At 42.2% G+C, this 144,179-nt stretch overlaps 2 protein-coding genes across 7 annotated transcripts; both read left to right on the forward strand.

Moving 5' to 3' along the window:
* The first annotated feature begins 2,482 nt into the window (after positions 1–2,482).
* Positions 2,483–84,320, forward strand: LOC148031072 (FKBP-like peptidyl-prolyl cis-trans isomerase family protein). 6 transcript variants are annotated; one of them, XR_015691842.1, is made up of 9 exons: positions 2,483–2,639; positions 2,743–3,032; positions 20,040–20,123; positions 48,366–48,415; positions 48,772–48,820; positions 48,901–48,975; positions 50,159–50,259; positions 50,362–50,510; positions 84,125–84,320. XR_015691842.1 is itself a non-coding variant. In XM_087684597.1 (7 exons), the coding sequence occupies exons 1-7, from the start codon at positions 2,510–2,512 to the stop codon at positions 84,242–84,244; spliced, it is 798 nt and encodes a 265-aa protein (XP_087540723.1). In that variant the 5' UTR covers positions 2,483–2,509; the 3' UTR covers positions 84,245–84,320. The 6 variants fall into 6 exon arrangements, 4 of the variants coding, with proteins under 4 accessions (XP_087540723.1, XP_087540722.1, XP_087540721.1 ...); XR_015691841.1 differs by lacking the exon at positions 84,125–84,320 and adding an exon at positions 50,735–51,124; XM_087684597.1 differs by lacking the exons at positions 50,159–50,259; positions 50,362–50,510.
* Positions 84,321–117,279: 32,959 nt separating this feature from the next.
* Positions 117,280–122,642, forward strand: LOC148031073 (pentatricopeptide repeat-containing protein At2g39620-like). Its single transcript, XM_087684594.1, has 5 exons — positions 117,280–117,567; positions 117,977–121,732; positions 121,899–121,968; positions 122,132–122,209; positions 122,418–122,642. Exons 1-2 carry the CDS (start codon positions 117,406–117,408, stop codon positions 120,971–120,973), a joined length of 3,159 nt encoding a protein of 1,052 aa, XP_087540720.1. The 5' UTR covers positions 117,280–117,405; the 3' UTR covers positions 120,974–121,732; positions 121,899–121,968; positions 122,132–122,209; positions 122,418–122,642.
* The last annotated feature ends 21,537 nt before the right edge of the window (positions 122,643–144,179 follow it).

The raw sequence follows: 144,179 nt of genomic DNA on the forward strand, positions 1-144,179 counted from the left end.
CATCTTTGTATCCGATTAGTTCGATTAGTTTGAAATTAAAGAAGTTTCTATTCTTCTTATATTTGTTGTGTACTATTTATTCCTTACTTAGATTCTATTCTATGCACTGTGTAATTCTACAAAGTATCAAATCTAAAGGGGCTCTAAGAAGTAAAGAATATGTGAGAGACAAGGGCTTCAACAACAAAGAGGAGCAATATTGACATCTACAAGTGGCTTTGGTGTATTAGAAAGTGATACTACTATACCAACAATCTAATGATTGAGAATTCGTGCACCAACCTTCATCAAAGGCAAGTTAGATGGTAGAAACTACATTGTGGAATTTTACAATTACAACTATCATTGATTATTATGAGCTCTTAGAGATGGTGCTAGAGGATGACCTAGAATCACAAGTCACCATTGACCCTTCAAATTCGAGTTTTATGATTCCTTCAAAGGCAGATCTTCTTCAAAACAAAGGAACGTAGATGCATTGTATGCCTTAGTTACAAGCTGTTCTAGTAGTGTTTTGATCTTGATTTAGCATACAAGCAAGGTATCAGAGACTTGAAACATATTCAAAAGTCAATATAAAATGCAAAATCAAACAAGGATTCAAAATTTAGAGGGTTAGCTAGTAGTAGAGAAGTATGGTAAAGGAGAGATGACAAAAGCATTCATTACTTGGATCAATAATTTGTGTAACCAAATGGATGGTGCTAAGATATAAAAGACTAGCTTGAGATGCTAAATTCTTAGAATTTATCTACCAAATTTTGATAGATTTGTAACTATTCTAAATAAGTAAGTGAACTCTCAAGCTTTGGAGGAAGGAGTTGTAGCTTAAAGCTCAAGAAGATAGTAAGAATATAGATACTAAATTCTTGGCCAATACAAAAGGCAAAGGTGGCTCCTCCATTGATGGTTAAAAAAGGTAAAAGAGTGGCAATAGAAAGTTTCAAGGAGATTACTTTTACTATAAGAAAGATAATATGCAATTGTAAATATTGTGTCGAGAAGGCAAATGAGATGGATGACATTCTAAAAAGTAAAGGGAAGGAGATAACTAATATGGCTAAAGTAGAGTTAGAATTATTCATGGCAACCACATTGACAAAGTGTGTTGTTCAGTGCCAAAAGTATCTATAAATGACTCCTAGACATTGAATAGTGGCATCTCCTATCACATGATTAATAAGAAAGGTCTATATAGCTCTATGTAGCCTCTACAAGAATCCATCACTATAATGGTTAGAAACAATGCAAAATGTCTTTATGAGGATACAAGTACTATTTTCTTTATTGTTGCAAATGATGAAGTCAAAAAGCTTTAATATTTGTTATTACTTGCTTGCATAATTGATCTTAGCAATGAATTAAGATTTAAAAAGATAGGTGCCAAAAATCTTGATAGTGCCAACAAAGTTGTTGGTAAGGGAGAAAGAACGGATAACACATACAAGCTAAGTGCTCTTCCTATCATCGCTAGAGTAGGCAAAAGTAAACTTTGGCATGAAAGGTTTAGTCACATTTGATTTTCAATGTTAAAGGAGATGTATAGCAAGGTACGTTCACCTATCTATAATGACTAAAATGAAGGAACCATGTGCATCTCATATGGTGGGCAAGCAATAGAGAAATAGATTTTCACAAAAAAGTAAGAACAAAGAAAAGGGTCATCTAAAGTTGGTGCATGCTGATTTGTAAGGTAAAATGCTTACACAAGCCTTGGGAAGATCTTCTTATTTGATATTAACTAATGATGACTATAGTGGAAAGATGTGGGTGTACTTTTTCATGATATGGATCAAGTTTTTGGTAACTTTAAAAAACACTAAAACTTGTTGAGAATAAAACAAGGAAAAGTGTGAAAATTTTTAAAATGATAGTGGCGGTGAGTTTAACTCAAAGGAGTTTGAAGACTTTTGCAAGTGCAAAGGGACTCTTAGATCTTAGCAAAATGGCATTGTTCAACACTGAAATTGTACCATTGTGGAAATGGCAAGATGCATGCTTAAGGGCAAGGGGTTGCCTAATCAAATTTTGGCCAAAGCTTTTAATATTACAATCTATATTCTCAATTAAAGCTACACAAAATCTCTGAAGGGAAAAACCTCTAATGAGGCCTATATTGGTAAGAAACCATCTATCTCACATATGAATGTTATGCACATGTTCAACAAGTTAAATCCGAAAAGCCCTAAATATATATTTGTGGTATAATTAGCTTGGATGCACTTAAGAAGGCCCAAGGAGCATGCACACGATGCGCAAAACACAATGTCCATATTGCGTGGATCACTCCTACAACTTGTTAGCATTTCAAGTGCAACAAATATACTATTATAAGGTAATAATTTGCATTTCATGAAAGATACATATATGAAAACACTCGTTTCTAGTAGTGTGGGATTCTCTGGTTGTGGAGATGTAACACCCACTAGAACCTACACCTTGACCTTGGTTGTATAAAAATATTTATTTTTACATGAAACGATAGCCAATACTTGTACAAAATACGTTCATGCAGTGTTTCCACCGTTGGGATTTTGTTATCCAAGAGAGATACATAAATCTGCATGTTATCCATCTCGCGACGGGCAAGTACTTCATCTCAGCAGGGATGGTGGCCATCTGCACATTTGTGAGCTTGGGTGCGTGTGCGGCTGAAACTTCAGAACAAAAGATAAGCCATTCTGATTCACCTTCTCGTAAAGGTTGCCATTCATTATGATAAGCTCTCGTGTGTGTGTACAGGCTCGACCTCTTCGAAAGTGGTATTCTCGGAGCTTTGCCAGGTACGATCGAAGGAGCATTCCTGTCAAAGACGTGGCATGCGTGTCTCCTGCTCAATGCAAGTCCCGGAAGACCCTGCAGTCCATGCGCAAGCAGGAAGGCGGCAGGCCTTTGCCTCACTAGCTCTCACAGCCATCGCTTCTGGCCTTCCCGCGCAACTGTTCGAAAGAACAGACGTCTTGGCAGCATCTCTCCCTAAAGAAGATGTCCCCAAACTGTGCGATGCAGAATGCGAGAAGGAGCTTGAAACCGTATGTCAAAAATCTTGTTCTTAGTGGAAAGCTAGTTGATTTCTCTGAATTAAAATTCATCATAAATGGACGTTTTGACATAGCGATGCTTGAAGTTTTATCAGTTGCTATAAAACAATTTGTTTTGTAATTGAACAATTATTATTAGCATGCAAACCGTTAAGTTTCTTTTTGTCTGTTGTCAAAAATCATCAGTGAAGTTCCGAGAAGCAAGTTCTTCTTGTGGATTGTAACCTTTCTAGGCCCTCTATTCATCCAGAGAGAGGGTGCCTGATCCTGTGAGAGTGCGCAACGGAAGAAGAACACGAACATAGAGGAGGGGAGAGAGAAAGCAGGGAATGAAGAAAGAAAATCTGCACTGACTGAAATGAATGCTGAATACACTGAAATGGACTGATCAGTCCCTGCACGCAGCCCGGAGTGTCAGTGAGGGCACCAGAACAGACTGAAAGCAATGGCAGCACCAATGCCGGAGTGGGAGAGGACGGAGAGTGTGCTGAACCTGCAGAAGAGAATGCTGAGAATGACTGGGGGGCTGCTATATATAGCCCCAGGCCAGAAAACTGGCCGACCTGCCAAATCTGGCCGACTTGGCTAGATCTGGCCGACCTGCCAAATCTGGCCGACCTGCCCAAAAATCTGGGCCGACTGCACACCAAAAAGCCCAGTTTGGGCTGTGTGACTCCCGGAAAAGGAATGCAGACAAAAACAGCAGCTACCAAGCTGACAGAGCTCCTCTGTCTCCTGCCAGACTCTGATAGGAGCTCACAACCAAGAGATGACAGACTGAGAATGATAATAGAGCAGGCTAACACCCCCTCTCAGATCCTGGGAGGGTCTGAAGACCTAAGAATTGCATGTGATGAAGCAAAGAAGCTTGAGGCAAAGGCTTCGTGAAGAGATCAGCCGCATTGGCCACCGTAGGACAATAGACCACCACCAGCTCTGAATCCACGATCCGCTCTCGAACATAGTGATACTGAACCTCAATGTGCTTCGTGCGAGCATGAAACACCGGGTTCTTCGCCAGAGCAAGAGCACTCTGGTTGTCCACGCGCAGCTCCTTAGGTCCGGTCTGGGAAAAGCCAATCTCGGCCAGTAAGCGACGGAGCCAAACTGCCTCCATAGCGGTCGAACATAGGGCCCGATACTCAGCCTCTGTAGAAGAAAGTGCCACAGTAGGCTGCTTCTTGCTGCTCCAAGAGACGGCACCGGATCCAAGGGTGAAAGCATAACCTGTAGTGGATCGACTCGAATCCACATCACCTGCCCAATCAGAATCACTCTATCCAGAAAGGGTGATCCCATCTCCATACATGATCCCGAAGGATCGAGTCCCCTGTAAATATCGAAGAACACGCAAGGCCGCCTGCCAGTGATCCTGTGTAGGAGTCTTCATAAAAGAAGACAACAAAGCCACCACAAAAGAGATATCCGGCCGAGTGTGAAGCAGCCAGATAAGCGAGCCTACAAGGCACCTGTAACGAGTGGCATCTGTAAGGGGGACTCCATCTGCCAAAAGCTTGGACTCTGGGTCCATGGGGTAAGAAATAGGCCAACTTGTGACCATACCAAACTCCGAAAGAAGCTCGGAGATGTACCTGTGCTGCGAGATAAAGATGCCCAGTGTCATCTGATAGATCTCCAGTCCTAGAAAGAAGTGAAGGATCCCTAGATCCGTCATGTCAAACTCCTGCTGAAGAATGGACCGAGTATGCTCCACCTGCTGAGTGTCGCTCCCTGTAATGATAAGATCATCGACATACAAAATAAGGAAAACACAAAGAGAATCCACAACCCGGAAGTAGAGATTGGGATCATGAGCGGAGCGCTGAAAGCCACTCTGTAGAAAGAAGCGGTCAATCCTCTGGTACCAAGCACGAGGAGCCTGCTTCAGGCCATAAAGAGCCTTCCGCAGCATATATACATGATTCTCCTTCCCCTGCACAAGAAAACCAGGAGGCTGTGGAACATAAATCTCCTCCTCAAGGACGCCATTCAGAAAAGCTAACTTGACGTCCATCTGATAAACAGGCCAACGGTGGTGAGCTGCAAGAGCCAAAATAACTCGAATGGTGGACATCCGAGCTGTAGGAGCAAAAGTCTCGAAGTAGTCCAATCCTGCGCGCTGTGCAAAACCCTTGGCAACAAGCCTAGCCTTATGCTTGTCCAAGGAGCCATCTGCAAGATACTTGGTCTTAAAGACTCATTTCACACCTATCACCTTCCGTTTCTTGGGACGCGGCACAAGCTCCCAAGTATGGTTTCGCTCAATGGAAGCGAGCTCGGCTTGCATAGCCTGTCTCCAAATATCCTTTGCAAGAGCCTCCTCCACAGTGGAAGGCTGGGAATCCTGAAGAATCTGAGACATAAGAGCATAGTTCACACACAGTGAACTATCCCGCTGGGCCTGTAAGCGGGCTGATCGACGTGGACCTGAGGAAGAAGCAGGAAAGTGAGTAACTCCTGAATCCTGCATGAGCCGGCGATACCATAAGGGAATCCTAAGAGACTCCTGCTTGCTGCGAGGGAGACCGAGTAGTCTCCGGAACCTGCAAAGTACCCATATCGGAGAGGGACTCCCCCTCACCAAATGAAGATAGATCCTCCGCACCTGAAGGAGGCTATGTATCCCAAAAAGACTCCTGAGGGGAGGCTGAAGAGGTGGAAGAACTCGTAGAAGAAGGAGTCACATCCGCCAAAGGGGAAAGGGAAGCCGTAGGAGGAGGAATGGGTGGGGTGCTAAGGGGTATCCGGGAAGGAAGAGAAGGGAGAGAAGGTGGGGGGAGGAGGTCCTGCGATGTCGAAGAAGCACCTGTAATAGAACCATCAATCGAATCCTTAGAGGTCGAGGCCTCATCAAAGATCACATCCCTGCTCACCTCAACCTTCCGTGTCGTCGGGTCGTAGAGCCGATATCCCTTCGTGGTCGTGCTATAACCCACGAAGATAAGCTTTCTCGACTTAGAGTCGAACTTCGTCTTCCTCTTCTTCTTGTCCACATGGACAAAAGCATCGCACCCAAAGATGCGAAAGTGGGACACGGAAGGCTTCTTCCCAAAGAAAGCCTCATAAGGAGTCGTGTCCTGTAAAGCTGAAGTCGGAGAGCGGTTGCGAATATGCACCACTGTAGCCACCGCCTCACCCCAAAGGAAATGAGGAAGACTCCTATGCTCCAGCATAGATCGGGCCATCTCCACCATGGTCCGATTCGCACGCTCCACCACACCATTCTCGGATGGTGTGTTTGGATGGGAATACTCCACCCGAATACCATGATCCATAGTTACCAGGAACGGGGAACGGGAACGGGAACGGGACCCCCTGGAACGGGGGGAACGCCCAAAGCGAGGGAACGGGAACGGAGGGAACGGTATATATATATCCTCTAGAGAGAGAGAGTCAACACTAGTCTTAGAATCTAGAGAGACAGATCATATCTATTATCAACCATGAATTATAATTCATGAAATTAGACTCTAGAGACATAATAATCGAGTTTCAACTTTCAACAATAATAAAGATTCAAAACATTGTAACCAGCAATGGATTGTCGCATTCATAATTCAACACTGTAATCAACAATGTTGCATAAGTCCAACTGGCAACAAGTGTGCATTGCAAAAACACAAAATATGCACTAAACAGTAAACTTTAAAGCCTAAATAGTAAAGATCCAAGTTACAAGAGCTCCAATTTCCAAGTCAATACTCTAAAGTTCCAAAAGGCTAGCTACTAAGTGCTCTGATTCATGGAAGATGGCTCCATTGTGCCTGAATGCTCATCCTGCTGAACAACATCCTGCCCATCATCATCACCATCATCATCATCGTCATCTTTTTCCCAACATATAAAAGAATCAGCCTTTGCAACTGATGTACGAGCTAGCAAGCGAAGATTGGAGCTCACATAAACTAGGTCATTCGTCTTCATTGTACCAAGACGATTTCTCTTCTTTGAGTGAATGTGATTGAAGGAGCTCCATAGTTGCTCTAAACAAGAAGAGCTAATTGTTTGGCTAAGAATACAAATAGCCAAACTCTGCAACTCTGGAGCTTCTGCCCCATAGTCCTCCCACCATAAAGCAGCCCCAATATTTGTCCTGTCCTCTAGTGCATCCTCTGTACCAAACATCCCTAATGTTTGTCGATATACAGAGAGCTGATTTTTAATTTTGCGTTGCATTTCACGGCTAGGATAAAGCCTTGCAAGCAATGTGTTCCAAGCCTTGACCACCTCAAGGTCTCTTTCTTGCATCTTTTCTTGAAACTCAGGATCAAGCACATATGCTGCAGCATGCATAGGAGAGTCATACTCATTCCATCTGCTGATGCATAACTCCTTGATTTGCTCATACCTATCTGCATTTGGTTCCAAACTCTCCAACCTCTCAATCATGCGATCCATACCTTCATAGATCTTTCCAATGCATGGATCCATGCCATCTGCAAGCCTCAACATGTGCATAATAGGATCAACCATTTGGTTGGTGCGATTAACCTCATCCCAAAAATCTCTATGAGAAACATATGCATTACATAACACAGCAGTAGCAGTGGCAGCCCCAGTCCAATTTTCATACTCATCACTAGCAAATAGCTCCCTAATTGCACCTTTGCAATAGTGCAATCGACCAAGCATAAGAAAGTTATATGCAAATCGTGTATCCGAGTATTTAAGAAGTTCTTTGTCACTTCTCTTGCGAAACTCAGCATGCAAGTACTGATGATTACATATAAATGTGATAATCTTGTTGCCTTTCGCAACAAGAGATGCAATCCATGGCAAGTCCCCAATATCCTTCAACAAGTTATTCAAGCAATGCGCCATGCATGGACTAAAGGTGATATGTGGATACATTGCCATTAAAATGTTTCCTGCTGCCCTGTTTGTAGGTTCACCATCTGCCACAAACTGCATTTTCTGCCCCAACAGCCTGCACTGCCTCGCACCACTCGGATGCCAATACATCTGCACTCTTTCCAGTCTCTGAAGCATCATGACTACCAATGAAGTATACATCTCCACGAGAATATGCAACAATACCATGTATGGACCTATGGCGTGTGTCACTCCATCCATCTGCTATCAATGTCACTCCATTTCTTACCCATTGATTGCGAATATTTGCTGTTGCAATCTCTATGGCTACTTTCTCCTTTTGAAGCAATGTAGTCCTGATAGTTTCTGATGAAGGGGGCTTATATGTGGGTCCATACTCTGCAATCTTTGTCACCATATTTAAAAAATAAGGTGACCTGGCTGATTTGAATGCAATATGGTCATGGTAAAAAAAGCGTGCCACTGCTGCATCTGTTTCCTCTTTTTTCTTTGGTTCCCATGAAGTGTGCAATGAACTCTGTTTAGCACCACGACCTGTTGCCATTGATGGCCCACGAGAAGGCTGCGTAGCCACTAATCCTGGTGGTCTTCTGCATGAAGCACCATGCCCTACTGGTCTTGGAGTCCATGTTGTTGGATCCACTGCTATATTTGGCGTCCTCCTGGCATGTGAATTCCCCATAGATGTGGCTATGCGGTTAAGTAACTCCTGCCTTTTCTCAATTGATACATTGGTGCAAAAACGCACCTCTTTCCCCTCCTCATGTAGAAGATGGGCTCTCACTTTATCAGCCCCACTAGTGCGAGCATAAGGGCAAAGTTTGCATTTCCAAGGGCGAGCCCCTCCACCTCTCAATGGCACCCCTGCATCTACCTCATCCCACCATGACCAAGTAGTGCTTCGACTTCGTCCTGTTGTTGACGAAGTACCTGCTAAGGATGATGAAGATCCCATAGATGTCAATGCTGCCATCTATATAGAAGTGACAAATAATCAGTAAACTGTAAACTTCAATGAAATTAGTAATTACAGAAATTTGCAGCCAACATTTCAACATCCATGCGTCAAAGTTCAATGAAAACCAAGGTCCAAAGTGTACCGTGTGCCGCACGCGACGTAGGCGGGAGACTCAGAGGCAGGTGGGAGAGTCAAAGCCGAGCAGCCTGCAGGCGGAGGAGCAGGAGCAGGAGCAGGCGGGGCAGGTGCACGGAGCAGGCGGAGGAGCAGGTCCCAGGAGCAGGAGTAGGCGGCGCAGGTGCACGGAGCAGGCGGAGGAGCAGGAGCAGGCGGAGGAGCACAAGCAGGCGGGGCAAGCAGGGCAGGCGGGCAGGCGCAGGGGACAGGCGGGGTAGGCGCAGGCGCAGGGGACAAGCGCAGGCGCAGGGGACAGGCGAGGCAGGCGCAGGGGACAGGCGGGGCAGGCACAGGGACAGGCGACAGGGAACAGGGAACAAGTCCAGACGCAGGCGACAGGCGGAGGGGACACGCGACAGGCGGAGGGGACAGGCACAGGCGACAGGCGACAGCGGGAGGCGGGAGCGAGCTGCGAAACGTCAACAGATTTTTTTAAAAAAATTAAAAATTTACATGCCTGGGCTGGAACGGCCGTTCCAAACAGGGAACGGCCAGGGAACGGGATGGAACGGGCTAGAACGGGCGGGAACGTTTCACCGGCGTTTCCTGGGCTCGTACCTCCCGGAATGCGTTAATCCGTTCTTATGCGCCGGAACGGGCGTTCCCTGTTTCTATGCCATGATCCCTGCAAAACTGAGAGAAAAGGTGAGAAGTGAACTCGCCACCGTGATCAGCTCGAACGCCACGAACTTTGGAAGTTGTTTGGGTCTCCACAAACACCTGCCACTCGCAGAAACGGGAGTATGCCTCGCTCTTGTACTCTAAGAAATAAGGCCACACATAACGACTAAAGTCGTCCACAATCAGCATCAAATACCTGGCCTTCCCAAGGGAGGTCGTGCCCATAGGTCCGCAAAGGTTGGTGTGAACCAAATTAAGCGGAGAAGTAGCCCTTCGAGAGGCAACCTGAGGGTGAGGCTGCCTATGCTGCTTGCCCCTCAAGCAGCTAGGGCACAAAGTGTGAAGAGGAGGGAAATCTGGAAGTTCCTCCACCATCTTCCTCCGAGAAGCCCGCCGAAGAGAATCAAGGTTCAAATGACCATACCGAGCATGCCAAAGCAGCCCAAACTCATGGGAAGTCCTCGCAGCCAAGGCTGTGAGCGTATAAAGCCCACCCTCCTGTGTACCCGTCCAAAGAGCATCACCTGTAGAAGCATCCTCCATTGTGACTGCATCCTGAGTAAAAATGACTCGGGTACCTAGCTGAGTAAGGCCATGCACAGACAATAGGTTAAAACCCAAATCAGGGACATAGAGAACTTTGGCGGAGGAAGACCGCCTGTTAGAAAACATAGGTAGAGTCCCCACGCCGCGAACAGGAACTGTAGAATTGTCACCAATGGTGACAGTACCCCCTCGGGAACGAAGATCCTGAAGCTAATCCTGTCGGAAGGTCATATGTGAAGATGCTCCACTGTCCATGAGCCAAGGCTTCTCCAGAGTGGTAGAAGCTAGGGCTGTATCCTCCTCAACAAAGACATGCACAAACGCAGACTCTGTCGTGGCTGGGGCCGCCTTGGAGTCCTTCTCCTTGGGCTTCAAATGGGGGTACTTTTGCCAACACTTCTCCTCGGGATGAGTACCCTTCCCACAGTGGGGACATTTGGGCTTCTTCTCCTTCGCATCCTTCTTGTCCTCCTCCTTCTTGTCCTTGGCCTTCTCCTTCTTTTGTTTCTTCTTCTTGCCACTACCTGTACCTGCTATAAAAGCCTTGGTGGAGCCACTGGCACCCACCTCTTTGAGTCGCTTGTCATGCTCCAAGACAAGCGGGGAAAGTTCCTCCCATAGGAGTTTCTCACGGGTCCTCGAGGTGATGAGGCTGGTGTAGAAGACATCATAACGGGGTGATGGCAGCTGAGTCAACAGAATCATTGCCATATCCTCAGACGATATCATACGACCAAGAGAGGCTAACTCACCTCGCATGTCCTCCATCTTCGTGATGTGCTCCTTCATGGAAGAAGAATCATCAAGATTGAGCATCCGCAACTTCTTCTCCAAGGAAATCTTGTGGGCAAACGTCTTGTGCTGATACAAAGACGCAAGCTTCTTCCACACTTCCGCCGCGGTCTGTAACCTGTGAACATGTACAAGAACGGAATCATGTAGACTCATAAAAAGAAAGGAACGGGCTCGAGAGTTGAGCCTATCCCACAAGGCTGCACGGTCCATAGAGGTGCCATCGGACGAATCCATGGGGGGACGGTCGATGGGCGAAGAAACAAGCTCCCAAAGGTCGAATGCATCGAGGATGCATTCCACCTTGCACGACCAGAGGGAGTAGTTGGAACCATCCAACTTATCTTCCTTCGGAAAGGAAGGGAGAATCGGCACCTGAATAGAGGGAATCAAGGAAGGCATCCGCACATCTGAAGCAGTCTTCACGGAAGACACTTTCACGGTAGATGGAACCCTCTAAGATGCATGGACTGAAGAGGGACGGGTGCGAGGAGGCTCCTCCCGACGTCGAAACTCCTAATAATCCCGCCTCCGCTCAGAGGAATGATGAGAAAGGAGCTCATCCTCTGAGTCGTCAAAAACCTGAAAACTGGTAAGACATCTTCCAATTTGCAAAATACCAAACACCAAAGAAAACTGTGCCGAAGCCGAAGTATGACCAGCAGTATGGTCACCAACCACCAAGACGCAGGCTGTGATAGCCTACAAACACCTGGATTTGCAAAACGCAAAGATAACTGATGAAGATCACCAGAAAAGAAGCCGCCAGCACCAAGACGCAACCAGAAAGTGGGTCGCCAGCAAGAGATGTGCCGCCAGGAGTGGAAACGACCATCAGATCTGCACAACGCAGCCTGATGTTGTGTCGCCCAGCAGGAGGGACAACCTGATGGAAAATGCAAGGAGGGGTCGCTGGTTGACGTGGCAGCCTCAGAAGAAGTCGTCTGCAGCAAACGCAGGAAGAAGGGCCACCTAGAAGGGCCGCCTGGGCAGTTGCAGATGGGATGACAGCAGCAGAAGAGAGGTGAGGTATCTCTCCACAAGGTTAGGTCCTCCGTGCTCTCAGTCAGGCTCTGATACCATGTGAGAGTGTGCAACGGAAAAAGAACATGAACACAGAGGAGGGGAGAGAGAAAGCAGGGAATGAAGGAAGAAAATCTGCACTGACTGAAATGAATGCTGAATACACTGAAATGGACTGATCAGTCCCTGCACGCAGCCCGGAGCGTCAGTGAGGGCACCAGAACAGACTGAAAGCAATGGCAGCACCAATGCCGGAGTGGGAGAGGACGGAGAGTGTGCTGAACCTGCAGAAGAGAATGCTGAGAATGACTGGGGGGACTGCTATATATAGCCCCAGGCCAGAAAACTGGCCGACCTGCCAAATCTGGCCGACCTGGCCAGATCTGGCCGACCTGCCCAAAAATCTGGGTCGACTGCACACCAAAAGGCCCAGTTTGGGCTGTGTGACTCCCGGAAAAGGAATGCAGACAAAAACAGCAGCTACCAAGCTGACAGAGCTCCTCTGTCTCCTGCCAGACTCTGACAGGAGCTCACAACTAGGAGATGACAGACTGAGAATGATAATAGAGCAGGCTAACAGATCCTTCAATTAGTTACTGCCCTGCTGTCAAGGAACTGAATTCCTTGTTGTATCAAATGAAATGGTAAAACATTTTCAGTGCAGTTGCTAGTCCTTTTGCAAAATTCTATTGAGCAATCATGTATAGTTCTTTTCATTTTCTTTCATGTAAATGGTATGATCAATGTGACACTTTGAAATTAAATCTGCACTTTGTGTCGATATACATATCTATATGCATTTCTATATCGATGTTTGCATTTGGTTATAGAATTGTGAATCTCTCTTAATGCCATAGTTGATTCGTACAACATATTGGTGATTCCTGGTCGGGCTTAAAATGCTTATTATTCAGGGTTTAACACATACTTTACATCTATTGCCCAGGTTATCAAGTTCGAAAGAAGAACGAGCATTCTCTCGATAGAAGTTGTAATAGAAAAGACGAAAAAGAAAATTGGATCACTGATAGGAGCTCAACTATACACACAGAGTTAGAATGTTGTGAACGTAGAGAAAGAAAGAAAGAAAGAAGGGGTTGCCAATTATGAAAAAGAAAAAAAGAAGGGGTTGCCAAGTCGATCCCCAAAGTCCCTTCCCCTTCAATGCTTAAACATGGTGACTGATTTCCTTGATGGGTATTATGTACAAAATATTCTCAAAGGTGTTGGCTAATTGCTTGCATTAGCTCCTCCCTACCATTGTGCATCCCCATCAGTATATGGGCTCATCAAGGGCAAGAATATTTTGCATAATACCTTGAATATATAGATTGGCATGGATTATGTGTAACACTCCAACCAAGAGGTTGTTTTTGTCCAGTTGGATTTGGAGATGGCCTTTGACTATTTGGTCTTTTCTTGTGGGTCTTATGCTCAATGGTGGTGTTATTGAGCTCTTACTCTTGCATAGTTGGTTAGGTAGGGCTGCCCTCTAAGCTCCTTGTTTTTGGCTCTTGCTGCCCATCCAATTCTTACCATACTGTCAAATCTAGTTGAGACTAGACATATGGCTAGTTTATCCCTCCCATTGAATTAGCATTTTGTTGGGCACATTGGCCGATGTCACTTTCATGATATTGAAAGCTGATTGGGATTATCTCCGTAAGACATTAGACATTTGGGACTTCTTTTGCAAAGCATTAGACGTTTGGGACTTGTTTGGTTGAGCTTTGCGATATTAATGCTACTAAATCATCTCTTATCATTTGCACTTAATGAGATATAAAGGCTCTCCTTCAGAAGGTGAATCGGCATCTAGGTGAAGATAGATTACATGCTAATTTCTTGTAGATTGAGTTATTGGTTGTCTCTATTGATCTCTTGGGAAGGAAAAGCTCCAAGTTTAATTGGATGGCACATTTGGGCTTGGTTTCTATTGCAGATGTGACTCTATTAGCTCATAGTTTGCTGGTATCTTTTTGCATAGGCAAATAGGTGGAGTGTGCTTTGGTTAACCAAATTTAGTGAGAGTGCACAATGGAAGAGGAAAAGGAACACGGAGAGAGAAGGGAGAGAAAGTTTGCAATGAAAGAAGAGAATGGAAGAAAAGAAATCTGCATTGAACTTTGAATGAAATACAAAGTGGATTGATTAGTCCTCCTTGCATACAACCCAAGGTGTTAGTGAGGACACTAGATTAGGTTGATGACAGAAGGTAGCACCGAAAGGGGGAGGAGAGTCCCTGAAAGACGAAGTGTATTGAAGCCTAAAAAGCAGAATGATTAGCCAATTGAAGGAGACAACTATAAATAATTGATCAGTAAATAAATTAGTCGATTGCTATGAAGGAGTGCTAAAAGTCTGGTTGTGTGCATTATATAAAGAAGAAAATATAGTTGCCTATAGTATGAGCTGATCGGCTATAAAAAACAGTTGTGACTACACCCTCCATCCATTGAAAAGGAAATGCAAGGCTGGAAATAAACCTTAGCGAGTGTCATATGTGAACACACCTTAAATCGATGGAAAACAAAAGCGTACTCTAAATAGATATACCTGCTTTGACAAAATGTGAGACTAAATGCCGGAGCTTCTAATGTTTCCATCTAACTTAGAGTGAGGCTTATGGGCAAGAGATGATTGTGTAAGACATAGTTGAATGCAAACACCCCCTCTCAAATCTTGGATGTGGTTGAAGGCCAAAGGATACGGAATGGATCCAAGGGTGGTAGAAAAAGTGGGTGTCAATGGTGATGAAGTCCAACGATGAAGAAGCTCCTCATGATCCCTAGATTCCCCCCCGGAAACACAAGGGGACAAGGATCTAACAGCCGCATCAATGATATCGCCTTCCTTTGAAAGGGATGGGGGATATCAGGATACTGCTACAGGAGATGTTGGGGGATGGGATGAAACTTGTGGAGTAGATGGTGCATAAGTAGGAATGAGGACGGCTATGGAAAACTATTGTGACCTTGTACGGTGAAAGGGGAATGAAGCTTGTATAGCCCCCTTTCCTAAAGTGGCTCTTGAAGAAGAATCCTCAGGAAAGACAACCTGCTCGATTAAGACAACCTAGGTATTGAGTCTAGTAAGGCCATGAATTGAGACAAATGGAAAGCCCAAGTGCAGAATATGTACGATTCTGAAATGGAGTGTGATGGATGATCAAGCAATAGCAGCAAAGTGCCAATATGGGTATTGTGTCTAGTAAGGCCATGACCTAAGAGAAGCGGGAATCCAAGTTCGGAATATGTATTGACTTTCAAAATGGAGTACGATGGACGGTCATTAGACAATAGTGGCAGAGTGTCAACACCACTAATAGGCATGAACTAAGAGGAGTGGGAACCCAAGTTTGGAATATGTAGAACTTTTAAAATGAAGTGCGATGGATGGTCAGACACTATAGCAGCAAAGTGCCAACACCACTCACCAAACAAATGTCACTAGTAGTGGTGGTATCCTCTGATGAACGAAGATCCTACAAATCTCTTCGAGCCATATGATTAAAGCACCACTATCAATGAGCTAAGACCACTTTGAAGATGAGACAACCGATAAGTCATTGTTTGGAAGAGGGCCTTGGCCACTGTGGGTGGTGCTCCCATCTCTGCTTTGAGAATCTCATGTGGTACAAAGGGTTTACTCTAAATCATCCGTGAAATCATTAGCACTAGGGGTCTCTCCATCAGCTCCTAGCCCTCATATATCTCCTCCCACATGGGTAGTGGCTGGTCTTGTGGGGCTTTTGTCATGTGGTAGAGGCTCGATTCCCATATGGGGGCCCCATACAGAAGTACTAGTGTGACCAAAGTGTTGAAGAGCCAGAGCTTTGTCCGAGGCTCTTGGAAATGTATATGTGTACATTGGCTCTTCGTCGACCCTAGAGTTGCATAGCCTCATGTCAATCTTTCTTTGCTGCTCTCCTCAAAGTGAAATTTGGCCTTGAAAATGTAATCCCCAAGTAAACATATCTTTGGACCACCCCCACTATCTCCTCTCCATATGTGAAATGGGGTACTGATCGTGGAATCCATTGGGGGGAAGTATTAAACGCCATAACCTTCGTTTTCCCAAGGTTCATTGTGAGATCCTTATCCTGACAGAAGGCTTGTAGTGCATCTAGGTCGCGCTGTAATCCCTCGTGTACTAGAGCTTGGAGACAAGGACAAAGTCATTGGCATACAGTGATATGGGTATCAAGGCTTTCCCCCCCTTGCAAAAGTCAAGTCCATCAATGTAGTCTAATATCTCGTCAATATAAAAGGCCAAATAGAGTAGGTGAGAGTGGGCATCCTTATTTCACTTTGATGGTGTTGGTGATCTCCTTCGATAGCCCTCTTGGTGTTCGTACCCATCCTATAACAAACGCCTACAGTGCTAGTATCACCCATCTCATCTCCATCAGGACCTCTGGCTCTTGTAGTCTCTGCATGAGCCTAGCACGTGGTAGTGTGCCAAAGGCCTTATGGAAATCCACAAAGCAACGGTATACTTGCCTCCCTTGTGCCATGCTCTCCTTGATGATGGCTTGCAGTGTGAGGATATGATCAAGAGTGGAGTAGCCCCTCCTAAACCCTTCTTGTCCACATGCCCGATGGTGGTGGTGCTTTGCCCATTTGCTCAACTCATGCTCTAGTATCGATCCATAAAGCTTGGCTGGCATGTGGCCAACCATGACCGTCCTATAGTTTGTAAGAACCATAGGGTCTTCAGCTTTCAGGATTGGTACTATAGTATTAGTTGACCAACTTACAGGAAGCCTTCACACAGGGCCCTGTTGAATAGGTGGGCTAGAAGGTTGCTAGGATATCTTTGGCATGTGATAGGTGCTTTGCTACTAGTCCATCTTGGTCTTGGGCCTGATTCTAGAGTCTGTCAATGGTGTTGCAACGTGGGTTTGTCCTTTGGTGGTGGAGGCAACATGGGCTGCCCATGTACTTGATATAGTGAGATAGCATATGCATGCCACGTGTTTGGGGGGTGATGGGTGTATGGGCTCGGGGCTGTTGGAATGCCTTCCACGCCTATGATGCCCTCGATAGACTCCAGAATGGCCGAGCCCATGGACTAGTAGTAGAGCACCTATCTCACACACACACACACACACACACACACACACACACACACTGTGTGTGTGTGTGTGTGTGTGTGTGTGTGTGTGCGTGCGCGTGCGCATGCACGTTGGAATGTCAAATCCACTAACATGAGAATGAATTATAGAAGCACAACCATTTAGTACCACACACTTAAGGGGTGTTCACACAGTGAAAAACCCTTCTCAAGCAAGAAGGTAAAAAGTGCCCATGTGCATAGGGAGTGCTCACACCAGGACAAATGGAGGAACACGATAAGCGTAACAAAAGACGTAGTTGTGATAATCATAAATGCTATCATAGAAGCCTTGGTAGTAGAGGTTAAAGTCATGGCTGCAATTTAATTATTTGTCCTTTATCCTAAAGGTGTTTAGGCCTTGCTACCATGATAGAAGATTTGTTTCAGCTTGTTTTGCTTGTACGATTAGAATTAGGGTTTCAGCATCAAATAGAAGTATAGAAAACATTGGCGTTAGCTGTCAATTCACCTCCTAGCCTTGCCACATATTTTAATGAGTAATTTTGAAATTCTTAGTGAGTTCATGCATGCTTGCCACATTAAATGTTGGGTTTCCCATTACCTTGCAAGGATATACCTAATTCCCAAGCTTGTAAAGTATTCTTGACCATGATTGACAGGAACCTTGAGCCATTTATTGCTATGAAGCATTGCTATGTTGTTTTGGCCAGATGGAACTTTGGACCATTTACATATATGGAGTGCCATGAAAAATTGCTAGATAAAGTACCATCAAAGATCTTGAATAATTAATACAATGAACATACGGCTAGAAAATGGTAAAAATGAGTAGGAGGACCTGTTTTGAAGTTACAATAGTCACCATTTTTATTAGAAAATGGTGGCCAAATTTTTTCATTGTCCACACCATAAGGATACGAGACAGATGGTACACATCCATTAGATTGGATATTGTGGATCCGTTTGCAGAAGGAATACAACTACAGTCTCCACAAAGATGTGCATTTGAAAGGATGACTCCTTTGGGTCAACCAAGATGCCACAACAAAGCTACAATCATAGTTGCATGGAAATGCATTTCCCAAGATAGGAAACACACAAAACGGGTAAGAAAACGTTTCTTAGCTTTTTGAGGCATTTATTATACACAAAAAAAAAAGACAGTGGCTGGAAAGTGACGTTTTGTCCCAAAAAAGTGTGCCCTATCATGAAAGCATCTTTTTACCTTGTGAAAGCACCTGGAAGTGGCATTTTCCCCCTTGCAATCATGCCTTCTACTTGAAACCTTGGGATCTTTTTACCTTGTGAAAGCACCTGGAAGTGGCATTTTCCCCCTTGCAATCATGCCTTCTACTTGAAACCTTGGGATTCATGAATCGTGACTAGCTACAGTCCTTCTAGACAATCCGTGAGAGATTGCACTCTACGAACTTATGAGGAGCTTATGATGCCTCTTCAAGCTATAAGATGCAACAGCTCATACTCCTAATGCAGCTGGCACAAGTTTTGTTGTAGCTACTAATGAGGATCTACTTGAGAGCTCCAACTCTAGCAATAAGAGTGATGAGGAGGAGGATGAGGAGATTGAGGTCAGCGAGGACATTCAGCATGAGTCATAACTCATGATACATTCTCTAGAGACTAGGACTTAGGATTGACTTTTAGTAGTTTCCATAATCCATTTATGTTTTGAATATTTTACAAGGTTCATGAGCTTTGGACTTGTTTGACTCTTTGTTACCTCTATGATTTTACTCATGTTTGCTACTTTAAAATGCCATTTAATTTTTCCTTTCAAATATTATGCTGACAAACATTGATAAGGATGTTAATAGTCTCAAACTGAAATGTGATTTACTAATGATCAATAATGCCTATTTTCTTGAAGGTTTGACATTGTTTTCATGCTTATAGTGTACAATTTGATCATTGGTCATACAGATAATGGATAGGTAGGATTATTTCTTTGAGTATTTCATGTATGTGTATTTTATAACCCATAATTTTTACTATGTAGGTAAGAAACGTTTTTTAGACGTTTCCTAAAAATTAATACTGTAGGAAACTTGTTTGGAACCCAACCCGTTTCCTACCTTGTTGTGTCTGAAACTCTTGGCTACTATGGCTACAATGCAGTACCAACCAAAACAACATCAAATTACACAGCCAAAAGTGGCTTCATAGGTGACATAAAATAATTTTCATTAGAAATTTAGTGGATGTACTAATGCTCAAGGGCTGCACGTGCATCATCAAGATATTGGCCCTTCCATTAACTAAGAGGATAATTCATGTGCCTACAAACTCTCCAATTCTAAGCTAAACAGGGCTAAGTGACCTAATCCAGCAGGATTGGGAACCTTAGCACAATGGTTCTGGCAGGCTTTCACTAGTACCAGCACATTGCTCAACTGGATGGTTGAATAAACCTTAAATTCACTCAGCATGACACGGAATAGATTTATGCTTAAGTGGTCATCAAAAATCATGCCAGATTTTCTCTGGTCATGCAAATTGAATCCACTCTTTACTGTTGTATCTTCTCTGTATGAATTAAGTGAGATTTCCTAGGAACTATCTCAAATCCGTGTGCAATTCTGTGGTTTGATATTTAACCTTCATCATTGGTATAATATTTGATGGCACTGCAAATACTCCAGAAAAGTACTGAAGTATGCAATTTCTTAGGTTGTAGGAAAAGTATGCCAATAGCAAATACTTTTCATGAGTTGTTTCTGTTCAACCTGCAATTTCCTTTTCTTATGAAGATATTAGCTCCACCATGGCCATTTTCTCAAATGGAGACCTTAAAGCTGATGCTTACTTGTTGCAACTACTTTGCTAATCTATTTACTCTTACAATTGTGTGATCTAATTCCAATTACTCTTCTGAATTGAGATGTTAGGATAGGACATCACAAAGCTGGGATTTTTATAATGTTCTTTAACAAACATCAATGTGTTGTCAGCTTCCGATGGTGACTACTGAGTCAGGTCTTCAATATAAAGACATCAAGGTGGGGATTGGCCCAAGTCCACCTATTGGTTATCAGGTATGTGCCAGTTTGAATACATTGGGCCAAAGATAATCTGGTGTCTTTTGAGGATTGGTTTATGCAGATTTGAACAGTTGTGCATGCAGGTCTCATTTTGAGTTTTTTAATGTAGAAAAAGAAGCTTTTTAAATTATTACCTTTTGGCTTGGGATTGCTTGCATGGTTCCTTTGTTCCATGGTGCATAAACTTTACATTTCTTCGATTATGGCTTACAAACTTCTTTTCAAGGTACCATAGGTGCAAGAAACCTTCTCAGATTCCAAACTAACCAAATGCTGAGATGAATATATTTATGTAATAAATGCAGGAAGGTGTACAGAAGCTTGAAGTGGATAGTAACTGAAAAGAAACAAATAGGAAACTCTAAGCATACATAAGACAGAAAACTTTAAATAGGCAAATATGCATGTAAACAGAAGCATTCTTCAAAATGTCAAAGAATATGCAGACATACATACTGAAAAGGAAACTTTGCGCGTGCGTGTGTGCCTGCACACACATGAAAGGAGACTTTGAGCTTTAAGGGGCCAAGAGGCTATATTTGTGAGAGGGAATATTTGAAAGGCATCAAAAGGTCAACATAAAATGTGCCAAAGGATTTGAATTGGGAAAATGCCACCTGATAAATGGCTCTTCGAGAAGTTGAGAGATAATAAATAAAAACTAGTTGGTTTATGATATATTGTACAATTCCATGTTTGACCCTTTTGGTAGGGACATTAGTGAACATTCATGTATAGTGGAACCTGATTTTGGGTCTTCTATTGGGGCATACTTGATTCTTGATTCTTGATTCTTGGTCCATATTTAGTCTTAGTTGTAAAGAAATGCTCGATTATAAGATACAAACATGATTGTACGACAACCATAGAGATTGATAAAGAAACACAGTTAGGGTTTGGGTAACACAGAGACAATGAACACAGAAGATGAAAAAAATTTGAATGATAAATAAATACAATGCTCAATGCAATAAACACACTATGCATAGGTGAGATAACCCCTGAATTCCCGTGTCTTTAGGACGAGGGTAGAGAGTATGAGTAGAAAAGTGTGTCGTACTTTGATGGATCCCCAAACGTAGTAGGCAGTCTCGGAAGATGTTTGTTGTGAATATAGTGAATCCAGAGTCAACCACTCTTTGACAAAAAAGAAATAAATGTGCATAGATGCATATTTACAAGAATAGAATGCCAATGCATGGGGTTATGCAAGAGGCAATGTAAATCATCATGCCCATGCGAAATGCTATGTAACGGTGTCACTTGGATAGTGCTCTCACAGGGAATTCGTTTACTTACCCAAGCATCCTTTTACAATCCTAGTCATCTAGAGGATGTGAATAATGATACAATGTACAAATAATAAATGTATGTTTGAAGCAATAATTAACCAAAATCTTGTCTCCCTCAAGAGAAAAAGCCCACTCCTTCTCAAAGTGGAAGGGAAAGCTAGAGGGAGTCACCCTCTCCTCGTCAATAGGGAAGGATGCACCCACTTTGATAGTGGGTAACAAGTATTCAAGAATCCGAAGATTGACGGGTCTTGGTCAAAATATCTGTTAAGTTGTCTAATGAAGACACAAACTCTAGGCAGATGGTGCCTAGCTCAACCTGTTCTCTAGCAAAGTGGTAGTAAACACCAACATGTTGCATCTGTGGACATGATAGGGTTACTAGCAAGTGTAATAACACTTTGGTTGTCATAGTAGAGGATAGTTAGTAAAGCATATGAAAAGTGAAGTGCTGCTAGTAAGCTCCTTAGGTAAATAGCCTCTATGGTGCCATCAAAGAGAGCTTGATACACAATCTTGGCTTTGGAAGTAGGCATTGTCTCTTTCTTACGACTTAACCGGGAAATGAGAGCTGTGTTCCAAGAGAAGATACAACCATTGTGAGAACGTTGGGTGTTGAGATCTCAAGCCTAGTTTGAATTAATGTAACCCAAGAAAAGTAAGCCATAATTATATGTCAAACCATAAGAATAATTACACTAAACATATCTCAACACATGCATGCAAGCAATCCAATGTGATATCTTAGGCGCATTGAAGTATTGATTGAGTAAAAAAACAGAGTATGCAAGGTTTGGTCTAGTATGAATCAACCAGAGTAATTTCCTACAACTCACCTATAAATATGCTCATCGAAGGGATTGACCTTGGGAATCCTTTGAAAGCTTGGTAATGGGATCAAGAGATGTAGCCACCACAGGCCATGTTTGATTTGTGTAATACAACTCGTTACTTAACTAATTGAAGGGTATACTTCTACTGAGGGATAAAAATACTATCCCTAGATTGAACTATCTCCATTGCCAAAAACTAGGACAATTGACCAAGGTGAGTCATCTCAAATGTGAAATAAAGTTTGGCCTTTATATCCGCTATGGTAGCAAAATGTGAGTCTTTGAAAAATAGATTGTCAACGCATAAATAGATGTAGTTTACCCCTTTTGAAGTAGATTTGACATTTAAGTTTGGGTCATACTGGTAAACTGATAATCATGAGATCTAAGGAACTCATCCATCATATGGAACTAGGAAGTGATGCTTGTTTCAGTCTATAAAGAGCTTTCCACAAATGAAAGACCTTGTCTTTATGGTCTACAGAGGGAAATTCAGGAGGTTGCTTTACATAGACTTCCTCTCTAAGTACTTGTTCAGGAAGACACTTTTGACATCCATTTGATAGAGCAGCCAACCGTGGTAAGCAACTAGGGCAATCAACAGATGTAGTGGATGCAAAGGTCTCCTTATAATTGATGCCATGTTTTTGTCAAAAACCTTGCACTAGTAACTACAAGGCAAGCTTTGTATCTATCCAAAGTTCCATCAACTTTCAACTTAGTCCTAAAGATCCGCTTGGTCTCGACGACTTTGTTGTGGCTTGAACAATCAAGCAAGGTCCAAGTCTCATTTTGGTTAATACTCTCAAGCTCCTTTTTCATTGCCTCTCGCCATTGCAAGCGTCCTGCTAACTCTTAGACTTAGAATGTGCTATATAATCGGTCATAAAGATAGATGGAAGTAAGACATTAGGTGCAAGTTGATAGATCTTCTAGGACCCTCCGGAGTGGAATTGAGTGGAAGGATCCTTCAATCCCCCCATTGTCAGGTAGTATTAGCAAAGTAATGGATCTCACGGAGGAGGCTTGGGTGTTGTAGACTTTGCAGTTGGATTAGGAGTGGGTAGTAGACCAGACTGAAACGACACTAGCTTTGATATGGTAGGGGGAGGAATCGGCTCAGGGGCCAGTGTAGGGAGCTACACAATATCCCTCTCATAGAAAATGGCCTCTCTTTGGAATATCACCTTGTTTGTTTGAGGATTGAATAAATGATAGGCTTTTACCTCATTGGATGTAACCAGCCTTCCTTCCTGCATGGGTAGTAAATCCCTGATTACAACTTAATTACAACAGCAAACAATTAGTGCAAATCTGAAATACAAATTTACCTACTGATCTTGGACAATGCACACCCGATTGGCCCCAAAATTGGCACTCCTTTCGGTATTTCTTTAGCTTTATTGAAGAAAAAGTTGACTTACAATGGGATTCTCCCAATCCCTTTCGGTATTTCAACTCCCCTTGCTGGCCAAAGTGACCAGCAAGTCTTCAATCCATTTTGCCCCCTTGATTCGGACACTCAATTGGCCTTTATCCACTTCATAGACGATGGAAATGCCTCAAATTCAATGGCTGGCTAGTCTTCCACCTGAATTCAGCTGAAATTCACCGTCAGCCTTGTTGAATCCAAGTCTTGGAGCTTCCAATTTCTGGCACGCTTCCCAAGGTTGCTGCTAAACCCTAATTTCTGTTGTAAATTAGGGTTTATTGCAAAAGCAATTTCTCAGTCTCCAAGGGTCCAAATGCAGAGATCTTCGAAGCAAGGCTGTGAAATGACTGGGAGATGAGAGGGAAAGCTATAGAGAGATAAAATTCAGAGTTTTGTCGCGAAGAATGACTAAAAATCAGTCAAGTACAGTTGCTGCCCTGCCACAACAACATGTAGATGCAAAGAACTGAAGAAAATCAGTCATTTATTGTTGCTGCCCTGCCTCAACAGCCTGTAGGTGCTATCTCCTGCTGTTGATTGGTCTTCTTTTGCCCTTGGCTGCCTCAAAAGGTCCTCCAATGGCTGCAAATCAGACCAGCAGCCTCCTCTCCCTCTCCCTTGCAGGTTGAATTTATAGAAATGTTTCTCTCTAGGCTATAAAGACGTTTTTAAGTCTTGCATGGGCATTTTTGACAAGTGGCAGCCTTCCCAAATGGTTTTTCCAGCATTTTTCATAATTAAATATTAATTATATTGAAAATTAATCTATTAATTATTTCGGTGCTTTGAAAAATAATTTGACTGGCCAATAATTAAATTGGCTGGGCTAACTTCCATTCCCGGTGTCTCTGCGCCATCTTTGACTATCAGATTGGCGTTAGGTACCATTAGACGCCACTTCTCTAGTGTCACCAAGTGATACTTATGGTCAAATGGATGACCTAGGCCAACAACTGGCACCAGATACCACCAAGTACCTGTGTGGCATAACTTATAGCAACTTTTGCCTTTGACATCCTGTGATTTCTTCGGATCCTGGGCTCGTAAATTTACTTTAACCCCAGTTGCACCTCACATGTGCAACATTTACTTAATCATGTGATTAAAAATTAATCCACATGCTAAGCGAGGTTTCAAAAATACATGTCCTCATGACAGCCCTCCCCCTTGAAATCCTTGCAATCGTCCTCGATTGCACTGCCAAATGCATTAAAAGCAAAGTACTACACTGGAATTTCCATAGAGCATCATAGTCAACACAACATTGCGTACTGTTGTTCAACCATTCCTATGCCCAACATATGCTGAAAATTACCAGCAACATAACATAACATAAGACTCACAAAGAATCTCAAAAACGTTGCCAGATTTGTCAGAGTGCAGCGGTGCGGAAGCGTAGGACTGAGAGAGAGAGAACGCAGAGAGAGAAGGGAGAGAAAGAGACAGTGTACACTGAAGATCTGCTGTATAAAGAATGCTGAATACAAAGATATACACGGGCGCAGTGCGCTGGACTGCGTGTCTCCACCTCGACGATGTGACCTGCTGTCCACCTCGAAGTCTGCTGCAGTCTGCACTGTCTGCTGTCTGAAATCTGCGAACAGAGACAGAGATCTGCACGGCACCGGTCTGTAATCTGCGACAGAGAATGATCGGGAGACTGCTGAAAAACGTCAGCAATAAATAGGCGAAAAACTGCCTGGAATGGGGCTCAAAACTGGGGCGCAGCCTGGTAAAAGTGGCTGCAGGCAGTCGGACTACCACGTGGCAGTCCGACTGCACAGTCTGACTGTGCAGCAGTGCTGCTGGTCCGACTGCTGCAGCTGGACAGGCTATGATCTCTGACACCCCCTCTCAGAGCCTGGACAGGGCAGAAGCCTGAGGGATCTGGAATGTTGCCGAAGTAGAGCCTGAGGAAGCACCTTCGTAAACAAATCCGCAAGATTATCCTCCGTCTTGCAATACTCCACAGTGATGGTCTCATCCAAAAGCTTTTCTCGGATGAAGTGGTACTGGATCTGAATGTGCTTCGTCCGGGCATGAAAAACAGGGTTCCTTGCCAAGGCAATGCAACTCTCATTGTCACATCGCAGCAATGTAGGACGAGTCTGGGGGCACCCAAGCTCCTCCAACAGTCTCCGAAGCCACACAACCTCGCATGTGGTGGAAGACGCGGCCCGATACTCCGCCTCAGTAGACGAAAGGGCTACCGTGGGCTGCTTCTTGCTACTCCAAGAAATAACACCTGCACCCAAAGTAAAACAGTAACCTGTTGTAGACCGCCTGTGGTCCACGTCACCGGCCCAATCCGAGTCGCTCCAACCTGCAAGTACAAGATCTGACCCATCTGTCCCTGCGGGGTAATGAATCCCCAAATCAGACGTCCCCCTCAGATACCGAAGTATCCTCTGAGCAGCCTGCCAATGCACCGTCTTAGGTTCACTCATGAACCCTGCCAAGAGCCCAACAGCAAAACATAGATCAACCCTGGTGTTGAGAAGCCAAATCAAAGACCCTATCAACTGTCGATAGCGGGAAGCATCCGCCAAAGGAGAAGCTGAGTGGGAAGTGGCCTTCCAGTTCGGATCCATAGGAGTAGAGAGGGCCCGACAATCTTCCATCTCAAAAGACACCAAGAGCTCCTGTACATATCTCTGTTGGGAGAGAAAGATCCCCCTCTGAGACTGAAAAATCTCATGTCCTAAAAAGAAATGGAGTAGCCCCAAATCCGTCATCTCGAACGTCCAATGTAAAGCTGACTTTGTCTCCTGGACCTGCTGTGCATCATCACCTGTGACAATCAAATCATCAACATATAATACAAACAGCACACAACCATCCTCGGAAGTGTGAACATACAGCTGCGGATCGGCCTTGGACCGCCGATATTCCAACTGAGTCTGGAGGAACGAATCAATCTTCTCGTTCCAAGCTCGCGGGGCCTGCTTGAGACCATACAGGGCCTTCTTCAACCTGTAGACTTTCCCGTCCGAAGAACCAAAGCCAGGAGGCTGCTCAACGTAGATCTCCTCCTTCAAATCACCATTCAGGAAGGCCGACTTCACATCCAGCTGATAAACAGGCCATCTCCTATGGCCAACCAAAGCAAGAACAGCTCTAATGGTTGCCATACGAGCTGTAGGGGCAAAGGTGTCATGACAGTCAATCCCTGGGCGCTGGGCAAAACCCTTAGCAACAAGGCGAGCCTTGTGCTTATCCAAAGTACCATCACTGAGATATTTGGTCTTGAAGACCCACTTGACTCCAATCACCTTCTTCTTCGGGGGGCGTGGCACAAGTGACCAAGTGACATTCCTCTCAATAGCCTCCAACTCAGCTTCCATAGCTTTCTTCCATGGGGCGGACTGTAAAGCCTCCTTCACGGAGGTGGGCTCTCGATCCTGCATAACTCGGGACATCAAACAATAATTGGAGCACACAAGCTCCGAAGAATGCGCCTGGTGCCTCCGTGACCGCCGCGGACCATCCTGCGGTCCCCACTCCTCAGGAACCCCCTCGATCCCTGAATCACGGAGTGTGTCACGGGCCCAGCGAGGAGGAGGCCGAACCTCCCCTCGTCGTTCTCCATCAGTAGAAGACTCTGGAATGTCCACCGGTGGTAACTCCTCAGAAGGATCCGGTGGAACAGTAGACTCTGTGTCAGAAACAGAATCATAATCAAACGGCACAGGCTCTAGTGGAACTGTAGAAGGAGCCAAACTCTCCCCTGGATCTCCAAGAACAGGATGCTCCTCACCCGTTGAAAAAGCCGGAACCTCCACAAACCGCACATCACGGCTAGTATATACATCCCGCTTGACGGGATCATAGAGTCGGTAGCCTTGGGACTGGGAGCTGTAGCCAACAAATACCTGTTTGGGGGAAGCCGCTTCGAATTTGTCACGGTGAGCTTTGGGAATGTGAACATAGGCATCACACCCAAAGACCCGAAAGTAAGAAACATCTGGCTTCGACCCAAAATACGCCTCAAATGGAGTCATCCCTTCCACGGCCGAAGTAGGAGATCGATTAAGAATGTGGACTGCAGTAGCCACAGCCTCGGCCCACAGAACCTGGGGGGTCTTTCGGTGCTCCATCATGGTGCGCGCCATCTCGATCACACTGCGGTTCTTCGTTCGAGAATACCATTTTCTTGTGGAGTATTCGTATTGGCAAACTCCTGGTGAATTCCTCTATCTGCACAAAACCGAGCAAATTCATTAGAGACAAATTCACCTCCCTTGTCGGATTGCAAGGTCTTCAACTTCCGACGTGATCGTTCTCCTCAAAGAGAAGCCAATCCTTGAAGTGCGAGAAAGCTTCTGATTTTAGTGCCAAAAAGTAGGCCCATGTCATCCTGCTATAGTCATCCACGATCAGCATGAAGTACGAGCTCCCACGCAGGGACTCATTCCTCATAGGGCCACATAGATCCGTAGATACTAACTCCATCGGTGAAGTAGACCGCCGCGAAGCGGTGTGGGGAATGGCATCCCTATGCTGCTTCCCCCTTATGCAGGAGACACATGGCTGCTGGCTCACCACTATATCCGGCAACCCTCGAACAAGCTGTCCCCGTGACGCCTTCCGAAGATAGTCATAGTTCAGGTGACCAAACCTAGCATGCCATAATTCAGACTGTGACTGTGAGGTAAGAAGAAGAGTAGAGAGGGCAGTGGAAGACTTCAGTTTGTAAATGCCGTTCTCCTCATATCCAGATGATAGAACCTTCCTCGATTCACGATCAAGGACTCGCACTGTAGAACTGTCAAACTCCACCAGAAGACCAAGAGAGCAAATCTTATGGACTGAAAGGAGATGGTACCCCAATCCTGGTACATGCAAAACCTCTGAAGTATGGGTGCCACCTCGTCCATCCGGAATAAGCTGCATCTGTAGCTGCCTTAGCTTGTTAATGTGTTCCCTTAGCGAAGAAGACTTATTGACGGACAAGGTCCGCATCTGTACCTCCAAAGAAACCCTCTTCATCAGGGTCATCCGATTGTACATTTGATCAAGCTCCAGCCATATCTCACGAGCCACCGTCAAGTGCTCGATGTGAGCAATCACGGCTGTAGTGCATGATAGAAAGAGAAAGGATCGAATCCTGGCATTCAGTTTGTCCCAATGAGACTGGGCCCTGGCCAACTCCGCACGAGCATCGGAAGAGAGTTTGGACTCATCTCTTACCGAAGGCCGGTCAATATCTTCCTGTACCAACTCCGCCAAATCATAGGACTCCAGAATGGCCAACATCATAACGCGCCAATTGCGGTAGTTGTCGCCGTCGAGCTTCTGATCTGTAGGAAGAGCCGGTAGGACAGGCACCTTCCGGTCCATAATCGCCTGGAACTCCAAGTCCATCTCTGTAGACATCTTCACCTGCAATGCCTTCTCAAACGCAAAAGCAGCCCCCTCTGACTGGGTAAACTCAGCTTGCTAAGGCTCTTCTGCGTCCCGAAGCTTCTTCACCCGCTGGAGGCGATGAAAAAGCAAAACCTGCACTTTTAGGTTGAGAACTCAAACTTTCTCCGCGTCAAACAGCAGTAAACAGCAGCAAATCCACCACCTGTACTCCTTTCCTGTGCGCCCACACTCGTTTCAGCCTTGTTCCAAGACGCAGCCCTCCTGTCTGCCCTTAAACGCAAAAAACGCAAATTTGTGTCGCGATGGAAACTCCTCTTCAGGTTGATTCTGCGCTCAGTCAGCCCTCAAACACTGCTCTAATACCATGTCAGAGTGCAGCGGTGCGGAAGCGTAGGACTGAGAGAGAGAGAACGCAGAGAGAGAAGGGAGAGAAAGAGACAGTGTACACTGAAGATCTGCTGTATAAAGAATGCTGAATACAAAGATATACACGGGCGCAGTGCGCTGGACTGCGTGTCTCCACCTCGACGATGCGACCTGCTGTCCACCTGGAAGTCTGCTGCAGTCTGCACTGTCTGCTGTCTGAAATCTGCGAACAGAGACAGAGATCTGCACGGCACCGGTCTGTAATCTGCGACAGAGAATGATCGGGAGACTGCTGAAAAACGTCAGCAATAAATAGGCGAAAAACTGCCTGGAATGGGGCTCAAAACTGGGGCGCAGCTTGGTAAAAGTGGCTGCAGGCAGTCGGACTGCCACGTGGCAGTCCGACTGCACAGTCTGACTGTGCAGCAGTGCTGCTGGTCCGACTACTGCAGCTGGACAGGCTATGATCTCTGACAAGATTATCATGTGACATGTCTATTACTCATGAGCTCAACTCATCTGGCAAAACCAAACCATAGTATAGCGAAAACCAAGCATAAACCATAGCTAAAACATCAATGGCATCATAACATATGCTGTTGTCCATGGAACTAGATGTAAACCATTGAAAATTGAGCATAATCTGATCATAAACTAATCACCTGCTGATCTGAGAACTGAACAAAAACTGTTGCAAATGTGACCCTAAATTGATCACAAACTCATTGCAAAAACTGACCAGCAATCAGTGCAAAAACTGATGCACAACTGATCCAAAAAGTGACCATAAACAGTTCTAAAGCTGATAAAAAACTGAGCTGAAATTGATTAGAATTTTTGTCTCAAAATTGAGGCAAAATTCATGCTAAATTGATCATAAGCTGATGCAAAAGTATAGTTTCAGTGCTCGGGTGAAACTCATACTCATTTGCATACATCTCACAGTGACTAGTACATTAAGTAGTGATCTCATGGCAAACATATTGCCAGCGCAATACCTTGGAAGCATGTTGAATACATCCCGGATCCACTACATACGAGAGCTGTCCATAACTGGAGGAGGGGAAGTGCTACCTCCCCCTTGAGCATCAAGCAATACTTTGGACCCTTGCTCTGCTGAACTTGATGGAGCCCGAACTAAAGTCGGCTTTGACTGAAAGGCATCTAGGTAAAGCTGCAACAACTGAGGATGGTTTGCCAAGTCATCCTCTTCCATCCATTTGGCATCCATTCGTGAATAATTCTGAAATTTCACTAAGTATCTCCTGGAAACTTTACCTTTGACCTTTCTTTTCTTATGTGCCAAAAACTGCTCAGGTACCAAAATCTCATCTAGCTCCTCAACCTCAGGCTTAATTTCAGTAGACATATCCTCTGGCACATCACCATGAAAAGGCCTCAACAAACTGACATGAAAGGCATTGTGTATCCGTCAATGTGGAGGTAATTTCAGCCGATATGCCACATCGTTGATCTTCTCTAGCACATGGAATGGCCCATAGTATCTTATACTCGACTTCGGATACAATCTTTCTCTTCCTTTCATCTTTTTACGCCTTGTCTTTTCAAAACACAGCAATACATAATCACCCTTTGCAAACTGCAAAGCACGTTTGTGGCGATCGGCTGTCCTCTTTTGCTTTTCTTGCGATCTCTGAAGTGCATATTTTATCTTTGCATAGGCTACATCCAAGTTTTCCACATAACGATCAGCGTCAAAGATCTTATTCTTAGTTTGCAGAATAGGCGGTACCTTCTTGCCACCCTTAACCACCTCAAACGGAGCTTTGCCCATAGAACTATGCACTGTGTTGTGTAAGCAAACTCAACCAAGGGCAAATACTGCTCCCACTGTGTCTTGTGGTCTGAAACATAGCACCTTAAAAGATCTAACACTGTGGAATTTGCTTCCTCAAACTGACCATCTGTCTGTGGATGGAAGGATGATGAGAATTTCAGCATGGTACCCATATTCTCAAACAAGCCCTTCCAAAATAAACTGGTCATTCGGGGGTCTTGATCACTAATGATCGACTCTGGCATACCATGATACTTAAAGATGTGCTGCAAAAACAATCATGCCATATAATCAGCCTTTTTTTTCTTCCTCACCTGAATGAAATGGGCTTGTTTGCTAAATTTGCAAATGATAGTCCATATCCCATCATTCCCTGTAGGTGTCTTAGGAAGCTAAAAAATAAAGTCCATTGCAATGCTCTGTCAAGGCCGATGTGAAATAGGCAAGGGCTGCAATAAACCTGACAACTTTTGCCTATCGTGCTTTACCTTTTGGCATATGATGCATGTCTTAACAAATTGTTCTACATCATGCCTCAAAGCTGGCCAATTAAAAAAATGCTCCACTGCCTTGACCATGGCATCAATACCTCTGGTCCTGCATACGGAGGAACATGACTTTCAGTGATAACTCTAGGCCTTAACTGCTTTGTGACACACAGTCATCCATGCATAACAGAAATCCATCTCTTAGCACACAGTGTTCATGCCTTTGGCCATTGCAAAGCTGATCATAAACATTAGCAAAGTCCGAATCAGCAACATATTGCTCTTTCATGGCATCCAGCTTAGTGTGATAAACCATGCTGACGACTGAAATTTGTGGCTTATGTGACAGTGCATCAACCACAACATTCTTTTTACCATCAATATGTACAATCTGAAAATGAAATGTAGAGAGAAAATTTGTCTATCTCATATGCTTCTCTGACAACTTTGTCTGTGTCAGAAAGTACCTCAAAGTTTGATGGTCTGTCTGCATTGTAAAATCAGCCCCCAACAAATAATGTTTCCACGTAGACATTGCATGAATTACAGCCAAGAGCTCTTTCTCATAGACCTACAAATTCTTTTCTGCACCGTGGAGAATTCGGCTCTCATAAGCCACAACTCAGCCGTCCTGCATAAGAACAGCCCCAATGCTGTTACCCCATGCATCACATTGAACTATGAATGACTTTCTTAGATCGGGCAATACAAGCACAGGATCTGAAGTCATCTTTTCCTTTAACTTTTCAAATGTTGAAATTTCCACTGCTGTCCATCTGAATGGCACATCCTTCCTCTACAAGGCATGCAATGGAGATGCAATTTCAGCAAACCCACATACATACTTCCTGTAGTAAGAACATAAACCCAAGAAGCTGCGGATCTCATGCACATTCCTCAAAGGTGGCCATGATCGTATTGCTTCAACCTTTGCAGGGTCCATGTGAATACCATCAGTCGATACAATATGCCCCAAAAAGTGGATTTCATGCAAGAAGAATTCACTTTTCTTGTCATTGATAACCAGTCTATGGTCACCTAGTTCATTGAACACAATATCAAAGTGTTTTCTATGCTCCCCCTTGTTCTTTGAATAGACAATCATGTCATCAAAGAAAGTGTCCACAAATCCTCTATGTGGCCTGAAGATATGATCCATTATTCGACTAAAAGTGGCAGGAGCATTTCGTAAGTCCAAAAGGCATAACAAGAAACTCATACAATCCAAAAGATGTCCTAAAAGCTGTCTTAGACACATCTTCTCGACTAATGCGTATCTGATGATACCCACTTTCGGCTAAATATGGCTGCCCCTTGCAATCTATCCATAACATCATCGATCCGAGGAATCGGAAAGCAATTCTTTATTGTGATCTTGTTTAGAGTACGATGATCTTTGCACATACGCCATGAACCATTCTTTTTTTGCACCAAAAGTATTGGAGAATAAAAAGGAGATGAGCTGGGCTGAATCAACCCTTTTTCTAAGAGCTCATTTACCTGAGTCATAATCTCCTTCTGTTGGGCTACACGGACTCTGTAGGGTGGCTTATTAGGTGGGCTACTTTCAGGGATAAGATCTATACCATGATCTTCTGGCTTTTCAGGCGGTAGCTGCCTTGGAAGTGATTGAGAGAAGCAATCAGCATACATTTTCAGAAATGACGTGCGATCCTTCTCTAATTTAGACACGTTTCCAACATTCTCACTATCATCTTTATCCTGAGTAAAAACGAAGTACGCTGAAAGATGATTTTTCATTACTTTAGAAATGGCAGCTGCAGATACAAGAAGGATAGATTCATCTTTTAACTTTACATCAAGTGTGAGTACCCTTTCCAATACATCACAACCCTCAAGTGGAACAATGAAGAACTCTTCGCTGTCCACATATCCTTGTATGTGCAACCGAAGCTTTCTAATGAGCGGTGCGATAGGCTCTGCATGGCCTTTACATGCCACTCCAACTTCCCCCATGGGTTTCATCTCATTCTCTCTGATGCCTAGACGGGCAGCCATGTCAACAGAGATGAAGTTGGTTTGCGCACCATTATCAAAGAAAATCAATGCATGCTAATCCCTAATTTTTCCCCATGCTTTGCATAACTTAGTAGCATCATCATTGGGCTGATCACTAACAAAATCGGGCATCAATCCCTTTGATGTTTTAGGCTTTTTTCCTTTAGAATCTCCTTGATTTTCTGATTTTCTAGCTTGCTGCATATTGGGATAGTCCCTTGCTATGCGACCTTGCTGTTCACAAATAAAACATTTATTTACAGTCACAAATAAAACATTTATTTGCAATCATCAATTTCCTACATTGTACTAATGTTTTCGAGCCCTTTCTTTGTTGTTTTGGTCTCTTTTCAGGCTGATTTTCAGATCTGCCCCTTTTCTCAGCCTTCAACAACTTTTTATTCGGCTTCTCCCCACTCTCTAGGAAGCCCGAATCCTTCCCACGCAGCAAAGCATTGGCTGTAGGAGCAGTCTCTATAAGTTGAGACATGCTAGACACCGTGGATTTAATGCAAAAATCCCTAATTCCTTGGGGCAACCCACATACATATTTTTCCACTTGCTCATGAAGGGGTACGGGGCGATAAAAAGTAATAGACAGCAATGCATCCCAAAACTTCTTATTATATTGCTCCAAATTCTTACATTCCTTAGCATCCAGCTTATTCCAAGCTGTCATGATGTCCACCTCAAAGGTACTTGTCAACCAATTCGATGCAAACATTTGCTTGAATTGTACCCACGTCGACGGTGCTCTACCTTGCATCAAAAGAGTGGACCACCACTGTAATGCATTCCCTTTCAAGAAAGTGGTTGCCTTTCAAATCTTTGAGGACTCTGTGAAGTTCCCCCCTGAATAGGCTGCATCAAACTGCTGAATGAAAGTCAAAGCTTTCAGCCTATCTTGTACACCGACTCAAACTTCACTCCTTTTCACCCTCATCATAGTCTTTTGTTGGCCCTTTGGGTGTCAAGTTGTCATATACCGACTATTGCAAAAAGTGTGCATTTGCTGAATTTACATAAAAACTAGCACTATCTAAAGCACCTACATGACCAGCACCAAATCCTTGTGCTCCAACAGTCGGTGGGGGTGCCGATACATATCCATATGGCCCACTTTGTGCCCCAAGCATCATACTTATTTGCCATACATGGGATAAGGCACTCCACTTGCATTACTTGGATACATTGGGTGTTGTGAGCCATGCATTGGCTGCTGCATACCATAGGGATTTGTGCCATACATTCTCGTATGTGGGGCCTGTCCAACCATAGCATGAAAAATGGTACCACCACCAAAGTATCCTTGCTGTCCCATGCTTGCATGTGTATAATTGTCTTGCTGCCCATGTTCCCATGTATTGGCACTACCAAGTTGGCCATGCATTTGCACTTGCTGCCACATGGATACCAATTGTTTGCGCTCATCAGGCATTTTGGGCTCTTCTAAAGAATGCTTAGGCATTTCCTTCGGTTCTTGTCGCTGTCCCGAAGCTATAGAAGGTGTCTTCTTCTCTTTGTCTTTGCCAATTCAGCAAAAAGATTTGCTGCTGTATGCATTTGATCCTTGAAGCTATCATCAAATTCTTCAGCCCCTTACTGGTCATCAGCCTCTTAATGCATTGAAGTGCCAACATTTGGGTCATTTACCACATTTTGAGCATGCTGTCCATGCTGAGAACCATACCCAACATCAATCATTGCATTTCCCCCTTCACCATGTGATTGGCCAAGGAGTGATGCATCCTTTCCACTTGATCTCGTATCATCATGTGAAGATATGCTTGCTATAATTCATTGTTGAGAACAATTTTAGCAATAATGCAATAGTCCCAAGTTGCAATCAAGTACCATGGGCCCACCAATTCAAAGGGTTTGATGGTATCCCGGCAATGAAACCATGTAACTAGCCTTCCTTCCGTGGATGGGTAGTAAATCCTTGATTACAACTTAATTACAGCAGCAAACAATTAGTGCAAATCTGAAAATACAAATTTACCTACTGATCTTGGACAATGCACACGCGATTGGCCCCAAAATTGGTGCCCCTTTCGGTATGTCTTTAGCTTTATTGAAAAAGTTGATTTACAATGGGATTCTCCCAATCCCTTTCGGTATTCCAACTCCCCTTGCTGTGATGAATCACTAGCAAGTCTTTAATCCGATTTGCCCCTTGATTCGGGCAATCAATTGGCCTTCACCCACTTTGATGGAAATGGAAAATGCCCCAAATTCAATTATTTTCCGGTCCCTCCACTTGAATAGGCTAAAAACAGCTTCAACCCTATTCAATCCAAGTCTTGCAGCTTCCAATTTTTGGCACAATTGTCGAGGCTACTGCTAAACCCTAATTTTTGCTGCATATTAGGGTTTATAGCAGAGAAATCTGAAATTTCTCAGCCTCCAAGGGTCCGAATGCTGAGTTCTTCGGATCAAGGCTGTGAAATGGTTGGGAGATGAGAGGGAAAGCTGTAGAGAGACAAAATTCAAAGTTTTGTTGCGAAGAATGACTCAAAATCAGTCAAATGCAGTTGCTGCCTTGCCACAACAACTTGTGGATGCAAAGAACTGAAGAAAATCAGTCACTGACAGCTGCTGCCTTGTCTCAATAGCGTGTAGATGCTGTCTCTTGTTGTTCATTGGTCTTCTCCTGCCCCTGGCAGCCTCAAAAGGTCCTCCAATGGCTGCAAATCAAACCAGCTGTCTCCTCTCCCTCTCCCTTGCAGACTGAGTTTATAGAAATGTTTCTCTCTAGTCTCTAAAGACATTTTCCAGTCTTACATGGGCATTTTTGACAAGTGGCAGTCTTCCCAAATGGTTTTTCCATCATTTTTCATAATTAAATATTAAATTTCAGTCTTTAAATACTGAAAATTAATCTAATAATTATTTCGGTGCCCTGAAAAATAATTTGACTGGCCAATAATTAAATTGGCTAGGCAACTTCCATGCCCGAGTGTCTCTGCACCATCTTTGACCATCAGATTGGTGTTAGGTACCATTAAACACCACTTCTCTAGTGTCACCAACTGACACTTATGGCCAAATGGATGACCTAGGCCAACAACTGGCACCAGATACCACCAAGTACATGTGCGGCATAACTTATAGCAACTTTTGCCTTTGACATCCCGTGATTTCTTCGAGTCTCGGGCTCATAAATTTACTTTAATCCCAATTGCACCTCACATGTGCAACATTTGCTTAATCATGTGATTAAAAATTAATCCACATGTTAAGTGAGGTTTCAAAAATACATGTCCTCATGACATTGGAATAAATAGCCAACAAAAATCAAGAGATTAGCTCAAGGAGTGAGCTTTCCTATCTTATCATCAAGATTATGCATGTAAGCATAATACTTGGAAATATTGAAGTAGAAAATAACAGGTCGAGTGTCCAAAAATGCATAGAAGAGGGCCATCTGAGGAATCGCCGCAATAGGGTACCAGTTGAGGATGTACAGTGAAGTGCTAATAGCCCTGACCCAAAGGCGCTTAGGAAGCTCTACTGTAAGTAGCATAGAGCGTTCCATATTCATCACAGTTCGCTCTACATCTCCATTTTGAGAGGGAGAGTTGGTATAGGCAAGCTGATGAGAAATGCCGTGCTCTTGTAGAAACTCAGTAAACTGGTGGGAGATAAACTCATCACCAGTATCGCTTCTCATATAACCTACACGTCGATTTGCCAGGTTATGCACTGTAAAAATTACACGGTGCAATGAAAATAATCTGAGAAAGAGATAGAGATAGAGATAGAGAGTACACAATAGATAAGAGGAGAATTAGAAAATTTATTTAGCTCCAAACAATTGATATAAAGATGGCTTTGTCCACCCATACGCTTCCACTGTGAAGCTTAGATGGCGATCTAGACAGAAGATAGATAAAGAGCTTAAGGCTAGCTGGAACAACTCTGACTGGGTGAAAGATAGATGACCGATGACTATGAAGGGGTTTAGCTTTTATAGCCCACGAAGGCGGTTAGGTTGGCTTGACCGACCTACTATATGAGCCTTCACTAGTCGGCCAAAGAATATTCCAAGGAATATTCTCTTTACGGTCGGACTAGTGGTGTTGCCTCCGGACCCCCGCCAGGGGGGCCAGCAGTGCCCCTGGGACCCCCCAGCTAGGGGCTGCTTCCACGGCCCTCGGACCCCAAAATAGGGGCCTCTTTTAACTCCCTTACCTCGCAACTCGATGCAATGTGCCTCGAGTTGCTACCAGCTTAACTGTGAGATTATAGGAAACAATGGGCAGCAGTGGCTCAAACTGAGATATCCTATGTGAATAGGGTGTGGACAGCAAAGAGAAGGCACTTGCAAGTTGCAAAAACGAGATTAAGGCTGAGTGGTGGGCAGGTTGTCTATTTAAAGATGGATGGGTCCTCCCAAATCAGGGTTTGGATTATGGGACACAGACACTTTCTAGGAATGCATTTCTTTTCAATGAAAGTTTGGTAATTTAACTAGTTAACTTGTTTTGGGGCTGTTTAATGTGGCTAATCAGCATATAATGCATTTTTAGCTCAACATCAGTTAGGGTAGCCATGATACACATCCAATATCCACCCTAATGTAAGTCTTTATTGCAAGTCAATGTTCACTTCTTGTGTGTACATATTTGAGGTTTTGCATTTTACCTCTTATCTCTTATTTGCCATTTCTATTGCACATGGTTTATTGGCCTTTTGGGTTTCCTTGGTGAGCTAATCTTATTTACTATAGAGACTTGGAAGTTGGTGTGCTGTTGCTTACTCATTTGGAGTTGTATTTTCATGAAGATTGTTGCATCAATCAGCATTCATGAGCATCGACAATGCATTTTCTGTTGTCTCCTGCAGATAACTGTTTCTAATGTGCAAATCTGTTTTGTTGCTGCCTCTTCACATGCATATAGGTGCACAGCAGAGCCAATCATAGTATGCATTAAGGGAGTGAGGCTTAGATATCTACTATTTAGCAAGGAAAGGTAGATACGAAAGCCAACACATGGCTATCTTGAAGTTTAGGAGAAAGGCTGAAAGTCAGGTAGGTCATGTGCAATGCACCTTAATAACAAGCGCATACTAATTGGTGGTGGATTGGTCAAGTGAGCCCTGAAACAACTCTTTGTGGTCATTTTTGGCTCTAGCAATTGTAGTATTGAAATTGTTTTTGAAACTAGTCTTCCTTCTCGGATAGAGTGGTAGATAACATGATTTAACACAATTTACAGTAGACAATAGAAATCATAAATTTGAGATTTAAACTTCACCAATCAATCTTGGATAGTTGACACCTAATTGGCCCCAACAAGTGGTGCCTCGTGTGGTATTTCTTTATCTTGTATTATTGAAAGATGAAGTACACCGAGATTTTGGGCTGATCTTCTTCAATCTTTAAATCATGGGGCTGTCTTGAATTACCAGCAGCAACAATGAACAATATGTCCCTTTCTTTGGCATGAGATTTGGGCGAATTCGATCTTTGGACTCTTTGCATATAGGCCAAATAAATGGGAAGGGACTCACCCCTTAGATCAACTGTAAATTCTCAATTCACAGTTGCAACTCCGAGTACATGGTCTTTAATTATTGGACATGTATCTTGAGGTGGCTGAGAAACCCTACTTGTTGCTGTCAAATAGGGTTTCATTAACACAATTGCTGCTGGTCTTTATAGGAGGTTGGGATATGACAAGAATTGCTGAGGGAATGTTAGAGAATAAGAGAGGAAATCAGGTGGAGAGAATATATTTAATGGTAGCTTTGATGGTAATATTCATGGCGTTAATAGCTTAGAAAGGGGCTTTATGCCATAGGGCTGAGCCCTTGGAACCGGCCTTTCTACTTGGATAGGGTGGTAATAACCTGATTTAATAATAATTACAACGATTAATTAATTCACATAAATTGAAATGCACACTTGACTCATAAGCGCTAGAAAGAACGTGAGAATGACAGTACTTTGAACTTAGCCAACTCGTTTAATTATCACCATGAAAATGTGTGTGTGTGTGTGAGAGAGAGAGAGAGAGAGAGAGAGAGAGAGAGAGAGAGAGAGAGGAGTTAACACCATGTTGAGAGGGGAACCGGCGCCTCCCCCTTTGCAAGAATTTATTGAAACAAATGACGGATACCGAGCACTTGAACCATATACAAAAGAGCTAATTTGTTGCAATTTTAAAAATTAAGATTTTGAAACACTAATTTCTACAAACTCTTAGCAACAAGCTAATTTTCTTCTTCAATGCCTAGATTAGATCAAGCTAAGTAGAAAGTGCTTCTTGGATGAGAGATAGATAGGCGAGTACAAAGCATGTGGTTGAAATTTCAGTATGAGAGCTTATTTCAAATCAAGGGGGAGACCTCCAATATATGGATGTGGGGCTTGGATGCTCAAAAGTGGAAAGTAGAGGCTACAAATGATAAGTGATTGTTGAAAATGACAAGTGTAGAGACACTTGTCTCTTCAAAATGACATATTCTATTCTAAATGCTGCATGACACTTTTCTAGAGAAAGAAGCTTCTAAACGTTCTACTCTAAAAATCTCTCAAATGGTTAAGAATTTAAGATAGTTGCTTCAGACAAAATTGTTCTTTGCGAAATTACAAAGTCTTTGATATGAATAGAATTTCCATTTGAGTAACTTTAAAAAATAGTAAGCTCCTAAATTTGAGGAGTTGCCAAATTTAGCTTTTGGAGAGCTTCATTATGTAGGTTTGGTGGTTTATGGTTTGTTTCTTTGATCATGCGTATCTGGTTTTTCATTATATGGGCTTCTAGTCAATGTGACTATCTAAGTGTAAAAGTCTTAGTCATCTGAGCTTTTTGATCAAATTGACTACTCGACGAAACTTTTATTTTCTCTTTGATATCTTGTCAATGACGACCCAAATATAATTATAGGATGTTTTGGCCATTGACCACCCTTAAAGAAAAAGATGAACATTTAATCATATTTTTAAAGGCTTACATAATATAAATCATCTTTCAAAGTATCCCTTTCTCTTGAAATCGGTCTTGTTCTCAAAACATTGCTTGAAGTATTTATAATCCTATAGCTTCTTTATAAGTTGTAAGTATTTTTGGATAGTCTTTAAAATGCTCTTTTGACATCCATTTAGAATCTAAATGAGAGTAATTTTTGAATTTCAAAAGGGATTTTAAAAAAATATATCTTCCTCATTTCTTGATCTTATGAAAGACTATTTACTCTAGTTGAAGTATCTCCTCTTATTCATCTACTTTAGGTGGATTCTCTATTATAGGTTGCAATGGTGGAGGCCCTTCATAAGGCTTTAAAAGATGGATATGAAAAGCATTGTGAATTTTCCAATGCTTTGAAAGTTGTGACTTGTAACAAGTATCATTAGACCCATAATTTCTTGTTGCGAGCTTAGTGACTTGAGATGAAGACTTGCTAGAGCTTCTTTGTTTTTCTTGAGATCTTTGGATAGCTCGTCTAACTTAGACAAAAGCTGTATCCATATCATGCACCAACTCATCGGCTGTTTTGAGAATAGATAGTAAGAGTGGTTTTCCATATATGATCTTAAATGGTGCTTTACCAATAGAAGTATGAATTGTGTTGTTATAGGCATATTCTATGAAAGGTAAATAATTTTTCCATTGTTGGTTGGCTTCATGGAAATAGCACTTCAGCATATTCAATATTGTGAGATTGGCTATCTCACTTTGATCATCTGTTTGAGGGTGATAGGAAGAAGAAAAAATAAGCTGTATATCCAAATTTTCAAAATGAGCTCGCCAAAAGAGACTAGTGGTTCGTGGATCTCTATCATCCATGATGGATTGCGGTAACTCATGAGACTTAAAGATTTGTTGAATAAATATTCTAGCCATATGTTAAGACTTTGATAGTTTGACTGAAATGAAATGAGTCTGTTTGCTAAACCTTTCAATAGTAGTCCATATGCCATCATTGCAGTTTGCTGATTTTGGTAATCCAAAAATAAAATCCATAGCAATGCTTTCCTAAGGTTGGCTCGGAATTGGTAATGGTTGCAAAAGCCCTGTAGGCTTTTGGCGATCAAACTTAATCTTTTGGCATTCTTTGATAAATTGTTTAATGTCTTATTGAAGACTTGGCCAAATGAAATACATTTTAAGTGCCTTGGTTGTGGCTAGCTTTGCTATGTAACATTTAATTAGTCATATACTCAATTATTGTAAACGCCCCGAACAACGTAGTATGCTTAACAATTATGATATTCGCTTGTTTTCGAAACTTAATATAAAAGAGAATGAACACTTAAAGCTGAAAGTGAAAATTACTCACAAAATTACAGCCATGAAAATGTAAAAGTAATGGAGACAAGATTGAGGGTTGAAGATGGGCAATCCCTCCCCGAAGGAATGTATTTCTGCTCAACCCAAGTCCCTTAGGGAAGAGCTCAGTTACAATCAACCTGAGAGTGAGAAGAAGTAATTCTCACTCTCACAAGATCATGCAAAGATGTACAAACACACATGCATTATCTATTATGCAATGATAAGAACTGATTTCTTTACAGTATGAGAGAAGAAAAAGGGGAATTTAGCCTTTCTCCATCGTTGATCAGCAGTACATGGATAGAGCTTGCTTCTTGTAGCTAAAATGGAAGAAAGAGCTCAAGAAGGAGGTGCTGTAATGAATTTACAGGCTTGTTGTCTTGTAAAATAATAGTGATAGAAGAGAGAATATGGAGGAATTTGATAATGGAGAAGTGGGAGATGATGATGGGGATGGATGGGGCCAGTTTCTGGCTATCTGTGGGTTCTTTACATGAGTTTACAGCAAAGAAAAATGATGTTGAATGAAGAAAAACGAGCTCTTATTTATAGGAGAGGGGAGAGCTAGTACAAAAGGGGAAAGTGGAGTAGCACAAGACAAGTGTCCAGCCACATGTCATGAGATGTGACAAGTGGTGGGACACTTGGAAACTTGTGTGACAAGTGTCTTGACACTTGTCTCTTCTCTATGGCCTTCCTTTTTGGGTTGAATACTGTCAAGAATAGAAACAACCAAATTTAGTAAGCACAGTCAGAGTACAGAACTTACTATTTTTAGAATGACATCCCTATTTTTTAGGACTAGCAATTTTAGGCTAATTCGAGGCTCCTAAAATTTAGAAACCTCCTAAAATTTAGGGATCTCCTAGAATTTAGGGACCCCCCCAATATGGGTATCATATGAAAGCTTTTTCCGTGTACATTGCAAAAATGGTATCCGAATCTTCATGTGACTTTCCTATGCAAAGAAATGTGCATTTCAAGCTTTCAGCCCACACATACACATTATACAAGCATTTCATGATCATGCCATCTTGTTGATTGTAACTGTCTGTTCTGGTGGATCTAGCCCACACTTCAAGGCATCAATCCTTTCTGTGTGCGAGTCTAACCCTGATATGCGTGAGTTCTAGTCACATGCGCCCAATCGGGTCATATAGGTGGAAGTGTGAACTATCTTTTCTCTAACCCACCGTGTGGGTCCACCATAACCTGTGACCACTCATCAGTGGCCAGCTCCAATGCACTTTTCTTTATATCTAATTAGTGCAAAGGAAATAAATTTAATAAATCATTATATAGACAAATTAATGAAAAAGGATACAAATTCTGTTTCTATAGAGTTGTGACAGCCCTCTGGCTTTTATTCAGCTGTCCTCAGCTGAAAATCTTCTTGATATTGTTGTAGAATATTTGGGTAATCCTTCATGAATTTTTCATCTACCCACTGTGCATCTGTGGTGGGTAGATTCTTGAATTTTAGCAAGAATTTTCGTGTCACAAGGCCACTTCTCGTGGTTCGATCCTTGAGAAACAAAATCTTTTCAGGTTCCAAGAGTTGCTCTGTTTCTTCAACTTCTGGGGGATCTTCAGTAATGGGTTTCTTTGGTTCTGGTCCTATGTAAGGTTTTAGCAAACTTACATGAAAAGCATTGTGTATTTTCCAATGAGTAGGAAGCTCAAGTCGATAAGAAACTTCATTTATTTTCTCAATCACTTTGAAGGGTCCAAAGTATCTATTGGAGAGCTTTGGAAAAGATGAATTTTGACCAGAATCTTGTTTGAGCCTGCTTTTATCAAACTTTAGCAAGACATATTGACCTTTTTCAAAAGCCAAAGGTCTTCTTCAATGGTGTTGGATTCCATACATGGAAAACTAGGATCAAATTGATCCTAATGAAGAAAGGCTTGTGCTAATTGCAAGGAAATAATATTTTCATTCGCCCCAAGATCTATCAAGAATAGTGCTTGCTTACCTTGCAACTGTCCCCAGGCTTTTAATAATTTGCGCGTCTCTGGAGTGTGAGTTGTGTTTGCAACTACATCACTGATAGCATTGATTTTCACTGGCGACTTAGGCTTGTTGTCAGAAACCTTGCTTTGTCCCTTGTTTGGACATTGCTTCGCTATGTGGCCTGTTTGTCCACATTTAAAGCACTTTCCTTCTTTCATGAAGCGTTGCTTTTCTTCTTCGGAAAATTGCTTTGCTTGTGGGTATAGATTGGAGTGAAATTGAGGAGCATTAGGAGGTGCATAGGGCTTTATCTTCTTTTGATTTGATGGTGGCTGCTTTTGCCACTGTTTTTGTCCTTCATTTGGGGCTGAATACTCCTCATCATCAGCTACTCTCTTCTTATCATTCTTTTGGAATGATTTGTTGCCATTGTGCTCCATTTTCCATGTCTCAGCATGGTCAATGAGTTCCCTGAGACTAGAACAATGATAATGATTAAGAGCAGTACGAAGTTTAAAATGCAAACCTCCTTGAAACTTCCTAAGCTTTTCCGAACTGCTGATCTTCTTGAAATGTTGGACCTTCAAAAGTAGCTCCCAAAATCTCTTGGTTTAGTCACCAAGTGACTCATTTTTCCTTTGCCAAAGCCGATCCCATTCCATTTTTACATCTCTTTTGAAATGAACAGGAAGAAATTGGCTTTGTATCAGGTGAACAAAGGACCGCCATGATTTTGGGGCAGCATGATCATATTCCAACCCCGTCCACCAAGTATGGGCTAAGTCGGTTAAATGTAAAGCTGCAAACTTAATCTTTTCTTTTTCTTTATACTTGTCACGACCATACAAAATTTGAAATTGACGAATAAACTTCAGAAGAAGATCAGGATTTCGGGAACCATCATACATACTGAACTTGATCTTCTTTTCAAGTTGAGATAGTAACTTAGTCTTATTCTTCTTCTTATGCCTTCGTCCATGCTCGGATCTTGAGGTTGAAGATGATGAAGTGCTTGATGGGGATGAAGATGGAGACGAGGGTGAAGAATGTCGACGCCTTTGACGATGATGAGGTCTTCCACGAGAAGGGTGTGACTCTTCATTACTAGAAGAGGATCCATCAGAATAGGCGCCAGATGACTTTGAAGAAGAGGATGAGCTTCGACGCGATCTCTTTCTTTGTCTTGAAGTAGAATGGGACTGCCTCTTAGAAGTAGTTGGACTTCTTGATCGGCTCCTTTCATTGGTATGGCTTTGTCTCCTTGAAGTAGATGGGCTTCTTTCCTTGAATTCTTTGGGATTCTCAACTTTTTCTAGTTTGAGAAGTTGCTCACGAATTTGCTGATTCTCCTCTCTAAGACTTTGAATGGCTTGAAGGATAGCACTCGATTGATCCATTGAGAAAAAGAAAAAAAATATGCTCAAGCACTCAATGCAAGGGCTGAAAACAAACAACTTATAGTTGTAAGCACTACCAGTGTTGGGGGTGAGGACCGAGCCAAAGCTCTGATACCACTGTAAACGCCCCGAACAACGTAGTATGCTTAACAATTATGATATTCGCTTGTTTTCGAAACTTAATATAAAAGAGAATGAACACTTAAAGCTGAAAGTGAAAATTACTCACAAAATTACAGCCATGAAAATGTAAAAGTAATGGAGACAAGATTGAGGGTTGAAGATGGGCAACCCCCCCCCGAAGGAATGTATTTCTGCTCAACCCAAGTCCCTTAGGGAAGAGCTCAGTTACAATCAACCTGAGAGTGAGAAGAAGTAATTCTCACTCTCACAAGATCATGCAAAGATGTACAAACACACATGCATTATCTATTATGCAATGATAAGAACTGATTTCTTTATAGTATGAGAGAAGAAAAAGGGGAATTCAGCCTTTCTCCATTGTTGATCAGCAGTACATGGATAGAGCTTGCTTCTTGTAGCTAAAATGGAAGAAAGAGCTCAAGAAGGAGGTGCTGTAATGAATTTACAGGCTTGTTGTCTTGTAAAATAATAGTGATAGAAGAGAGAATGTGGAGGAATTTGATAATGGAGAAGTGGGGGATGATGATGGGGATGGATGGGGCCAGTTTCTGGCTATCTGTGGGTTCTTTACATGAGTTTACAGCAAAGAAAAATGATGTTGAATGAAGAAAAACGAGCTCTTATTTATAGGAGAGGGGAGAGCTAGTACAAAAGGGGAAAGTGGAGTAGCACAAGACAAGTGTCCAGCCACATGTCATGAGATGTGACAAGTGGTGGGACACTTGGAAACTTGTGTGACAAGTGTCTTGACACTTGTCTCTTCTCTATGGCCTTCCTTTTTGGGTTGAATACTGTCAAGAATAGAAACAACCAAATTTAGTAAGCACAGTCAGAGTACAGAACTTACTATTTTTAGAATGACATCCCTATTTTTTAGGACTAGCATTTTTAGGCTAATTCGAGGCTCCTAAAATTTAGGAACCTCCTAAAATTTAGGGACCTCCTAGAATTTAGGGACCCCCCCAATATGGGTATCATATGAAAGCTTTTTCCGTGTACATCGCAAAAATGGTATCCGAATCTTCATGTGACTTTCCTATGCAAAGAAATGTGCATTTCAAGCTTTCAACCCACACATGCACATTATACAAGCATTTCATGATCATGCCATCTTGTTGATTGTAACTGTCTGTTCTGGTGGATCTAGCCCACACTTCAAGGCATCAATCCTTTTTGTGTGCGAGTCTAACCCTGATATGCGTGAGTTCTAGTCACAGGCGTCCAATCGGGTCATATAGGTGGAAGTGTGAACTATCTTTTCTCTAACCCACCGTGTGGGTCCACCATAACCTGTGACCACTCATCAGTGGCCAGCTCCAATGCACTTTTCTTTATATCTAATTAGTGCAAAGGAAATAAATTTAATAAATCATTATATAGACAAATTAATGAAAAAGGATACAAATTGTGTTTCTATAGAGTTGTGACAATTATACTACACACTGGGAAGTGTGGAGAGAATTCTTAAGGTAATTATGAGCCAAATAGAGAAGAGCACCTAATTGGACATACCCTATAATATGTAACATGTAATTAGTCATACACACAATTATACTACAAATCTGGAAGTATGGAGGCAGTTCTAAAGGTAATTAGGAGGCAAATAGAGAAGTGCACCAGATTGGACATACTCTATAGAGAAGTGCACCAAATTGGATATACTATAAGTCATAATTGGTTAGAATGTACTACTATCTAGTCAAAGGTCATTGTGGTGAGAGGCACAGAAGGATGCCTAAGAGAAAAGCAAGGACAAAGTGACTATCAAAGGGGGAAATAAGAAAGGCACTACAAAGGAAAAGAGTGAGGGGAAAGAAACACTATCAAAGGAGAATGATGCCCTTGAAATGGCCATGGAAGAGTCTCGCAAGGCAGAGGAAGAATGCCAGGCCAAAGAAAGGAAAGAGAGGGAAGACTACCATCATGCCATAAGGAACTCTGTAGAACAAACAAGAGGGGAAAGAAGAGCAAAAATTGAAGCTCCACCTAACCCACCCCAACTTGGACTAGGCTTGAGTAAGAGTGTAGAGAAAGTAGGGAACTTAGCTAGTGGGGAATACACGGGAACTAGGGGTTAGATACCCAGTCATACTGATCGGGGTGTATAAGGTATAAGAGACTGAGTTTAAGGCATCCAAACATAATCAAGAGCTTAATCTTCACCTTCTCCTTGAGCTTCCATGGCTTCCTTCCTCCTCCCCCCTTTTCAGAATTTCTCTCTCTTCTTCTAGTCTTTCTCTTTCTTCTTCTTCCTCTCTTTCTCTCTTTTCTACTCATTCTCCTCTCTCCTCTCTCCTCTCAGCTCAATTCATTACAAATATGGGTAGTTTGTAAAATGTTTCATGGCCAACTTTTTTTTCATTCAGATTCAAGCTATTCTTTAGGTTAGTAGACCTCCAATCACATTAGAAATCTCTCCTTTGGATTGCATGACGACATTTATCTATGAATAAGTTCTCTTTGTTAAGGGAGACTTTGCTTTGTGCTAACCATTGAGATGAAGGACAGATCCGTAATGAGCTTGGATTTTGACACCACTTAGAAGAATATGCCTAATGAGCTCCTATAATCTTTGAAAGACATCAGTTCCTCTTGATGTGTTCGCAAGCAGTTATTTTCCAGAAAATTATCTAGTTTATTAAAGATTTTCTTGTATCTTGCTTGTATTTTTGGCTTCATAACCATGTTTTATCATTTGGACTCAACTAATCAAAGGCTTAAGAAAACTTGGGGTTAGTATGCAATGTGTGCAACTAAAGTCTGCGCTTAAAGCTATACATACAATTTCCCTTGATGGGTTAAAAATTTTGTGCTACCACACACATTTATCCATGAATTCTGATGCTGGAAAGATCGTTTTGCAGGTAGCTGCAAACTATGTTGCTATGATCCCATCTGGAGATGTTTTTGACAGGTGCTTCACATCGCTGATGGGACTGTCAATGTGGTTGTAAAAGAAAAAAGGAAGAAGTTGTTCGTCAGTTTTTAAACCTGCATGGTTTCTGCCAATCACTGGGCTGATCTAGTATCCATATTGCCTGAAATTTTAACCCATAATAGGTTTAACTATCCCTTCTAAGGTGGTGAAGCTTTACAAATCATGGGTCAATGCCCATTTGAGTGATAAGAGTATGATTAGGTGATATTAGTTCCTAATCATACTAGTCTCAACCAAGTCATAACAATTGATGCCGGTCTATATAGAATGTATTGGCCTGTTTGTCCTACTTACAATATTTGGTTTCTGATATGATCTTTTATGGGTGCTAGCTCTTTGAAAAAAGGACTGCCATACATTTTTCGAGTTGGTTCTGGACAGGTGTTTACTATGCCTTTCACCTTGTGCAATCTTTCATGAATTAACAAAATCATTAGAGCTTTCAGTTTTATCTTATGCAGGTTATTAAAGGTTTAGATGAAGGGATTTTGAGTATGAAAGTAGGCGGTAAAAGACGCTTGTACATACCTGGACCTGTAAGTTCTATTTCTCTGTTCTGTTTCTTGGAGGGGAGGGAGGTTATAAACACACTGTTCAGTGTATATAGTCTCACAACTTAATATTGCATAGGGTATACACCAATCAGGCTTGTAACAATGCCAATGAGATCCCAAATGAGATCATGCAAATACAGTCCATCTCTCTTTTAACATGCCTTACATATTAGCCAATGCAGGTGTACAAATGTGTGCAATACTTGTGTGCTTACATGGAGAGAATGTTAAAAACTTAGAAAGAGTACCTTTCTTTGAGTACGAGCATCTGGCTGTCCATATTTGACGTGCTGTGAATGCTGTCCATATTTGCTCCAAACTTGCTGATGTGGTTAATAAATTGGTGTCATGCCATTGGCACTGAGTGGCTTTCTTTAGAACCTTTGGGCAGGGTTCATTTTTATCCATTATAGTGGCCTTACAAAAAGTGTGGCTGTCCATATTTAACATGCTGTGAATGCTGTCTAAAATCTCTTAGGGAGTGCAAAATTTGCCCCAAACTTGCTGATGTGGTTAATAAATTGGTGTCATGCCATTGGCACTGAGTGACTTTCTTCTAAAACCTTTGGGTGGGGTTCTAGTTTATCCATTATGCATGGCCTTTTATAAGGACTTTGTTCTTGATGGAATGAAGGTTCAGATTCTTTGCATGAAGCTCATTTGAACACTTCATCTGTAATGTACTGGTCTCTCATTGTAGATAATTTGGATTGTCTACCTTACAGCATGAACGAGTACCAAAGTGTTTTGGCACAATAAAGTCCTAATAAACAGGAAGGACAGTGGTATTAACTGAAGTAGTCATTCCCATGTGTGCATTGAAGCCCACTCACTGTCTTTATTGCCCCTGACAAGCTGCTGCCCACCTGCATGCATGCAATGAGTGATGGCTAAGATTTTTCTCTTGGAAGAGGAGATGGTATGGGCATAGTCACATGGATTGGCTATTTTTGGGTCACCCGTCCCTGTTCCCGTTCCCATTTCCCATTTCATGCCTATTGGATGTGACTATATAGTCACATGGAATGACAATTCTTGGCCATCCCTGTTCCCGTTCCTTGTTTCTATTTCCCGTTCCATGTGACTATGGGCAAATGTTTAGGGCAGCAAACAGGCTAGAGCTAATGTTGATGCAATGGATGCTGACTATACTGATGTTCTCAAGGGGGAACAACTTGATATGGTGGAGGTGGAGCGAGCTCTTAGAGAAGACCTCAAATCGTACAACACAAGGAAGAATGCTCAATTGGTGATGCATGGAAGCAGGTACTTTGTGCCCCAGCAACATTCTCCTTGCTGCCTCTCCAAAAGAGGTATCTGGATTACACATTGTTTGGCTTATTCTTCTTTTTCTTGGAAAACCTCCAGTTGAGTACAAGTTCGAATGGTGTTCGTGGAGATGAATGAAGCCAAAGCATCCTTGGTACAATACTGCATCAAGTGGGCTACCACTTTGCAGCAGGTCAGCTCAGGCATGGAGAGGGAATGGATTCTCAGAAGCATTGTTGAGTTTAAAGGTAATTTTGTGCATGTATTATGTTGGTCTACAATTTTCTCGACACAGGAACTCCTGCAATAAGACTGTCCTGTGTGGATATCCTTTCCCTTTCTGCCTGACTGGATGGAAGGGGTTGTTAAGGCTTTTGTATGTGACAGAAGAAAGAAAAAAGCAGAAGTGCTGAAATTTATGATGCTAATGGCATTGAGGTTATCACTGAGGTCCGTTTTTCTGCATTTCCAGATTCTTGCTATGACTGCAGAAGTTCAGATCATTATGCTTTAGATTGCCCAGCCAGGCTCACTGAGGAAGAAAGCTAAAAGAGGATTAGACAACTCACCTGTAATGAAACGGTAGGGTTTGTGGGGAGAAACACAAAGTATATGGCAAGCATTGAGACAAGGAAACTCAAACACACCGAAGAAGAAGAAGAAGAAGAATGATGAATCATTGAATCATGCTGAATGAATCATGTTGATACAATGGAGCAAAGCTGTAAGATGGCTGCAATCATCAATGTCCTGACTGATCAAGAGCCCGCAGCTGAAGGGAATTTGCATAGTGAAGGGAGCAAAACACAATCCTCTTGGCAGTAGGGTATCAAATGCTGAATGGTTAAGGACAGCTGTAGAGGGAGCAAAATGACATTGCAACAAAACACATCTTCTTGTAGTTCAATATGTAAATATTTATCCTAATCTATCCAGAAAATAAATAAACTTTATCTCATAATATCTCAAAGGAGAAAGTATACACATTTGAGAGGATATCTTACATGTAGGTCTAAGGTCTTGAGTGTGTGCACATAGTTATGTTGTTTGAGCAGTCCTTAGGGCTGTTGGAGTGGAGGAAGCAGAAAATCAGCAACCACCAGCTCCAGATGATGTAGGACAGCAGGGTGGCCTGCAGCAGGCTGGGACGTAGGTGCAGCATGATGGCCTGCAGCAAAATGCAGGCCTGCCCAGTGTCAAGTAGCCGCAAATGTTGCTGAAGATGAGCCATGCAGCAGAACGCTGGCAACAGCCCACAAATTGGTCGCCTGGTAGAGGGAAGTAGTCACCAACAAGGAGATGATAGTTGCCAATCAGTTTGGGGAGAGTAGGCAGTCGGGCAACCTGATCTGCCCCAAAACACAGCGTGATGGAGTGGAGACAGGGCGCTTGGTAGCAAGGAAGGATGATCCACGAATTGTAGTGTCCTCCTTGGTCGAGGTGTGAACAGTAGCAGAAAGGTTAAGGAGAGAAGAGATGAATGATGGATGATGTGAGGATGAATATGTGTGTGTCAGAGAATGTATGTGATAAAGAGAATCTATGCTCTATTTATAGGCCCTAGGGTGTCTTAGATGGCACCCTAGAATGTGGGCGCCCAGCTCTTTTGGGGCTAAAAGTGTGAAACCCAAAGGAATTAAGGAAGATAAATGAATTTAATGAATGGGTTTCTTAACACCTCCTTACTCGCCCAAAAAAGGTGCCCTAAGAGGTGTGAGAGCAAGAAATTTGCCTTATAATTCGAGTGTTCAACATGCAAGGAGGATTGTAGTGAAGAACAATAGACAGGATGAGCCGAGAGGGCCCAAAACTCAACCTTGAGAGAGAAGCCACAAGATCCTTGTCTCCTTGCTAGAAGGAATACAAAGGCCTAGCCACTAAGTCATGGTTGAAACATCCAAGGCTTCGGACTAGGTAGAACCAATAGATCTTGGGTATCAATAGGTGAGATGGTATTGCAATGTCAACCACCCCAAGAAGGTAAAGGGATTTTGACAGGCTGTGCAAAGGACCAACCCATGAGGGGGGACCCCCTTTGAAACTCGAGGAATGGGAATCCCCTCAGAAGTCAAAGAATTATGATCCCCCTCTAAATCCCCCCTTTGAGAGAAAGGGAATCTAAAAGTTCACGGATCATGGCCTCGGGAGCATCTCATGATGAAGAAAATGTAGCCGACAGTGTTGAAGAAGGTATCTGGGGCTCCAATGGAATAGAAGCCATATAGCACCAAGAGGTGGCCTCTCAAAACTGAATAGAAGAGGGATGGAAGGGAGGGATATCACACATAAACTCCTCAATGCCCCGCATCAGAGTCAATGTTCGTGGAGCCATACAAGGGAGAAGGGGAAATGGGTAGCTCCTATGGAGCCACAAGTAGGCAATAGCCTTAGTATCTCGGTGGAGTGGACTGCAGAGCGGAAGGAGTCAAATAGCCTTTGTCTCTTGAAGGAGCTGATTATGGAGGAGATGGCACAACATTCATTGTCTCTTGGTGGAATGGACTATAGAACTGTGGGCTGTGGAAGCCACTGGACCTGAAAATGGGTAGGGTAAACCTTTGTAGTGCAGTGCGGTGGTCTCTAAGAGGGCTTATTTCCTCATGGGATCTTAGAGCTTCCTTTTGTATGCAAGGGCTTAGTGTGCATTGTGTGTATTTTATTATTGCGAGTATGAAAATCAAATAGCCAATGCGGAATGATCATTGTGGCCTAGAATGGTGAGGTGGCACAAGGCATGTCGAGGGGAAAACTCTTATACTCAAGCGCAGTAGGGAGCAAAGGTCGATGATGACAATCTTTGGTGGTATGACCATTCTTGCCGCAGGAGGAGCACTTGGTGGTTTGTCCTTCGCCCTCGTATGTAGTAAAGACCAATCCATTCCATATGATCTGTATGATACGGTATATATTCGTACATTTTCGTATGAAAAAACTACTGCTTTTAGTTCACTGCATTTGGCGCATTCCATGTCCAATCAAAGTCAAATTCTATGCATTTTTGTCTCAAATTTGCCCACGTGGCATACTTGTTAGCCCATTGCTATTGGCCTAAAATGGTAAGGTGGCACAAGGCATGTCGAGGGGAAGACTCATATACTGGAGTTCGTATGTAGTATAGACCAATCCGTTCCGTACGATCCGTATGATACGGTACATATTCATACAAAAAAAGTGCTTCTTTTAGTCCACCTCGTTTGACGCGTTCCACGTCCAATCAAAGTCAAATTTTGTGCGTTTTTGTTCCATTTCTGCCCATGTGGCACATTTGTCAACCCATTGCTACTTGCTACTTGGAAAGTTGGGCCATTGGATGCCCATTGCCACCCAACACCCTCGGATCCCAGGCTCTAGCCTTGGATGCTCTTTTCCACTCTTGATTCTCTCTTCTTTCACCTTGGATCCCTCTCTTCTTCCACTCTCTTCTCTAGCCGTTAAAAGGTGCTCCTCCTCTCCATCCTTCCATACCAAATCAACAAAGCATTCTCATTGCTCAAGCCTCTTTCTCTTTAAGCAAGCTATCTATCTATCAAGATTCAAGCCTATTGAGATTCCCACCTCCTCTCTCTCTAACTTCCACCCACACTCTCTCGCTAATTTTTAAGCCTCTCACTCTTTCTCTCCTTCTCAAGGCTCAAGGCTTAAGCCTCTTACTATTTCTTAGGTCTCTCTCTCTCAAGCCTCTCTCTCTTACTTGCGACTCTTCCTTTCCATCAGTATCATGACTAATGAGAAACATGAGGCCTTCAATTGTCACGCCATCCTTGTGGAGAGGGACACAAAGAAGTTCAACTCCCACCATTGGATGTGCAAGTATTGCAAGAAGTGCTACACAAGTGGCGCGACTTGACATCTTCAACATCTTTCCAAGATAGGGGGGCAAGTTGCTCCATGCAAAGAAATCCCTCAAAATATCGTGGACGAGATTCTTGCCAAGATGAGAGGGGGATCCACTAGAGGAGGAAGTGGCGTATCGGCATTAACACCTATGCCTACTAATGAGGAAGTATCGAATATGGGCATATCTTCAACCAATGTGGATGAGGCCCCCACCATTGGTGGCAGGGGCTCCACATTCGCATCCAACTTTGGCAAACGACAAATAGTGGAGGCTCATATGGCACTGGAGAGGCAATTCTCTCTCTGTCAAGCTCTTGGTCATGTGTGTGGATTGGCTGTCTTTCTTAGAGAAAGGCAATGGCTTGCAAACATTGAAATTGTATGCACAGTGATTGAGTGCAATCTTGCATTCAATGTCCTAAAGCAAGAGTAATGGAAGAAGATGGTAAAAGCCATTGCCAATGTGGGTCCATATGGATCGGTGTCACATACAATGACATGAGGACGAAAAAGATTGATGAATAGAGCTAATTCTATTCGGGCCACATGGACAAAATATGGTTGCTCCGTTTTCTTCAACAAATGGAGTGATCGTAAGAAACAAGGTATCATCAACATACTCGTCTCATGTCCACTCAGTACTTACTTTTTACAGGCAGTAGATACCAGCAAGAGGGGAGGAAAACCATAGGCAACTTTATTTGTTGCCACATTCAGCAAGCTATCATTGAGGTATACATTGTCTTTTAAATTTGTTTCTTTCATTATTTATAATTATCTGTCTCTCTATACTGTGTAATATCTATTTCATTTCTCTCTTCCCCCCAAGCCTCTATCTCTCTTGATTCTTGAAAGTTGAATATTTTAGGCTCAACTCTCTCTTTCTCTCTCTAAGTATTGTAATTTGTGGTTGTAGGTGGGTCTCTCGGATGTGGTGCAAGTTGTTATTGACAATGTATCGAATTGTCCATGCATGGGCGGTTTACTTGAGGCCGACTTTCCCACAATTGTGTGGACTCCATGTGCAAGTGATTGTTTGGACTTGCTCATGGAGGACATCGTTACTGAGCATGTAGGCTTGAAGGTCTACCGTAGGGGTAAGAGACGGAAGGATGTAGAGAGATTGAGAGATGGAATAAAATAAAAGAAAGAGAATTTAGAATTTGGAAGATTTAATGGAGACAGATGGAGGTGAAACTGAGTGACTTCATTTCATACAACTCAGACTTCAGTAGAGCAATCAGTCTACAATACATTTGATAGATCTTATAGATATACCCAAGACAAAAGCACATGTATACTCTTGGGACAATAGCCCAATACAAAGTGAGACTATGGCTTAGTATACACACTAATATGTGAATAATCTCTGCTGAATGTAATCCATAGGCTGTAGATAACAACTCAAAATCTCATGCATACAGCAATTAGCTGACAGAAGATGATAGGTGGCACCACCATAGACAAGAAACATGAATCAGAATGCATAAATCCTTGGAAATACCCTCTACGGGCCTTTAGAAGCAATTCAGCTCTGTAATTACAATTTTACTATTACAGCAGTAAAACGTGATATAGATGCAGCCCCAAATCCAAGAAAAACTCTTTGTTGTCTATTCTATGTCTACCAAAGGTAGAGATCAAGAATCAAGTAGGAGAACTCAAGAGAAGTCCTGTCTGAGCATTAAATCTCCATTTCCAGCTTGCTGCCCTGTTATTGACTGTTATTCACAACTCAAAACAGTCCACATGAAGAGGATAAACCCATCAAAACTCCTCTTTGATGTTCAAGGAACGTTCCCTTGATGTTTGGGACTACAAGTGGGTGAAGAGGGTGGTTTGCAAAGCTACATTGGTTATTACCTTCTTCATCGTAAATGTAAAGGTGCTCGCGATGTATCGTGAGTATAGCATCCTTGAGTTGAAGAAGCCTTCTTCAACTCGCTTTGCTTGCATGTGGTTGTTGCTTGAGCCCCTTTATGAGGCGCAGTCTGCCCCACGCTAAACAATGGTATCTACTTTATGGAATGAGTGGGATGAGCATGAGATAGAGGAGGTTAGAGCCATACAACGCTTGTGCCTCAATGAGCAATTTTGGCAAAAAGTCCATGCCATTGTCATTGTCTTGACTTTCATTTGTAGGGTGTTACATATGAGTGATTGCGAGGGGTCCACCATGGGCCTTCTCGTTCATTTTCTCTAGAGCGGCATTGGTGGAGGCACATGCTTGCACGGTGATCATAGAGACATAGCGTGCCCATGTTCTAGAGATAGCAAAGAGGAGATGGGCAAGGATCCATAAGCCCATCCATGGTTTTGCAGCATTGGTATATTTGGCCTACAAGTCATTGGTAGTCATGGACGATGGAGATGAGCAGGGATACATAAGCCCATCTATGGTTTTGGAGCATTGGTACATTTAGCCTACAAGTCATTGGTGGTCATGGATGATGGAGAGCTCCATTCGGATCAACTTGCTTATTTGACTCGTGTGATTCCCATGGATGACCATATGCAAATCAGAGAGGGCATGTGGCTTTTGCTCTCCCACTTGTTGAAGGAGAGAGTCACTTGTGAAGCTTCTATTTTGGTGGTAAAACTTTGGATACGCAATAGAGACCCTTTAGTCCTCAGCCATGAGAGTCCTTGCTCAAGATTGCTCTTTAGGTGCATGTGAGAGAAATTGGAGTGCATGTTCTCTCATTCACATGAAGATTCGTAATCGGCTTAGCATATGATAGTTAGAGCGGCTAGTCTATTGTTGCTCTTACTTATGCATAATGAGGGCTATTATGAGTATGGGTAGTCCAAAGCGGGTAAACAATTAACTATAAAATTTAAAATTGTAATTCTAAACTTTTAAGGTTTATACATTAGAATTTAGACTTTGGCATTTATAATCTTATGTGCATTGTGTAGATGAATATTGATACATTCAAGTTGACGGGCGGTACTTTTTTGAGTGTACATAATGATGTGGATAAGGAGGTGGAGACAATCTTTGCGGAGCTCTATAGAGAGCTTATAGCAGTAGGTACTTGTGACACTCACAATCAATGTGCTCATAGGCGAGGAGTTCGAGTAGGTGGTAGCAAGGGCATGGTTATTTAGTGCCCTTCGACATCGAGGAGGGGTGGTTCGAGTGGCTTGTAGACATATGTGAGACATGGCTCTAGTAGCTCCCATTCCATGGTGCATGATGATGACATCCCCCCCTTGCCTACACAACCGACGCCTAGGGAGCCATCATTTGATGATAATGGTAACCTCATTAGTGAGAATGAGTATGAAAGTGTCTCATCATCCAATGTCGAGGAGTCATCTTTAGACTCTCTTGATGAGCACTTAGATGGTTTTAATGATAATGATAGTGATGCCTCATCGTAGATTCATAGGTTTCTCTCTTTTTTGTATCTAGTATCATTGTATCCAAATGCCACCATGATCCATTATCCATGTATATACTAGACTCTAGTTGTGTCACATGTTGCGTGCAACACAGGTGACCGTGAGGGCCACTCTCATATATTCATCTTATTTTGTAATGAAATGGTTAATTCCGCTTTAAACATATGTTCTATCATTTTATGATTTATGGTTTAAAAAATCAAGTTTTTTTTTTTTCATACTAATATCTTACTGTACCTTATAAAATCATAAGGTACCATTTAATACCATACTGTGTCGTACCTTACAAGTATGTCCATAGCACCGGTGTGTCAAATCTATGAAGGGAGGGTGGGAGGGAGAAGATAATGGTGTCTTCTCGATAGTGCAACATAAATAAGATGGAATGTGATTGCCAATCCTGCAACCTTTGTCTTTACTTATGAAGAGGATATTTAGCTCTCAAAGCACCTTTGCTTTGATAACTGTTAGAAGTGGATGCAATGATGGAAGTGTGAAAAGCTATTGTAATAGATTGCTGAACACAAGAGACAAAGAAAAGAGAAAGAGAAACATTGCAAAAGACAAGAACATTGCATAAATAACTCAAAAGCAAAGAGATACTCAAGAAATGTCTATATATCACAATATGAGATTGTACAAAACCAATGTGAGTCATCGGTTGTGAAGCCACTAGCATTGCTCATTTTTCTCCACCAAAACTTGTCAGATGAATGATAGATGATGCATGATGATAATGAGTGTGAAGGAGGAGCCTAAATAAATAGGAAAAAACAATGTCATAAATGATGTCAGGTCGGCTAGTATAAAATGGTTAAAATGACCATCATAAAATGCCTAAATAATCTATGAAATGTCTTGGTGCCCTAGCCCACTAACATGCACAGACTCAACTATGAACTGACATATGTATTAACACCCTCTCTCAAATCATGCGTGGTTTGATACAATAGAATATACAATGACAATGACCCATCATAGTACATACAACCAAGATCACGAAAGTAGAAACATGGATACCCAAGCAGTGGGTGCACAAGCCACCACCAAGGTGCCTTGGAGAGAACGTGATGTTGATGTTGATCATGTCAGTGCCTGAAAACAAAGAAGAATCATTGTAGCTCCCAATATTTGTTAACAATGTCTCGCAGTAGCATACAAGAACATCCTATCAAAAATGCCTCTGAATATAAGTGACCATGGATTTCCTGCCTTTGGCTAGATTGCCAAAATGTCCCCTTATGTGAGCTCGGACTAGGAGCCAAACCCACTCTTTGTCAAATAACCAGCTCATCATGAACCTAGATATCAATCCTAGCTCGAGGATTTGAACTTGCCAGACTTCGGTTGATGCATTAGGAAAACCCTCTTGGGAACCTGTCTACTTGTATACCTATATGGATGAGGCTCTCTAACCCCATCTCACCACCCTCTCACATTCCCTCTCTGGCATTGGAGAGTTGTGAGGGATGACCGCATCACTTGTACTAGCAACCTGGAAGAGAGGCCCGTGCAACCATCGTTGGGGCCACTGTCCACATAGCTGGAGCCTAAACTTGGACTTGGAGATGAGGGAGACTCGCTGAGAGAGTCATCACCCTTTGTCACTGTTCGCTCTTGCTCTTGCCGTAAAGCTGCTAATGTCCTGCAATCCTTTTGAAGATGTCCCTTCTTGCCACAAGAATAGCACAGAGACTTTTTCTTCTTCTATCATGTGGCACCCCTCTCAAAAACTGGAACATTTGAAGCACCAATAGATAGCATCCTCACAGAAACTGAAGCTGAACATAGCGAGTCCCCAACATAACACTTGTAGTTGAGGAAATAATGTTGGCATGCTGACCACCAAGAGGAGATGCTAGAGGAGCCATGAGGAGGGAGATACACGGAAGATGAAGAAAGACAAGGGATCTTCAAGGAGAAAAGTATGCCAAAAATACAGACTCACAAGGAGTGCACGAGTTCAAAGCAGTAAAGAAAGGACGTAGAGAAGATCAACACTAACCAGAGTGTAGTGATGAGAACACAACCACCGGATGCACGTGAACCCTCTCTAAAGCTGAGCAATGTAGCACACAAGGAAAAAATGAACCAAACACCTCCAAAAAATAGCTTGAAACCTGTCGCTCAGCCGTGCACAGAAGCAAAAGAGCAAAACACAGATGCTGATCAGTAAAACGCAGACAGGAGCTGCATTAAATGCAGTCAACCTATAGGAAAATAGGTCACCTCAGCTGGCTTTCCCCAAAAGGCAGATTGGGAAGGGTCAATAACAGGTCCCTAGCTGTGAAACAGCCCCAACAATCTGTAAACACAAATGACAGACTGCAAAGTGCTGAGAAAATGGCAGAAGAAAAGGCCAAAAATTAGCATACGAAGGTCACCTAGGCTATCAATCAGTTGCAGCAGCAAGAACAGGTCCAATCAGCAGACGAAAAGTCAAAAGGCAGACCTGAATTAGTGTAAAACAGCAGCAGGAACATTGATCCTGCAATTTGATACCATGTCAAAAATGGATGCAGTGATGGAAGCTTGGAAAACTACTGTAATAGATTGCTGAGCACAAGTAACAAAGGAAAGAGAAAGAGAAATGCTCGAAAAGAAAAGAACATTGCACAAAAAACTCAAAAGAAAAGAGATACTTGGGAAATGGAATCCATATACCATGATATGAGATAGTACAAAACCAATGTGATTCACCGGTTGTGAAGGCACTAGCTCTCCCCTCCACTAGAACATGTGAGATGATGAATGACAGATGATGCATGATGATAATGATTGTGGAGGAGGAGCCTGAATAAATAGGCAAAAATAATGACATAAATGATGTCTTTTGGCCACCATAAAATGCTAAAAATGATAATCATAAAATGCCGGATAAAATTCCCAAATAATCTAAGAGTCCAATGACATGCACAGACTCAACCATGAACTAACATATCTACGAATAATACCATGTAAAGAAATGGTAGGGTTTGCAGGGAGAAACACAGTGTATGGCAAACACTGAGACAACGAAACTCAGAGACACAGAAGAAGAAGAAAAAGAAGAAGAATGATGGATCATTGAATCATGTTGATACAATGGAGCAAAGCTCTAAGATGACTGCACTGTCTTGATTGATTAGGTGGTAGCACGTGAAGGGTTTCTACATAGTGAAGGGAGTGAAACATAGTCCTCTAGGTAGTAGGGTATCGAGATAAATGCTGAATGGTGAAGGACAGCTACAAAGGGACCAGAACACAGTCTTCAAGGGCTATTGGTGTGGAAGAAAAAGAAAATCAGCAACCACCGGCTCCGGATGATGTAGGACAGCAGGGTGTCCTGCAGCAGGCTGAAACACAGCTGCAGGATGATGGCCTGCAGCAGCAAAATGCTGGTCTGCTTGGTGTCCTCGAGTCGCAAATGTGCCGAAGATGGGCTGTACAGCAAAACACAGGCAGAAACAGCCCACGAACTAGTTACTTGGCGGAGGGAAGCATTGCTAGCAAGGAGATGATAGTAGCGAATCGTCCTAGGCTAGGAGAGTAGGGGCGACCTGATCTGCCCCAAAATGCAGGCTTATGGAGTGGAGATAGGGTGCATGTCAGCAAGGAAGAACAATGTGTGAACTATAATGTACTCCTTGATTGGGGTGTGAATAGAAGTGGAAAGGCTAAGGAGAGAAGAGATGAATGATGGATGATGAGAGAATGAATGTGTTTGTGATGAAGAGAATATGTGCCGTATTTATAGGCACCAGGGTGTCTTGGGTCCCACCCTAGAATGTGGACGCTTAGCTCTTTTTGGGGCTGTAAGTGGCAAGCAGAAGGAATCAAGGAAAAGGAATGAACTTAGTGAATGGGTTTCTCAACATCACCTAGTAAAGCTATGATTGCTGAAGTTTGGGGAATTATGCTAGAGATTACCTAGGCAAGCTCATCGAGGAGGAAAGTTACGGCTGTCGAAGTTTGGGGCATTGTGCTAGAGATTACTTGGCAAGACTCATTGAGGACGAAAGCTAAAAAAGGATTAGATAACCCACCTAGTGAAAATGGAAGGGCAACAATGGCCTCAAGAGGTGCTACCCTCTTGTTGAGGACCGAGGATTAGAGAACCCCAAGGCCTCAATTGACTGCAAGTAGACTAGAAGTCCTTAGCTAAGATCAAATATACCAATAAGGAAAAGCATTGGCAAGCGCAATCAGCATAGTAATAAACCAAATTTGGAAGAGGAGGAAGGAATACCAAGTATGGAAGATGGAGAAGCCTTTGATCAGCGAAGGCAAAGGGAAATTTCACTCAAGAAAATGGATAGGTTGCCTTTGGTGGAACATAACATTTATGCAACCTTGCTGGATGTGGATGAAGGTTAGTTCCTGAATTCATACCCTTATGGATAAGCTTTCCAAGAGAATCACCTCCAGGGGTCTTTGTTCCCTTGAGAAGAGGTTGAGATGCATGAGTGGGTGACATTATTGTCTTGAAGGAGGTTAAGTCGGGAAGTGAAGATATCAAAGCCTTTGAGGTGCTTGGCTATGTTTGCTTTAGTAGAAATAACTTGTGAGGCAAAGGGGGCTGCAGGCTGGTAATCAGCAAAGAACTAAAGCCCTCCTTTCTTTGGGATGATAAGACTAACAACATGCTTGGAGTATTGATCACTTTGGGTGAGATTGGCAACATGCGTGCAACATGATTCACTTTGGGCTTTGGATTCTCTAATAATCATTACTGTTTACGCGCCTAACGTTTCATTAGAGAGGGCTGAGATTTCATGAAAGATGTTTTGGATTAGGATTTAACCCTTCTTGTGGGTGATTGGAACATGAAGATGATAGAAGGGGATAGAATGCATGGGATGGGTTCAGGACCGCAACTTTAGAAAGATGCGAGAGTGCAAGTTGATATATGAAGAAAGGTCTAGCTAGGAAGCTCTGTTGCTGAAGCATTAGGTGGTTGATGCCACAATAAGCCTTTCAAGGAACTAGGGTATTGGATTCCTTTGGCATCATAGTTATTGGAAACGTCTTGAAACTCCACATTTGTGTTGTTTCTTTGTTTCCGTCACAGTAATGTTGGATGACCATTTTCAAGTTTCTTGTCCCTGTCGCTTCCCGTCTCCATACCGTCCTAGTCTCATCCCTTGTTTGAGTCCCTTCTCATGGTGACAAGGGATGGCGATTCTTGTCTTTGTTCTTGTCTCCAAAACCCATCCCATGTTACTATACTTCAGTTTCCATTTCTACCTTTCTCATCCCTATAGTTACTATAAACTCTCCGAAACTCCAAAAAATTTTCCTTTTCTGTTTCCATTCTTGTTTCTGTTTCTTTTTCCGTTTCTCTTTTCCCCATAACTATGCATGGGATACCAAACACCAAGATGCCACATCAAGGGGTGTACATCTTGATCGATTCTATTGCATGGGGTTGGTGGATAGCACCTAGCAACAGGGTGCACATCCTCTACCATGTATTAGAGTTAAATCACCTTCCTCCAATGTTTGCCTTTAAATTGATTGTACCTCAGCTGGTCCACGCCCCCTTCAGATTAAACACATCCTCCTCAAAAAGCAGTGCTTCTTGGAGGCCTCTTGTAAAGAAATACTCAAACACAAAAGACAAACAGAGTCATATGACAAAGCATAGACTGATAGAAGAACTCAATAGCATTAGGGTCACTTAGAGACTATGAACATAGAAGGTGAATGGATAAATACAATGCTCAATGCAGGAAACACAATATGCAAGGTGAATACCAAACCTCAAACTCTAGTGTCTTTGATGGACCAAGATAGAGGGTATGAGCTGGATAGTGTGTCATACTCCGTATGGATTCCAAAACATAGCAGATGGCCTTTGAATGTGTATGGTAGCAGCAACTACAGATTTGGAGAGTTTAATTCAGGGTAAACATGATTGAGACACCTCGGACAATGGGCAGCAGCTGGAAAAATGTTTGGATGGTGTAGAGACGATTGCTGAAACTGCAAAACTCAGTTGTAGATGATGATGTGGCAGGCAGGTGACAATAACTGCTCAGTAAATGTAGATTGTAAGTGACCAGCAGCAACAAAACACAGTGGTTTGATGGTCCCCAGGTAGGAGAAGAAGGTTGGGAACTGATGCATGATGGCTGGACAACAATGCTAGTAGTAAATGCAGACTTGGAGGGCTGAAGACAACAAGGACTAATCAGTACCTACACGTAGCCCAAGGTGTTAGTGAGGGCACTGGATCAGGCTGATGACAAATAGCAGCACTAGAGATGGAGAAGAGGGTGGAAGTTGGAGTGTGCTGGAGCAATCATCAAACTAAAACTTGTGAACGAATGGCAGTTGAAACTAGCCATCTGTTAGCATAGGATTTAGCAGCATGCACTCACACGCGCATGCACACGACAAACAAGTGAACAAGAGAAGAGAGTTGTTGGAAGGTCACATCCATTGTGTGAGAATGATAATGAAAGTGCAATACCTAAGGTACTAAAGTACCACACCCAACTGATGGTGGTTCACACAAGGAAAGAATCCTTCTCTAGCTAGAAGGTAAAGGATGCTTGTGGATAAGGGAGCATTCACACTAGAGCTATGTAGGAATATAACACCTTCTCCAGAAGGGGGGGAACGACATGATTAAGCACTAGTTACAACAAGCATAAAATTTACATAAATTGAAGAAAAAATACAAATGTTACCACTTAATCTTGGACATTGGACACCCGATTGGCCCCAAAAATTGGTGCCTTAACTTGTATCGTAATTGGAAGGAGTACACTGAGATTGTTACAATTTCTTTTCCTTTCCAATGCCTCTTGCTGTCATTAATGATTGGTAAGCCTTCTTATCAATTTCCCCCGTGATTGACCCAAGGATTGGTCTTCAATTGACCCTTGCCTAGTCAAATTTAGACCCAAATCAAATTGGAATGGATTGATCTCTTGGAAACATTGAAATTACACAATTTCCAACATGTGTTCCAAGTGCTAGGTCGTCACTCTTTAAGCATGGGACTCGAGGTGATTGCTAAACCCTAATTTCCATTGTAAATTAGGGTTCATAGGATTGAATTCCACACCTTCCATGGTTGAAATGATTGAGATTTACTAAGAGAACTTGAGAGATGGTTGGAGGATGAGAGAGAATGTTGAGAAGAGAGAAAATTCAGACTTCCATTGTTGAGGGATGACTGAAATCTACTATTACCTTGTTGAAACAGCTCTTGGTGTTGTCGCTTGCAGCCATGATGTGATGTTTTCGCTAGGTTGGAAGTCCCCTATCCAAGTTATTGCTTGCTACTCAGGGTCCTTGGGCTGTTGTTGCCTGGTAGTTCTATTGCTCTTGCTGGTTGCCAATGGACCAAATCAGTTGGTGACCTTATCCAACAATTTCTTCTCTTGTCGGAACACACCTAGAATGTTCTCTCTCTCCTCTCCTAGTCTCTAGTCAGTCTCCTCTCACTTGCATGGGCAAGTTTTGCCACTTGCCAGCTTTCCAAATGGATATTTTAGCCAATTAAATTAATTAAAAATTAGTTTAATCTTGTGTCCATGCCTAGAAAATAAAAATACCCTTCCACAATTTAATGGGCTAGGCCATTTTAACTCCTAAGCTATCTTGCGCATTATTTGACCATTGAATTCACATTAATTATTTAATTAATGCCTAGTTTCTAGTGTCACCATTGACACTTATGGGTCAAATAAATGCCATAGGGAAAATTTGATACTAGACACTACCTAGTGAAAGGTAGAGCTCGAGTGGAAGTATACAATGAGAAGTAAGAGCAAAGAAAGAGTTATGGCAGATGGAGCAAGAGAGCAAGAGAGACACCGTATGTGGAAACTCCAATAGTCACAATGTGTGATCAACCTTTCTTTATTTAATAGTCACTAAAAGAATAAAGAATTAAGTGATAGTAATGGGCGCCTGCCACCTATAGTATACGGGGTGTGGATACAGGGCTCCTCCTAAAAGACCACCTTGCATACCTCAATTATTTGCTCAAGCTGCTTATCCATCCTCTCTTCATGAAACAACACATCATGGTTGTGGATAACCTTCCAAGCATGTGGATCTCAAAGGCAATAGCCCATCTCATTTGCATTACCTTATCCAAGAAAGATTTATTTGATAGACTTTGGATCCAACTTATTGCACTTATCCTTGGGAACATGGCAGAAAGCTTCAAAACCAAAGACCCTCAAATGAGTATATGACGGAGGTTTTCCAGACCAATCTACTTTGCAAGCTGATAACCAAGAGTAGTGCAACCTGCTTGGCTAGGCATACTATGACCTCTTTCTTGAATCGTCCTATTCATGGGATATATAGGGTGGTCAACTGACATTTAATATCCTGTTCATTGCTAATGTCACTAAATTGATTGCTTATTACGCATTCTCTATTTAATAAATTCATGTCAATAAATTAATGACTCACTTTTCTCTAAGTTTTGATGGTGATCTAGCATAGCCATGAGACCATTTAGAGACCAATATTCCTAGTGCATCACTTAATGGGGGTGATCAGAGCACTGTGACGGAGATATCTGGTATAGCCGGTACAAGTATGAAGGGGAAAAGAAGTGTCTGTCAAGTGTAAGAGTGTATACAAGAACCAAGGAGTTACACATAAATTAAGATGGATTAAGTTCTAAGATGAGGAAGTGCATTAGCATTGTGTATATGTATTTATGTGTGCATACGGGGATGCCTAGGAACGTTTACTTGTGTGTGTAATGAGCATTGTATTCATTTGGGGTCATCCTCTCCCTTACAAGTCAAGGTTTAAGGTCTTTTCTTTCATTAAGAAAGACGAGAGAGGTAATTCTCTCACTAAGGAAGATAAGAGATGTGATCCTCTAGAAGTGATGAGAGAAGTGATTTTCTCTTTCTAAGGTCTAAAAAGACAAAAGCTTTTGTGTGGAAGTCAATCTTAAGGTTGAGGCCCAAGGCAATTCAATGAACTCTTCTTAAGGTGGTTGCATGGACCACAAGTTAAGAGTACAGTTTGAGAAGCTGTTCTTTTAAGAAAAGATATGGTGAATCCATTTTTAAAAATATCTCACGATAGAAAGACGATCTCTAAAAACGAACTGCGTGGGTTATCAGAAACATCAAGATCTACAACTTTCGTGTTGGACGTTTTTTCATCCGAACAACGCATAGAGAGATATCTCGAAATTAGTGCTCCATAGTAGGTCCTGGAACAACCACATCTTGCATGAAGTTCAACTCGAGTTTCTCTCTAAGAAGAGAAGCTCTTGAAAGCCTATAAAAGAGGAGGCTCTCCTTGGGTGTGAGAGAGGAAAAAGAAAGCATCACTTTGCATGCATCCAAGAGGAAAAGAGAATGTACAAGTGCTATGGAAGCTGTGCTGAAATCAAGTGCTGTGGAAGCTCTGCTGAAATTAAGCGCCAAGAGGAGAGCTCTACACATATTGTGTAGGAGAGAAGGATACTCAAGAAGGATAAAAAGGTGCCAACTTCCAAGTTGTGCAAGTGTTAGCCGGTTATATATCCCATGCAAGGAACCATGATTTTTTATAAGCAAGTTCTACAAGTAAGAACTGGCTTATGTGTCACGGAGGAGCTTGCTTCTTGTCAATAGTATAACTCCACAAGGGGGGGGGGGGGGACTGGCCCATCTTCCAATCCCTAGTGTGTTGCCAATTTCTCTACCTCCCTCTCTACATCTTTCTTTTCTCTAATCTATTCTCCCTTTGTGTCAATATAATATTCACCATATATATTTTAAGTATATAAGAAAGTCGAGCATGTATCTCGGACCTTATAATAGTGGTATCAGAGTATGTCTCTTTACTTCTCTCAAAGTAAAGGCGATCCTTGCAAGAAGGTAAATATGGCAACTGATGAAGTGCTTACAAGTGAGCAATTAAAAGCTCAATTGACAGAGTATTGTAGCTTGTTGGAAATTCCCGAAGTACGTCAATTGATTGGCAGCTTAAGGCCAAGGGAAGAAGCTACTTATGAAGGACCGAATCCTCCAAAAGATGGTGATATTGGAAGAAACACCATTGCACCAATTGATGGTGAAGGTACAAAGCATCCAATTGTTGAGAAGCTTCCTAGAAGGAAGGACTCTCGGGTCAAGAAAAGTAAAAAGACCTCACCTCGAGTGAGGCAGATATGGATGGAGTGATCTCACTTAGCAACCAGTTACTCCCGTGATTACTCAAGTTTCTCCTCCTCCTCATCAACTTCTAGTTCCTACTCCCTTGGTTCTAAGTCTCATACAATCTGCAAACGGGCAAAGAGGGACAATAAGAGGAGCAAGCTTAAGGAGACTAAGACTTTCAAGTATTGGGATAAGGACATAAAGTTTGACTCTTACTCCGGTAAGAGAGATCCTGCTAAGGCGTTAGCCTTTGTCAGACAATTTGAAGTTGATTTCTCTGATGGTAATTTCTCAGAAAAGTCCAAGGTAAGGCATGGGTGGTTGACTCTCATTTTGGAGGAAAGGAAACCCATGACTTGGGAAAAGTTCAAGAAGAAGTTTTATGCTCAGCTCTTGCCTCCTGATTTTGAGAATGATGTCAAGGAGTGGGATTAGCTAGGCTAGCAAGAGCATGACAAGGTCACTAGTTATGTGTACAAGTTTTGGTCTACTCTTCTCAAGGTTATTCCTTTCATGGAGATCAACAATGAAGAAAAGAAAAGTAAGTTTGAAGCTGGCCTACTCTCTCATTTACACAGAACCATGAAGGTTTATCCACATGAAACCTTATCTCGCATAATGGAGTCTGCTATCATAGCTGAAAGTTTGCATACACCTGGTACATCTCGAAAGTTGGAGATGAGTTCTTATAGAGCTAAACAAGAGTAGCTCTATGATAAACCAAGAGATAGGACTAGTCGAAGAAGACCTGCCTTTACCCATGACCAATATTCAAAGCCAAAGGGTAATAAGAAGAAGCGCAAGTATCTCCCACCCTCTGAGATACAAAAGTACAAAGAGGAAGGAAGGTGCTTTCTTTGTGGTGAGTTAGGGCATATGAAGCCTGATTGTCCTCTCAAAAGGAAGGAAGCAAATGTGGTAAAGATCCTCCTCTGCCATCCTCAAATTCTATTCCGCATGTGCAAGCTAACACTCATTCAAATGAGAAGAAAAAACAACTCTTAAAGGGTTAGGGGACCCTCAACAATCAACAAGTTTTGATACTCTTTAATCCAGGTTCCATAGGTAATTTTGTGTCAATGGATACTGTTGAAAGGCTACAAATTCCATTGGATCGATTGGGAACACTAATTGGATCAGGTTCGGCATTTGAAGGACTTACAACCAATTCTACTCCTATCCAAGGGAAGTTGAATCTTAGAATTGGGGATTACGGCGACCAAGAATCTTTCCTACTTGCACCCATTGGTAACTGTGATGTTATCTTAGGCATGCCTTGGCATTACAAGATTAGACATCTTCCCGATTTTGTTAAGAAGACCCTTGCATTTCAATTCAAGGGTCGGAACATAGTATGCATTGTTGATGCTAGAGATTGGTCTGTGCCAATGGTTAGTCATGTTAGCATTTCTAAAGAAATGAAGAAAGCTATTTCTGCGTACATGATTTTTGTGAGAGAGTCAAAAGAAGCTAATGATTCAAGGGCACTTTATGCCTCTAATGAAGACAGCCAATGGTTAGTCATGTTAGCATTTCTAAACAAATGAAGAAAGCTATTTATGCGAACATGATTTTTGTGAGAGAGTCAAAAGAAGCTAATGATTCAAGGGCACTTTATGCCTCTAATGAAGACACAATACCAACTAATGCTTCTAAGTTTCAGACTTTAAAAGAATCCCTCTCTTTAATTGATCAAGCTAGATATGATTTTGTTAAACAATATGAAGATTGTTTTAGTGATTCACTCCCAAGAGAGTTACCTCCTAGGCGCCTAGAAGATCACACAATTGATCTTATCCCAATCACTTCACCACCTAACCAACCGCCTTATGGAGTAAGTGCAAGTCAGCAAGAGGAGATTCTAAAAGAAGTAAACGAACTGTTGGAAGAAGGGTTAGTTCAACCTAGCTCTTCTCCATACTGCTTTCCACTCTTACTTGTTCAAAAGAAAGATGGTTCTTTACGTATGTGCATAGACTACAGATCTTTGAACAAGATCACAATCAAGAATCGTTTTCCTATCCCAAGGATAGATGATATCTTGGATAAGTTGCAAGGGGCTAGTATCTTTAGCCACATTGATCTCAAGAGCGGCTATTACCAGATACAGATAGCACCTGAAGATGTTTATAAGATACATTTTCATACAACATTTGGACTATACAAGTTTCTAGTCATGCCATTTGGTCTGACTAATGCACCTGCCACATTCAATCGAATGATGGAGACAATTTTCAGACCTCACTCAAAGGTCACAAGTGTCTTCTTTGATGATATTCTAATATTTTCACGGTCTAAAGAAGAGCATAGAAAACATCTATCTACTGTTTTTCAAGAGCATCGCAAGCATAGACTACAAGTCAATGCTAAGAAGAGCGAATTATTTCTTTCAGAAATTCATTACTTGGGCCATATTATTTCTCACAATTTGGTGAGAATGGATCCTGAGAAGATTCGAGCCATTATTGAATGGCCTACACCTACTTCTGTACATGAAGTTAGAAGTTTCTTGGGCCTATGTTCATACTACAGGACGTTCATACGAGATTTTGCGTATGTTGCATCTCCTCTATATGACCTTACTAAGAAGTGAATGCCTTTTCGCTGGGGATTAAGGCAACTACAAGCCTTTGAAAAAATTAAGTTTCTTGTGATTCAAGAACCAATACTGATAGTTCCGGATCTTCAAAAACCTTTTGAAGTTCACTGCGATGCTTCTGGAGATTGCATTGGAGCTGTGCTTAACCAAGAGCATCATGCAATAGCATTTGAGAGCCGATGCCTCAAGGATCATGAACTACATACTCCAGTATATGAGAAAGAAATTATGGGAGTGGTACATGCTCTTCAAGTATGGAAACACTACTTACTTGGTGCAGATTTTGTTATTAAAATAGATTACCAAAGTCTAAGATACTTTCTCATCACTGAGAAGAAGCTCCCAGAGAAACAGATGTGTTGGGCAAATTTCTTATCTATGTTTCATTTTCAAATCCTTCATACATCTGGAACTAAGAATGTGGTAGCAGGTGCTCTATCACGGCAACCTTGAGTGAATGCAATCACAACTGTTTACCATAATGAGTTCATGGATTTACCCAAATTATATGCAACTGATTCTGACTTCTCAACCATATGGGATCAACTTAACTCAGGTCAGTCAATTACACCTTACTCAATTCGAGATGATTATTTGTATCATCATCAAGCAACTTGTCTAGCATTACCATTGTGACACAAGGTAATGGAAGAAGCACATACATCTCCATATGCTAGACATAGGGGTATTCTATCCACTACTCAAGCATTTAAAATATATTTCTTTTGGCCCACTCTTAGAGCTGACATTGAAAGATATGTCCGTGAGTGCAAGATATGCTAAAAAGTAAAGCATGACAGGAATAAACCACTTGGTCTACTAAAGAGAAGCATAAACGCGAAGCTGATAAGCATCGTCACAAGTTAGATCTCAAGTTGGGACAATATGTTCTTCTTAAGTTTAAGAAGGCTTGCTTGAAGAAGCAAAAATGTCAAAAGGGTAAAGTAGTTAAGCTTTCTAATTGCTATTATGTCCCTTTCAAGATCACAGATAAGATAAATGATGTGACTTTTTGTTTGGATCTACCAAGTCATTGGAACATTCATATTGTGTAGGGCTCTTCTCTTGGCGCTTGATTTCAGCAGAGCTTCCACAGCACTTGACTTCAACAGAGCTTCCGTAACACTTGTACCTTCTTTTCTCCTCTTGAATGCATGCAAAGTGATGCTTCCTTTTTCCTCTCTCAAACCCAAGGAGAGCCTCCTCTTTTATAGGCTTTCAAGAGGTCACTTCTTGGAGAGAGACTTGAGTTGATCTTCATGCAAGATGTGGTTATTCCAGGACCTACTCTGGAGCACTAATTTCGAGATATCTCTTTGTGTGTTGTTCGGATGAAAAAACATCCAACACGAAAGTTGTAGATCTCGTTGTTTTCGATAACCCGCACGGCCCATTTTTAGAGATCATCTTTCTATCTCGAGATATTTTTAAAAATGGATTCACCATGTCTTTTTTAAAAAGAACAGCTTCTCAAACTGTACTCTTAACTTGTGGTCCATGCAACCACCTTAAGGAGAGTTCATTAAACTGCTTTGGGTCTCAACCTTAAGATTGACTTCCACACAAAAGCTTTTGTCTTTTTAGACCTTAGAAAGAGAAAATCACTTCTCTCCTCACTTCCAAAGGATCATGTCTCGTCTTAGTGAGAGAATTACCTCTCTCGTCTTTCTTAATGAAAGAAAAGACCTTGACCTCTAAGGGAGAGGATGACCCCAAATGAATACAATGCTCATTACACACACAAGTAAACGTTCCCAAGCGTCCCCAGATGCACACATAAATACATATACACAATGCTAATGCAATTCCTCATCTTAGAACTTAATCCATCTTCATTTATGTCTAACTCCTTGGTTCTTGTGTACACTCTTACACTTGGTAGACACTTCTTTCTCCCTTCATACTTGTACTGTGTGTACTAGATATCCCTGTCACATTGCTCTGATCACCCCATTAAGTGATGCACTAAGAATATTGGTCTCTAAATGGTCTCATGGCCATGCTAGATCATCATCCACACTTAAAGTGAGTCATTAATTTATTGACATGAATTTATTAAATAGAGAATGTGTAATAAGCAATCAATTTGGTGACATCCTCCTGGCTTCTAAACAGTTGACCTCAATTGTAGAGGAGATATATAGTCCTTAAGAAGATATGGAAAGTCTTGTAGTTCTCTCTTAGTCATAAACTGAGCGTCCAATGGGGGATAATTCTTAAACTTAACCAAATACTTCCATAATACCTTACCTGACCTTAGAGTATTGTCCTGATGGTGTAAAATTCTTTTAAGCACAAGGAACTCTTCTGTTTCGTCTATGTCAAGTAAATCTTCCTTGATTGGTTCCATTGGAGGTTCTCCAATATAGGGACGTAGCAAACTTATATGGAAAGCATTATGTGTAGGAAACGAGACTCAAGAAGAATCAAAAGGTGCCAACTTCCAAGTTGTGCAAGTGTTAGTGATTGTATACCATGCAAGGAACTGTGATTTTTTATAAGCCAGTTCTGAGCCACGGAGGAGCTTGCTCCTTGTCAATAATATAACTCCATAAGGGGGCGAGGGGACTGGCCCATCTTCCAGTCCCTAGTGTGTTGCCAATTTCTCTACCTCTCTCTCTCTCTCTCCATCTTTCTTTTCTCTCATCTATTCTACCTCTGTGCCAGCATAATATTTGCCATATATATTTTAAGTATATAAGAAAGTCGAGCATGTATCATGGACCTTATAACAGCTAAACTGCTCAAATGCCTTAGAGACATATTCACCCCCATTGTTAGACCTTAGGCATTTCAACCTATACCTAGATTGGTTCTCAACAAGAGTAACAAAGTGCTAAAATGTCGCGAAAACGTTCGATTTTTGCTTAATAGATATATATTACAAAGTATTTTACGCCACCCAATGATTGCAAGGGCATGGGACCACATACATCGGAATCCATACAAGCTAGAGGCTCACCCATGCATACAAAGCGAGACTTTTTATGAGCGTCATGTGTTTGTTTGCCATAAAGACAATTATCACATGAACATGCAAGTAATCAAGAGGCAGAATATACTCATTTATTCCTTTTAAAGACATGCTCAAGGTGATGATGCCCTAAAGATCAATGTGGTAAATCAATCATAGCCAATACATGGTCAATAGACCTAAAAATACAAACAAAGAATAGAGGCTGCTAGTCTTGGCATCTTGAGCAAAAACAAGGCAAGCAGGGGTAATCTTTCATGTAGAGTTACGAAAAGAGATAATAACTTGCATCATTCAACTGTCCAATAGAGAGTAGGGTTTTGCTCAAAGCCGGTACATGATGTACATGATGTAAACAAAAGAGTTGCTTGAAGCAAACTGCACTAGTATCTCGAATGCCAATAATATCCAATGTAGTGTCATTTCCCAGTCTCACAGAATCTATAATGCTGCGATAGGTATGAAACCAATCCGGATGCAGGGTAACATGGAAAGAAGTGTGCAAATCAAGTAGCCAACACTAAGACTAAGTAGATGAAGCATCAATCAACTGAGTAGCATCAAGAGACAAAGTAGCTAAGATAATAGTCATTATTAGACTCAAGCTACACTACGCTTCTCTCTTCAATCTTAATGTTGGACTTACTAGGAATGTAGCTACAATTATTAGACTCTGCATTATTCTATGATTTTCCCTTGCCTCTCTCATTGTGCCTATCATTGTGCATTTTATGACATTGTGGCATGATATGACCTCGCTGTCCACAATAATGGCATATCAAAGTGGACTTACATCTGCGAGACTCACTGCAAGATTACCACGAGACTGAGAATTGCCCTTGTTGGGCAGTGAGAGTCTACCATGGTTATTATTTTACTGCCATTTGCGCATCTACAACCAATCAATACATGAGAAGTGCAGGTTGCATCAATGTTCTTTTTGTTTACTTCTTTTGTCAATAGAGCACTCTACATCACTACATTTGAAACCACCCTCAGGGAGTGAGCACTCATAGTAGTATGAAAGATGTCCCACAACTCGCGCAGTGTAACAAGCAAAAGCAAAGTCTTGATATTATTTTCAAACGGAATGTCCTGTGATACAAGTTGGTTGAAAATGGAATGAATCTCATTCAATTGAGTAGACATAATCGTACCCTCCTTTATACAAATGCCTAGAAACTAAGATGCAATACTTTGTCTACCATAAAGATTATAAATATTTTTTCATAGTTTATAAGCACCACCCTTAGTGTCAATGACAGTAAAATACACTCGCGTTGATAATGATAGAATGATAGTGGATTTGCATAGCTCATCAAGTTTTGCCCAATCCTCTCCATAAAGCTGAGGCTTTATGCCCTCTAGCTTCAATGGTTTAACCTTTCTCTTTTGCACCAAGACTTGCTATATCTGTGTCTTCCAGTATTCGAAATTATTGCCGTTAAGTTTTTCAATATCGAAAATAGAACTATTGGTTAATAAACCTACCATAATGAGTGCAGATGTTTACAAATAACAAGAGTACGGGCTATTATAAATTTAGTAAAAGAGCCTCAAAACTGATCCAAAAGAGCAAGGACAAATGAGGCTAGTGCTATCCATAAACTGCAATCAAAAGAGTGCCAAAGTAAAAGGTCTGCTCTCCAAAAGGATATTGAAAACTGTAATTACAACACTACTGTAATAAATGTAGCAGTATGAATAAGAACAATGTGGGCAAATAATTAAAAAATACCAAGCTCCCATTACGGAGAATATCTCGGTAATAACTAGGATATATGAAAGCAATTAGCTGTAAATATGTATGTAACGGATACTAAAGTCTATTGTAAACTCAAAAGTGTCATTAAACTATATATCCCAAAAGTATATACATCATGTATGTAGAATATCTCAAGAGCATTTATAAAGATCGATCAAATATGCAACCATTGCTAGGAATATCTACGTAATTACTAGGATTATAAAAGCAACTAGTAGTGAATATGCATATAATTGATACTAAAGTCCACCATAAACTTGAAGTGTTAGTAAACTATACATCCCATAAGCATATAGAAGATCTCAAGAGCAATCATAAAGATCGATCAAATGCACAACTGACTGAGCAAAGAGCAATGGCGATCAATATATATCCAATATGCACATATACAATACTAACAAATTGTTGACAGAGGTAAGGGCAGGTGTCCGAAGTATACGAAATCAAATTAACCCACAAGCGGAGGTAACTATATCTAGGAGTATACAAGCAGAGATAACTGCATCTAGTTGAGCAAATCAAGCTCTAATCAACACAAAAGCCTTTTTGGAGCATCAATGCATCATCCAACATTACAAACATTCCTTATAAGCATTAGTAAAGCATAAACCAATCAAATGCTTGTTGTCCAAAGCAAAACCATTTTGTTTCGTGTAAAAGAGAACTGGAAACTGCACTGAATCAACTCTACAAGTGCTCACATCAACAGCTCTCATCTTGCTCTTTATTTCTAGCTATGAAACACTTGAATATGATATTGTATACAAAACTTATGGCTAAATTATGAAAGTGCTATCAAGCTGTTAGAGCTACCCATGACTTTTGCATCATACTTTGCATCCACTTAGCCTAAGTTAATCTCATATTATTGGCCATTTTTAATAGCTCTCATAAAGCCCTGGTAAACACTCAACAAGGTTCAACTAAGCGTTGGGAAGCTCTTAGGCAAGTCGAGAGCAAGCTAGAGGAAGGTGAGAGAAGGGAATACTCAATGTATAGCTTAGGAGGAAGAAGCAATGGCTGCCATGAAACCTTGAATTGACGCTTTTTCACGTTTGAAGCAAATGATCAGTAAAGCTCTTTGAGTCCAAGCTTTGATACCGGTTGAAAGATAGAGCTTGAGTGAAAGCATAAAAGCGAAAGCAAGAGCTGTGGTGGATAGAGAGAGAATGAAATGAAATGATATATTAATGCCTACAAAAGGCCAAAATGGAGAGAGAGAGAGAGAGAGTAGAGTAGTTTATTATCGCCCACGGAAGGCCAAATTATGACTCATGGGACCTTTCCAGATATACAACGATTCTTCTCTCCCATGGTAGGAAAGGGTAGCTACGGTGAAAGAACGATCTATGCAGCGTGGTTCTCTCGAAAGTGTAATATGTGGGTGATGAGAGCCCCTAACTTCGATATAGGAATAGTGGTTAGAAATTGATTAAGTGGCCCTTGTAAAGGGATATCAAAGTCAGCCCGTACGTGTGCATATGTTGGGCATGTCATAATCACGTGCTCCTTTGATTCTACACTATGTAGTCCACACAGCTTGCATAACCTCGTCTCTCCTGCCTGTCCACTCCATGCACCTGTCTCGATCAATAAAGTGTGTGATTGAGTTTGAAGTTGTGCAATACTCCATTTAAATACCACAGAGAGAGAGAGAGAGAGAGAGAGAGAGAGAGAGAGAGAGATGAAATGGTATATTAATGTCTACAAAAGGCCAAAATGACCTATGAGACCATGAGTTACAATCATGTGTATGATCGTACAACAGTCTGGGCAAAATATGTAGCACAAATCAAAATAAGAAAGGAAACTAACTATGGTTATGTGTAAAGCATAGAGCTCTGTCTAGTAACAATGAGCTCCAAATGGTACAATCTCATGTGGGTATGGAGGTCCTAGCTCTAGCCCGAGCAATAATCCCTTGTATCTGCCTATGAAGGTGTCGTCAGTGTCTGTGTCGAGGCCTAGGATGTTTGGATCGACTTAGCTGAACAGCTTGATCAATCAGTACTCCTTGTCTGTGTGTGGACTGTGGCGGTGAGAGGCTCTTGTGTGGGCTGTGGTTGTAACTATATTGAAGTCTTCTGGGTCTCCTTTGCAAAGAAGTCTGTGAGCTGCCTTTGTGAAGGGCCTCGGTGTCTTGGAGCAGATGTACTCCTGAGGCACATGTCACAAAGCCGTTGTATCTTGAGAAGAAAGAGGCCAAGGCATCGCTGATCGGTAAAATCCATGACTCTAGATAGTGGTCCAAATCCGCCTCTAAAGAGACTGTGGAAACAATCGCGAACCTCATAATACACTGGGCAACGGCAGATATGATGCTCCTCTGTCTCTGGCTCTAATCGGCATATCAGCCATATGCGGTCCTCTGGTGGGATGGATCTATATCTACCAGTCTCAATCTCTAGTTGGTGTGAGGAGGTGCGCAATTGGCCAATAGTACATCTAATCCCATGGGAAAGGTGGGTGTCCATGTATCTCGGACGAACAATAAATCCATCATATGTAGTATGGGGGAAATGCTCGTGGTGGAAAGCCATCTTTGTGCCTAGCTCTTGCCTTGGCATCAACCATGTCTGCCTAATATCCAACTCCATCCTGATGATCTTGCGAATCTTTGACCTACTCAAATCAAGAGATGGTGCATCGAGGGAGTACTAGAAAGGGGGTAACTTGTCCATGCTAAAGCCATGCAGCTCAAACCAGGCCGACATTTGTGCATACCAACATGAAGTATCACCCTCTCTGGCAAGCTGCTTGGAGGACTCAAGGGCCAATCGTGCATATCTGCGTCTGGATAAGTCCCATAGGCTATGCATGTATGGGACAGATCGGGTGAGGGCCTCTACCACAATCGGTGTAGCTGCTAGCTCGGCTCTGATGATCTCATGTGGCACTGAGGCCTTACATCTGATCATCCTAGATATCATGGACACTAGGGGTTTCTCCATTGACCTCCATCGGTCATAAGTGCGCCCTGATTTGCTATGGTGGTCAAGACTGGGCCCCCATACCTGTATTCCATAAAGTAGTGTGGATGTGACCAGTGTATCGAAGAGCCATAGCTTGGTGCGGGGTTATTGGAATTGCACTTGTGAGCACATCCTCTCCAAACCACGTAGTGATGTGTATTCGCGAGTCAGTCTAGTGTCTAATGCCTCTCGCATAGAAAAGGTGGGCCCTGTAAATAAGACTCCCATGTATGTATAAGAATCCACTTACTCTAGCTCCTCAGATCCATATGTGAATTTAGGTACTGATCTCATGACCCACTGTGGTGTAGTATTAAATACCATCACCTTGGTTCTATCAAGGTTCACTGAAAGCCCACTGTCCAGGTATAGGAGTGTAATGCATCCAAGTGTCTCTGTAGACTCTCTAGAGAGTCATCTATCAATACAATGTCATTTGCATACAATAGGAGAGGTATCCAAGTGCCAGGTAGTGGAGCTCCTCTATCTCCTTCCTGTGAAATATAATCAGTAATCCCATCAATGTACAGGCTAAATAATGTTGGAGAGAGGGGGCATCCTTACTTCACCCCAATGGTGGAGTAAATAGGTGCGGAAAGACCCTCAGGTGTCCGGACTCTGCTCACAACTCTCTCATACAATGCCAAAATACCCCAACTGAGCTCTTTCGATACTCCCATGGCATGCAATCTGTGTATAAGCTTGTCTCTTGATATTGTGTCAAAGGCTTTGCAGAAGTCCACAAAGCAGTAGTAGGTCGGTCGGCCATGGGCCCTTCCATCCTCAATGATCGCTTTGAGTGTGAGGATGTGATCCAATGTGGAGAAGCCTCTCCTAAAGCTAGCATGTCCCTATGCTCTAAGACCCCACATCTCTGCCCACCTGCTTAACTCATGCTCAAGGATGGAAGCATATAACTTAGCCAATGTATGCCCACAACCATGATAGTGTGATAGTTACTGGATAGAGTAGGGTCCCCTGACTTGAGGATAGGCACAATAGTGTTCGTGCTCCAACTTTTTGGTAGGCCCTCACACACACACACACACACACACACACACACACACACACACACAGAGTATATATGGAAACTTCAACAGTCACAATGTGTGATTAGACTTCCCTTATTCAAAAGTCCCTAAAAGAATAAATAATAAAGTGAGCATGATAGGTGTCTGCCACCTATAGTGTACATGTGTGCAGGTATTGTGCATAGTGAGTAAATGTAAGTGGCTAGGTATAGATATCTTTATTCCCAATACCTAGTAGTTGTCCAATATAACTTGTTACAACTTTTGACTTTGACATCCGTTGGATTCTTTAGGTCCTTGGCATGTCATTGTGAATTAATTGTCTTGCACAATCCATGTTCACCTTATATTTGCATATTTCATTAACTAGTAAATCAAATGCTAAGCAAGGCATCAAGAATTCACATCCATGTGACAACAATTGCCAATTGCCCTACTATACATACCAAAGTATGTTAGAAATTGATCGACTTGATTAAAGGGATGCAAAAAATGTTGATTGGAAATTAAAAAATGTTGATCGCCATTGCCAAGTGTGAATAATGCTCTAGCCACTACAAAAGAAATGTTATAGGTTGGAAACTAACCTCTAATTCCATGAGATAGCTCCCCATCCGAGAAAGAAAGCAAAGCTTGAAGTAGAATGTGGAGACTTAATGTACCCTGTCCAATTTGAGTCATTCCATCCTATGAGAGTGTCCCCCTCTCCATACATGATTCCATTGAATCTAGTCCCTTGTAAATAGTGCGGTAATAAGAAACTCGGTTTTAGGGCCCCTGAGGCAAGAAATAGATTGACACTTGGCCATGCCAAACTTCGAGAGTAGCTTGGAAATGTGTATGAGTTGGGAGATAAAAATGTCATGTATCAACTAATAGATCCCAAGAGCGAGGAAGAAGTGAAAAATACCAAGGTTTATCATGTTAAACTCCTGTCACTAAGTCTATCTGGTCTAATCCACCTCTTGTAAACCACTCCTTGTAATAATTAGGTCATCTATATAAAAGATACCTAATGCACATTTGTTGTCCTCAACCTTATAAAAAAGGTTGGGGTTATGGTTTGATCAATGGAAGCTACTCTTTAGGAAGAATTGATCAATCTTCTAGTACCAAGCCCTACAAGCTTACTTCATGCTCGGTGATGAGCTACAAAAGCCAAGAAAGCCCTAAGAGTAGATATATGGGATGTTGATGCAAGAGTCTTTGAATAATTCAAGCTCTGCCTTTAAGCAAAGCCTTTGGCAACAAGCCTAGCTTTGCACTTGTCCCAGGTGCCATCAACAATGCATTTGGCTTATAGACCCACTTCACACTAATCACCTTCTGCTTTCATGGATGCGAAACTAACTCCGAAGTTTGATTTCACTCGATAGAATCGAGCTCCTCTTGAATAACAAGATACTAAACATCTTGTGAAAGAATATCCTCAATGATGGTAGGGTTATGATCCTATAAAACTTTGGACATAAGGGCAAAGCTCACACAAAGTGAACGACCTTGCTTGGCCTATAGCTTGGTTGATCTGTGTGGGTGCGACGACATCTTGGGAAATTGAGAAATCCCGAAATGGTGCATAAGCTAATGGAATGATTGGGGAATAATAATAGGCTCATTCTGCTACATGTAGCTTGTTAAAAGGTTACCTAGAAGGAAGGGGAGGGACTGATAGTTTGGGGGAGTTAATGGATGACGAAGAACCACTTGCAAAAGAATCACCATCAATAGGGACATTTGAGGCTACAACCTTGTCAAAATACACATCCTTGCTCACCTTTATCTTTCTTTTCGTTGGGTCATAGAGCTTATAGCCCTTCATGGTTGAAGATAAGATTCTTTGACATCACGTTGAGCTTGCACCTTTTCTTCTTGTCCATGTGGATATATGCATCGTAGCTAAAGAGCAAAAAGTGAGAGATGGAAGGCTTTTTACCAAAGAAGCCTCATGGAGTCGTGTTCTTTAAAGCAGATGGTAAAGACTTGATGTGGATATGAACTGTTGTTGCAATTGGCTCACCCCAAAGGAAATGAGATAGACCACAATGCTCTAGCATTGATTGGGACATCTCAAGCATGGTTCGATTGGCATGCTCCACAACTCCATTCTCTAATGGTGTATCCAAATAGAGCAAAAACTTAAGAGGTAAAACTTGTCAAAAACTTTAAAGCAAAACTCATCACCATGGTTAGTTTGGACATGTCAAAGGTTGAAAGTTGTTTGCTTTTGCAACAAATGCCTTCTAGTCATAAAAGTGAGAATACACCTTTCTTTTGTGTTCCAAGAAATAGGACCACATATACTTACTGAAATAATTAACAATAAGCATTAAATACTTAGCCTTCCCAAGAGGGACCGTAGACATAGGTTTTCACAAGTTGATGTATATCCACTCAAGCGAATAGAAGCCCTCTATGAAGCTGGCAACCTATGGATGATGTTGCCTATGTTGCTTGCCCTCAATCTAGTCGGGGCACAAAGTGGTGATGGGAGGAAAATTTAGAAGCCTTTCTACCTACTTCTTTACTAACTTCCTTTTTTAGGTCACATGTGAAGAGGCTCCATTGTCCACGAGCCATGGCTTCTCTACATTGAAAAAAGCAAGTGTTGTATCTTCAACCTCGAATAGATGAATGAAGATAGATTGTATAGTAGTTGAGATAGCCTTGGAATCCTTGGAATGTGCCTTTGGCTTCACATGGGGATATTTCTCCCAATGCTTCTCCAAATGAGTGCCTTTCCCACAATGTGGGCACTTCGGCTTGGACTTCTTTTTCTTTCCTTTTTCTCATCTTGCTTCTCGTTCTTAGCCTTCTTGTTCCTTCCTCCTTCATCTATTGCAATAGCCTTGGTGGAGCTAGATCCACTAGCTCCTATCACTTCAAGTCTCTCATCATGCTTCAAGACAAGTTGAGCAAGCTTTTCCCAAAGAAGAGTGTAACAGCCCTATGGGAAACATGTAAAGGAGTGGGTGGGGGAGAAGGTTGCATTGATCTTTGTGACTTATCAGAGCTATAGTCCCTTTCAAAACATGGCTCCAATCTTTGACATTTGTGGCATTGTTTGCTACGTTCGGGTCGGTGGTGAGAATTCTTGCCTTATGAAGAAGAGAGTTTCCTCGTGAGAGTCATCAAATGCATTGAACTAGTGGTACTCCATAACTCTTGTAGACTTGTAAATGCACTAAAAAGATATAGGTTTTGATGGAGGGTACATCTGCAACACCCTACAAGGAGTTATAGATGTCCTTGAACACTTTGAAGAAGACGCGAACAAATCAATAATTTTGTCTTCTTCTCGACAAATCTGTGGGCTTGGAGGTGTTGCTCTCTTGTTTCTCATGAGGGTATGTTTGTGGTATTTGAGATCAAGCAAGAACAACCTTGCACATCTCTAATAACTATAGTTCATGCTTTAATATAGTGATCCAAAATCCTTTGGAAGAGTTAGCAGTATTATCGTATGATCTCTATAGTACCTAGTGCATTAATGTGGATGCTTACTAGTGTTGAATATCTAAAGCATGATCTACATTTGATTCCTTCAGCTAGGCTTTTAGGTTATAATTGAGGGGTGCAATAGAATATGGTGACTGAAATTGCTATTGGTGGGTTTTGCATGTATTCATCTCATCAAGCACTATTTGTGTCTAGTTTCTCAATAAGGAGGATACCAAGGCCCAAGTGGTGTCGTATTTTGTTCTAACAAGTGGTAGTGGGTTTGATCCTCCCATTAGTACCTTGGCCATGTTCGATGCTTGGGGGATTGGATATGTGGGTGTTGTATCTCCAAAGCTCTAGTGGTCTTGGTTGAGAGAGAGAGAGAGAGAGAGAGAGAGAGAGAGAGAGAGAGAGAGAGAGAGAGAGAGAGGCTTGGTGCGCTAGGCCTTGGGGGAAAACACCTTCATGTTTCTTAAGGTTGATTTAGATAATATACAAAGAGCAATGGTCCAATGGGACTTATTCGCCCTTGCCTTAGGACTACACATTAATGCATCTAAGTCAGCCCTCATCAACTGCACCGAGAGTGATCTCCGAGCCTTGGGGTTGGCAAGCAAAGGTGGTGCTTAGAGGCTCAGTTTTTAGGCACTTGGGCTATTCATTGGGAGTGTAGGTTTTGCCTAAAGTGCTAATGGATTGGATCTCCTTGGGTATTATGGATAAGTTTGTGTATTGGAAATCACAAGCTTGGCCTTGTCATGTGAGATTAAAAATAGCACAAATAGCACAAACATTCATGATATTGATGATTTGATATTACCTTCCCTTGCTCCCTTGGCCAAAGTCTCATTTATAGCAAATTATATTCATATTGAAGATCTCATTTGCTTATTTGTGATAGGGATTGACTTGTCCAGAAAGGCAACACAACGCGGGGTCTCTAGAAAGGCCATGCGTGGTGGAAATCTGTGGTAAAGATAGTGGGCTTAATAAAATGCCTTTCCGATCTAATGTCTTTATTTGGTGAATGTTGTTTGGTGTGCTTCCTCTTGCCTTAGCGATCTCCAAGTGAAGGTTTTCCAATGGTTGTTGCTTCTTTTGTCAAACATAATTAATACAATTATCTTTTATGGAAAAAAAAATAGGGATCTTGCCTAGCTGTGAGATAGTTTTGGGACTTCATTTTGTGGAGTATGGACCTCTATGACACGTCAGTGGACAACCAACCATTCTTAGGGCTCAAGCAAGATGTTGTCCACAACCACATTATGATCCCATCATCCATGTCTCTTTCATTTTATGTGATTGATTGGTCTTTGGCACATTTGGTGAGCTCGTAATGCTTTTTTTTTTACTCACCTTCGGTATTTGTAGCCATGTAGGTTGCATGCGAGGATTGTTGTTATGGCAGATTACTTCCATGGATTTTGTTGGTTTGATACTTAGAGAGCTAGTTGCTCCATGTCTAGATATCATTTGCACCACCCTCATTGTGCCCACATCATGATCCTTGTCTCTTGTCCTCATAGCATTGTATTTTGTTGCCTTTTGGGTTCATGAGTATTTCTACCTATTTCTATATCTACTTGGCTTTGCCAGAAGGCGAGTTGTAAATATTCACTTCATAAATTCAAACATCTTTGAGAGAGAGAGAGAGAGAGAGAGAGAGAGAGAGAAAACAAAGTGCTCTTTTTTGTTGGTTTGTTTTTTTTTTTTTTTGCAGCTAGCATTTCCTAAAGGTTTGAGTGCAGCTGCTGGTAGGCCTCGTGTTTTGCCAAGTAGTCCTGTTGTGTTTGATGTAAGCCTTGAATACATACCAGGTCTTGATGATGTGGAAGAATGATTTTTTTGTGTATCTCGTTTTCTTGGTGTATCGATTCTTTTTTATTCTTTCATTCCAAATTAATTTGTTGTTGTAAGAGGATGTCATGACTGTCTAAACTTTTGGTAAGTGTGAATGCATGCATTAAAGTTTGTGGCTTAAAGGAATGCATGTGCAACCAAAATGGATATTTCTTCATTTGCCAAGCTAGAAGCAAGTGCATTATATTCTAAGTTTTAGTAACTCCATAATGAAATTAAATGTATTTCTTGGTTTATTTTTTTAATTGAGCTAGCTTGTCTAGAAAACCTACCATTATAAAATATGAATGCTTAATCATCCACTATATTATTACATTTCATGATATTGCATAAATTATAATCTTCAAGTTTGTAGTTGTTGCCATACAAAAATTGTTAGAAGATATAGGTAACAATGTGTATTGTTACACTACAAAATTATTTCCAATACGAGTTGTGTAATGTGTGAAGTGGTGCCTACACATGCTTACCATTGATAAAACCACCCTCTTGAGGAGGAATTGTTAGTGTAAAGGCTTGAGCCTATAGTAAACTAGCTCAAATCCCTAAGTATCCTCTTGGACCAGAGTTTGGAATCACACTTGTTATTCTCCTTGAACGAAAGGATGTTAGTTGTGAGCAAGTAGCATTTATCAACGATGTTCTTAACTTCACGATTTCTTTAATCAAGTTCTTGTGTAGCTGAAAAAGTAAAGTTATATAGGTTGCTCCTCGTCAACTATATGCTATAAGATTTTCCATAAGCCTTAATTAAGTAGGATGTTTGTAATAGAACAAACTTGTGATATCTTAACTATCGTGATAATATACATTTGATATTATAAGAGATATAGCCTTTGAAGCATATCTCGTTTCAAATCTTTGCAATTTTGCAAAGCAGACTTGTAATTTGTTGAGATTGAAAAATTGGTGAAATTTACAGGAACTATGCCTTATTTATGGAATTGTAAAAGCAAACATGCATTTCACTTAGAATGGAGTTGAGAAACCTAATATACTATTGATTGCAATTAATATGAATATGTTTTTAAGCACAGTAGATGAAGTTTTTCTTAATATTTGTTTCATGATATCATTTAGCATGAAAGCACATAAATTACTTTGGGAGCTTCTTGAGATAGCACTAAAGCTCCAACATGCCAATGCAATTGCTTTCCTTTAGAGGGTTATCCAAATGAAGGAATCAATAAATATAGAAGGTGTACTTAAGATTTTTTTAGTGTCAAAATGCTCAAAAGCATCATACATTTTCACAACTTATTGATAGATGTATAGTTTGCCAAATGACTTGTGCACACAGAGAGAGAGAGAGAGAGAGAGAGAGAGAGAGAGAGAGAGAGAGAGAGAGGGGGGGGGGAGGAGGAGGAGGAGGAGGAAAGATATATTAACGTCTTCTACGACCAAAATTCGATTAATAGACAAAACCATGTGCAATGTTGATCATGACTAGACATCCTAGTATGATATGTTGGATCAATGATATATTGTGAAAATAACATAAAGTGAGACGCAACACAAATAGTGCACATGTAGGGAATACAACAGGAGGGTAAATGAGTACATGTCTATTTGGGTGGCTAAGTGGTATCCATATATCTAGTTTCACCTAGTGAAAGTCTGTGTATAGAGCATGTTATACATTCCTAATGAAATAATATGGGGGTAGTATTTGGATTGAGCACTTAGCTCTATCATGTGTTGCTCATGTTGTTGGTGGATATCCCTTATCTCTCAATCTGGTGTAGCATCTATGTGGTATCCTTGTATCTGTGGTCAGTGTGCTATTCTAACCTCCTTGGTTCTTTGGACTATCACCCCTCTCAGTGTTGCTATTGTATATTGAGTCACTGTTGGGGAGATGTGGGTTACCCTCCCAGTCTCAATCTTGGGCTGGTGAGAGGATAGTCTAAGCTGGCCAATGGCTACTTGCATCTCATGTGACATGTATACATCTAGGTATCTTAGTCCCACAATGAAGCCATCGCTTGTGGTGCTCATAAAGTGATCCTTGTAGTAGTACATATTTGGTGGAAGAGATTGTTGGGGTAAGGTCCATGTGTGTTGTATGTACAATTGATAAAGGTCATGTCGCGTGATCAAGTTCCTCTTAGTGTGGGAGAGGTGTATGAAGGGGTATTGAGAACCATATTGAAAGCGGGGGAGGTGATTTATGTTGATCCCATATTGTGAGTCATTGTTGGACTTGTGCATACCATCAAGTCTCATGTCTTGCCTAAGGTAATTGTCAAGAGGCCTCAAAGGCTCTTTTAGATAGTCTGTGTGGATGCATGTCACATACTATGTATATGAAGTTGATGGTCTCAAAAAGAGTCTCCATCATTATGGGATGAGTAGCAAACTTAGCTTGAATAGTCTCATGTGGTACTCATGGTTTGTTGTGAACCATTCAAGAGAGCATGATGACCTATGGTCTCTCAATTTGTGTCCATAGGTATGTAGCTAGGCCAAGGGTCCAAATAGTTGTACCACATATCATGGATGGTGTGTGTTGAATAGTCACTTCTGTGTGTGCGGATCCTAAAAGTGTGTTTGATGGTTGTTTTTTTATCATCATGGCCAATGCTACATATCCTCATGTGAGTTGGTCTCTGCTTACTTGTGCCATGGAGAATCTATTGGCCAATGTAGCGAATGTGACTTCTACCTAGATATATGGTGCCACAACCTCTAGTTGTCTTGCTTTTAGGATGAAGATTTATTTGCTCCTCATTGGGATTGATATGTGTAAAATCAGGATTTTGGTCTTTCAAAGATCAACAGTCAATCCACGATATGTGCAAAAGACATGAAGGGCATAGAGATGTCATTATAGACCCTCTTGTGACTCAAAGAATAGAACAATATAGTTAGCATAAAGCATAATAGAGACTAATATAGCTACCATCTCGAACCCATCACCTCCTCCTCATGTGATCTGGTCTTTTATCTCATCAATCTAGAGTTCAAAGCGTGTAGGGAGAGGGGATATCCTTGCTTCACTCCATTAGTGCTAGAGACCATGTCTAGAAGTCTTTGGACATCTCACCTTATCTACTGCCTTCTTACTGCCTTCTACAGTGCATAGATGCTTAAATCATGTCTGATGAGATCCTTAGTATTTGCAATCTATATAGCAGTCTATATTGTGGAATTGTGTCAAAGACTTTGCGAAATTCCACAAATTAGTAGTACAGTCTCTTCTTCCTCACTTTAGCTTGCTCAATCATGCTCCTCAAGCTGAAGATGTCATCAAGTGTAAAGAATCTCCATATAAATCTAGCTTGTCCTATTGCCCCTAATCTCCCTCTTTGTACATATACATTGAGCTCTCCCTCCATCACTACTCCACTATATCTTAGCTAGTGTGTGGCCCACCATGATGGTCTCATAATTACCATGATCTAAGGAACCTCTAGACTTGTTGATGGGCATGATGGTATGCATGGTCCATTCTTCTAAGAAGCTCTCCGCTAGAGCCTTGTTGAATATAAAAGCAAAGAGGAGCTAGAATATCCATTGCATAAATGAACTACTCACCCTATATACATATGCGGTCCATTGATCGTCCATGTTGTAGTCGCACTATCGCTCTCCTCACCATATCATGTGTGAAGAAGGCTCTAGTGGGTGAGGGATTAGTTGCTGGTGTGGTACATCATATAGTCCCTCTACATAGAAGTGCCATGACTCTAGGTCATTGATGGGCATGGGTAGTGTGGCTCCACAGTTTATGCCATGCTATGGCTACATCTTTGCTCAGGAATAAATGGTATAGATCCCAATACATTGCCTTCTCATGTGCCTTCCTCTTTGTGATGGACCCTCATCCTCTCTAGATGTGGCACTTATTGTACCATTTGTTTAGGGGATGGTCCCAGGCTTTGTGAGTTTGCTAATGTGTGTGGAGTATGGAAAGATCTAGAGAGCAGCTATGTAAAGGATGGAGGTGAGTTGGGAGGTGAGTATCCTTATGAAGGTAGTATGCTTCAAGTGTGTAAGCCCATCATAGACATGATGATTGTATATGTCAACTAGTTCAAGAGATTAACACATGCAAAAGGTCAAAGTGGCCCATGAGACTTGAGCTTATAGTAGAACTACAGTGATATCTCATCAAGGAGTCTAATCAAAGTATGTCTAAACAAATGAATCTAAAAGTAAAAATACGGTACTTTAAGAAACAAAACCAAATGTAAGAACTAAATCTAGAAAAACTAAAAGGCTAAAGATGATCTAGCATTTGCTCATCCCAAGATCCCCCTCATAGGGTGTTATAGCAATTAGATTAGCATAAGGTGACTAAGGTATCTTAGTGGGCATCCTTTAGACAGTCAAAGGTGTATAGAACATAGAGGTGCATATCAAGATTTTAGTTACAATCCACTTTGGGGTACCATTGGCCCAAAAAGTTAATCACACCGGGGTGCCATTGTTGGCACAAAAAGAAAACCAATTGCTAAAGCTATAAAAGTTGCTAAATATACCATGATTGTAAAGCTACTAAGTGCTTAGGCTTTTGGAACTCCTCTATGATGGTTTTGTTTCTTTTCTAGTAGTCTTCATCTTGGTGATTTCACTTGGATGTTCCTTGAGATGTGTGGGTTTAAGCTTGTTTGTAATGCACCTTTTGGTTCCCTTGAAGCACTTTGATTTCTTTAACACTTATCTTGTATGTTTCCAAATGCCAAGGGTTCTTCATTATATTCTTTACTGGTGAGTCTCCATGGTACCATCCAATCAAACTGTTTTTCTTCTAGTATTGGTTACAGTTTGGTCTCTAGATTGCATGACTCTGAATATCCTTGGTTTTCTTCACATCTAGTTCCTCTTATGTTTCTTCATGCCATCCATCTTGAACGTACATGGAATGCAATCTTCATTTAAATTACACAATTATATTTATATCCTCTATGATGTGCAAGAGGCGCATAAGAAAAAAAAGCATAAAGATTTTAGCTACAAGCTATAGTCTTCATCATCTAGTTTCTCTTGTATTTGTTCATGTCACCTAAACAATATTATTTTCTAATGTAGCTTCATTAACCATTGGAATGATAGTGTCCATCACACCTTGCTTATTTTCATATTCCCTTGTTTTGGTTTTTGTTTGTATCTCTTGCACCCATGGTTTCATTTCCTTGACTTTCAACTTTGAATCTCCTATTAGTTGTAGCTAGCCGAGATGCCAAGTTTCCTCGAGGTGAGTCAAGCATGTGTGTACTTTGGTTAGTGAATTCTCCATGCACTTGGCTCTTGGATTCTCTTGGATAATGTTACCAAAACCGTTGAAAAGTCCTTTGGATACATGTTATGACTAGGGGACTTGTTAGTGCCATTGCGTGAGAGGAGTCTACTTCAAGGTGCCATATAAGGCAAAATATTTTCGTTGATGTGGTTGAAGGTATAAAGTCATGCTCACAGAGTGTGCAATTTATCTCCACTTTTTTCCATGTTCATGTTTCTTACATGAGAGTATTATGAAAGAGCTAGTTTTTATTATAATGGAAAGTATTAGGTACTCCATGCCTAGGTTGTGCAAAGCTTGACATTAGAAAAATGGTGTGTGAACTTTGCACCCTAAACCATGCTTCATGTGACAATAGTGTTGTTGGCCATAAAAAACTCCACACATAGGCACCATATTTTGTTACTGTGACCACTCAAGCCACCCATGGAGGTTTGGGGGTGGCCAATTTCGTCTCTCTATTTGTGGCATCTCATATTTTTCTCTCATCTCCCTCTTGGGGTTACAACTTTTTGTGGAGTACATTGGGATTTAAGAAGTGGTTGAGATTTTTAGGAGGGTGAAGTTCAAAAAGTTTTCGAGAGAGAAGGTTAAGTTTTAGGGGATTGAGTGATAGTTAGGGATCACAATTTTTTGGGTATAAAGAGGTATTGAGGTCAAAGGGTGTTTAGGGCCTCCCTCTCCCTTTGTCCCTCCCTATTTCCCTCTCTAGGGTCTCTCTTTTCTCCATCCCTCTTGTGGTTGTAAATTTTGTGAAGGAAGAGCACATAAGGATTTAAGGATGGCTTGTTTTTAATAGGGAAAAGGTAAGTGCTTTGGGGGAGAGAGGGTTAAGTTTTAGGGGAGAAAATGAGAATTTAAGGGATGGAGGTTTATAGGATGTGGTTTGGAGGTGCGAAGGGACTTTTACTCTCTCTCTCTCTCTCTCTCTCTCTCTCTCCCAACATACCTAATATGCACACCTTTTGGGGTTGATCTATATGTGTGTGTATGTATGTTTACATGTGTATTCTATAGGGGAGGAGGACAAGGATTTTTTCGCATGGGGAGAGGGAGGAAATACTTTTGGTGGGTAGGGGGGCATATTTGTGGCAAGGGATAACATCTTAAGGGGTTGGAGTTTGTGGGAGCTTTCACTCAACCGCCAAGACCCACGAACCGCTTATTGTTTCAAGTGTTCCAAGCCGAGAACTAATGGCTACCTCTCACATAACCGACGCGCCATCCATATCTACGGGTGTAGTGAGCTTACCTCCATGCCGTTCGAGTTACCTCCTCTCCCGCGCACTCCGATAGCTCCACGATCCAAGTGCAAGCTTCAAGCAAGCTCGATTATCCCGCTCCAAGCTCTAAGCTCCATTTCTGCGAGCAAGAGAAGAGAAGACAAGACAAGAGAAGAGAAGAAGAGAGGAGAAGATGGAGAGTTTCTCCACCCCACGGTCCCTCACCCTCACACACTCACTCCCTCACACTCTCACACTCCCTCTCTTAAGCACAAGCTCAAGCAAGCATGGACAAGAAGAAGAAGAAGAGGAGAGCCACTTTTTGCCACACATAAGAATGAGCTTCTCATTCACTTTTCAACTTTATATACAAAACCCTAAATCCCTTTTGGGCGGTCATCTCCTTTTTCCCTTTTTTACATGGCCGGCCGTAGCCTAGGCCCCTTTTTCCATTGTCCTTCTATCTTCCTAGCTTGCTTTCCACCGCTCGTCTACATTTACAAATTGCATGGGTGAGAGCCCGGCGCTCTTTTACAAGATTTCAGGATGCGCCTTTTTATTTTAAAATGCGCATTTTCCCTTTTGCATTTGCCTTGGACTTTTAAGGTCGCCCTTGCGCCTTTGGCCTTTCCTCCTCTTCTTTCTTCAGTCGAGCTACCTTTTTTTTGCCTTTGCCATGCGTCTTTTTTATTTCCTTTTGCTTTCTTCGTGTGGGGGTTAACATTACCCCCCTCCTAGACAAGTGCCAGTCCCATGGCACTCACCGTCATAGGTAGCAGGCTGTAGCATGCACCGAAGACGTGGGTGACAAGGACGCTTGTGGTTTCCGTGTAGGAGTGTTGGTGGTAGTGTGGCGGAAGGTCCTGGGGGGCTGTTGGTGGCCAAGGTGGCTGGTGGAAGGTTGTTGGAGTTAGTGGTAGGGCTATTCTGTGTTGGGGATTGCATTGATGGCCAGCACAAGTGTTGGTTTATTGGGGATTCTGCACATGGCGATTCTTGGTAAGCTTACAGGGTGATAAGGATAGGAATTCAGAGTTGAGTATTGATGAAGAGCGAACAACACCTTATACCTGCAATTGGAAAACCTCTCATGTGGTCTCTCCTTAAGGGGTAGTGCTAGTCTTCTTATCGTGCACAAGACATAATTTGATTAGTTTGGGAGACAGGTCGAACTCTAAGCAAGCCTGGAGTATTGTCCTGCACTTGAGGACCCAAACTATGTATATACTTCGGTGTGCAAATATTATGTGAGTGCTCGTGCATACTTAGATATTACGTAATTAGAAGACCGCGGGCTAGTTTCTCATAACAATGTGTGGATGAACCAAAGTTGTCCATGTGGAGAAGAAATACATGTGAAGGTATATGAGACATCCTTTGCATTGTGACTGCATGATGTAGCATAATTGAATACATGGACATCGCACTTTCGGTAGCTGGAAGCTATTGAACTTGCTTGATGAGGACAGTGTACTTTTCATGGCCAATCGTGCGGTGCTTACCACCACTAATTGCAATGGTACTAAGGCAGAGTGCAAGAGAGAATTGTGCAAGTGGGTCAGGGTGACAGGTCTAACCATAGGCGAGACGAGCTCCTTAGATATGTCCTGCCCTCTATGTGCCCTGAACAATTGTGGGTGATGCTAAAGGGCTAGGGGACTAGGGATGGAGCCAGTCAACCAAGGTCATTGGACGTACCTAATTTGAGGACCCCTAGGTGATGTGATGTGATTGTGGGTGCTTCTTTTCGTTCATTTCTTTTCCTTGTTTTTTCTTCTTCTTCTTCTTCTTCTTCTTTCTCCCTTTTTTTTCTCTCTTTTTTTTTCTTTTTTTTTGGTTTTCTTTTTTGTTTCTTTTTCTTGTGCTTTTTTCTTTCTTTCTTTCTTTCTTTCTCTTCTTTTCCTCTCTTTTTTTTTTGACTTGCCTGAGTACAACCATTGCAATATGTTGAGGCTATCATCCTTTCAGTGGGTTGGAAAATGTCAAGCTTCGAAGGCTCAAGAAATGGATATTACAGTGATGATTGTGCCCTAGCCTCGTTGTTAGAGAAGCAGTTGTTGAGATGGGGAGATACACTTGAGATATTGCAAACCTCCTTGCGACACACGCGATGTTGGTACAATTGAGGTAACGACTACCGTGAGCCAACTATAGAGCTTGACCCAGAAAGAGAGCGTGGCCCATGAATGTGCATTGGTCCATGCGATGTGGGTGGTCGGCAAGGGTGATTTTTGCTTTCGGCAGCGTGGCTTTGTCGCGGCTCTTTGTGGGGTCAATGGTCTTGCGGTGATCGGGCATTGAACACTTTCACACAAGAACTTGTATTATCTTGCATCCACTTGTCACTTCGTGAGAGTATATGCTCGCTTGTGTTAAGTACATCAAACAAATGCAATCATGTTAAGACATAATTTTTCAAAATTCTATGATGTGTATTGGGATGCCTATTTCCTTGCTTGTTAAGGTCGCATACAGTAACGAGAGGTAACGGGAATGTGTACAAGTGGGGATCTTGCCCCTTTACTCATCAAAAAACAAAATGTTCTGGCATGCTGACTTGTCAAGCTACTTGTACATCATAGGAATTTAGTCGATAGGTACGAGGCGGGGTGAGTGCGGTTGGCTAGACGACCGGGGCGGTGCTAGTGCGGGGCTCCCGTGAGGCTGGGCAGGGAACATGTCGGCTGGGACATGAATGGTGTAGTCCCAGGCCGCTACCATTTGCAGAATGTCTTTAAACAATTCATTAAATTCTGCCCTATCCCTGGCTGCCCTTTCTGCCCTTGAGCATCTGGTGCTCGAGTGTACATTGGGGGTTTGTGCCACTGGCGTTGCCACATGCTGTGCGTTGCTTCAAGTCTCAACTTTCTTGGTCTGGGGGTTCTTCGGCCTTCATCCGGGATGGCGTCGCTTAGGGCCTCGCTTCTTCGCATACCTCTTAAGGGTGGGCATGTAGCGCACCGGTGGAGGGGCGTGTGCTGCATGTTCCCGTCGACAGCGGAGAGCGTCTTTGCAAGCCAGCTGCCCTAGGCTCTCCATGTTTTCTTCATAGGGGGACCTGCAAGGTGCGAACCAAGGGTTAGACCTTGATACAGGATACAACTGTTCGCATGGAAGGGATTTTAGTGTGGTTTATCAAGCGCATACGACAAGAAGGGGAGGGGTGAGGCATGCAGTGTTTGTCGTAAAGGGATGGCCCCCATGATGATGTTCGTTTTGCCTCCAGCCATTAGCCGATATTGGCTTATGCTAAGTTGTGTGGACTGGTTGTCATGGAGTGGGATAGGGCACATCCTCGAAAGGATAGACCAAAAAGGGAACGTGTATAGAAAGGGGCTGCACCCTGTCTACACCATCAATGTTGTTGGTCAAGGCTTCCTATGGCGGTAATGTGGGTTGCATGCCCTTCACTTGGAGGTGGGGATGGTCACACAGCTTTTAAATGTGTGATGAGAGGAGGACTTGAGGAGCTTAGCCTGTCAGACCCAACTCTTCTCCCTGCGCTTGACTATCATTACTTGTGTGTGTTGATAGTGTTTATACAAGGTGACACAAGAATCAGTGTTTATTTATATACATAATGTCACTTCACGAGGATAAGAACCAATTGTAGAGCTCGGGGTTGTACTGGAGCGTGGCACACATATCCAGCACTCGTGGCAGCTTACTTAGTACCAATAGATATTTTGCCACATCGAGCAGCGTGGAACCTTGTCCGAGTCTACTGGCAACGTGTAACTCCTCCTCAATGAGAACCTTATTAATCAAAGGGCTCTCTAGACTAGTTCTAGCTAAGTCTGTACCCCGAATGGCAGTCAGCACTCGAAGGGAAGTTGGTGCCACATATGTTGGGTCCCTATGGGATCGCCATTTGGCCAATCGCTCCTCAGAGACTGTCATGATCTGAGCCCCTAGTTCGGCCATTACAACGCAGTTTTCACACCAACGCTGTTCAAATTGACTTCGGCCTGCTGACAATCCCTTTAGTTGCTCTAGGTCTACGAGATTCGGTTGGCAGAGCACTTCATTGAACGTGACGGTTAAGCGCAGTTCGTCAGCCTCCGCGTCAGGGATGAATTGCATGCGTTCATGTAAGAGCTTGTTATAGTGCTCGTCAAGATGTTCTTGCTCTTCCCAAGATAAGGGGAATGGCAAGTATTCTTCAAGCTGCTCCTTAGGGCATGCGCCCATGTCCGCAAGGACATAGATACGTGCGAACACTTTGAGCTTAGCATCCAACTCAGTTAAGCATTCTGCGACACTTCTATGTTCAGCGAGGGCTTGCTGGTTGCCATCTCATGCAAGGTTCTAGGAGTTTGCCTGGGCTTTAGCATAGCTGGGGGCTCAGGCCTAGATGAGCAAGATTGGTCAACGTTGGGATTGCTCATGCCCTTGGGGTTTCCATGTTTCTCTAGAGGCTTCATTATTGCGTTATGGTTCTTCTTGGATGTGACTAGTATGGTCTTATCATCCTGTTGTGACGACGTTGTATCCACTCTTGATTGGTCGATGTGAGTTTTATTGTTGGTGGATTGAGTGTTGAAAGCAACTGTTGATGGCAACGGCTGCTTTGATTTTTCAGAGCACGCAGATGTGCCTGAGGTTTCACCGCTATTAGGAGAGACATTAATGAGCTCATTTGGTGAATGGACTCGATGCTTTATTCATCGGCTTTCCAACGCTCTTTGTCTCAATGTTCTTGGGGTCCACAACCACGTGTAGCTGCTGTTGTTTTCGATGTTTTCTCCTCTTTTTCTTGGTCAGTGAAGGTGCATCTCTCAACGACTCAGGACCCTGGACTAGGTCAACCGTTGATGTGCTTGGTTGGGCCTCAGCATTCTTTTTCTTTAGTGTGTCTTTACGGGACATGGCCTTGGCCTGCTGAATAGCCTCGCTAGGTGGTGAGAGCACAACTACCTCCCTTTTCGAAGAGTCTAGCTCTTCAGCCAACTCCCTTGAGTTTAACTCCTCCAACCTAGGCTTTAGGCACTTTGAAAGTACTGGAGATGTCGAGGAAGTTGGTTGCGACACCTCCTCCACAGGTAAACTACTAAGGACACGTTCCACAAGGGGTCTTGTCACGGCCAAGAGTTGTGACTGCTGTGATCCCTGATTTGAAGTAGTAGCAGCTAGTTCAATGGACTTGCTACTATTGGTGAATTGCAGTGTCAAGTCCTTAGAGCAATTGGAAGTGGTCGTGTCTTTTGTTTCCCTTAGAGCATTCACTTGCGTAGATCGAGTATCCATTGATCTAGCCACGGCGGATTGCAGAGGTACATCTTTAGGTTGAGAGCTAAGGGTGGTGTCGTATCTTGCCTCTTGGACATTTGGAAGCTTTGATCTAAGTAGTCGCACTTGATGAGTGTTGTGCTTCCTATGTCCGTTTAGGGGAAGAGGGTGTAGGAGGCTTGGAACTCGTAAGTGGCTTTGACACTGGCTGGGAGATTTGCTCGTGGCTGTTAGATGGTTGTGCTATTTGCTTTGTTGAGCATTTAACCTTGCCCTGAGCAATGTTGTGCCTATGATGCTTGCTATCCTCTTGGGGAATCAAAAGCTCCTTGGGCACTAGCGGCTTCTGCGTATCCTCAATGATTACATTTGGCATCTGCTTGTCAAGCATGCTAGGCTAAGGATATACTTTTTGATAGGTCATGTTTGGTTTCTTGACTTCCATCGTGTGGGGCTCAATCACTCCCATATTTTTGGTTCGAGACTTGGATTTTTGTTTAGGTTTCCTTCTACGCCTCTTTGCTTTTGACGTAATTTGGGCATCTGACAGAGGTGGTTTAGTAGGGGTTTTGGTACCCAAATCCATTGGTTGCCTGCATAATACCCTTGGGTACGAAGCGACGCCTTGGATATCCATCGTGGTGTTGTGCTACCTCTCCATCGATGCCTTCACGTATAAGGCTTGGGCTTCTTTCGTGGTCTTCTATGATATTTGTGAGTCCAAACCCTATCCTTAGCCTTGTCTCCTAACCTTTTTGTCTCAAGTATGGCCTCACTCAACTGGTTCTCTCCGTTCAACGTGCGCTTGTATCAACTCTTTCAACAACTCCTTGCTCTCATTACTAGGCTTGCTTGGTATGTCAGAATGCTCCTTTCCCTTCCCTCGAGGTTTGGTGAGGTCTCCCTTGCTAAAAGTTGTGATTATCCTCACACCTGTTAGTGTTAGGTGTATCCTCTGTGCTATATAGTCGGCTTCACACTTCGTTGTCTTTTTGAAGAGCCTTCCTAGGAGGATTTCCTTTCCATAATTCTCGCTATTTGGAGGAACATAGAACAGGACTAGCAAGCTTTCTGTTTCAATAGTTACAAGGATTATGCATTTCCCTAGAAGTGCTTGTGGGTGTTCCCCGTAAGGATTAAGAGTTGCATCAGTCGGTTTGAGCTCTGGTTGACCTAGTAGAGTCCATGCTTCGTAAGTCAAGATATTGAAATCTGCTCCTTCATCAATGAGAGCATCAACATTATGCTCTCTTTCTGCGGTGAGTTTGACCCTAAGATAAGCAGGTGGTTACTATGTCTTTATCTTCCGGGTCTTGGCTTGTAAATTTAAGCCTTCTGACAAATGCCCTTGAATCCCCGACTGTACGACCAGATGTGGATTCTCCACTGGTGCCTTGGATCGTCAGTGTAGTGCTATTCAAGGAGCATCTATCGTCAGGACTGTCATATCTAGTCATTCTCGCTATTGTAGCTTGATGTTGTTGCTTTCCGCTTTGACTAGATGCAGTCTGAATGCAACACATATGTGTTTTTGCAGTGTGGCCTTTTTGCCCTTGTTGGCTAGATGGGCCCATTGAGGTTCTAGGGTCTCTGGTTGTCTCTATTCGGGTATGGGCTTTTGGCTGCTCTTTTGCAAGTGAAAATCCATGCTCGTGTAGAGCCATTACTTCACTAGGGTCCAATTTGGAAGACCTGTCACGACGCGCATTTTCTCTCCAACCTACTCGGGGGAGGTGCGGAGGGGCCGTTATGATAAACACCATGTGCAATTTAGAGGACCGTTTATAGCCAAATTTTGAACTACTTGCTCTAAGTTTCAGCCCAGTGATGGATCTGTGATATGCCTTTAGCTCTACGTGGTCTTTGGGGTCAATTTCGGGGTTTAGATGCGTCAGAATTTGTGTTTTGGATACTTGTCCAATTTTGACAGTTTTTTGTCCGATTCTAAGATGTCTGATTTTCAAGAGTCCGATTATCAGAATCGGACGTCTGATTTTGGGTTGGTCCGATCGGACCAATGGTCCGATTTTGGTCACGTCCGATTCTGGGAGTCGGTTCAAAAAGTGGTCCGATTTTCAAAGTGGTTCGATTCTGGGAATCGGACGGCCTGGTCCGATTCTGAGTGGTCCGATTCTGAGGTTTGGACGGCCTGGTTCGATTCTGGTTGGTCCAAGTACCACGTGGCACGTCCGATCGAACTGTCCGATTCTGGGACTGGTCTGATTCTGAACTGGTCCGATTCTGGGGCTCGGACGGCCTAGTCCGATTCTGGGACTCGGACGGCCTGGTCTGACGACGCGGCCGATGGCCCGCGAGTTGCACGCGATGCCTCTAGACTGACGTCTACTACACCGAATCGGCCAGCGCCTTCCAGATAGGTACAAAACACTACCAGGAAGTGCCAGACATGCCTAGAATCACTATGGTGCTCGAATCAAGCGGCACTCCAAGGATCTATGCCCCTATTTTCCTGTTCAGCCTGTTATACAACAACAGAAAACCCTATTGTTTGCTTCTTTTTCTTTGTTTTTTCCTACCTTAAATGCATACAGATCACAAAGTAAATACCTACACTACTTCATTCCACAACATAAATATCAAGAAAGCAAAAAACCTACTTGCCAAGGAGATCGAATACCCTCTTCAACCCCCTCGCTTCCTACCTATCTACCTCAAGCACCGGTTCGGGGAAAACCCTACTCCAGTGCGCTCGATTCGAAGCGTGCAAGCGCTCAAGGCTTGAATCCATTGGTCCCGGCAACGGAACCAAAATGTGGGAGCTTTCACTCAACTGCCAAGACCCACGGACCGCTTATTGTTTCAAGCGTTCCAAGCCAAGCACTAATGGCTACCTCTCACATAACCGACGCGCCATCCATATCTACGGGTGTAGTGAGCTTACCTCCATGCCGTTCGAGTTACCTCCTCTCCCGCGCACTCCGGTAGCTCCACGATCCAAGTGCAAGCTTCAAGCAAGCTCGATCCTCCCGCTCCAAGCTCCAAGCTCCATTTCCGCGAGCAAGACAAAAGAAGAGAAGAGAAGAGAAGAAGAGAGGAGAAGATGGAGAGCTTCTCCACCCCACGGTCCCTCACCCTCACACACTCACTCTCTCACACTCTCTCTCAAGCACAAGCTCAAGCAAGCAAGAACAAGAAGAAGAAGATGATGATGATGAGAGCCACTTTTTGCCACACACAAGAATGAGCTTCTCATTCACTTTTCAACTTTATATACAAAACTCTAAATCCCTTTTGGGCGGTCATCCCCTTTTTCCCTTTTTTACATGGCCGGCCGTAGCCTAGGCCCTTTTTCCATTGTCCTTCTATCTTCCTAGCTTCCTTTCCACCGCCCATCTACATTTACAAATTGCATGGGTGAGAGCCCGGCGCTCTTTTACAAGATTTCAGGGTGCGCCTTTTTATTTTAAAATGTGCCTTTTCCCTTTTGCATTTGCCTTGGACTTTTAAGGTTGCCCTTGCGCCTTTGGCCTTTCCTCCTCTTCTTTCTTCAGTCGAGCTACCTTTTTTCCACCTTTGCCATGCGTCTTTTTATTTCCTTTTGCTTTCTTCGTGTTGGGGTTAACAGAGTTTTTTAGTATTCAAGAGGGGTTGGTGATTTGGTAGGTTAGGCTTAGGATTTTGGGTTTTTGGCATGCTCTCTCTCTCTCTCTATATATATATATATATATATGTGTGTGTGTGTGTGTGTGTGTGTGTGTGTGTGTGTGTGTGTGTGTGTGTGTGTGTGTGTGTGTGTGTGTGTGTGTGCATTTAAGTGATGCAAAATATAGTAAGATTAACAAAGAAAATTAAATTTAATCAATTTCTCTATGTCTACATCCACTATGCTCCAAAATACCCATTCTTAGACTCAATATATGTGATGAAATCACTAGAATGCCAATTCTATCAAAATTGTATATAGTATGACTCCCTTTTTCTTATTTAAAGTATATGTGAAATTCTAGTTAAGCAACTCTATGTATGACCAAAAATAGCAAATGAAAGCATGTGAGGAGAATGCAATCCTAAATTCCTATTTTGTAGACAAAGTGTTAACTCGATCAATGTGTGAAAATGAACCTCAAGACTTACATCTATGTAAACCGCTTCGATAAATTCTTCATTCATGTTATGCTTTGATGAAAAAACGAGATAATTTGTATGTTATATGCTATGCAATGTTTTTTATTTATGAAAATCTCATGCTTTAATAAGAATCATTTAATTATATTTCAATTCCTTATTTAACCCTAGAAACTATCAACACCTTCAAGCACAATAGGGTATCTTCCAAGTTTCTTTGCAAATATTCTATCCCCTGTAAAGTTGTGGATTTCTTTTATACATACATGCATAGAGAGAGAGAGAGAGAGAGAGAGAGAAGGTGTTGAGAAATATAACATAGGTTAAGTCATATCCTATGGTTGTATGTAAAGTATCATTGAGTCAAATGCATGTATCCACTTTGGAAGATACTCATGGAGATAAGAAGAATGAAGATGAAGATAAAGAAGATGGGTTGAGTTTCCATATCTTTTGCCATCTGCCTTCCGTTGCACATCTAAATTGAATCCTTTTAGTCGGTATCAAAGGAGTGCAAGAGTCAAGAATCGGATTGAGTGTGACAAATTGAGATCTACATTAGATTCAAAGCTTATTGCCCACCATTAAATCAAGTACAAATCCTCATCTAATCAACTCAAAAGAACTGTACCGATTGGTAGAGCTATTGGAGCTTAGAGTTGGTGTTCTATTGCCTTCTTTGAATGCATTTGGGAAGCCATCGAAGGCTAGAAATGATGGATAACAACATAAGGTTTCAATTTGCTTTGTTGTACAAATCAAGACATGTGTTTATGTCAGAAGCTCAGGGGCTTCTTAAGATTGGGGCATGCTTGAGTAAGGGGCCTACTTTTACTAGAAGCACAAGGATAGCTTGTTGTGAAGAAGCATAGGGATGCTTATCAATGGAAGTAGGGGGTTTATTGCTATTTATAACAAGGAGTACTACTCAGATTGGATGCCATGTGGCTGCACATAAAAGATGTGGCATGAATGGCAGCATCAAAAAATGGTTGCAAGACTAATTATAAAATCCTAAATGTTATTTATTAAACCTTACTTTGAAGGTTTAAACTAACCCCCTCAAAACTTGCCCTTTTCACATTGAGAAACCTTAAATATGAAGTACCATTGAACTAGTTATTTTGTGAGCTAGTTCTTAGTTTTGTCTTCACACTGAGAAGAACTAGTTGTTTTGAAGACAAAAATATTGGTTTTTATGCAACTTTTGGGTGCCAATGTGAAGGAAAAAAAACTTTCAAGTTTTTATTTAAAAAATATTTTGTTTAAGCTTGTATTCAACTTCATTATTGGCACGAAAATTTGCAAAAAATTGGCAAAAATTTTGTCAAAATTTGGATCATTTTTTAATGTTTTTTGAGATATGGCCACCATTTGAGCTTTGATTTCAGTATTTCTTACTAATCAACTGATGTATGACATGTGGGCATGATGTATGGATGTACTTGACAATGGACACAATTTACAATAGCTACATAATTGGAACTCATTTCACACACACACACACACACACACACACACACACACACACACACACACACACACACACACAAAATCATTTTAATACTTTTTTGTCTTGTATTTGAGCAGTCGATGTTGAAGACTTGTTCATGTGCTTGAATAGTGGTTTGACATACTGCAAATTTATAAGGCATAACTATTTTGCAAAAGATGGGAAGCCCAACAATTCAAGCATTGTCTAACTAAGTTTCCAAGTGAAGTAGTGACATTTGTTATTGACTTTGCTTAAAATTATATATCTAAAGAGAAAAGTGAAATCCAATCCATGCATTAGTTTTTTTCTTAGGTTTGTCCAATGTACAACAATGTGCAGAAGTTTGCACACTTCTATATCTCAAATGACAAGGCACACAATAGTCTATTTGTACATCATTGCTTGTGCTGCATAGCATATGGCTAAAAGATAAATGACTTAACTTTCTCAAAAGGCTTTGGGTTTGGTTAGATGGGTGTGCTATACAATTCAAAATTAAAATTTGTTTTTTTGTGTCCCAATACTATTAGCTTACTAGTCTTGAGATGATGTGCCATTACTTTGTGTTAGGACATGACAAAGGAGAGCATGATGATGTAGGAGCTATCATCAAAATAACTCTCACACATGAAGAGTTGAAGGCAAATGCAACGCCCGTGAAATATGTAACATATGTTGCATTTAAAAGTAACATAGCTTTTACAATATGGGCAAGCAATCTGTTGTATTCATATACATTGGAAAATAAAAGAGAATGAAGTTCCAATATAACATATGTGAAATTGCAAGCATTTGAAATGCTCAAGGGAAATGCATTTTGTGAATGGCTATTTATCCATGGATAGGTGTGCTTTTAGGTGGAGATCACTTTCATGATTTTGTGATTTTTGCATCTTAGAGCATTCACAAATATGTTTGAGCATGGCTCATCTGGAAGAATAGACTTATATTACTATTCAGTCATTAGAATTTTAGGATTCATGATAGAGATAAAGAAAGCAATGATGAGGGTGTTGCTATGCCTACATATGGAGGTCATCATGATGCAATTGGTGATGCTATGCGAGTAGGAGACAACTTTCCAACTAATGCTAGTGAAGAAGGGTCGACTTTTACAACTACAAGTGCTCAAAGGAAAAGCAAAGGATCACCAAGGCATTACAAGATGCATGGAGAAATTGTGTGTCTTACTACTTGCTCATATCTAGTTGAGGGCTACTATTATGAAAAAGTCGATGTCAACTAGCCAACCATGCATTATTCTAGCATTACACTTTGTCCAATCCATTAAGTTCCAAATGGAGCCCATGCTTGAAAATGTAACTAGTTCAAATTGTCCTCCAAGGAGAGTGAATACATCTACTACAACATGCTCTTTGAACTCTTGCAAGCAAGTTGTAGATCTTGCTATTATTTAACATAATTCACGTTTTCTATAATGTTTTTCTCAGGCTCAGTTTTCCTTGAGTCAAAAAGAAGCTTGATAGATTTATCTTTTTTGACATTTGAATTGCCCCAAATCCATATTTATAAAAAGTTTCCATCACTCTCGAATGGACATGGTGCACTATGCAATGTGTCAAACGTGATTTTGAGTAAAGATCAATGCTTCATTTCAACTTGTGGAAACTTGGTTTCTTGATTTTGCAAATTCAAATTGTGGGCAATCTACTCTACAAGTGCCTTTAATAGGAAATTTTAAAATAGTTGAAATTGGTACTTGTGAACTAACTACCCAGGTTCCATAGAATAACCTATAGTCTCTAACATTTAACTAGTCATCTATAACTAGCATGTTCATAACAATATCTATGTTCACAATGTACCTATCACAAGTCCTTTTCTTGTATCTACCATAATATTTAACCAGTCAAATAGCTTAAAAAGAACCTATCATATTTACAAAAGTACATACCTATGATAGGTATTGATGCATGTATCACAATATTTAACTAGTCAAATAGCATAACAAGGGCATATCCTTTAACTTACAAAGTACTTATTACATTTAGTTAGAAGCACTTGCAATTAATACTAATGTACTATCATTTCACTTACAAAGTTGTTATTTGTTCTACTGAGCACACAAAAGACAAATTTCCTAATGTCTTCTTGGAGTATATAAGCTTGCCATGATTTAACTGCAACTATCATATTTACAAAACTGCCTATGTTTACAAAGTCTTTATCATAGGTACCTTCAATTTACCTATCAAAGTATTTGAATGCTCTTTAAACTCTTGTAAGTAATTTGTAAGTCTTGCTATTATTTAACATAATTCATGTTTTCCATAATGTTTTTCTCAGGCTTAGTTTTCCTTGAGTCAACGAGAAGCTTGATAGATTACCATTTTTGACATTTGAATTGCCCCAAATCCATATTTATAAAAAGCTTCCATCACTCTTGAATGAAGACATGGTGCACTACGTAATGTATCCAATGTGATTTTGAGTAAAGACTAGTGCTTCCTACTCTACAAGTGCCTTTAATGGGAAATTTGAAAATAGTTGAAATTGGTACTTGCAAACTAACTATATAGGTTCCAAGGAAGTACCTATAGTCTCTAGCATTTAACTAGTCATCTATAACTAGCATGTTCATGACAGTATCTATGTTCACAAAGTACCTATCGCAAGTACTTTTCATGTATCTACCATAATATTTAACTGCTCAAATAGCTTAAGACGAACCTAGCATATTTACAAAAGCACATACCTATGATAGGTGTTGATGCATCTGTCACAATATTTAATTGGTCAAATAGCTTAACAAGGACATATCCTTTAACTTACAAAGTACTTATTACATTTAGTTAGAAGTACTTGTATTAAATAGTAATGTACTATCATTTTACTTATAAAGTTGTTATTTGTTTAGTTGAGCACAACAAAACACAAATTTTCTAGTGTCTTCTTGGAGTATATAAGCTTGCCATTATTTAATTGCAACTATCATATTTACAAAAGTGCCTATGTTTACAAGGTCTTTATCATAGGTACTTTCCATTTACCTACCAAAGTATTTGACTACTATTTGAACTCTTGCAAGCAAGTTGTAGATCCAACTATTATTTAACATAATTCACGTTTTCTATAATGTTTTTCTCGTGCTTAGTTTTTCTTAAGTCAACGAGAAGCTTGACAGATTTACTTGTTTTTACATCTAAATTGCCCCAAATCTGTATTTATAAAAAGTTTCCATCACACTCGAATGAAGACATGGTGCACTATGTTATGTGTCCAATCTGATTTTGAGTAAAGACCAGTGCTTCATCTCAACTTGCAGAAACTTGGTTTCTAGATTTTGCAAATTGAAATTGTGTGCAACCCACTCTACAAGTGCCTTTAATTAGAAAATTGAAAATAGTTGAAATTTGTACTTGACTACTCAGGTTCCAAGAAAGTACCTATAGTCTCTAGCATTTAACTAGTCATCTATAACTAGCATGTTCACAACAAGATCTATGTTAACAATGTACCTATCACAAGTACTTTTCATGTATCTACCATAATATTTAACTACTCAAATAGCTTAAAAAGAACTTATCATTTAACTTACAAAGTACTTATTACATTTAGTTAAAAGTACTTCTAATTAATAGTAATGTACTATCATTTCACTTACAGAGTTGTTATTTTTTCAACTTAGCACAACAAAAGACAAATTTCCTAGTGTCTTCTTAGAGTATATGAGCTTGCCATTATTTAACTGCAACTATCATATTTACAAAAGTGCCTATTATTACAAAGTCTTTAGATTCATAGGTACTTTCCATTTACCTATCAAAGTATTTGGCTGCTATTTGAAATCTTGCAAGCAAGTTGCACATCCAGCTATTATTTAACATAATTCGCGTTTTCTATAATGTTTTTCTCAGGCTTAGTTTTTCTTAAGTCAACAAGAAGCTTGATAGATTTACCTTTTTTGACATCTGAATTGCCCGAACTCCATATTTATAAAAAGTTTCCATCACTCTCTAATGGACATGGTGCACTACATAATGTGTCCAATGTAATTTTGAGTAAAGACTAGTGCTTGATCTCAACTTGCAGATTTGCAAATTGAAATTGTGTGCAACCTACTCTACAAGTGCCTCTAATAGGAAATTTGAAAATAGTTGAAATTGGCACTAGCAAACTAACTACATAGGTTCCTTAGAAGTACCTGTAGTCTCTAGCATTTATCTATGTTCACAAAGTACCTATCACAAGTCCTTTTCATGTATCTACCATAATATTTAACTAGCCAAATAGCTTAAAAAGAACCTATCATTTTTACAAAAGCACATACCTATGATAGGTATTGATGCATCTGTCACAATCTTTAACTTGTCAAATAGCTTAATAAGGGCATATATTTCAACTTACAAAGTACTTATTACATTTAGTTATAAGTACTTGTATTAAATAGTAATGTTCTATCATTTCACTTACAAAGTTGTTATTTGTTCAGCTTAGCACAACAAAAGACAAATTTCCTAGTGTCTTCTTTGAGTATATGAGCTTGCCATTATTTAAATGCAACTATCATATTTACAAAAGTGCCAATGTTTACAAAGTCTTTATCATAGGTACTTTCCATTTACCTATCAAAGTATTTGATTAGTCAAGTATCTTACAAAGAGCTTATCATTTAAGTTAAAGAGTTCTTATGACACGTAGTTAGCAACACCTATAATAAATGGTATGTATTAAGTGCTATTATTTCACTTACAATGTTTCTTTTTGTTGAATTAAGCACAACAAAATACAAATTGATTAAAGTCTTTCTAGAGTGTGCAAACTTGATATTACTTAAGTGGTCAACTAGAACTGTCATATTTATAGGAGTACATACGTTTATAAGAGTGGGTCTATAAGTTGAAGGTATCTCCATTTGATGCGCTACCGAAGTAGTACAAGGCAAGATTGGTGGCGAAGGGATTCAAGTAGGAGAAGGGGATTGACGTTAATGAGATATTCTCACAACATCCAATATGACCATCCTTTGTACGATACTTTTGCATTGGTTTCCAAAGAAAACATGGAGTTTGTTTAGATGTATGTAAACCCAACTTTCTTGTATGGAGATTTGCATGAGGACATTTATGTGCAACAACCTAAAGGGTTTATTATGCAAGGCTAGGGACATGTGGTGTGCAAGCTACATAAGAGCTTGTATAGTTTGAAATAGGCTCCTAATGGAATAGTACCATAAGCTTGATGCCTTTATGTGGTCTTAGGATATATTAGAAGTGAGATTAACTATTGTATACATCAGGAAGAATAGAGATAGTAGCCTTATGATTTTAACTCTCTATGTGGATGGCATGCTAATTGCCAGGAAGTTAGTAATGAATGCGGATGCACTAAAGCATCTTCTCATTGGCATGTAACATTTTGGAGTTGTGAGTCAAAAACTATGTGTGGTTTGTTAATGAAAAATTATTATTATCAGAATGGAAAAGTTTAGTTACATTTCCTTCAAGAACCATTAGAACCTCTACAAAATTTGTTACTTGATGAGCATGTGCAGAGCAAAAAGTTGAAGAAAAACATTTCCCCATACAAAGCTACCCTTGACTTTGTATCAATGGACATTGAAATGGATGTCCTTGTTGGAAAAAATGGCTATACTTTTTGGGTTCATGGTTTTGTTTGTTTATCATTATATTGGTTTTGTAGTGCTTGGTGCTCGTAATACACAAGGCTGAGATATCCCTCCAGAACAAGTGCACAACAAATAATGTGTCACATGGATGTGATCTTATGCATTTCATATTCAAATTTGACCAAACAATGATATGCATTTTGTGGGATGGGTGGTGATTATTACAATAGTTGATAGTTGATATATATTATAGTATAAAGCAATCTAGGTTGACTTGGTATAGCCTTAACTAGTCTAGTTTGCGTGCCCACATTTATTTCAACTTTACTAATATGATTGCTGCAAATTATGGTCACAATGCAATTTTTAGAAAAACTATGGGTAAGTGTATTTTTCTTCCATTATCCTTACTCGTGGGGCCAATACCACCTAGATTGATTGTTGTACCAATGTTGAGAGTACAAATAAACCTTATCTTTTTGTTACATTTATATGAAATACAAGATAGATAGAGATTAAGGATGCTTTGTTGCCTTGGAAAACGATGCATCATAGATCGGATTTGATCCAAGGGTCTTCCATTAGAAACATAAAGATATTATAGATTCTACTTTAGAGAGAAATCCATTTGGAAAAGTTGCGGGATACATGAGGGTGGTGGATTTTCAAAAGCTTTGTTCGCTACACTCACATGGTCAGCTAATCTTGGAGGGTAATTTGCAGCCCAAGGATGCAAAAGAATTATGATAGACTAGTTTGTGTAGAGCTTCCTGAACATGAGAAATTTCCCGATTTATTTAAGACTATTATTGTTTCCAATATGCACATTCCATATGGAAGTCTTTGAGTGCATGGTAGATTGTAAGTGACAAGACATTACAAGCTGAGCTTCACAAAACCATTGTGGATGATAAGCATGGTTACCCTATTTACACGAGAAGAAATGATGACAGACAAGTCATGACTAGAGGCTTACCTTGATAATTGATGGGTTGGTGCCTTACAATTGATACCTTTCTCATAAATAATATACACATATTAATGTGGAGGGTTTTCTTTCGCCAAGATACATGAGTGTGGTGGACTTTCAAAAGCTTTGTTTGCCACACTCACATGGTTTGCTAATCTTGGAGGGTGATTTGAATCCCAAGGATGCAAAAGCACTACAATAGACTAGTTTGCGTAGAGCTTCCTAAACAAGACAAATTTCGTGATTTATTTGACACTATTATTGTTTGCAATATGCATAGTCCATATGGACGTCTTCGAGTGCATGGTAGGTTGTAAGTGTCAATGCATTACAGGTAGAGCTTCACAAAACCATTGTCGATGATAAGCATGGTTACCCTATTTACACGAGAAGAAATGAGACAAACAAGCCATGATTAGAGACTTACCATGATAATTGATGGATTTGTGCCTTACAGTTAATACCTTTCTCATAAATAGAATACACATATTAATGTGGAGGTTTGCTCATAAGATTTGATATATACTTGCTCGCTACTCCCACTGCAAATACAATATCCAAGTAAATGGCAATCATAATATACATGAGACTACCCACATATGATGAATATGGAACCTTGGCCATTTCATCCTTTGGCTCATTTGTTTTAAGACAATCATTAGCACTAATTTTCACATATGGAGGCAATGTAGTACTAATTGACTCTCCTCCCTCCATATTGAAATGATGCAAAACTTTGATGACATAATCCTTTTGAGACAGATAGAGCGATCTCTTTCTTCTATCTGCGATTATTCGCATGCCAAGACTATGATTTGCATATCCCAAATCCTTCATTTCAAAGGTTTCCATAAACCTTTTCTTCAATGCATCAATCCAATACTTGTTTTTCTTATCTATCAACATATCATCCATATAAAGTGTGAACACTATCAAGCTGCCATCTTTAGCCTTTTTAGTGTATAAGTAGTGGTATGTGTCTCACCTATCTTGTAGACATGAGATTGCATAAAGGCATGAAAATTATATGTACCATTTCCATGGTGTCTATTGTAATCCATAGATACTCTTTTTTAGCTTGTAGACAAGCTTTTCTCTACCATGTTTTACAAAAACTTTTAGCTTTTGAATCTAGATCTCATCATGACAATCACAATGTGGAAATAATATCTTGATATCCAATGGTACAATGTCCATATATCCTTAGCCACCAAAGCAAGCACATTGTGAAGAGTAGTCTATTTTACCATAGGTGAAAATATCTCATGAAAATCCACACCTTTTTCTTGCTTAAAACCTTTGGCTACTAGCCTTACCTTGTACTTTGGTTTAGTGTCACATGTAACCTTTGAGTTATAGATCCACTTTTATGGGAAATAATTTTTTCCCTTTGAAAAATAAAAAAGCCTATGTCTAATTCTTTATAATGAAAGCCATTTCAGACTTTATAGCTAGCTCCCATTTGCTTATCATCATGGGTCATGGCCTCTTTATAAGAAGATGGCTGCCCACAATTTGTCAATATTATATGGCCAGGTAAAATCTCTCGTGGGGACAAGGGATACGAGTAGATCTACATAGAACAATGAGCCAATAAAGTAGGAATTTCAGTCTCCACTCTTTCTTCATAAGGCACCATACAACCTGGTGCTCAATAATTTACTTGCTTCTTGCTCACTAGTTGAAGCATCACTTGTACCCTCTATCTACACACTTAGTGTACTAGCACTCACCCAACATGGAAAAATAATAAGTGGCACTACATCTTGAAAAGTAACATTTCTTGCTTCCAATTGCTTAAGAGATTGCTTATGCATCTTCTTCTTATTGAAGATCACATCATTACCACACATAATATTTCTACCTTCTGGATCCCCAAGGTGATAACCCATGTTGCCACTCTATCTGTGACCCATCTTCTTATTGAAGATCACATCATTACTACACATAATCCTTCTATCTTCTGGATCCCAAAGGTAATAACCCATCTTGCCACTCTATCCATAAGAGGAATTCTTGCCCAAACATGCCTCATTATGAATGCCACCATCCAAAGTGGTATTGAGCAACCTATTTATTAAATATACAACAATCATTGTAGTCTCACCCCAAAATCCTTAAGACTAGCATTGAATAGTATACTCAATATCCTTTCATTTATCCTCCTATTTATGTGCTCTCTAACACAATGAGTCCTCTTTTTATCCCATGTGGTTCACAAAAATTTTAACTGGTCAGAGATATATTCTCTACCACTATTGATTTTGAGATACTTAGCTCTCTTGCCAAAGTGATTTTTTGCAAGTATCTTTTTTTTTTTGAAAACACGACAAAGCCTCATCTTTCTTACCCATAATGAAATTCTGCATTTGTCTAGTTGCATCATCAAAATGAATGTGATAAAATAAGATGTCTTCCCTATAGACTTTGTAGGCATATATGCACATATATTACCATACACTAAGTCAAGCGGCTCACTCATTTTTCTATTTAAGTTTTTATTATGGGATGAACGTACATGCTTTCCATAAATACAATGATCACAAATAGAAATATTAGAAAAATCAAGAGAAGTCAAGTGACCCAAATGAGATAGCATTTTCATTCTTTTTCTAGATATATATTCCAATCGAGATGCCAAAATAATATATTTGGTTGGTGGATTTACTGCAATTATATGATTTTTGACAGAAGATACATGAAGGGGATACAATGTGTCACATTTGGGTCCTTTAATAACAACAAATGATACCTTGTGGACTTTCCATAACTGAATCCCAAAAGTAGTAGAGTATCTTAAGTCATCTAGTTGACTAGTAGATATCAAGCTCTTAGAAAAACAATCATATAATGTTGAATTCATTGATGTGCAAGGTGATAGTAGAGCCCTCCTTTATCTACAACTCAAAAAATATTTTCATGAGATGCACCTTATTAGAGGTAGTTTCCTTCTTGTAAGCGTCACATGATTTCTTTCATAAGTCATGTGTAGTGGTCTCATTTACAACTATAAAATACATTGTCTGTCAAAGCGTAGGGTCAAAAATAAGGGACCCCCATGAATTTTAGCTTATTTGATCAACAGTGGGTGAATGTTTGCTTGATCAATGGTGAAGAGTTTAGAAAATTGGGTGAATGTTAAGAGAAAACCCTATTTTGAGCTATTTTGGGTGAACTTTAGGCCAAAATATGTAACTTTTGTATATATTAACTGTTACTTGTAAACATATCAAATGATATTTTTCATCTTAAAAACTCATACAATAGGCTATTGTGTACTATGCATTATCCTCACAACTCACTAGACACTCTATGGTTCCACTTTCACATTTTGTTTCTTTTTTTCATCATACTTACTATGTATGCCTTTATTTTGTCTTGACTGTCTCTTGAGTGGATTATGCAACTACAGTAGAGGGCTATAAGTATCCTATAAGAGAGGCTCTACTTATTGTTTCTCTTTGTGGCTTACTTCATCGTGCAAGGCTGTGAGTAAGGCATAATTTTTCTCATTTGGTATGTCACTTTTCGATAAGGCCTTTGACACCATGGATTATACGAGGGTTCGAGTCATGGCTATACTAGCCATCCACCAAGCTGTGCCAAGTGTTAGCTATGGATTCACACTTCATACATTATGCATGTCCTTTATATGGTTATGGAGACCCAAGAGAAACACCAAGAAAATGGGGATTCTTGTGTAAGAAAATCCATCTTGTGTCATCAACAAACACGTTCTTCATATTTTATTTGACCACAACAAGGAACAGAACATCAGAAATAAGAAATCTTCACACAGCTTCATAGAAACAATTCTCCCACAGTTTTAACTTGAACAAAATTGATTATGCTCTTCATATTCTTCATACAACTCATTAAGAGACCACAAAGATACAAGAGAATACATCACTTTGAATGAAAATCATCACATAGTATTCTTCTTCAAAGGTTCCATAGCTTTTCCTCACAATCTCTCACTCATAAATACATTATTTTGCATAGATTCAGCTATCTTTCACTCACTCACACACACACACACACTCTCTCTCTCTCATACATGCTCTCTCTCAATATTACAATGAGATAATCAATAATAATCCTTCATAACCCCTCTTTGGTCATGGATACCCCTCCCAAAAGGTATGTCTAATATGAAAGGTCACCAAAGCCACAACAGTGTCCCGTCGTAGCTCAACAATGTCATTGTCATTTTTGTCTTTCTTGTTAGTCTTCATAGCAGCTACTTCTTTGAGCTATTTTGAACTTGTATTCATCTATTCCCAAGATTAGAAAACTTTCCCAAGCTTCACATTCATCTCTTTCCAATAACAAAATAAAACAAAGACAGAGGCTCTACAGATGGTCAACGGACGGTTAATAGAAAAACATCAAAAAGCCTTTAGCTCAACTTTAATAATTCAAAACCATCAAGATCAATCAATAAGCTTCCAAATACTCTCAAACTCCATCAATCATTATTCCAACCTCTCATAAAGAAGAAAATAGGGTAAATCAGAAGCTCAACTGACCCAAACAAAACTAATCAGACACTAACAGGACATCAATAGAGCATGTTAGAACATCATATCTCCATTATAAAACATCATGATCTTCTCAAACCTAATCAACCTCATCCAAAATATTCCTAAAAACTTCCAAAATAACTAACCATCATACAAAATCCATCAAAAATCAACCATTCAATCCACAAAAACAACAAAAATCAACCAAAAAATCAAGTCATTTCAACCCTCAACATATCCCCACATTTAATCAAGGAGCATCCTCGCGACCTTGGAAAAAGAGCATAGAAGTTCAAAATATTTTTTAACTTGATCTTCTTTAGCATCTTCAAGAAATACCATCCAAGCACGACCCCAACCTATAACCTGTATCAAATAAAGAATTGCAACAAAAGGAAAACATCTTTATCCATTATCACAACTTGAAAGATAAAAGCATGACAAACTGTTAAAGGATATAAGAGGTTCTGCATCTTTTGCATCTTGAGCTATCCATTCATCTTTTTCATCACCGTGTGATGATTATAATACATATTATTTGTTCTCAAGGCGTTCATTGATCCTAAGAAGATTAAATAATTCATTTTGGCTTAATCTTCTTGATGTACATGAAGTAAGAACTTTTCTTACCTTAAGCTCATCGTACTAATGCTTAGATTGGCATTTTGCACACATAGCTTGTGTTAATAGTCTAGTTAGCTCATGTGTGAGTCTGGGCTATGCTTGATATTACTGGGTAATTTAGGCAACCTTAGGTGCATTTATCTAGAGGGTAAGCTAGCACAAAGGGGAGTGTTAAAATGTATGTGTGGTACTAGAGGCATAGGTACTAGAGGCACATGTAATTGAATCCCATAAGCAAAGAGTAAGGTGTATGTCCAAACAAGAAAGCTATAAGGCAATATTCTTGCTTCCTCATCAATATTAAGTCTCCTTCATGTTATCATGATCCCATTCTTGTTCTTCTTATTTCCCTCATAATCTCTTCTTCTCTTGCTCAACCACATTTTGTAACACTTCATCTCTCTCTCCTCTCTTGTTTGTTTTTAAAGACAAGCATATGAGTAACCTTGTGACCGAAGTGTCATTGATCTTGATATAATAGAACCAAAATGTTGCACTCTATGAGGTTAACGTCAGATACACCCTTATTCTTTTAAGTTCAACTCATAATATCATTGATCATCTCTCACATAACCATCTCACATACTTCTCTCAAATTGATCTACAATCTACGATTCCCATGTACGAAATGATAAATGCAAATTGATAGTGGAGTTATAATGAACAAGGACTCACCTCTTTGTTGCAGTTGCTCATGCTGAGGCTCGTTGCTTGCTCCACAATCCATGTGATGGTGCTTGGTTCAATCCATGTTCTTGCTTTGACCTTCGAAAGCAATAAGGAGAGGAGAAGATAACAAAGAAGGGGAGAACTAGAGCAAGAAGAGTTTCATGATGCATTTCTCCCTCTATCTCAACTCACACGCATGCACCCTTATCCTCATCTCTCACCATGAAGGGATGGATAGGAATAGAGTTTCTCTTCACCCAAGTACCTCACTCTCTTCCTCTCCTTCACTCTCCCACAAGCACATAAAGAGAAATAAGAACATAGAGTCCCAAAGTTTGCACACACACGAATAGCTTGCTTTATGCTTTTTCATCCTTTTTATACGAGATTTAGGGTTTCCATCCCTCTTGGATATGTAGTCCACTTTTATGGTCACATGACTTATATTTTATTAATTGCATACATTTCTTAAGATCTATAGTCTTTCTAGAATGAAAAATAAAATAGAGATTCTTTGCTTGTACTTGGAAATATTTCAATTTAATATAAATTGCATGGGAGCGAGCATACTCTAGGATTTACAAAGCAAAATGATAATGCAACTAATGCAATTGCTTCATGATTTCTAAAATAATAGTGCAACTACTTCTTTCTCGTTATTGCTAATAGTGATCCTTGGATTTGCAAAAATGTAATCCATTCCAATTGGTATTTACCTATCGCACTTTTGCATGGTTGGCATCTTGTTACTTTTTAGGGGTGTTACTTTTACGAGAGAGAGAGAGAGAGAGAGAGAGAGAGAGAGAGAGAGAGAGAGAGAGAGAGAGAGAGAGAGAGAGAGAGAGAGAGAGAGAGAGAGAGAGAGAGAGAGAGAGAGAGAGAGAGAGAGAGAGTGTGTGTGCGTGTGTGTGTGTGTGTGTGCATGCGTGCGTGTGTGTGCATGTGTGCGTGTGTGTGGTTTGAAACTTAAGCACGCAAGATTGGTAGGAAAGCCTCATTGGGTTTAAGTAGACATGGAAGTTTAATGTGTTCAAAAGGATCCACATGTATTGATTACCATAGCAGCACTAAAAAAAACCCATATATATACCAAATAGTGCTTTTGCTATCAATGGGTCAAAGTCAATGCTATAATAAGAAGGGTCATACAGGTTTTGGTTAATGTGCTCAACATCATAAGAATAGGTTTCCATTAATCTATACTACATTAAAGTAATAGTCTTAGTGCTTCCTAAGTGAAAAGCAAGTCGAGTATACAAAGTAGGCTCTATATTGCTAAAATGAGAAGTGAACTAAGTGTGTAAGGCAAATAATTAGATTCCTCAAGAATAAGAAACCGCTACATTAAAGCAATGGTCTTAGTGCTTCTTAAGCAAAAAGCAAGCAGAGCATACAAAGTAGGCTATGCACTTCTAAAATGAGAAGTGAACTAAGTGTATAAGACAAATAATTTCGAATTCCTCTAGAATAAGAAACCACTACCAAAAAACACAACTTTATAGTGTTCTTTATCAAATTGTCTCTATTGACATCTACCTACATGCATGAAATGTTTTCATTTTTGTGTTTGGTTTGGAACCCTTATTTGAGTATGTGTTCATGGAAACATGCTCTCTCTATTTTAATTAAATACTGCATGTGGGTGGTACATAATGGTTTCCAACATTTTGGCCAAAGCAAAATGAAGGAGGCAAAGTCAAACCCTTGGTGTTTCCTAAAACCCTAATTGAGATCAAGAATGGTGAGTAAAGAGAGAAACCCAGAATGATGAAAAGACTATTTGGTTTAGATTCTTCAAAAAAGCCTCGGTGTTTCCTAAAACCCCAATTAAGATTAAGAATGGTGAGTAAAGAGAGAAACCCACAAGGATGACAAGACTATTTCATTTTTTAGATACTTCACATTTGGGTGCTACATTGTATTTCCTAGTGTTTTGGCCAAGTTTATTTACAAAGGTTGCAAGAACACTCATGTTCTTGATCTTATCTTACAAGAACAATGTTCATTTGCAAGAAGTAAGGCTCAAGGAAGGTGGCAAAGTAAGAGGCATCAATGGTCCCTAAAGCACCGATTGAGATAAAGAGTGGTGCATGGAGAGAGAAGCCCATAATGATGACAAGAAGCAAATTGTATAAGAGGTGGATGGTAATCAATAAATTACAAAATGGTGGTTAGAAGACAGCTAGAGAGAGAGAGAGAGAGAGAGAGAGAGAGAGAGAGAGAGAGAGAGAGAGAGAGAGAGAGAGAGAGAGAGAGAGAGAGAGAGAGAGAGAGAGAGAGAGAGAGAGAGAGAGAGAGAGAGAGAGAGAGAGAGAGAGAGAGAGAGAGAGAGAGAGAGAGAGAGATGTATTTATGCCTCCAAAATGCTAGAATGGCCTACAAGATAAAGAAATAAGTACATCTAACCATGTCGTCTCAACTTGAGAACAACAATGAAAATGAAAATGATGAAATATGCTAATGCTTACAATCATAATGATTGCAAGGATATGCTAACACCATGTACAAAGTGGTCTCTTGATGATCCTTGAATTGACATGCAAGATCCAACCTCAATCAAATAGGGCTCTCTAGAAACAATGTACTCTTCTCAAGGCAAGAATTTCTGTCAGGGTGGTCCAAGACATCAAGTCCATAAAGAGGAGGTACTTGTCTTTGATGGTGCATGATGATGGGTTGAATTTACTGAAGGTAAAGGATGTCAAGCATGGTGATGGGGTGTTGTGCTCTATGAAGCATGGCTACTTGGTCTAATTGGGGGGGGGGGGGGGGAGGGGAGCGGCCGAAAACCCTCTCAAAAAAGGTAATGGAATCTCCCTTTGATCAATGCCATTGAAGAAAGTAATGATGTTAAGCTAAATAGTAGATTGAGTATCTAGTGGATGGGGGAAATGATTATTTACTATTGTACATTTACTATAAGGTCAAGAGGCATATGAATTGAATTTATGGTTCTATTAATGATGTAGAGGCATATTTTTGACTATAGCAAAGAAACATCACAAAGGCAAATTGGGATTGAAAATTTAGGTGTAGGTGAGACTATGGTAATATAGTATGGTTTATATGTCATCATAAGCATTAGGATGGTTATATTCACCATAATGGGTCTGCAACCATGTGAATGTAAAATGAGGTAAGCATAACCTCATGAAGTTTGTGCTAAGAACTAGCTTGTGAAGTGTGGTTAGTGGGTTGATGCCATGACCATGACAATTATTATATATACACTAACTTGTGTCTCACGAGGTTTGCACTATATCAAGCGTGTGAAGTATGGTTAAGGGCAGCATCCAAGGCAGCTGGTATATAAATCAAACAAATATATACATACGAGAGAGAGAGAGAGGATATACAAGCACAAACATATACATCCAAGGGAGTCTGTATACGTAGTATATACAAGCAAGCACAAATATATACATCCAAGAGAGTATACATACAAACATATACATACGTACGGAGAGAGAGAGAGCGCGCGCTGCGTATGCGTGATCAAGCAATCGGCAATGTGAGATTTCGAGAGGATGGGTGCTCGGGGCACTGCAAAGGGCATGGCGTCCGCATTGGCCTCCACCAACCCCACCTTCACCAAACACCCTTCCCCGCTCATTCCAGAGCTTGTAGAGGCCATCGGACATGGTGGCAGGTACCTTGTCCTTTGGCACAAAATAACTTACGTGACCTCTCAACTCACGCTATGAGTCCACAACTTTTTCTATTTTGATATCTCTGAACAAGACTGCGAGTTCATAATCACAAATGTTTACACAGTATAGTTGCATGTGTTTGCACAGTATAATTGCATCCATGGATGCTTTGCTTTTTGTGAGTTATGCTATTTTCATGCATCTGCATACGTGCATAATTGCATATGCTTAACGTTAACAGCTGGTAGTCATCATAATTGTTGAAAGTTTTTGTTGCAAAGGGTCCAAAACCACAACTTGATTCAGTTGTGCAATAAGAAAGAGCTAGATTTGGTAATTCAGACCGTTGATTGGATGGATGAGCGAGGCTGTCTTGTACCAAAGGAGGTTTTTTACTACCTTGTACAGGAATGCACACTAAAGAAAGATCTCAAGGACAGTAGGAGAGTGGCATCATTGGTTGCCAGGAAAAATCTTTCATCTGTATCTTTCTGGGGGGATCAACTTATTCGCTTGTTTACTTCTTGTGGGAGCTTGCAAGATGCGAACGAAGCGTTTAGTAATGTTGTCAATCCTACAGTTTACACTTGGGGTGCTATAATTTCTGGACATGTCAAGCTGGGGAAATGTGATAGGGCTTTAGAGCTGTATGATAAAATGCAAGTAGATGGCATAAAGCCGGACAAAGTCACATACTTTTGTGTATTAAAAGCATGTGCCAATACAGGTGACATAACACAAGGCAAGGTACTACATGATGAAATCATCACACTCGGACTTGAAGGAAACATAGCTGTTGGAAATACCCTGGTTGATCTCTATGCTAAGTGTGGATGCTTGCATGAGGCACATTCTGTCTTTGACAAATTGCCAAGCCGAACCATTGTTTCTTGGGGTGCATTGATCGCGGGCTATGCCCAGAATGAGAAGAGTTGTAAGGCTTTTCAACTTCTTGATGAAATGCAACAGCAGGGATTAGAGCCAAATGGTGTCATACTTCTTAGTATCATGAAAGTGTGTGGTGATACAGGAGCACTTGAACAGGGCAGGCTTGCTCATGAGATGGTCATTAGAGGTGGATTAGAATCAGATATGCCAATCGTGACTGCGCTGATTGACATGTATGCAAAATCTTCCAGCCTAAGTGAAGCAAGGAGAATTTTTGATGTATCGCAGACACGAGATGTCATCTGCTGGGGAACAATGATAGCAGGCTATGCTCAACATGGTCCTGGTAGTGTGGCACTCGAACTTTTTGGGCAGATGCAGAAAGCAAAAGCTAAACCAGATAGAGTTATCTTTCTATCTGTTTTGAAAGCTTGTGAAAACCTGGGATCTGTGGAGCAAAGCCGCATGACATATGATCAGATTGTGAAGGTGGGACTAGAGACAGACTTGGTGATTGGAAATACCCTCATCGATCTCTATGCCAAGCATGAAAGTTTAGATGAGGCTCTCAAGATTTTCAACCAGTTACCAAAAAGAGATGTGGTGTCATGGGGGACATTGATTGCAGGTCATGCACAATGCAAATATGATTCTTCTGCCCTAAAACTTTTTGAACTGATGCTGAAAGAATCTGTAAATCCAGACGAAATCATTTTTCTGTGGGTTTTGAAAGCTTGTAAAAGTAGTGGAGACATTTGTCAGGGCAGATCTATATATAATCAGATTGTAAATAAAGGATTTGAGACAAATGTTATGATAGGAAGCAGTCTTGTTGGGTTGTATGCAAGTTGCGGAAGCTTAGAAGAGGCAGAAAGTATTTTTGACAAATTAATAGAGCGAAATGTGGTCTCATGGGGTGCACTTATCTCAGGACATGTCCAGCAGGGACATGATTCTCATGCTCTTAACCTTTTCAAGAGAATGAAAGAGGATTGTATAAAACTCGATGAAGGTACATGTGTGTGTCTTCTGAGAGCTTGTAGAAGATTAAGAGCATTAAATGAGGGCAGGCTTCTACACGAGCAGATTAGGATTGATAACACTGGCCTGGAACCACTGGTTGCAAATGCTCTAATTGAAATGTATTCGGCATGTGGCAATATAACAGAGGCAAGGCAGGTTTTTGAGGACTTGCAAAGCCAAAATGCATCGTGCTGGGGTGCGATGATTATAGGGTATGTGGAGTGTGGGTTTATTCTTTCTGCTTTTGGAATTTTTGAGAAGATGCAACATGAGGGCATAAGTCCAGGCAAAGTAGCGTATTTAGGCATTCTGAAAGCATGTGGCTTGAGCCAAGTGCCCAAGATTGGCAAGGTAACTCATGATGCGGTTATGAGATCTCAGCTTGAATTGGACGCACTAGTTGGGAGTGCCCTCATTGACATGTATGTTAAATGCTTGAGCTTGGAAGAAGCAGACAATGTGTTGATGAGGTTACCCAAACGGGACTTTATAACCTGGGGTGCACTAATTGATGGGTATGCTCAGCATGGGCATGGCCACATCGCACTTGAGCTGTTTGAGAAAATGCTAATCGAGGGGGCAGAGCCTGATACAACTCTTTTATTATCAGTCCTAAAAGCATGTGCTATTGTTAAGCATGTAGAAGGGGGAAGGCTCATACACAGTCAGATCATTGCTGACAAGTTAGAGGATGATGTGGGTGTCGGGAGTGCCCTTATTGATTTGTATGCGAAATGTGGGTACCTCAAGGAGGCACGCAGTGTCTTCAACAGATTGGATAATTTGACTGTAGATTCATGTAGTGCATTGATATCAGGTTACGTAGCATATGATTCTGGTCTTCTAGCACTTGAAGTGTTTTCTATAATGCTAGATGAAGGAATTCAACCAGAAAAGATAACCTTCTTATGCATTCTGAAGGCCTGTAGTGCCATTGGTGCACTTGGGCAGGGCAGTCAGGTTCACAACCAAGTTATAGAAACTGGATTGGAAGTAGACAATAGTGTTGGGAACACTCTCATAGACATGTATGTCAAGTGTGGAAAGGTAGAAGAGGCACACAAAGTGTTTGAGCAGATGCATGACCGTGACGTTGTTTCGTGGACTGCTATTATTGCTGCATATACATCAGATGGAAAGTGCAATCTAGCTTTTGAATCTCTGAAGCACATGCAAAATGATAGTATAAAACCAGATTGTGTGTTGCTAAGCAGCATTCTTGCTGCGTGTAGTCACAATGGGCTACTGGAGGAAGGATGCCAACTATTTATGCAAATGAGAGATCTTGAATTTCAAATTGATCACTACAATTGCATAGTTAATCTTCTTGGTCGTGGAGGATGCTTGAATGAGGCTGAAGACTTGGTGAAGACCATGCCAGTGTCGCCTAATATTGTGGGATGGTTAACCTTGTTGACTGGGTCTAAGATGTATGGACATTTTGGATTAGGTAGAGAGTGCTTTGATGAAACTTTGCAGTTGGATTCTGGATAGACAGTTTAATCAGAATTCTATGCTGATACATACGAGTTTCAAGGACTAGATAAAACTTTGTGCTTGAGAATTCTACTCAGTGTATTGAGAATCCTACTCAATGATCTGAGAAGCCAGGGATAGCCTGGACTTAAGCTTCCAAAATGAAGAGGGTAAGATGCCAAATTGAAGGCCATGGTAAACTGTGGTGGAGGTGACCCAGCGACCAAGAGTTACAGTTACTCTCTCTTGTTGAAGGTAAGAAAAAACCAGGGTTCTTGTGGCAAGAATACCGTGCTTTTGGTCATTACAAAACTTTCTAACTGTGTGCTGGACATCGGCCAACTCGTTGTGTGCGACAAAACAAAATCCGATAGAGCAGCCACCGCCTGCTGGAACCTGAAAGGGAGGCCTCACAATAGATGCCAACAGATCTGTCACGAACCACAGCAGAGAAGCAATGCGTGCAATTCGTCATGTGTTCTTTAAACCTTATCCTAAGGTTCACATAATCAAAAAGGCCTTAACCCCCTTTCACACCTATTCACACCCTTTCTATCAATGTGATCATTCACATAAAATAGTCATAAAGATGAGAGCAGACACATTCATCACTCCATCAGACTCCAGAAGCAGATTGTAAAGCTAACCTTCAGATCTCAGGTCTGAATGCTGTCCGGGAAATATGGACCAAAGACAAGGACCAAAGACAAACAGGGATCTTGATTCTTGATTGAATCATGGTCCCACAGGCTGTAATGCTCCTCACGATCCTTTCAGGTTTGTGGAACTTGAACATACAAATTTGTTTTTAGTGGTTTACATATCATGATAATTAGTGACTCTGTTTGGATGTCTTGCAAAACAAAAGATTCTCATTGCAAATATATTGTATTGTGCAATGCAGGTTGATATTGTGTGCTAAAACGAGTACTTGCATTTACAGATTGGATAGCAGCCACGCTGAGGAGAATAACTGTGCAGCTTCAGAGGAATTGCTTTCCCTTAAGGTTATGGTAAAGTTATTTTTTTGAGGTTGAAAAATATGAACTTGTTTAGTGTGGTTTGTTTGGGGTTTTGAGGGGCATGCACCTGGGGGATTGGGAATGGGGAGGTTTTCTATCAAATGGATTGTAGGTGGTCTGACACTGATCCAAAGTGGGTTTTTATGTTTCCTAGTTCAAGCACTAAAGGTTGCGCTTGTCATGGAAGAGAGGCACTTCTGGTGGCAGCAGCCAACTTAGCATCTCACTCTTGGTAAGTGTTTATAATCTTTAATAGTTTGGCTTCTGGTGTCTATTCTGTTTCAATCATTTTTGGTGGTCATTTAAAGGAACCTCAGTCTGTCGTGTAAAAAGCAGAGCTAAAGTGTGGCAGAAAATAACAGGAAGGATTGAAGACCCTAGGCCCACACTGATCAACTAGCCCGCCCCTGACTCAGGACAGTTTTTTTGTGTTTGTCTAGGTAACGACAATAGAATGTAGGCTGAGTTGCAGAGAATTTGATTAATGACAATTGTGCCATCGGCCTGCATGGATGTTGGCTGGACAGGGGAAAGGTTGGACAGCAGTTTGCTATAGCGGTTTATGTAATTTACTGGACTGATCAGTGATACACAGGCTGTTAAAGCCTGTATAAGGATCTCCACTTTTTCACTTGCACATTGTTCATGTGATTTTTGTCTTTGCTATTCTTTGGCCATCTCTTTTGTCTTAGTTAGTGTGAAGTGTGAATGAGGAATTTGAGTGTATCATTCTTATCTGTGGTTTTCAGCACACTCCACATAACCTGTAATCATGGCACCCCAGCATGATGCATTTTGGCTTTGCAAGTCCTCAAAAAACTGCCTTGCCTCTGCTATATTGCCATTCCAAAGGCAATCCAGGAAGGGGTTTGTTGCTGAAAACCAACTGGTGGACTTAAGTCACCACACCACAACTGGTTCAGGGCACATTCTGCTCTTAATGTTCTGGAATTCTGACATTTTGTGCACTAGATCCTGAGCTGTGACACTGCTCCTAAGCTACCTTCTCCCGAAGTAGAGGCCTTGGTCTCTTGCCCATCCAAGGCCTTCTTGACCTTCTTGCCTTTACCCTTCTTATGGGATTTCTGCTGCTTTTCAATGTCTTAACTCACTTGTGGATCTTGTGCAGTTGTTGGTTGCTCCAAATACGCAAATGCCTGTTGGCAATGGCTGAAACTCAGCTCACGATGGCTGCTCTACCTCCTCACGATGTGTTTCTAGCAAGAATGAATGATCCTCTCTCTCTCTAAACCTTTGTTTTTGCTCTCCCAGCCTTCCCCATGTTTTTCCCAGCCTCTCATTAGAGATTTGAAGTGGCAGCCTTTCCAAATGAATTTTCAGCTTTACATTATTATATTAAATTTCAGTCTAAAATTACCGAAAATAAATGTAATAATTGTTTCGGTGTTCAAAAAAATAATTTGACCGACCAGTAACTAAATTGGCTAGGCCACTTCATCTCCCGAGTGTCCTTGTGCTTTTTTTTTTTTGCACTGTTGAACCGATCTCTCTAGCCGAAACTCCTCCCCTCGCCTTCCGCCTATGAGAACCCTGCTGGTGGCCGATCTGTAAAGGGCGGAGACCCCGCGAACCCAAACCTGGGGGAATCCCAACCTCACCATGGTGCCCTCCAGGAAATCCTAGTCCACCCTGTCATAAGCTTTCTCGAAGTCCAAGAATAGTACGACCAGTCTCTGCTCACTGTGTTGAGTCCACTTTGTCGCCTCAAAGAAGGTAAATACATTGTCTAGGATGCTCCTATCCTGGACAAAGCTTGTCTATGTGTCATGGATGATGTTTGGAAGCACGGGTCGTAGTCACCTACCAATCATCTTTGCTAGTGCCTTATAGGCCATTGATAATAAGGTGTCATGAAGTGAAAATCTCCTAGAAGGCCATCAGTAGGGGGTCATTCACCACTTCCTGGTAGGTGGTGAAGAAGGCCTTAGATAGGCCATCCTCCCTCGGGCATTTCTGCCCATCCTGTGTATGGAAGGCCTCTTCTAGTTCCTTCTTTGTGAAGGGGGTTAGGAGGGAGCGTCCCATCTCCTTTGTGACGAGGGACGGGATGTGATCCCAGACTTGCTGTCTACATCTCTGTCCTCTAGCTGAAGCTGTCTCCTGCTGGAAGAGGCGCGTGTAATAGTCGGTGGCAATCTTCATCACCTTATTTGGGCTAGAACGAGTCCTCTCATATACTGATCCCGAAGGTTGCATATGTGCTCTCCTACGGTCCAAGGCTGGTGCACCTGGAAGAACTCCTATTGCTAGCAAAAAGACCTCCCATGCCTCCTGCTCCTCCCCAACCATGCCCTGGTAGTTTCTGCCTCTGCCCTGTTGGTCCTCCAAGGCCTCCAGGTTGTTGAAGTCTCCTCCAACGATCGAGGAGTCCACCTTTGGGAGTCCATCCGTGATCTCCACCCAGAACATGCTACATGCCCTAACCTCCGTAGGGGCATAGACATTGAGGACTCCAAGGCACGAGTCCCCAATATCCAATCTGATCCATAGAACACTCCCTGCCACTATCGTCCCGTGGTCATGTACACAAGCTGGTGAAACTTGGGCTAATAGAGGTGCATACGCCTCCACTCCTATCGTGGGCACCTATGGCGTGCTCCCAGTAAGTGTGCGAGCTGCCCGGAAGTACCTTTCCAACCCGTTGGGCCTGGGTGGGGGTGAGCTTGTGCTCCTGTAGAAGTAAGATGTTGATCCGTCCGGCAAGGCTAGGTTGTAGCTCGTGCCGAACAATCAACTTCCTGGAACCATGTGCCCCATTGTAGTGGAGACTATTCACATTCCAAGATGCAAGGTGCAAGCTCATGGGGAAATCTGTGACTGACCGAACAGGCATCTGTTCGGTGTGGAAGCTGCTGATGAGGAGGAGAAGCTATGAGGCATACAAGTACGCTTTGCTGCCGGTTTGGACGGCGAGCTCCAGTTTCCCATGGTGTCTCTTGGCAAGACCATAGGGGTGATAGATGCTCCAAGTGGTACTATCAATGCATCTATCAGCCATGCTGAGAGTCGTGACTCTATACATTGGTAGAAACGGGCCGCTTGTGCCAAGGGCCACTCGATCACATCCCTTAGAGCTCTTCACTGTGGAGGAGCTCGAAAGATAATGCTCAAGTGTGGGACCTCGGCACCAGCCCACCGGTTAATGTTCATCATGCAACTAGGCCACTGCTGTGCAAATACTGCTAGTCCTTCTTCTCCTATCCACTGGGAGATGTGGTCCGCTACCTGACTCTTCAAATCTTCCTCTACCTGTGTAGTTGTCCACTCCCCTGAGTGAGAGGACTGAAGAAAAAAGGCGTAGTTTGGTCCATCTGGTGGTGCTAGTAGATGGACCTTGCCCCTCCTTGACTTATGGACCACGAAGATCCCCACCTCTAGAGGTAGTGGGAACTCTTTGCGCTTCGCAATTCTTAGGTAGGACCATGGGTGACTGCGGAAGAACTCTTGTGGCAACAGTTGTGCTTGTCTCGAGAAAGTGTGACGAGCAGCAGGGGCAGATGAGCTGGTGGCTATATGGGAGGGGGAAAGACTGCTGGTGTGAGGAGGATGTAGGCGTGTGTGGCTCATTACCTCCTGTGGGAGGGGGGGTGGGTCTGGGGGGGAACACCTGTACTAGGTGCAGATCAGGGGGGGTGCTCGGTAGGGGAGGTGGTGGGGGGGAGGAGGATCGAGGGATGGTGGGATGGACGGAGGTGTATGGCGGGTGCGGGGGGGGGGGTTGGTGGCCCTGGAGAGGGGGGGCTGTGGGCCATGGTCAGTGGGGGGGGGGAGGGGGGGGTCATGGGATGTGGGGGTTGTGGGATCTCAGGTGAGGTAGTCTGTGGCACGGGTGGTGGATGTGGGGGGTTGCGGTCCTGTTGGGTGGGGCGGGTAGGGGGGGCAGTGGAGTGCTTTGTCGAGGGGGCGTTGCTCACCCACCTGCTCCCTGCTATCGAGGCTGGGTTTTAGGAGCTGGCTGCGCTCCCCTTGCCGTCTCCCTCTCTGTTGTCTTTGGACCTGTGTGAAGCCGTTAGCATCCACTTGCAGGCATGTTGGCGGAGCCGCCTTAGCTTCGAAACGCATACACACTGCTGCCTGATGTCCAAAGTCATGGCAGCGCAGGCACTGCCTTGGCTGCCTTGCCACAATGACCTGTTGTCTAAAGGCGTGCCAGCTCGCCTCAATCTCTAGGAACTATGGGATATTCTTGACCTCTTTCACTGCCACCTGTACCTTTGGGACTCTTGCTGTTGTCACTGCATCTGCGAAAGACGCGGGAAGGACAATGCCGAAGAGCCGTCCAAAGTCTTCCACCAACTGGCAATACTCTATTGCCAGGCCGGGGAAAAGAAGAGTGACCGGGTGCCAAAGAAACCTGTTGTGGAGTGCAAATACCTCTACAGTAAAGCCACTGTACCAAGGTACCATGTATATAACCCCCTTCGTGGACGCATATGGTGAACTGGCAAGTAACTCGCGAGCTACCTCTGCCGAACTGAGCCTCTGACTATGAAGATCCCTTGGCCCATTAGGACCGCCTCCACAATTTGCGCTGTGCCGATGTGCAGCGTGGAGTGAAGCGAGTCCCCAAGCTGGGCCTTGGCTGGGGAATGTCCTACTACCTGACCATAAATCCCTGTTTCCTTTAGCTCTAGCTCCTTAGCTCGGACGGCTAAGAGCTGCTCCTCAGAGAGGATGACACGCAAGGTGTTTGATTGGGGGGCACTCGCTGAGTGCGCCGGTGTCTCACAAGAGGTTTTCATTGTGCGACCCTTATGAGGAAACTACCAATCACGTCGCGGTGCTACTTGAGGGGGAAAGTTGCTGCAGGAGAGGGAGCAATTGGAGGGTGGGGGGAACAATGTTAAGGGGGGGAAAGGTTGCTGTTTTTGGCAGTTGGGGGGGTTGTTGGATACTGCGGATGGGATTGCAATTGCAGACAGAGGTAGCATGCCGGGGGGGGGGGGGGGGTATGGCGGGGACAACAAGGCGGGCGGGGGGCCAACGGTGGGGGAGGGGGGGGGGGGGACGGAATGGCGGGGAGGGTGAAGTAGGCGGAGTAGGCGGTCGAATCCGTTGGTGGGGGGGGGGGGGGGGGGCGGCGAACTGTCGGGGCAGAGGGGAAAGGCGGATACGTGGGGCGCTGGGCTATCGCGAGCCGTCAAGACGTGGGGGGGCCAGTTGACATAGCATTGTGAATGATCTGGCGGGCGCAAACAGACGTGACGGGGGGGAAGCTTGCGACGTGACGAGGGCGTGAGCTCGACTCTACATGAGTGATCAAACACCCTCTGACCCCCTCACTTCCTACCTAAACCAACCACCATTTCGGAGATGACTCGTCCTTGTGCTTACATCCGAGATCCATTATATCTAGAGCTGTCCACTCATTGAGGAGTGAAGGTGCTAGCTCCCTCATGAGCATTAGGTCTACTAAACCTGATTGAGCCGAATCTAAAGTCAGCTCTAATTGGAAAGCATCAAGGTAAAGTTGCAACAACTCTGCAACAATTGAGGATGGTCTGCCAAGTCATCCTCCTCCATCCATTTGGCATCCATTGGTGAATAAATTTGAAACTTCACCGAGTACCGCTTGGAAACCTTACCTCTGATCTTCCACTCTTTGTGTGCCAAAATCTGATGTGGTACTAGTATCTCATCGAGCTTTTCAACCTTCGGCTGAATTTCAGCGAAGCAAGCTCACATGAAAATTGTGTATCTGCCAGTGGGGAGGCCATTTCAGCTTATAACATGTATCATTGATCCTCTCCAATACTCGAAATGGCCCACAGTATCATATACTTAGCTTTGAATATAATCCCTCTTTGCCCTTCATCTTTTTCAGTTGTGCCTTTTCAAAATGCCGTAACATATAATCGCTCTCTGCAAAGTGTAAAGCATGCTATGACGATCAACTACTCTCTTTTGCTTATCGTGTGATCTTTGAAGTGCATACTTAACCTTTTGATAAGCTACATCCATGCTCTCCACATAGCAATTAGCCTCAAAGATCTTATCTTTTGTGTGCAAAATGGGGGTGGCTTTCTTACCACCCTCTACCACCTCAAAAGGAGCCTTACCAGTGAAACTATGCACAGTGTTATATGTAAACTCAACCAATGGCAAATACTGTTCCCACTGTGCTTTGTGGTTTGATACATAGCACTTCAAAATATCTAAAATTGTTGAGTTAGCCTCCTTGGATTGACCATCGGTTTGTGGATGGAAGGATGAAGAGAATTTTAGCGTTGTGTCCATATTCTCAAACAATCCTTTCCAAAACAAACTTGTCATCGGCGGTTGACGATCACTTATGATGGACTTTGGCATACCATGGTACTTAAACACATGTTGTATAAAAAGACGTGCCATATGATCAACCTTTTAACTTTTTTCTCATTGGAATGAAGTGGGCTTGGTTATTGAATCTACACATGATAGTCCATATCCCATCATTCCTTGTAGATGTACATGGAAGCTCAAAGATAAAATCCATAGCAGTGGTCTACTAAGGCCTATCAGGAATAGGCAAGGGCTGCAATAAACGTGGCATCCTTTGCCTATCATACTTGACTTTCTAGCATACTATGCATATCTTGACAAACTACTCAACATCATTGCCTCAAAGTTGGCCAATAAAGAAAGCGCTCAACTACTTGAACTATGGCATCAATACCTCTATGACCCGCATCGGGAGGAGCATGACTCTCAGTCTGCTTTGTGACACATAGTTTTCCATGCATCATTAGAAGGCCCTCTTTGAAGTACAAAGTGATTATGCCTCTAGCCATTGGAAAGCTGATCATATACATTTCCAAAGTCCAAATCAGCAGCATACTAATTCTTCATGGTATCCAACTCGGTGTTATAAACTATGTTGATAGCTCGTAATTGAGGCTTACGAGATAGTGCATCAGCCACTGCATTCTTTTTGCCATCTATGTGCACAAACAGACAAGAAGTTTGCCCACCGCATATGCTTCTTAGATAACTTCGTATGAGTCAAGAAGTAGTGCAAAGTCTCAAGGTCTATTTGCACCTTGAAATCAGCCCCTAAAAGATAGTGTTTCCATGTGGAAAGTGCATGAATTACAACCAAGAGCTCTTTCTCATAGACCTGCAAATTCCTCTTTGTACCATGGAGAACATGACCTAAGAGTGTGCAATGGAAGAGAAGCACGAGCACAGAGAGAAGTAGAATGAGAGAGAGGAAGCAGAAGATGATGGAAGAATACTGCATCAACTGAAGAAGAATGCTGATACAATGATGGTAGACCTATTAGTCCTTGCATGCAGTCCACAACATCAGTGAGGGTACCAGATCAGGCTGATGATGATGGCAGCATCGGAGACGAAGGAAGATGACGGAGTCAGTGTGTGCACCTGCCAGGGAAGAAGAAAGATGATGATATGAATGACTGTCAAGTGGAGAATAGCTATAAATAGCCACAAAACCCCTAAACTAGCCTATCGAAATCAAGAAATGCCATAAATGCTGGCTGACCAGCATTTAATGCTGGTCGTGGCATAATAAATGCCTAGACCAAAAAATTCGATTGGCAAGGACAATGTTTGGCAAGTGTGGATAGTCTAGGAAATACAAAAAGTGCTCATGGAAGACATATTGGAACCCGACAAATAAAAGAAATACACCCGGATAGCTACTCTAGAATGAGTACCCTCCCCCATCAAAACACATGATAGACTTGTGAGAGCTCCAAAAGTTCTCGTTTAACTTAGATTGAGGCTCATAGGCAGGAGATGACAAGGCATGACAAACATGATTGCTAACATTCCCTCTGAGATCCTGGATGTGGTGGAAGTTCAAGGAAGTAACGGATCTTGGGATGGCATGAGGAATGCCAATGTCGATGAAGTCTGTTGATGAAAAAGCTCCTCACGATCTTGGGAAGCCCCCTCTAAAACACTAGGGGCTAGGAAATCCACAACCACATCACCGAGATCGTCCCCCTCTGAAAGGGATGGGGGATATGAGCGAACCATTGGAGGAGAGGGTGGGGGATTGGAAGGAACCTGTGGAAAAGATGGTGCACAAGCGGGAACGGGGGTGGCAACAGACAACTGCCTCGGAGGAACTTGCATAAGAGAAGGGAAATGGAGCCTATAAAGCCCTTTCCTGCCAATCTGTCGCGATAATAGCCCTCGTAATAGAACCCTCAATACAAATGGCCCGTTCAATGATGAAGACAACCTAGGTACCAAGCCTAGTAAGGCCATAAATTGAGAGGAGTGGAAAACCGAAGTCCAGAACATAAAGGGCCTGGGAAAGAGAGCTCGATGCGTGGTTAGGAAATAAAGGCAAAGTGCCGACACCACAAATAGGCACCGAAACAATATTACCAACAGTGATAAAACCCTTAGAAGGGCGTAGATCCTGCAACAAATCACCTCGTGGAGTCATATGACTAGAAGTTGCACTATCAACCAGCCAAGGTCTCTCAAAGGATAAGGCAACTACTGAAGAAGGCTTCTCCAAGTCAACAATATGAAGGAACACAGACTCATGGGTAACCGTTGGAGTAGAGGTAGAAGGCTTGGATGTGTTAGTTCCATCCTTTGCTCCCAGATGAAGATGAGGGTACTTCTTCCAATATTTCCCTTTTGTATGTGTCCCCTTCCCATAGTATGGGCATTTAGGCTTCTCTGAGTTGCAGTCAGAGCGTGAAGAACTCTCTGATCTTTTAGCCTTTGACTTCCCTTTCTTCTTCTTTCCCCCTCCCGAACCTGCAATAAAAGCTTTGTTGGAGGTGGATCCACTAGCTACCTCTTTGGTGCACTCCTCATACTCCAAAACAAGCGGGGGAAGGTCCTCCCGTAGAAGCTTCTCACGGGTCCTTGATGTAAGAAGGCTGGTGTAGAAGACATCAAACCGGGGAGGAGGCAACCGAGTCAAAAGAATCATAGCCATATCCTCTGAAGAGATTTTTCCGCCAAGGGACGCAAGCTCATCCCTTGTGCCCTCCAACTTGTTGATATGATCCTTCATGAAAGAAGAATCAACAAGAAGCAGCATCTCTAATTTCTTCTTGAGAGTAATCCGATGGGCAAATGCCTTCTGATGGTACAAAGAAGCAAGCTTTGTCCACACTTCAATTGCTTGCCGCAACTTGCGAACATGCGCACTAGGACAGAACCATGTAAGCTCATAAAGAGGAAAGATCGGGCCCTAGAATTGAGCCATGATTCCATAAGGCCGCACGATCCATCGATGCTCCAACGGTGGGATCCTCCATTGGATGAGAAATAGGGTGGGTAACAAACTCCCAAAGATTGAAGGTATCAAGGATACACTTCACCTTACATGACTAGAGCGAGTAGTTTGAACCATCAAGCTGGTCCTCTTTGGGTAAAGAAGGGAGTACAGGCACCTGTATTGAGGGTGCCATGAATGGCATATAAAGGCCAACAAAACGGGCCTTTTGTGAAACATAGAGAGAACAGGGAGGAGAGGGATTTTGTACAAATGGGCTAGGAGACCTTCGTTTATCGCGTGAACTAGGACAAAAATCTCTCCATCTCTCAAAGGAAGGGATAGAGACCTCATCCTCTGAGTTAGCAAAGAACTGGTGACAAGACATCTTCGAACTTGCAATCTCCTAGAAAGTTGCGTTTTACAGAGAAACAACTGTCGCTTGCCACTAGGAGGCTATCACTTGCACAAAAAATTGTCATCCACAGTAGAAAACTGTTGCCAAGGTTGAGGAAGTTGTCACCTACAGAAATATGTTGGCACTTGGACTAAGAAACAAATACTTGTAGAAACACAAATTTGTGTTTTGTGCAAAATGCAAAAGTTGATGCTGCCTGATGCAGAAGCGCTGCCACTTGGTCCCTAGAGACTATTGCCTTGCTCATTGGGGGTGAAAATGGGCAATGAACCATGTGTTTGGGCTATAGTGTTCAGGCAATATGAGCATAGGATCCGAAGTCATTTTATCCTTTAATGCATTAAATGCTGAAATTTCCATTGCTGACCATCTGGATGCACATTCTTCTCGTGCAAAGCATACAATGGAGAAGCAATCTCAGCAAAGTTCCATACATACTTCTTGTAGTATGAACAAAGACCCATAAAACTGTGGATCTCATGAACATTCCGAAGATGTGGACTAATTGCCTTAACCTTAGCAAGATCCATACAAATGCCATCAGCTCTGCCAATACAATGTGGCCCAAAAAGTGAATCTCATGCAAAAGGAATTCACTTTTCTTGTCATTAATCAACAATTGAAGCTTGGGCATCTCATTGAATACTATTGTCAAATGCTTGCGATGCTTGGCCTCATTGTTCGAAAAGACAATCATGTCATTAAAGAAAGTGCCCAAATTCTTTATGTCGCTGAAAGATGCGATCCATCATCCTATTTGAACGTGACAGGTACATTTGTAAGCCCAAATGGCATGATAAGAAACTTGTACAAACCAAAAGATGTTCGAAAGGCTGTCTTGGATATGTTAGCAGTCTAGACATCTCTGGTATGAGTCTGTCGGGTATGACTAGGTTATTCAGGCATTTTATTATGGTTATTATGATGCTTATCTGGGGCATTTTATGTTGGCCTATATCATGAAGATATGTATTTTTAAAACCTTACTTAACATGTGGATTAATTTTTAATCACATGATTAAGTAAATGTTGAACATGTGAGGTGCAACTGGGGTTAGGGTAAATTTATGAGCCCGGGACTCGAGAAAATCATGGGATATCAAAGGCAAAAGTTGCTATAAGCGATGTTGCATAGGTACTTGGTATTATCTGGTGTCAATTGTTGGCCTAGGTCATTCATTTGGCCATAAGTGCTAGTTGTTGGTGACACTAGAGATGTGGCGTTTAATGGTACCTAGCACTGAATGGTCAAAGATGATACAGAGAGACTCGGTGTGGGAGCTTTTGCTCAACCGCCAAGACCCACGGACCGCTTATTGTTTCAAGCGTTCCAAGCCGAGCACTAATGGCTACCTCTCACATAGCCGACGCACCATTCATATCTACAGGTGTAGTGAGCTTACCTCCATGCCGATATGAGTTACCTCCTCTCCCGCGCACTCCGGTAGCTCCATGATCCAAGTGCAAGCTTGAAGCAAGCTCCATCCTCAAGCTCCACGCTCCAAGCTCCATCACCGTGAGCAAGACAAGAGAAGAGAAAAGAAGAGAAGAAGAGAGGAGAAGATGGAGAGCTTCTCCTCCTCGGTCCCTCACCCTCACACACTCACTCCCTCTCACTCTCACACTCCCTCTCTCAAGCACAAGCTCAAGCAAGCAAGCAATAAGAAGAAGAATAAGAAGAAGAAGAGGAGAGCCACCTTTGGCCACACACAAGAATGAGCTTCTCATTTACTTTTCAACTTTATATACAAAACCCTAAATCCCTTTTGGGCGGTCATCTCCTTATCCTCTTTTTTACATGGCCGGCCGTGTGTCAGAGATCATAGCCTGTTTTGGAGGGCAGTCGGACCAGCAGCAGCAGTCGGACCAGCAGCAGTCGGACTGCCACGTGGCAGTCCGACTGCCTACAGATTTATTCCAGGCTGCGCCCTATTTCTGGCGCCCCGTTCTAGGTGGTTTTTCGCCTATTTATTGCCGACGTTTCCAGCAGTCTACACACTCTTCTCTGTCGCAGATTACAGACCGGTGCCGTGCAGATTTCTGTCTCTGTTCACAGATTTCAGACAGCAGACAGTGCAGACTGCAGCAAACTTCGAGGTGGACAGCAGGTCGCATCGTCGAGGTGGAGACACGCAGTCCAGCGCATTGCGCCCGTGTATATCTTTGTATTCAGCATTCTTTATACAACAGATCTTCATTGTACTCTGTCTCTTTCTCTCTCTTTTTCTCTCTGCGTTCTCTCTCTCTCAGTCCTACTCTTCCGCACCGCTGCACTCTGACATGGTATCAGAGCAGTGTTTGAGGGCTGACTGAGCGCAGAATCAACCTGAAAAGGAGTTTCCATCGCGACACAAATTTGCGTTTTTTGCGTTTAAGGGCAGACAGGAGGGCTGCGCCTTGGAACAAGGCTGAAACGAGTGTGGGCACACAGGAAAGGAGTACAGGTGGTGGATTTGCTGCTGTTTAACGCGGAGGAAGTTTGAGTTTTCAACCTAAAAGTGCAGGTTTTGCTTTTTCATCGCCTCCGGCGGGTGAAGAAGCTTCGGGACGCGGAAGAGCCTTAGCAGGCTGAGTTTACTCAGTCAGAGGGGGCTGCTTTTGCGTTTGAGAAGGCATTGCAGGTGAAGATGTCTACAGAGATGGACTTGGAGTTCCAGGCGATTATGGACCGGAAGGTGCCTGTCTTACCGGCTCTTCCTACAGATCAGAAGCTCAACGGCGACAACTACCGCATTTGGCGCGTTATGATGTTGGCCATTCTTGAGTCCTATGATTTGGCGGAGTTGGTACAGGAAGATATTGACCGGCCTTCGGTAAGAGATGAGTCCAAACTCTCTTCCGATGCTCGTGCGGAGTTGGCCAGGGCCCAGTCTCATTGGGACAAACTGAATGCCAGGATTCGATCCTTTCTCTTTCTATCATGCACCACAGCCGTGATCGCTCACATCGAGCACTTGACGGTGGCTCGTGAGATATGGCTGGAGCTTGATCAAATGTACAATCGGATGACCCTGATGAAGAGGGTTTCTTTGGAGGTACAGATGCGGACCTTGTCCGTCAATAAGTCTTCTTCGCTAAGGGAACACATTAACAAGCTAAGGCAGCTACAGATGCAGGTTCAGAATGCGGGGAAGCCAATTTCCTCCGAAGACATGGCGATTACACTCTTGTCCCAGTTGCCGCCACGATTCGGTATATTTTACTCTGCCCTTATTGCTTCGGGGCGAGAGTCTACTCTTCGGTGGGAAGAGTTGGTTCCTATGGTCCTGGACCAAGAGGAACAGTTAAAGGGACAGAATGCTTCCAAGACGGAGGCGTTGACAGGTCAAGCCTCTCAGAAGAAGGGGAAGGACCAAAAGAAGAAGAAGGGGGATAACAAGTCCAAGAAGGACAAGGACAAAGACTCCACATGCCATATTTGTGGAAAGACTGGCCATTGGAAGAAGGATTGCCCTGACAAAGACTCGAAGGACACCAAGAAGAAGGAAACCAAGGATTCTGGAGTGGTGGCTGCACCCTCATCAGCTGCATTTCTACATTTAGTTGTCATTGAGGACGCTTCACCGAATGCTTCTGATGCTGCGATGGCGGCTCCCCAATCTCGAGAGTGGATTATTGATAGTGGTGCCTCACGGCACATGACTCCTTCATCAGATGGTGTTGCCCAGCTGCGACCTTCGCGTGGGTAGGTTCTCATTGGAGACAGCTCTTCAGTTTCTATTGCAGGTCGGGGTAAGATGCAGCTTATTCCGGATGGATGAGGTGGCACCCATACCTCAGAGGTTTTGCATGTACCAGGATTGGGGTACCATCTCCTTTCAGTTCATAAGATTTGCTCCCTTGGTCTTTTGGTGGAATTTGACAGTTCTACTGTGCGAGTCCTTGATCGTGAATCGAGGAAGGTTCTATCATCTGGATATGAGGAGAACGACATTTACAAATTGAAGTCTTCCACTGCCCTCTCTTCTCTTCTTCTTACCTCACAGTCACAGTCTGAATTATGGCATGCTCGGTTTGGTCACCTGAACTATGACTATCTTCGGAAGGCGTCACGTGGACAGCTTGTTCGAGGGTTGCCGGATATAGTGGTGAGCCAGCAGCCATGTGTCTCCTGCATACGGGGGAAGCAGCATTGGGATGCCATTCCCCACACAGCTTCGCGGCGGTCTACTTCACCGATGGAGCTAGTATCTACGGATCTATGTGGCCCTACGAGGAATGAGTCCTTGCGTGGGAGCTCCTACTTCATGCTGATCGTGGATGACTACAGCAGGATGACATGGGCCTACTTTTTGGCACTAAAGTCAGAAGCTTTCTCGCACTTCAAGGATTGGCTTCTCTTTGAGGAGAACCGATCAGGCCGGAAGTTGAAGACCTTGCGATCCGACAAGGGAGGTGAATTTGTGTCTAATGAATTTGCTCGGTTTTGTGCAGATAGAGGAATTCACCAGGAGTTTGCCAATACCAATACTCCTCAAGAAAATGGTATTCTAGAACGGAAGAACCGCAGTGTGATCGAGATGGCGCGCACCATGATGGAGCACCGACAGACCCCTCAGGTTCTGTGGGCCGAGGTTGTGGCTACTGCAGTCCACATCCTTAATGGATCCCCTACTTCGGCCGTGGAAGGGATGACTCCATTTGAGGCTTATTTTGGGACGAAGCCAGATGTTTCTTACTTTCGGGTCTTTAGGTGTGATGCCTATGTTCACATTCCCAAGGCTCACCGTGACAAATTTGAAGCGGCTTCCCGAAAACAGGTATTTGTTGGCTACAGCTCCCAGTCCCAAGGCTACCGACTGTATGATCCCGTCAAGCGGGATGTATATACTAGCCGTGATGTGCGGTTTGTGGAGGTTCCGGCTTCTTCAACGGGTGAGGAGCATCCCGTTCTTGGAGTTCCAGGGGAGAGTTTGGCTCCTTCTACAGTTCCACTGGAGCCTGTGCCGTTTGATTATGATTCTGTTTCTGACACAGAGTCTACTGTTCCACCGGATCCTTCTGCGGAGTTACCACCGGTGGACATTCCAGAGTCTTCTACTGATGGAGAACGACGAGGGGAGGTTCGGCCTCCTCCTCGCTGGGCCCGTGACACACTCCGTGATTCAGGGATCGAGGGGGTTCCTGAGGAGTGGGGACCGTAGGATGGTCCGTGGCGGTCACGGAGGCACCAGGCGCATTCTTCGGAGCTTGTTTGCTCCAATTATTGTTTGATGTCCCGAGTTATGCAGGATCGAGAGCCCACCTCCGTGAAGGAGGCTTTACAGTCCGCCCCATGGAAGAAAGCTATGGAAGCTGAGTTGGAGGCTATTGAGAGGAATGGCACTTGGTCACTTGTGCCACGCCCCCCGAAGAAGAAGGTGATTGGAGTCAAGTGGGTCTTCAAGACCAAATATCTCAGTGATGGTACTTTGGATAAGCACAAGGCTCGCCTTGTTGCTAAGGGTTTTGCCCAGCGCCCAGGGATTGACTGTCATGACACCTTTGCCCCTACAGCTCGTATGGCAACCATTAGAGCTGTTCTTGCTTTGGCTGGCCATAGGAGATGGCCTGTTTATCAGCTGGATGTGAAGTCGGCCTTCCTGAATGGTGATTTGAAGGAGGAGATCTACGTTGAGCAGCCTCCTTGCTTTGGTTCTTCAGATGGGAAAGTCTACAGGTTGAAGAAGGCCCTGTATGGTCTCAAGCAGGCCCCGCGAGCTTGGAACGAGAAGATTGATTCGTTCCTCTAGACTCAGTTGGGATATCGGCGGTCCAAGGCTGATCCGCAGCTGTATGTTCACACTTCCGAGGATGGTTGTGTGCTGTTTGTATTATATGTTGATGATTTGATTGTCACAGGTGATGATGCACAGCAGGTCCAGGAGACAAAGTCAGCTTTACATCGGACGTTCGAGATGACGGATTTAGGGCTACTCCATTTCTTTTTAGGCCATGAGATTTATCAGTCTCAGAGGGGGATCTTTCTCTCCCAACAGAGATATGTACAGGAGCTCTTGGTGACTTTTGAGATGGAAGATTGTCGGGCCCTCTCTACTCCTATGGATCCGAACTGGAAGGCCACTTCCCACTCAGCTTCTCCTTTGGCGGATGCTTCCTGCTATCGACAGTTGATAGGGTCCTTGATTTGGCTTCTCAACACGAGGGTTGATCTATGTTTTGCTGTTGGGCTCTTGGCAGGGTTCATGAGTGAACCTAAGACGGTGCATTGGCAGGCTGCTCAAAGGATACTTCGGTATCTGAGGGGGACGTCTGATTTGGGGATTCATTACCCCGCAGGGACAGATGGGTCAGATCTTGTACTTGCAGGTTGGAGCGACTCGGGCGGTCTACAACAGGTTACTGCTTTACTTTGGGTGCAGGTGTTATTTCATGGAGTAGCAAGAAGCAGCCCACGGTAGCCCTTTCGTCTACTGAGGCGGAGTATCGGGCCGCATCTTCCACCACATGCGAGGTTGTGTGGCTTCGGAGATTGTTGGAGGAGCTTGGGTGCCCCCAGACTCGTCCTACATTGCTGCGATGTGACAATGAGAGTTGCATTGCCTTGGGAAGAAATCCTGTTTTTCATGCCCGGACGAAGCACATTGAGATCCAGTACCACTTCATCCGAGAAAAGCTTCTAGATGAGACCATCACTGTGGAGTATTGCAAGACGGAGGATAATCTTGCGGATTTGTTTACGAAGGCGCTTCCTCAGGCTCTACTTCGGCAACATTCCCGATCCCTCAGGCTTCTGCCCTGTCCAGGCTCTGAGAGGGGGTGTCAGAGATCATAGCCTGTTTTGGAGGGCAGTCGGACCAGCAGCAGCAGTCGGACTGCTGCAGTCGGACCAGCAGCAGTCGGACTGCCACGTGGCAGTCCGACTGCCTGCAGATTTATTCCAGGCTGCGCCATATTTCTGGCGCCCCGTTCTAGGTGGTTTTTCGCCTATTTATTGCCGACGTTTCCAGCAGTCTACACACTCTTCTCTGTCGCAGATTACAGACCGGTGCCGTGCAGATTTCTGTCTCTGTTCACAGATTTCAGACAGCAGACAGTGCAGACTGCAGCAGACTTCGAGGTGGACAGCAGGTCGCATCGTCGAGGTGGAGACACGCAGTCCAGCGCACTGCGCCCGTGTATATCTTTGTATTCAGCATTCTTTATACAGCAGATCTTCATTGTACTCTGTCTCTTTCTCTCCCTTTTTCTCTCTGCGTTCTCTCTCTCTCAGTCCTACGCTTCCGCACCACTGCACTCTGACACCGTGGCCTAGGCCATTTTTTCCATTGTCCTCCTATCTTCCTAGCTTCCTTCTTAATGCCCATCTACCTTTATAAATTGCACGGGTAAGAGTCCGGCGCTCCTTACATTAAATCATGATGCGCTTGCGCTCTTTTACAAAAGTATTGACTTGCGCTTTTCCTTGTGCGTCTTTTTCCCTTATTTAGGACTTTTCTGCGCTTCTTGTGTTTCTAGATATTTCTTGGTGCGCCTTCGTCTTCCGTTTCACTTTGCCTTGGCCTTTGTCTTCTGCTTTAGCTTTTCCAGATTTTCCATCTTGTTCGTCTGATGGTTAACATTACCCCCCTTCTAGATGAGTGCCAGTCCCATGGCACTCACCGTCATAGGTAGCAGGCTTTGGCCTACACTGAAGACGTGGGTGGAAGGGACATTGGTGGTTGCCGTGGAGGAGTGTTGGTAGTGATGTGGAGGAAGGTCGTTGGGGGCATGTTGGTGGCCTAGGTGGCTGGTGGTAGGGTTGTTGGAGTTGGTGGTAGGGTTGTTCTTTGTTGGGGATTGCACTGATGGCCGGTTTGTTGGGGATTCTGCACATGACGATTCTTGGCGGGCTTGCAGGATGATAAATGATAAGAATTCAGAGTTGGGTGTCGATGAAGAGCGAATGACACTTTCGTTGGAGTCTTCAATACTTGCAATTGAAAACCTCTCATAGGTGGTCTCTCCCTAGGGGTAGTGCTAGTCTTTTCTATCGTGCATAAGATATAGTTCAATTAGTTTGGGAGATAGGTCGAACTCTAAGCAAGCTGAGAGTATTGTCCTGCACTTGAGGACCCAAATTGTGTATATATTTTGGTGCAGATATTATATGAGTGCTCGTGCATACTTAGATATCACGTAGTTAAAAGACCGTGGGTTGGTTTCTCGTAACAATGTGTGGATGAAGCAAAGTTGTCCATGTTGAGAAGAAGTACACGTGAAGGTGTATGAGACATTCTTTGCGTTGTGACTGCATGATGTAGCATAATTGAACAGAGGGACACCGCACTTTCGGTAGCTGGGAGCTATTGGACTTGCTTGATGAGGACGGTGTACTTTTCATGGCCATTCGTGCGGTGCTTACCACAATTGATTGCAATGGTATTAAGGCAGAGTGCAAGAGGGAATCGTGCGAATGGGTCAGGGTGACAGGTCATTATAGGCGAGACAAGCTCCCTAGGTATGTCCTGCCCTTGATGTGCCCTGAACAATTGTGGGTGATGCTAAAGGGGTAGGGGACTAGGGACGGAGCCAACCGACCAAGGTCACTGGACGTACCTAATTTGAGGACCCCTAGGTGCTGTGCTGTGATTGTGGGTGCTTCGTATCTTTTCATTCTTTTCTTTTCTTTTTTCCTTTTCCGTTTTCTTTTTCGTTTTTTTTTCTTGTGCTTTTTTCTTTCTTTCTTTCTTTCTCTTCTCTTTTCTCTCCTTTTTTTTTTGGACTTGCCTGAGTACAACCATTGCAATATGTTGAGGCTATCAACCTTTCAATAGGTTGGGAAATGTCAAGCTTCGAAGGCTCAGGAAATGGATATTATAGCGATGATTGTGCCCTAGCCTCGTTGCTAGAGAAACAGTTGTTGAGATGGAGAGAGATACTTGAGATTTTATAAATCTCTTTGCGACACGCGATGTCGGTACAATTGCCGTGAGCCAAATGTAGAGCTTGACCTAGAAAGAGAGCGTAGCCTATGACTATGCTTTGGGCCATGCGATGTGGGCGGTCGGCAAGGGTGATTTTTGCTTTCGACAGCGTGGCTTTGTCGCGGCTCCTTGTGGGGTCGGTGGTCTTGTGGCGACTTGGGCATTGAACACTTTCGCACAAAGAACTGCGCCATCCTGCATCCACTTGTCACTTCATGAGACTACATACACGGCATATGCCGCAACTATAATAAACCGGTGCAATGCAAGGAGACATCACTTATTTGAATTCCATGGTGTTGACTTAGATACTTATCACTTGCTCTTGATTAGCTTTTTCTTTTGCTAAAGACGTGAAATATATTAAACGCAAATATGAAAAGTTTGTACAATTGGGGAATATGTCAGCACATAACCATTTAAAGACAAAAAGTCATGGCTAGGTAGCATTTGGTAAGCCTTTTATACATGGGGCTACTCTATTTGTACGAGGCGGGGCGAGTCTGGGTGGTTGGGTAACTGAGGTTGTGCTGGTGAGGGGCTCCTGTGAGGCTGGGCGGAGAAAATGTCGGCTGGGATCCAGATGGTATAGTCCCTGGCCGCAACTGTTTTCAGAATGCTTTTAAACAATGCGTCAAATTTTTGCTTGTCTCGATTTGCCCTCTCCTCTTTCGAGCACCTGGTGTCCGAGTGTCTGGTAGGCGCCTGTACGGCTGGTGTTGCCACACCTCGTGTGCTCCCTTGAGCCCTCGTTCTCTTGGCTTGGGAGTTTTCGGCCTGCATCCTGGGCGGTGTCGTTTGGGGTCTCTCTTCGGCGCGTACCTCTTTAGAGTAGGCATGTAGTGTTTTGGTGGCGGCGCTAGTGCCTTATGCTCTTTTCAATGGCGGAGAGCTTCCTTGCATGCCAGCTGCACTATGTGGTCCATGACTGCTACTGTAGGGTGTCACAACTCTATAGAAACAGAATTTGTATCCTTTTTCATTAATTTGTCTATATAATGATTTATTAAATTTGTTTCCTTTGCACTAATTAGATATAAAGAAAAGTGCATTGGAGCTGGCTACTGATGAGTGGTCACAGGTTATGGTGGACCCACGCGGTGGGTTAGAGAAAAGATAGTTCACACTTCCACCTATATGGCCTGATTAGGTGCCTGTGACCAAAACTCACGCATATCAGGGTTAGACTCGCACATAGAAAGGATTGATGCCTTGAAGTGTGGGCTAGATCCGCTAGAAAACACAGTTACAATCAACAAGATGGCATGATCATGAAATGCTTGTACGATGTGCATGTGTGGGCTGAAAGCTTGAAATGCACTTTTCTTTGCACAGGAAAGTCACATGAAGATTCTGATACCGTTTTTGCGATGTACACGGAAAAAGCTTTCATATGATACTCATATTGGGGGGGTCCCTAAATTTTAGGAGGTCCCTAAATTTTAGGAGCCTCGAATTAGCCTAAAAATGCTAGTCCTAAAAAATAGGGATGTCATTCTAAAAATAATAAATTCTGTACTCTGACTGTGCTTACTAAATTTGGTTGTTTCTATTCTTGACAGTATTCAGCCCAAAAAGGAAGGCCATAGAGAAGAGACAAGTGTCAAGACACTTGTCACACAAGCTTCCAAGTGTCCCACCACTTGTCACATCTCATGACATGTGGCTGGACACTTGTCTTTTGCTACTCCACTTTTCCCTTTTTGTACTAGCTCTTCTCTCTTCTATAAATAAGAGCTCGTTTTTCTTCATTCAACATCATTTTTCTTTGCTGTAAACTCATGTACAGCACCCATAGATAGCCAGAAATTGGTCCCATCCATCCCCATCATCATCCCCCACTTCTCCATTATCAAATTCCTCCATATTTCCTCTTCTATCACTGCTGTTTTACAGGACAACAAGCTTGTAAATTCATTACAGCACCTCCTTCTCAAGCTATTTCTTCCATTTTAGCAACAAGAAGCAAGCCCTATCAATGTACTGCTGATCAACGATGAAGAAAGGCCGATTTTCCCTCTTTCTTCTCTCATACTGTAAAGAAATCAGTTCTTATCATTGCATAATAGATAATGCATGTTTGTTTGTACATCTTTGCATGATCTTGTGAGAGTGAGAATTACTTCTCCTCACTCTCAGGTTGATTGTAACTGAGCTCTTTCCTAAGGGACTTGGGTTGAGCAGAAATACATTTCTTCGGGGGGGGGGGGTTTGCCCATCTTCAACCCTTAATATTGTCTCCATTACTTTTACATTTTCATGGCTGTAATTTTCATTTTCAGCTTTAAGTGTTCATTCTCTTTTATATTAAATCTCGAAAATAAGCAAATATCATAATTGTTAAGTATACTACGTTGTTCGGGGCGTTTATATAGGGGGACTAGCAAAATGCGAACCAAGGATTAGGCCTTGAGGCAGGATAAAACTATTTGCATGGAAGGGATTATACAGTGGGTTATCAAGTGCATATGACGAGGAGGGGAGAGGTGAGGCATGCAGTGTTTGTTGTAGAGGGATGGCCCCCGTAATGATGTTCATTTTGCCTCCATCCATTAGCAGATCTTAGCTTATGCTAAGTTGCGTGGACTGGTTGTCATGGAGTGGGGCAGGGCTCATCCTCGGAAGGATAGATTGGAAATGAAAAATGTGTATAGAAAGGGACGGTGCCCCATCTACACCATCAGAGATGTCGGTCAAGGATTTCTATGGCGGTAATGAGGGTTTCATGTCCTCCACCTAGAGGCGGAAATGATCACACGACTTCTAAATGTGTGGTGAGAGGAGGAGCTGAGGAGCTTAGCCTATCAAACCCAACTTTTCTTTCTGCGCTTGACTATCATTGCTTGTGTGTGTTGATATTGTCTATACAGGGTCACAAAATTCATTGTTTATTTATATACATATTTACGAATCCATGTTACTTCACAAGGATAAAAGCCAATTGTAGAACTCCGGATTGTATTGGCGTGTGGCACACATCTCTAGTATTCGTGGCAGCTTACTCAATAACGATAGATATTTTGCAACATTGAGTAGCATGGAACCTTGTCCGAGTCTACTGGCAGCATGTAATTCCTCCTCAGTGAGAACCTTATTAGCCAGAGAGTTTTCTTGGCTAGTTCCAGCTAAGTCCATACCCCGAATGGCAGTTAGCACTCGAAAGGAAGTTGGTGCCACATAGGTTGGGTCTGTTTGAGACCGCCATTTGGCCAATTGCTCTTCTGAGACTATCATGATTTGGGCTCCTAGTTCGGCCATTGCAACACGGTTTTCAACCCAACGTTTTTCAAATTGACTTCAACCCTCTGATTGTCGCTTTAGTTGCTCTATCTCTAAGAGATCTGGTTGGCAGAGCACATCATTGATTGTTACAGTTAAGCGTAGTTCGTCGGCTTCCTCGTTAGAGGTGAGTCGCATGCGTTCATGCAGGAGCTTGTCATAGTGCTCGTCAAGATGTTCTTGCTCTTCCCAGGATAGGGAAAATGGCAAGTATTCTTCAAGCTGCTCTTTAGGGAATGCGCCCATGTCTGCCAGGACATAGACACGTGCAAACACTTTGAGCTTAGCATCCAACTCAGTTAAGCATTCTGCGACACTTCTATATTCAATGAGGGCTTGCTCGGTTGCTATCTCATGCAAGGTTCTAGGAGTTTGCCTAGGCTTTAGC

The sequence above is a fragment of the Lygodium microphyllum genome, chromosome 9, assembly GCF_053477565.2.
Source record: "Lygodium microphyllum isolate KBCC chromosome 9, Lygodium_microphyllum_v1.1.10, whole genome shotgun sequence".
Classification (NCBI taxonomy): domain Eukaryota; kingdom Viridiplantae; phylum Streptophyta; class Polypodiopsida; order Schizaeales; family Lygodiaceae; genus Lygodium; species Lygodium microphyllum.

Excerpts from the sequence above, each read along its gene's own strand:
- LOC148031072 (XM_087684595.1), top strand. The coding sequence starts at position 2,510 with ATGCAGTGTTTCCACCGTTGGGATTTTGTTATCCAAGAGAGATACATA. Across the intron at positions 3,033-20,039 it reads GCGAGAAGGAGCTTGAAACC|CTTCCGATGGTGACTACTGA; the intron begins GTATGTCAAAAA and ends ATGTGTTGTCAG. Across the intron at positions 48,976-55,015 it reads GCTTGTACATACCTGGACCT|GTGGGTCTCTCGGATGTGGT; the intron begins GTAAGTTCTATT and ends TTGTGGTTGTAG.
- LOC148031073 (XM_087684594.1), top strand. The coding sequence starts at position 117,406 with ATGCGTGATCAAGCAATCGGCAATGTGAGATTTCGAGAGGATGGGTGC. Across the intron at positions 117,568-117,976 it reads GCCATCGGACATGGTGGCAG|GAATGCACACTAAAGAAAGA; the intron begins GTACCTTGTCCT and ends TACCTTGTACAG.